We start from the raw sequence: 144,179 nt of genomic DNA, 5'->3' as shown, positions 1-144,179 counted from the left end.
GAGAGAGAGAGAGAGTAAAAGAGAGAGAGAATCAGAGACATTTACAGGACAGGTCAACTCTGGTCCACAGGCTCTTTGAAAGAGTTGTCCGTTTAGTCCCATTCTCCTACCTTTACCCCCCACAGTAGCTTTTCAGAGAGTTCTAGAGAGATGGAGGAAATGTTTATATTGGAATGGAGTCTATGCACCATAGAGGCTGTGCTGTGTCAGGAAAGGGTCCCAGTGATCAGGGCAGTAGGACCTCAGCATCACAGACTCTGATATTCCAAACCTTCATTCTTCCATGGTCTCAGCAGGAGCTACCGAACATTATGTGTTGAGAAGTGCAGTATGTAATGTGAGAATCAGAGAATCAGAGAATCTTACACCACAGAAGGAGGTCATTCCTTCTGTTGTGATTCCTTCAGTCATTGTGCCTGTGCTGTCTCTGTGAATCTTGTGAAGTGCATTTTTCTGACATGAAAGGCACTATACCAAATGCAAGGATTATTATTATTATTAATAATAAGAAAACAGAAATCCCAGCAGGAAAATAAAACGGAAACAAGGAATTTTTTTTCAAATTGTGTGGCAGTGTAGCGAGACAGGGAGGGGTGTGCTTAGTTGAGACAGGTACACGCCACCAATTGAAATGAACACTTTTTTATGGGATGGCGGGTTAGAGAAGAGACCAGCTCTGAAGGAAAGCTAATTTAGTGTAAGTGGCAGAAAATAGTGCAGCCGGTAAATTGCTGAGTAAAGCAGTTTGCCCTTAAGGATTTAACAAAGGAGCGTGGCATGAATCAGCATTCAGCTGTATGCAGTCCCGAGGTAATAATGGATTACTGATCACATTAACATTCGCAAGGGGATGGTGCATTAGGCTTCAGTGAAACAGCTGAGGACAAAAAATCCTTTTCAAACAAATCGATATTCTATTTATAACGGGCCCTGTCTGGTGCCCCCTTCAGCGACCAGCAAGCATCTATCTCTTCTCAGGTCAAGAAGAATTTAGAGGTGTGAGCCTGACTCAGTTAGTCTCGCTCCCACCTCAGAGTCACAAGGTCATGGGTTCAAGCCCCACATGGGGACTCTCAGCTCGTCGCCTAGGCTGATGCTTCAATGCAGTGCTGGGATTGTGTTCCATAATCAGAGGTGCCATCCTTCGATGGGATGTTATTTATGGCATAAATTGAGGAACATCCAATCAAGAAAATTAGAATCCACTGAGGGCTTACAGTCTCACACAAAGGTCTGTCTGTCTGTTCCTCTTTGGAATTGATAACCTTCTGCCTTCTGTCAGCTTGGCTCAGTTGATAGCACACTCGCCTCTGGGTCAGAAGGTTACGAGTTCAAGACTGGTGTTGAGACTTTATGTTCATGGCTCAAGCCGATTTTCCAGTTCAAAGCCAGGGGAGAACTGCCTTCATGGAGGTGACGTTGTTCCGTGAACCATAACACCGAGGTCCTGTCTTCTTGTTCAGGTGGATGTTAAAAATTCCATGGCAGGATTCAAAAAGTGAAGGGAGCTTCACCTAGTATCCTGACCAATAATAATCCTTGCATTTAAGGAGACAATCTTCGAGGGCAAGGGCAACTCCAGGCTCCTCTTTTCCATCACCAACCAGCTCCTCCGCCCACCCTCTCACGCCTCGCCCATCCTCACCTCCAATGCCAACTGCGAGGCGATGCTGGACTTCCTGGAATCCAAAGTCGAGGGGATTCGCTCAGCTGCCTCTATCCCCTCCCCATCTCTCCTTCACACCCCTGTCCCTACCCATCCCTCCCTCCACACCTTCAAACCTGTCTCTCACTCTTCTCTCATCACCACTATAAACCGCATGAAACCAACCCACTTGCACCCTCGACCCCATCCCTACCCCTCTCCTTACTTCCCAGCTCCACCTCCTTGCCCCTCTACTCACAGATATCATAAACCTCTCCCTGTCCACTGGTACTGTTTCCATCCCTTTAAAAATGGGCGTTATCACTCCTATCCTTAAAAACCCTCCCTGGACCCGTTCCTGCTCTCAAACCACCACCCCATCTCCAACATTTCTTTCCTCTCCAAGGTCCTGGAACGAGTTGTAGCTTCCCAGCTTTGCTCTTCCTCTCCTGCCACTCCCTTCACGAATCCCTCCAATCGGGTTTCTGTGCTTCTGACAGCACAGAAATAACCCTGGTCAAAGTGACAAATGACATTCTGTCCATCTGCGACCAGGGCTACCTCTGCCTCCTCTTCCTCCTTGATCTTTCTGCTGCTTTCAACACTTTTGACCATTTTATCCTCATCCATCGTCTCGCCTCTCATCTCAACCTTTATTGTTCTGTCCTGGAATAGTTCAGATCGTACTTCTCACACCACCTTCATCTCCACGAATTGTTTCTCCTCTAGTCCCCATACCATCTTGTGTGGCATTCCTCAGGGCACTGTACTTGGTCCTCTCCTCTTCAATATCTACATGCACCCTTTTCTTGACATCATCCACAGACATGGGGTCAACTTCCACATGTATACAGATGACACCCAACTCTGCCTCCACCCTTGACTCCAGACCACTGCTGCCCTGACAGAATGTCTGTCAGACATCAAGCCCTGGATGAGACCTAACTTTCTTCAGTTGAATGTTAACAAGACTGAGGCCCTCTTGATGGACTCCCGTCAGCGTTTCCATACCTCAGGCGCTGACAGCATCAACATTCATGGAGGCACACTCCACCTTACTAAGCCAATCCGGAACCTTGGAGTCTTGTTGGACCCTCAACTGTCCTTTCTATCCCACATCTGTGCCATGACCCACTCTGGCTTCCCCACCTCTGCAACATCACTTGGTTCCACCGCTGTCTCACACCACAGGCTGCCAAAATCCTCATACACTCTTTCATTACATCCAGGCTTGACTATGCAAATTCCTTGCTTGTTGGCTTCCCCAACTCTTCCCTCCATAGACTGTAGATCATCCAGAACCCTGCAGCCCATGTACTCTCCCACACTAGACTCCATGACCCTATCACCCCCATCCTCGCCCGACTCCACTGGCTTCCCATCATACAGAGGATTCAGTTCAAAATCCTGCTCCTCACTTTCAAAGCTCTCCATGGCCTCACTTCCCCCCTACGTCTCGACCTCCTAACCCCCTACCATCCTGCCTGCTCCCTCCGCTCAGTGGGCTCCGGCTTGCTTCACTTCCCCCGCCTCGCCCGCCCCATCACTGGCGAGCGGGCCTTCTGCCACTCTGCCCCACACTCTGGAACTCCATCCCGCAGTCCCTCCGCCTCGCCCCATCCTTTGCTTCCTTCAAGACGCATTGCAAGACTCTCCTCTTCGACCGTGCTTTCGATCACCTCCTTCTCCCACTGCCTTCCACCTTCCCCAATCCCAACACCCAGCTCGGGTCCGAAACACTGACTGTCCAGCATCTTGGGACGTCCTCCAGACATGAAAGGCGCTATACAAATGTAATTTTGTTGTTGTTGTTGATATAGTCAGAGATAAACTCACCATAATTTTGAAAACTCCCCATATCAGCGGTGGCTAACCTGTGCACAACAGGTGGGAAGTGGCCTGTAGGGCTACCAAGAAGCACTCCTTGCAAACATTCACACGAGTCTAGCTAAGTCCGTGTTCGATCGGTAATGTGTTTTCATTTTTTTCTTGATTGGATATTTCTTGATTTTGCCATCAATCAAGAAATATTTAATCAAAATCATTTGTTTTGTTGGCCGACTGTACAGGTTGGCCATCACTGGCCCCACATGATGGTGGAAAAAGCCACAACTCCCTCTCTAAAAATGTCTTGGTGGTGACTTCTATCGAAGGTGGCTTGTTATTTGAGGAGACACAAACAACAATAACTTGCACTTGTACAGTGCCCTCCAGGCAGGGTAGGGTCTCAGAGTGCTTAACAGTGCAAGCATGGTCGAAGAGGAAGGTTTTCAGGCAAGGCTTGAAAAAGGGGAGAGAGGGATTGAGGGAGAGTGTTCCAGAGTTTCGGAGCGTAGTGGCTGAAAGCGCAATTTCCGACACTGATAATTGGGTCAACTAGCCTCCTGCTGGGACGTAGATTTCTGGTGTGGAGGGTGGGGGGGTTGGGGTGCGAGTAGGGTATTCTCTTTACGAAGGGATCCTGCAGGTAAGACCGTACTTTGAAAGGAGTCCGGATTGTGATTTTAAAAGGAGCCTAGAACTGTCTGCTTCATGGCTCAGCAAGTTTACCCGTACAGATTAGAAGGTTGCAGGTTTGATTCCTGGTATGTGCTGAGCATCTGGTATCAGCAGTCAGGGTGCTACAATTCGTCTCAATGTCCTTAGTTAGGGACAGTCAGACCTTCAGCCAGGATCCATGCACCTGGGATCTTTGCAGTGATCCTTGCTAGAGGAGGTGTAGGTGGAGGTTGGGCTGTCACTGTTGGGTGCAACTCAAATTCTTGGTAATCTAATCTCTCGAACACTAATAATCCTTCACAAAAAGACTGCCTTGTCTTGTGTTTTGGATGATTGGATCAGCTCCATCAATACTGGGTTTAGTAACAAAATAATAATCCTTAACCCTTACAATTGTTATAGTCCCTTTCACTTCAGATGTCTCAGAGTGCTTCACGGAATTTACCGTGATGTGCAGTGACTGTGTCTTTTGTAGGTAAACACAGCAGCTAACTTGTGCACAACAATGTCCCACAAACAGTGACGGAGTGAGTTGATCAGGGCATAGGGAGAAACTCCCTTCTCTTTTCAAATAGTGCCACACGATTTTTAATTTCTACCTGAACAGGCAGACGGGACCACAGTTTAATATCTCAACTGAAGGACTACGCTTTCCCCTGCACTGCATGGAGCATCAGTCTGGACTGTGTGAGTTCAAAATCCTGACGCAGTGCTTGAATGCACAACCCCACTCAGAGGTTAGTGGGAAGATTGTGCAATTGAGTCAAGCTGACGTTGTATGCCTTTTGTACTCATTTCCATGTGGTGCGGTAAGAATGCAAAGTTTGAAAGAAAGACAAAGGTCCCGGTTTGTACAGAGTTCAGTGGAAAGCTCTGGGTTTTACCCCACAAAATAATTGAGAGCTCTTAAATGGTTCGGTGTATTGAGCTGCACAGGCAGGGTGTTACTGTAAGTACTCAGTTGGTTTGGTGAGTCACAATCGATTTAATTGATCAACAGCATTCACATGAAGAATGTTAGATCGAGGGTAAAGTGTAGTGACTGCGTTCATCACACTGCTCCACAGACCATAACAAAGCACAGCAGGGCGATTAAACACCACTTACGATATACCACAAGGCAGACACATGTAGTAGGATTGAAACTATGTAAAAGTCCGTTATTACAGATATAACCAGGTATTTTATAGGCATCTATCTAACAATGTATTGTTTTAGATATAACAGTGTGTTATTGGAAATGAAAAGGAAATTAACCACCAACTACAAAACATCAGCAGGCAGCAACATGAAACATTATTGCTGTTTTATTGTCTGTTATTACAGATGGAACCATCAGGTTTATAAATACAGTATTTATCTAACAAAGTATTATTTTAGATATAACTGTGTTAGTAGAGATATCATAGTTTATACGCATCTATCTAGCAATGTGTTGTTTCAGATACAACAGTGTGTTATTTATTATTATAATAATAATCCTTACATTTGATATTGCACCTTTTATGTCGGGAGCATGTCTCAAAGTACAACAGTGAGCTATTGGTGATATTATTGGTGTGTTATTTGAGTTAGAACAATGAGTTATTGGAGATATTACTGAGAAACAGCAGAATGCTATCAGGAATAAATAACATTGTATTGGCTAAGTCACCCACTTAGCATTGGAGACTTTTTTTCCCAGCAATGGGCTATTGAGATGCATCCGTTGTTCCTAATGGAAGTGTGTTAGCACTCTGTATCTGTGCGTGTATCTGCAGTGGCTGAGCAGAATTCTAATTGCTGTCTATCTCCTGGGGATCGGTGCTGCAGATCAGGCCAATGCTAATGATTGTTAACAGCACTAATGCTTCTTGTTCGGAGGAGGAGCAGCGGAGATGTTTTTGAATTTCATTCTGAAGATTGCTCCCCAGATATTCTCAAAGTGCCATCCTCCCCAGCCTGTGATTTGCAAGCCCCGTCATGGAAGAGCCAGATTTTTACATTCTCCAATCGATGAGGTTAAAGTTATCGTGTTTCAGGGCTGCACAAGCTAATGGCTGATAAAGATGCAGATGGATTTTATTGTCAATTCAACTGACATTAAAAATAATCTTAAAGGAGTGACATATCATAATGTAACTCAGTAAAACTTCTGCCAGACCATACAGCTACACCGACAAAATGCAAAGCAGAAGAGCTTAAAATGTCTCTTTTACTCCGAGATGTTTTTTTTAAAAATCAATGTTATTGATCTTTCTCGTTAACACTGTCAGCCAACCCGTTTGTGAAAGCAGGCTGGCCATCCCTACATGCAGAAGTCACTGATTTCATGCCTTTTGTTTCTATTTTAAATTCTCTTTTTTACGTTAACATTTTTTTGTTAAGGTTAACAATGTTGCAGGGAAACGAATGCCATTGATTCAAGATTGAAAGTCAAGCGTATGCAAGGGAGAAAGGAATAGACAACAACAACAACAACAACTTCCATTTATATAGCACCCTTCACACTGTCCTAAATAGAGGGGTTTAGTAGAGGGTGATAGGAGGGTTTAGGAGTGGGGAATATGAGGGTTGGGAGCTGGTGTGTAGTTGAACACTGACACAGACTATTTGGACCAAAAGGCCTGTTTGGCTGCATGGTCCATGTAATTCTATGTAAAACACATGAGCCTTCCTCCATCTTAATCCCCTCTCCTCAGTGCCCTCCCTCACCCCTCTCTCCCCTTCTCCTTCAAAATGCTCTCCCCCTCTCCCTCCCCCCACCCTCCCCCATTCTCCCCCTCTCACCCCCCCCCCCCCCCCCCCCCACCTCTCCCCACCCTCTCCCACCCCTGTAAAACCACCCAATAAATTATTTTTTGCAAAGGCTTCCATCTGACATTATTTATGGCATTCAACTGCACTAGCAAGAGTAACGGGAGAGAGAGAGACATTAAAAACACCTGCATTAAATAACTCACTCCCGTTACATGTGCTTCAGTAAACTCTGTGTTATTGTCACAATTATTTGTACCTTTGCAGTACAGTGTTCTGACTGACGGGTTCCTGTGCTGCTTGAGAATCCAACTGCACACTTGGGGGCACTGACTGACTGACCGGGCTATATAGCGTGACGAACAGCTAGTACAGAAGCGAGACACATGTCAACAGAATTTCATCGGGAGACTTTATAGGTGAGACAAATAGGATTTTAGTGCTCCTTCTCGAAAGGTATGATTGAGCAATAATAATGGGTTGTTGGGTATGCAATGGCACTGGGAAGCTGATGTAGGTCTCAGACGCCCAACCAACCTAATTGTCTTTAGCTGCACAATACATTGGGCATAAGCAACTGTTAGCAGTTAACATAGTCACATAAGTGGGCAAAGGTCTCTTTCTCTCTCAGACAATACACTGACAGAGCATCTCTCTTACACCGTACGTAGATAGACAGTAATAATAATAATAATCCTTGCATTTGATATAGGGCCTTATCACATTTTCTAGATGCCTCAAAGAGCTTCACAGAATATACTGTAAAGTGAATTGACGATATATTTTGTGGGCGAAATATGGCAGCCAATAACGCACGGCAATGTCCCACAAACAGTCGTGGATTGAGTGACCATTTTTGTTTAAGGTATTATTATCCCCGTAAAAGCGATCCACCAATCGATTAACAACTGGGTTCCTACTTACTATTAGGCAAACAGAGGCGTGTGGAGTAAGAAAACTTGCCCACGTTTCGCCCTCCCTGGGAATCAAAGCCAGGTCTTTTCACTTGCGAGGTGAATGCTCTAACCACTAAGCTACAGGATTCCACAATACACAGATGGAGTGTCTCTCTCAGCCAGTACATAGATGAGAGGATAGTCTGTCTATCTATTTCTCTCTTTCACTCTCAGGCTGGAGAATGTGTGAGTAATATTTGGTGCGAAATTAGAATTGGGAATTGGAAGTGAATTAAAAAATCACAGCATTGATGCCCGTGAGAGAAACAAAGGACATATTGAGGATGACAGCACATCACAGGTGCTCTGTCAAAAATGGAAACAGCTCCTGTATATTGCAGCCTGTACACATTGCTCGGCCTCCGTGGTGCAGCTCTGAACACAACCCCAGTAATCTCTGTGCCTTTCCTCTGAGGGATTTACTTTTAACATGTCTTCCAGGTTATATACTGTGCAGTTGAGGCCTTTAAAGTCTGGAAAACTGCAGTGGATTGTGGCGTTGCTGCGAGCGGTGTGAACACTAAACTATACAGCCTCCGAATAAATTACACTTAGAATGAAATATTCAAGAGCTACTCAAAGGCAAGCCTGCTTATGAATGCACAGTCCCAGAACCAACTCAGCAGTCGGGAGTAAATTGCTCAAACACAGTACTATAAATTACTCCAGGCTCAAGGTACTGTTACATTTTAATGATGCCGCAACCGCTAAGCCTGTGTTTTAATGTAATACATTATCGAGTGGGAAATTCGATTGATTTTTTGAGGGCCTTAATCTTAGATCTGATCACAGCGAGAAACGTAAAGAGCAGCGAACTGCAACTGGTGGGCACTGGCAAGTTTTTTTATCGGTGAAATTAAATCAATGTCACCGAAAGCAATCAGGCTGGGCGTTTTTAAGGGGTTGGTTTTTTTTGGAGGTCAGCCGAGTGTCAGCTGACACATGCGGAAACCCATCACCGTGCTTAAGAGTATCCAGACCAAACTGAGAATTCCGTGCATCCCACCCACACATGTTAGAGGTGGGATTATAACAAGGGCGCAAAGCGTCTCCCATCCATCAGTAGCACACTGACAGGCCAGGAGCGTTGTATGCTGATGTGAGCAGCTGATGAGACAGGCAAAGGCTCCTGAGAGCCTGACTGAGTGGCAGAAGAAGTTGGAGTGGAGCAGGCAGCTGGGTGTTGCTATGCAAGTGCACAGCCCAAGGGAGCCTCAGACCTTCCACTGAGCCCTTGCTTTCCGCTGACACTGCGAGTCTGGGGGCATGGGCTGTCGAGACACGCTCTGACAGCAATGTCTCCGCTGACAGATGATTTATTAACACTTTATATTCACAGCACAAGTGCAGTGTCGAGCTGCCATTCCGCAGAGTCTGAGACAATTCGTACTCAGAGAGAGAGAGAGAGAGAGAGAGAAAGAGGGAGAGAAAAAAGCACCGCAAATTTTGTTAGCCCACAAAAACCTCAGCAACTCTCTGCACCTCTTCTCCCGTGGCTAATTACACATTTCCCTGCGCTCGCTACAAACATTAATCATTTACTGCTTTTTGATTAATTTACTAAACGCTTTCAGCGCCTATTAATAAATGTTGCTTTTGAGAATATGTATATTAATGGGAACTTTTCACTATTAAGAAGGGGTCTTAAAGGGAGCGGTTCAGTCCACACAGAGTCCCTTTAAATAGGCTCAGCCCTCAGAACAGGGTGAGAGATTTAATTCCGACTGGTTCTAGACTTGACACATTCTTTGGATTTCACACCATGTAGATTGTTGGGGCAACCGAATAAAAAGTCTTCAGATTGAAACTGGTTTGTGGTAGTTCTTGAAAGAATTTACACCAACCAGAAGAAAGGCGATAAACAAATGTCATTTGTTGTTGTTGTTGTACTTAAGAATTGTCCAACACTGGCATGTTTTGAGAACGAGGTCTTAAGTCTAGACCCGGTGAAATTTCTTACCCTCCTCTCCTCGGGCCCCCACCCCTTGTCACCACCACCTTTTAAGGTCCCTTGCAGTGGATTTTTCTTAAGACAATGAACTCTAAAGAATTGGAATTAAATTTATTAACTTTGGCAATCTCTCTCAGCCATTCTCAGTATCCCAGTCTCTCTCCCTCTCTTTTTTATCTTCTTGAGTATTTTGGTGTTAAACGGTGAAGGCTGATGACTTCATCACAGGAGGAGTGTCCAAGCCCGGGTGGCGTGATATATTTCCACTAACCTCCGCAGATAAAAATGTCCTCTCTGCGCATGTTAACTCAGCTGCCTGGTGTCTCTGAGCTCTGTGACGCCTCTTTAGGCACTTTAGCCTGATCAGAGCTCTTTCTAGTAGCTTCAATTTTAAGACATATTCCCAGAGTGATCTCTGTATAAGTCATACTGGTTTCCACAGAACTGGAGTCTTCAACTCTGACAATTGGGACCCAGAGAATGGATCCCAGTTGACAGAGTCCAGTAAAGAAACAACTTTCCAGTACAGATGAAGCTCATTGTGTCTGTGTCACTTCTACCTGCTTTTCCAAGTTAGGTTTTATTATGAATATTAATAATAATAATAATAAGAGCATTTGATATAGAGCCTGTAACATCAAAACGCCTCAAAGCACTTCCCCGTAATTCCTTTTAAGTGCAATAAATGTGCATTTGTCAGTGAATGTAGTTATCAATTTGCACCCATCAGTGTCCAAGCAAACCCGGCAGCCAATTTGCCCTAATCCGTGTCCCACAAACAGCCATGGAGTGAATGACCAATTTTATTTGGGGGATTGTTGGGGGAGAGGACGCCACGAGAAACTCCCTTCTCTTTTTGCATAGTGATGTGGGGTCTTTAACATCCACGTGCATAATCTACAATAGAACCTCATCTTTAATGTCTCATTTGAAGGACCACACCTCCGACAATGCAGTGTGCTGCAGTGAGCACTGCACTGGAGGGTCAGCTTCGACTGAGAGCTCAAAATCCCTGACGAAAGGCTTGAACTCACAACCTTCTGACTCAGATGTGAGCATGCTATCAAGTTAACGTCCAAATGAACTGGCAGACGGGTCCCAGGTTCAACATCTCAGCTGAAGGACGGCGTCTCCAACAGTGCAACGCTCAACTATTCCCATTTTGCGACTCTTTGCTATTACTCCTTAACCGATTTTGCTGTTTTCACCAGTTTATCTATGGTGTGTGTGTGTGTGTGTTTGGGATGGGAGTCGCGGAAGTTGGGGTGGAGAGGTGGGGGAAGTGGTGGTGACCTGTAAAATTGATCTGAGAGGAAAGCTAGAGGGAAGATGAATGGGGAGGGGGTTTCTGGTAGGTGGACCAGATGATGGTCCTCAGTTTTCTGCAATCTCATTCTTTCCCAACCAGGGAGGGAGGTTGCCGATGGGTAGACATGTGGGAGGAGGGGGGAAAATGACAAGCAGGTGAATTAATTTTTTAGTTTTTGCCTGGCCAGTCGCTTTTATTTTAATGATTCAGTTCATGCGTTAATTAAATTGATTCTTGCAAATACAGCAGAAGGAACGCAGCTAACCTGCAAGAGAGAGAAATCACATCCCTAATGGGATTAGTGCTGCACACATTTGCATGTAGTAGTGCATCTATTTAAAAGTTAATGCCAGCGGCTATCGGTGTGTTATGGTGTGGGCACCACATGGTAAGCATGGCAATTGCCATTCCCTGTGTATTTGAGTGGGAGGTGTGGGGGGGGGGGGGGGGGGTAGGAAGGGGTTATTGGGATGTGCCATTGAGGGAAGGAGGAGAAGAACAGAGAGAGAGAGAGGCAGAAGCCTCACACAAACCCAACAGCTCTCTGGAGAGAGAGAGAAAAAAAAGGAAACAACAACAGTTTGCATTTAAATAGCGCCGCTCACGCAGGGTAGCATCCCAGAGTGCTTAAAGAAAGGAAGGATTAAGGGGTGGAAGGAAGGAAATAAACAAAGGGAGAAAGAGAGGGAGAAAGAAAGAAAGAGTAAAAGAAAGGGAGAGAAAAAAATAGAGAAAACGTGCTTTTTATTGTCCTTTATACATTGAAACACCTCAAAGTGCTTTACAGTAATTATTATCCACTGTGGTAATAATAATAATCTTTGCATTTGATATAGCGCTTTTCACGTCTTTTCGACGTCTCAAAGCGCTTCACAGAATATGCTGTAAAGTGAATTGACTATATTTGTGAGCAAAACGCTGCAGTGTCCCACAAACAGTCATGGATTGAAAATGACCAATTTATTATTGTTTTGTTTTGGAAGGATTATTATTAGGTGTGTGGAGTAAGGAAACTTGCCCAAGGTTTCGCCCTCTGCCTGGAATTGAACTCGGGTGTCTCGCTTGCAAGGCGAGTGCTCTAACCACTGAGCTACGGGACTCCACAGTAGTGGAGGTGACTGGGTTCTTTTCTTTTTATGGGCAAAAACCAGCACGTTTCAGCAGCACACATAACATAAAAGGTGGGCACACACAGAACATGCTACTTTCATTCCGAAAATAATGTAATAAAGAAAGTGTTTTGGAATTAGTGTCCCAGCCAGGATTACTCACCAACTCCGCCAGGGCCACATTCCCAGCTGTGGACTCTGTCTGTCTCTGTCTCTCTCTCTGCTCCAGCAACATCCCAGAGCTGGTGCTCAGAAACCTAGAGACATGTGGAGTATCAGGTCTGCTGAGGTCCTCCAGGAGGTGAAGATGAGCTCCCTATTGGGTACAGCATTAGATATATCAGTAGTCAACAAAAATAATAGATATTATATAAATGGTTAGTTGAAGGTCTGATACAGTGTGAATACCCAATGAATGAATGAATGAATGAACATTAAATATGTCTTTTTCTACCCTCACTGTATTTTGTTCATCCTTATTTGTATTCACTTGTTTTAGCTCTCTACTCCCCTGCAATGATTTTATATTATGTAGATTTCATGCCCTTTTTTCTGATGTCTCCCCCTTTGATGTTGAGCAAGCTCCCTGAACCTCTGAGCTTCACCTTTAAGAGGTGCCATTGTGGAAAAGAAAAGACAAAGAATTTTCATAACAACTTATCTTAATGGGCTTTGTAGTTAACAACTGTTGAGTGCAGTGACTGTTTTGACACTACGTGATGAATCCGGGTCTGGCCTCCTCCTTGTCCCGAGTCCTCCGCTCCACCCTCGGCGGCCTTGCCTTCAGCCACTGTGCCCCAAGGCTCTGGAACTCCCTTCCTCACTCCCTTCATCTCGTTCCCTCCCTTCCCATTTTCAAGTCTCTGCTGAAGACCTTTCTTTTCGACCGCACCTTCAGTCACCTTCCCATTCCCTCCCCCTGGCTCGGTCCGGGATCCTAAACTGTAAAGCCCTCTGAAACGCTGTCCAGCGTGGAGGGCACTATATAAATCCAAGTTGTTGTTGTTGTTGTTGTTGAATCTTGGGGATTATTGGCTCGGACATCCAGAGAAACTTCCTTCTCTTTTCGAATCACTCATCTTCACATCCACCTCAACACATAGACGGGACCTTTAATGTCTCATCTAAAGCACAATGCCTCTAAAACTGCATGCCCCCCCTCTCAGTGTTGCCCTGGAGTGTCAACCTTGACTATGAGCTGAAGGCCCAACATGGGGCTTGAACTCACAATCTCCTGACCTAGAGGAACGTAACCAATTTAGATTTAATTGGTGTCACGTTGCTGTATCTATACTAATAAACAACAATGTCTGTCTGTGTGTCAGCCAAGATCCCAATAACCAATTGATGTAGAGACATGATTTATACCTCATCGGAAAGGCCTTGCATTTGGGAGTGTCATGGGTATATTTATTTTGGGGGATCTCCTATCGTTGAAGAGTAATGACCTAAACAAGCTCATCACTCATGTATGGCAATTTTGCGTTTTGACATTTTACAGCCTCATATCCTCCTCTAAATTCAAATCAGAACGATATTTGTGTTTGGCATTGCTTCAATTAAGTCCACATCTACAAATCATCCAAACACCTCTGTTTATCACAGTGTTCTCTGTTCCCCTATCATCCTTTTGGTCTGTCCACCTTCCCTCAAAGGGTTAAAGGAACAATCCTGCCCATTTTGGGGTTCCGTTGTGTCTCCCTATCACCCACAGAACAAATTGTTGCTCGAAAGAGTAGTGTATTGATGGCGATGCAATCCAGTGTAACAAGGAGGGAGAAAGAGGAGTGAGAGAGGGAGGATGACAGGGATGGTGGGTGGGGGGGAGGGAGGAGAGAGAGACAAGCAGATGTCTTAAATTCCTCACAGAAAATTGGTGCATCCTTGATCATTATTTCAGCGCATTGCACCTTGTCTTCGTGTCTGCTTAAACCAGTATCAGTCATTTACTTCATTTTTCTAATCAATAGTAGTCATTAGGCTCCTCTTTGCTCAATAGAATCCTGATAGCTTGTAATGCATCTAATTTTTCTTTATGATTTATACCGGCTACCTTCACCTCAGCTTTCCGCTGGCGTTCTTCGGGATTTATAGAAGCCGAGAGGCTCAGTGGTGTCAGGTTAGTGAGGGTTGTGTGGAGCATTCACGCACAGGTCATGTTGCCCTCAGGGAATTTTTGAAAACGACATTTTTTTTGCTAATAATAAAAAAAGTAATAATAATATTCCTTGCATTTGATATGGTGCCTGGTCACGTGGCTGAGCCATCTCAAGGTACTTAACCAAATTTTACTGTAGTGTAGTGACTGCGAGTTTGTTCAAACTTGCATTTATCTGACACCTTGCAAATAAAATAAGCACTAATACTAATGCGCTTTATGACATGATTGAATAGAAATGAAGTGCATGTTCATATACAGTGATTAATGTAAGGCAGTAACATCCCATAGACAACAAAGAGACAAGCAGCCAATTTGCGCACAGCAATGTCCCACTAAGAACCATGATGCTTTTATCTGTGGGGGATTGTTGGCCAGTACAACGGGAGAAAGTCCCCCTCTTGTCGAATAGTGCCGTGAGTTCTTTAACGTCCACCTGAATAGACAGAGAGGACCTCGATTTAATTCCTCTGTGGAAGGTCGGCACCACTGACAATGACAGCTCTCCCCAAAAACTGCACTGGAGTCACTAACCTTTAGCTGTTTATCTTGTGTGCATGTTTTCTTTAAACCCCAAACTGTGCTATTTTACAATCTAATTGTCATTAGGGCAATGTTCTCTCTGCAGCGGAGAGTCTTTTTGAAGAGCTTTAGTTCCTAGTGGCTGCACATGATAGGCACCTGGCGAGTGAAATGAACCCCCGCCCCCCCACTGTGTGCATTGAGCATTCACCAATCGTGTAGACTGTCAAGGAGATGAACCGAACCATTCAGCCTTCCTAGGGACTCCAGCAACCACTGCGAAGACTCTGAGTGGATCAAGCTTTGGAAATTAGAAAGTGGACGATAAACAGTTACAAAGAAGAAGAAACAGGCTAAATGTTAAAACCGCTGCTTCACTGTCAAGCTTCCCTGCATTTGTTCCAAATTACATGGGCTCAAATGTCTGTGCAGTTGCTCAGACTCTATTATTGCAGTATGGCCACTGTTTGATCTGGGAATCACAGGAGAGGTAACATATTGAACAGAGGCCATTCGAATATTATGGAGTCAAAGGTTACTGTTCCTCTAACTCTCTCTCACACACTGAGCAGAAGGGCAGTGAGGGAGAAGAGCACAGGTCTCTTTGTGATGGTGGCGGAGCTCAGAGCTGTGGTTTACAGCCCACCCCAGCACCAGAGAGAGAGAGCCGTGTGGTGTCACTATTGATCTGTGTGATGGAGAAGCCGGCACAGAGCTGGAGTTCAAAGGCTGGTCCCTCCAGGAGGCTGTAATCCTGTCCCCAAAGCTGCTGCTGCTCTGGTATCAATAACTAGACAGGTTCAACAACAGTCCCCAATCCGGCATTTTCTACATCATGACTGAACTGTTTTGAACTTTCCTTCACCTGAGCACGTGCCATGTGAATAGGGTAGAAAGAGACAAATGGCCACAGCCAGAGCTTTACTCCGCTTTCTCCCTCAGTTAGCCAGCCTGCTTTCTGCTTCTCTGCATCAAACACTGCCGCCTAGAGATACATTTACTGAGAATTTCATATGGCATTTTTTCATGGGGTGGGGGGGAACATCTCAGTGAGCTTCACACAGTGAGTTACTTTTGAAACGTGGTTGGGGATGGAATTAATATTCTGGAGTCTAGTTTTGATGACCAACAGCAACAAAAGTGATAGGCACAGGCATAGAGAGGTAGTGAAAGAAACAGTGAGACATAGCGAGACAATGTGTGTGAGAGAGACACACAAGACAAGATAGAGAAAGATACAGTGAGATAATGAGAGATGTTGAGAGTCAATCAGAGAGATCAAAAAAAGAGATAACAAGAGAGAGACAGGACAGTGAGAGACAGAGAGTGAGAATAAGATAGAGAAAGACAGTGATTCAGAGTCAGAAAGAGAAATAGAAAGAGACACAGAGAGATGAAAAGCAAACCAGCAATAGGAGTCACTTAAGATCATATGTAGAGAAAGAATGGTGACAGCCATCAAACAGTCCAATGAGAGATGGGAACACAGTGAGAAAGGAGAGTGTAAAGGGTCAGGATAAGGACAGGAGCTGCCACACTGTCTGGTCCATGCAGCTCAGCTCATTTCCCTGAGCCCTGAGTGTTACATCTTCACACTGAGATAGGGCGAAGATCCAAAATAAGGTCATTTCCCCAAACCACCCCCCAACCCACTGCACCCACCATTCTCTCTGCTTCCGTATATAACTTCACTAGACACTGAAATTACTATTGTTCCTTCCTCAACAGCTCCCCAGTGTGCAACACAAGCAAAGCACGAGAGATCAAGACAGCTGTAACAAAATAGCAGCAAAAAACCCTGTCCCCATTAATATTTCTCTTACACAGACTGTAAATGGAATAAGCTCTATGGCTCCACTACCATGCTGACAGATCACGTGAGGATGTAGACCCAGATGGTCTCTGTGAATTATTTAGTAGCTTATTGCTGCAGAGCACTCTAGGTGTCCTGTTTATAGTACAGGAGCATTCAATAAAAACTAACAAGGAGGAGAGAGAAAGGCTCCTCATGTATCTTTCATTGGTGAGGGCAAGGACCACATCCTGTTCAACATGATTGCTGAAGGGCGTCAGAGTAAACCCTTCGGAGCTCAGAGACAGACTAACAACATACCCAAATCCTGACATCACCTGTAACATTACCCTCTCTGACATCACCTGTAACATTACACGCTCTGACATCACCTGTAACACTGCACTCTCTGACGTCACCTTAGCCAAAGGTAATGTGAATAACACTGAATGGAATCGTTCTGCACAGGGTGGAACATTTGACCTTAGAGATTTCCCATATTCATTTCTGGGTTCACCTTAGTTTAGGAAAAATAAATGCATTTGGCTTTTTAATGTTTTATTAGATTGCAAAATCGTGTTGGACCAAAGCGGACATCCACATTCAATGCTTCCAAACTGAGCTCCTTTTTGGCTCAAATGTTCAGCTTGATCCTGCCTCAATTAAAGTAGTTGATCCTGAGATAAAACCATTAAGGATTGAAGTCCCAGCAGGTTACCACTCGCCCGGATATCAAGGTCGCTGTGGGTACTCTAGATATTAAGTAATAATAATAACAATAATAATAATCCCTGCTTTTGATGGAGTATCTACAAGGATGAAACACCTCCAAGCGTTTCAAAGTTAATTGTTGTCAAGTGTAGTAACTGTGCATTTTGACATCACCTGTAACACTACAGTGTTACATGACCTGTAGCCAAAGGTGATGCGAGAAACATTAAACAAAATTCCTGACAATCCTCCACATAATGTCTACTGTGGGATCTCTTGTGATTAGATGTGTGTGAGCACAAAGCCATTCATTCATAACAGAATGTGACCATTTTTACTGTGCTTACATTCCGTGACCCATTTACTGCGTGCACTACCGGTTGATCTGTCACCCTGCACGCTCCTATCCAATCTGAGTCAATTCAACAGAGATTGTGAAGCTGGTGGCTGCTGTGTTGTTACAGGCTGCAGGAACTCACTGCCAGGGTCCCGGCAAATCATAAAATCCAGCCTTTTTATTTTTTACAATTTTGCAAACATTTACAAACATCAGCCAAAGGCTGGGCCCAGCAATTGTTATTCAGCGCTCAGACAACCATGGGTGAGCTTTAGCTTTCAATCAGGATCACTGTGGATGGTGGGTGAGAATATCAGTGGGGTATTTTCAGGGAGAGGGAGAAGAGAATAATGATATTCCTTGCATTTGATACAGTGCCTTATCATTGTCATCAAAACTATCTGCAGGAATTATATTAAAAGTGTGGCGAATGAGTGTTTTGAAGGTGAACACCACAGCCAATTTTCATGCAGCAACGACTTACAAACTGCCATAAAATGAACGACCCATTTTATCTGAGGGATTCTTGATCAGGAAATGTGCAACTTTGAGCTGAAATGATTGCCTGTTGAGGTGGACATTAAAGATCCCATGATACTACTCAAAAAGAGGGGGAAGTTTCTTCCCTTGTGCTGGCCAACAATCCCCCAAATAAAATAGGTCATTGACGTCATTGGCTGTTTCTGAGACTTTGCTGTGAAAAATTGACTGTTGTGTTTGCCTACAAGATACACAGTCATTACATTTGACAGCAATTAACTGTGAAATACTTGGAGGTGTTGTATTATTATAGATGCTCCATCAAAAGCAGAGATTATTAATATCATGATTATTAAAATCTAGCTGGCAAGCCAGAAATTCCTGATATAATAATAAGCAGGCACAATGAATTGAGGACTTGAGTAAGTATTGGAGAGAGCTATGGAACAGTTGTTCAGCATGAATGTTCAGAAAAACAAGGGAAAAAAGGATGGGGGTTTCCAAAACATGTCACTAAATATAGAAAATGTAAGCATTGTTTGATTGGAGCTTTCACTTTCCCTGGTTTCTCTTTCACCTCCTGTTTAAATATCACCAGGCAACACGCATTCATTCCTTTCCTGTCAATGACAGGTGACTGAGTGACTGGTCATCATCAGGAAGAAGCTGGGGATAGACGAGGACGTAGATGCAAGAATAGAAAACCCTATCCTTCTATTTTCAGGATCTGACAAAAGATCTTGGAAACGTTACCCTCAATCGTGTTATTAAATAGACAATCTCTCCTTATTCTCCTGTGAGGGCTAACCAGGCCAATAATTGACCTGCTTCACATCCCCATCACCTCCATCACTGATCGAGCTTTAACCAACTCTGCCTCCGCTCTCAGGAACTGCATCCCCAAGTCCCTCCGCCTTGACCCCTCCTTCTCCACTTAGCTCCTATCTCTTTGATAACTTTCAAGCCACCTTTAATCCTTGTTTGTGGGACATTGCCGAGTGCAATTGTCTCCCACAATCAATCTGCTTTACAGCACACAAAGCGTTGTAAAGCACTTTGAGATGTTTCAGTGACATGATAAGGCGCTATAACAAATATAAGCATTATTATTATTTATTCCCAGTTAGGGCTCCCAATGAGTTGTGTGAAGCACTTTGAGATATCCTCCTGACATCAGAGGAGTCCTGCAACATAGAGGTTAACTCGCTCGCCTCACAAGTGAAAGGACTGGGTTCGAATCCCGGGCAGGGCGAAACGTTAAGCAAGTTTTCTTACTTCACTTGCCTCTGTTTACCTAGCGGTTGTTAGTTGATTGGATTTTCCGGAGTAATAATCCCTCCATGACAGTCAATTCACTTTACAGAATATTATGTGAAACGCTTTGAGGTGTCTCGAAGACGTGATAAGGCGCTATATCAAATGCAGGGATTATTATTAGTTGTAGTATGCAACACAACAACAACATAGGCTGTTGTTGTTGTGTTGCATAATACAGAATTGAACCACGCATCCATCAGGGGAGGAGAGGGGGCAGGGATGTTGGGGTTAAAATGGAGCCATTACATTTCTTCCATTTCACCATTTTAAACCATTCTAATTCAATTTCTCTGATTTATGGCCCAGTGGACAGACGTGGCCCCAAGCCCAGAGCTCAGTGTCCCGTGGCAATTAGTGTCAGAGAGAAGCAGAGCACATTCATCAAGGCCCTGCAAAAGGCCTGACTCAGCCAAACACACAGGCCTAAAATAATTGCATTACAGAGATACGGGGAAGGCGATACAGAGAGACATATCAATACAGATAAAGAACCAGGGACACAGGACCGGAACCCGGGGAGAAAAAGAGATGCGAAAGGAGACATGGAGCGGTAGAAACAGTTGAAAAAGAGACAGAAAACGCGAGATTGAAAAAATGAGAAAGGTAGAAAAAATGAGAGAAAAAGGACAAAGTTATAGGGAAAGAACATTATAAATAAGGTTTTATACAGAACAAAAAATTTGGAGAGAATTCTGTGTTTCTTCTACAGAATAATAATAAGAATGACATAAGCAGCTTTGCCAGGTGGCTGACACGTGGGGCATCACACCACTGTGCTTACAAGCCTCCGAACTAAGTGACTGAGAGTTCCACATGCAGTCGAACCCGGTTATAATGTTATTTGTATAAAACAGGTTTGCTTATAGTGTGCGCTGAGTTGTGCACCCTGACTTCACTTAGCCCACCCCCCCTCCCCCGCACAAAAGAAATTGGGTGCTACCGCCAGCTCCCAAGAAGCCCAAATGGCTGACTTACAGATCATTGGTATTATCACTTCCTGTGCACTGTACAATGTTTGTGGTGACCCAGAAGTTGGCCATTTTAGCTTACTGGGCCCAGAGTTTGGAAGCCCTGATGGAGAATTGTGCTAAAAAAGTGATAAGTCCCAGTGGAGCTGGTTCGGAATTTATGGCCCGACCCGCCTCCCCCACCCACACCCAACTGTCGCATGACAACAGAGCTCTGGTTGCTGTTGGTCTGGTGTGGAGTTCACACTCTCTCCTGGGACGGAGAGATGCACCCAGTTTATCTAAATCCAGAGAGATTAGGCGACTAGAGGCTAGAGCTTGACTCTTGGGGGAGGGAAGGGTTAACATTCTCCAATGAGGTCAGTCATGTTTACAGTGAGAATTAATGCAGCACAGGTAACGTATGCGAGAGTGTGTGCGTCTCAGAGGTCAGAGTTTGCTGGATCACAGAATATGATCCATGAATAAACAACTCAGACAAACATCGAGTTGAATAGGATTGGTTTGAATTGACCGTCTGATCACGACCTGTTTCTGCATGAGCTCAGTGCCCCCAAGAGCGTGAGCATGCATTGTAATAACCACACAAATTACATTTGTATAGCACCTTTCACGTCAGGAGGACGTAATACAAAGCTGGGGTCCCACTCAGGCACTCTTTTTTGGGGGGAACGGGTCAGCCAGGTATCATCATCCTAACCAAACTGAAAATTCCATACATTCCAGCTACACGTGGAGTCCTTAATGGTTAATGGTTCAGAGAACCTGCCTCACAAGCGAGAGGGCCTGGGTTCGATTCCCGGCAAGGCAAAACATTGGGTAAGTTTTCTTACGCCATCCGCCTCTGGTTACCAATATGTTAGTCAATTGGCAGATCTCTTTTCCAGGGGTAATAATCCCTTGAAAAAAATTTTGGTCACTTAATCCATGACTGTTTGTGGGACACTGCTGTGTGCAATTGGCTGCCACATTTTGCCCACAAAACATACAGTCAATTCAATTCTGTGAAGCGTTTGAGATTTTTAGAAGACTCGGCAAGACACTATATCAAATGCAAAGATTATTATTATTATTAAATTCCAGAGATAGATTGTTGGAATGGAATGCGTGCTCTTTCCCTGGAGGGTCTCAGCCTGCTTACCTAATTTCAGAAAGCATTCAACCCAGCTTGGCAAGAGCCAAGGCTTGGAGATTCCAGAGTGTGTGTTAGGGTACTGCTGGAACCTAATCAGCTAAAACCACATAACTTGCCATTGATAGCACTGTTTGGCAAGCTTTCCCACTGCTTTGGCTTGCAGGGTTAACAGCAGCTGAGTAGGATCATTCCTTGCCCCCAAGAACTGGTTTGCCTTTCCAGGTCCTGCTGATGAGCCAGGCTGCCTGTGCTGTCATCAACAGTGCCCTGGAATACTGCAGACCCACCTGGCTCAGGAACTGGACTACCAAGACTGCCACAGAGGGTGGTGCTCTGCGGCAGAGAGGCTGAATATAACAAGCTTAGATTGGCCACTTTGTCTTACTGGCTCAGAGCGGGCACAATGATGGCCAAGATGATCAGAAAAACCAAGTACTAGGCAAGAGGGCTTGGCCCATGCATTTGGAGTAGCTGCTTTGTTACTGGGGGTGGCTGATGCTCAAATATTTGACTCACAGATACCCCTGACTCAAGTCACAGTACTGTACCAGTCAGTACATCAGGTTTGCCACTTCATTACCTGATGCAGAGCTCGAGTTGCGTTACCTGGGGATCAAGTACGGGAGGGAATGGGAAATGGAATGGGAATAGAAATAGGAAAGTGGAAGGAGGAAATAGGAAAGGAGGGAATAAGAAATGAAATAGGAAGGAATGGGAAATGGGATAGTTGTCCCTGGTTGTGTGAATCAAGCAAATATAGTGGTAACAGTTAAGACTTGTATGAGGGACAAGGACCAACTGGTTAGAGGGAGACTTGTTTTTAAGACATGGAGACAGAAGAAGTGGTGGCACATATAGAGGATCACCATGAGACACATAAAGCAACAACAGAGAAAAGAACAAAGAGCACAAGATGTAAAGATCAACCAAGACACAAGGAATAAAAACAGAGAGAAAGAGAAAGTTAGAGGAAAAGAACCAGGGAGGGAAGGAAAATAGACGGAGCTTGAGAGAAAGAGAGCAGAAATGATATGAGTTTGACATCTTCAGGATTAGAGGCAAACAGAGCAAGAGAGATTGGGTGAGAAGCACAGCCAGAGCGAGAAATATAAAGAGCAAAAGAGACAGACAGAACAAGAGATTCAATTAGAAGAAAATAAAGCAAGAAGAAACAGCAAGAGGGAAAATGTTGCACAGGAGAAGTAAATACAAAGATGGAAATGGAATGAGAGAGAGAGAGATGCAGACACAGAATAGAACCTGTGGACTTTACAAGGCCCTTTAATGAACCATTTCCTTCCCATGTTAAATGGGCCCCTAATGGATGCCACTTTAACAATAGAGTGAGAGACTGCCTCTGCTACTGCCTCTGTTACAAAGGCAACGTCAATTACCAGAAAGAGAAAATGAAAGTGTAAAATACTACATTGGCTGTGTAATTGGATCCATCCATCAGGTGACTTGTCAGCTCCTGGTGAGTAGTTTGCTCTTCTGTGTGTACATTACCAATGGAAGCCGTGAAGATCCAAGAGAACTGGAGGTGATGGGCTGACTCCACACACAAGGTTACCGACCTTTATTATCCCACCCAATTTACCAGCTAAACGTACCATTAAAATAAATCAAGTTTACAAATAAAGTGGGTGTCACTTCCCAGGAACTTAGATAATACACACACGCTCACACACACACACGTCCCTTATAAGTGATGTCCTGCAAGCCCTGCTCTGTGTAAAGGCATGCAGATTGTTTCTATTTACCACAGAAAGCCTTGCAAACTGGGACTATCAGTGCAGTGTACGCCAGTTCATGGCAAGCCTGTTGGACAGGTTGAGACTGGAGCCTTCCTGATCCTTACAGCTCAGTGCACAAGCTAAGTCAGCAGAAGGCTGGTGTAAGTGATTGATTCACTCCCCTGTTGCTCTTCACAACCTTGGTGATATCCTACACCCTACCATGGGTCTTGACCCTTCACCTAGGATTTCAATATAAAAAAGGGAACCCTTATAAAAGTCAGCAAGCAATTAACTCCCTGTACACTCTAACAACATGTGCTGCTCTGGAGGATCGGTATAGACTGACGTCGTTGTAGAAAAACATTGTGAAATGGGAGACTTACTCTAGTAGGAAGAGATCCCAAATTCCACCTAGTTCCACCTACTTAACCACGTGATTGTAAAACTTGGTCGCAAAATTGTTCAAAATTTATGAATTCTTAACTTAAAGTTGGTTCCCCCAATACTTCAAAAGAATGAAATAAAGATTAGTGTTTTTTCACCTCATCAAAGAACTACAATATCTGGGCTTACAATATCAGCTTGTTAATAGTCATAGTAGTAATCCTTGCATTTGATATAGCGCCTTATCACATTGTTGAGATACGCTTATACTATTAAGTGGATTGACTGTGAATTTTGTGGGTGAAATAACTCCAACAGTTACCCCAACACAAACTCTTGGGTTCCCTAAGCTTTGGCTTTTGCCCAACCTGCTGTGCCTAATATTCTCCAGAATGGAGTGAGCAGGGAATACATTCCATTCCAGACAAACACAAATTTCCATACTTGGATGGTACTCTTATTTAGTCTGGTTTAAATACACTTCAGGCACGGCAATGGGTTTCCAGGTACACCAGACCAACCATAATAACTAAATAACTTGGTTAGAGATACTGTGCATACATCATTATCTGATTTCCTGTTATTGGATCCTTGAACATTTCCTCAGCCGTTTTTTATGTCAGTCTGACAAGATTTATTCAGCTCCCATTATATACCCAAATCCATTCTTCTCCACACCACTTTATGGATCAGTCAGGATGCCTTTTGTCAACATAGTGCGACATCTAGTGGCTTAGACACATTAGAGTGGCTCTCCTGTAGCTGTTTCAGTGTGCTGGTAGCACAGAAGTCAAAATATGTAATCTGTGCACTTGTTATAATGCCTTATAGCATCAACACTACAGTTGTTCTGGTAAAGTGTAAATGCATGTATATTTGTAAATGAACACAGCACCTAATCTGCACAAAACGATCAATTTTATCTGGGGGAGTGTTGGCTAGAGCCACAAGAAAGTCCCTTCTCTTTTCAAGTAGCGCTTTGGGATCTTTAATATCCACTTGTATAATGTAGATAGAACCTCACCTTTAATGTCTCATTTGAAGGACCACACCTCTGACAATGCAGTTTGCTGCAGTGAGCACTGCACTGGAGTGTCAGCCTTGACTGAGAGCTCAAAATCCCTGACGAAAGGCTTGAACCGACAACTTTCTGATTCAAGAGGCAAGCGTGCTACCATCTGAGCCAGGATGGCCACATAAATAATGAACCGTGTAACAACCATGCATATTAATTCACCTGGAGTCCTGTAGCTTAGTGGTTAGAACACTCACCTAGCAAGTAAGATGACCTGGTTTAGATTCCTGGCCAGGGTGAAACGTTGGGCAAGTTTCCTTAAACCACACACCTCTGTTTACCTAGCAGTAAGTAGGAACCCGGTTGTTAGTCGATTGGCAGATCGCTTTTCCGGGGATACTAATCCATTNAAAAAAATGTGGTCACTCAATCCACGACTGTTTGTGGGCCACTGGTGTGTGCAATTGGCTGCCGCGTTTGGGCCATAAAATGTACAATTCACTTTACAGTATATTATGTGAAGCACTTTGAGACGTCTCAAAGACATGATAAAACGGTATATCAAATGCAAGGATTACTATTATTATATTCACCTCATGCTTGTTTGCGAACATGCTGATACACATGGCTTCAGTGTTTGCTTATAAAAAAAACTACATTTGGCAAGTGGTGTGAAGCACTTTGAGGTATTTGGACCTGATAAGATGCAACAGCCACCTAGATTGTGAGCTCAACTTCCAATGGAGAAAGGAGGGAGGCTTGAAGCAATAATCTTCTGACCCAGTGATGACAGTGGTATCAACTACAGCAGTGCCTTAACTAGCCTCGAATGGGAACAGGTGGCAACCAACTGAGCCATATTCTCACGTAAAGTAAGGAGTTTCCGTTAGATTTCTTTTCCTCTTATTCATGGTATGCATTGTCAGAGATGCCATCTTTTGGATGAAAATTTAAACTGAGATCCTGTTAGTTCACTTGGATGTTAAAGATCCCACAGCACCATTCAAAAAGAGGAGTATCTCCCCATGTCCTGGCCACCAATTCCCCAGATAAATTGGCCATTCACCTCCTGACTGTTTGTGGGACATTGCTGTGCAAATACATTATTGTGTCACCAAGAAACACACAGTCACTGCAGTTAACAGTGATTATTGTAATGCGATCGAGACATTTTAATGTTATAGATGCTATATCTAAAACACGGGTAGTGTTTGTTAGCATGGCTCAGTACCACAACTTACAGAGGGTCACCCTCCATGGCTCAATTGGGTAACTGGGATGTGCATTAACCAGACACATGCAGGGAGGTCCCAGGTTCAATCTCTGGTCTGCACTTAAGTAGCTGGTCTTACCCTCATCATTTGTAACAGTGGTCCCGAGCTGGAGGGTAGAGATTAGTTGTTCTAATCACTGTCTAGGAAAGAAATTATCAAACTGGGTCTTTTCCAGTCATATTATATATATATATATATATGCTGACGTGGACCAGCAGGACATATTGTGGTTTCTGGAGTTACAAGACTGATATATATACACACACACACACACAATAAGTGCTGTGGGTTTCAGCATTCATTCAGTTACAAGAAACAAGTGGATTGGGTGTTGCAATAATGCCACCCAGTGAAACAAAGCAGTAGTAACAACTGACACCTTGGCCCTTCACACATTCACAAATGTACCAGGGCCATCACTGCTCTACTGGGAGGCAAATGATTGCAATTTGTCTTCAGATTGTGCTACTTTTTTCAGCAAATTTAGCAGTTCAGCAATAATTTGGTAAACTAAAACTGCTAGCTGACACGGACCAGCAGGACATATTGTGGTTTCTGGAATTACAAGCCTGATCTTTTTGCTATAAAATGTTTTGTGGGTCTGAAGTTCAGTATTCACTCTTTCCAAGATCTTTCCATTTTTCCTCTGGCATGGGAGGTGCCAGCCGTCTGATTTACAGCTCCTCTGAGTAATGGACCTCTGAATGGTTACTGAGGAAAGGCAGGAGGCTCATGTCCCAGCGATCCACAACATCCATCCAGCACAGACACGATGTGCCGAATGGCTTTCTTCATGAGTCACGAAGGGCCAATAGAAAATATTTGCCAAAAATTGCAGGAAAATTTGCCAAATTTTGTGGACAATTGCAAGGGCTGGTTAGTGCAATTGAGGTACATTTTACTACCCACCTACATTTTTTCAAAACTGGGTGGCCCATTGGACTAGCAGCGCAGCCCCGAAGGGACTGAAAATCCACAAAAAAAACAGCATTGTTCATTGAGCTCGGCAGGGTCCTGACTGTGGTGCTACAGGAGCTCCCCACCTCCTGCCTTTCAGGGCCGACATGGCATACAGACACCGAGAACCGGAGAGACACACATTCTCAGAGACACTCAGATACACAATCATAGACACAGAGACACATGCACACTCATATAGACAGAGAAATCACTCAAACACACACACACAGATAGATAAACTCACACATAGAGACAGACACACTCTTAATCACACAGAGGAGACACGCACACACAGGAGAGAGAGACATGCAGACAATCGCAACAGCAGGGACCCGGAGTAGAGCGAAAGCCATTTCCTGCTTGCATCGCCTTGCGCATCCAGAGCTGCCCCGCACAGAGAAGCAGCAGCAACGATCAGAGGCCCGGGGCAGAGGAAACTTTGTTTTTAGTGGAGGGTGTTATTTATGGGGGATTGAACGGAAAAACTGCGGCTGCACTTTTCTATTGGCCCAGGCTGAGTTAACAAATAAAATACATATTTATGGTTTGAAAATATGCCTCCCCCTTACACTCTTTTTGCATAACCTATATATATGGGTTACCGGCTGTACCACAGCAGATTGATTACATTTCGCCACATTATATTTGGATCTCGGTCTAAAAACCTACCTGACTGCACCTTCAGTCATCTCCCTCCTACCCCCCACCCACCCCACACCAACCACAATCTAGCACCCGTGTCAGCTCCATCTCTGTGAAGCACTCTGTGATGTTTAATAATGTAAAGCCTAAATATGAGTTCGTTCTGTTGTTGATCTTGCTTAAAAGCAGCCTTGTGTCCTCGTGAAGAAGCTGTTCTACCCAATGGGTTACCATCTCATGCATCTTTGACCAAATCACTGGTTTGGTGCAGCCTGGCTCAGTTGGCAGTACTCTCGCCTTTGAATCAACGACAACAAAATCACATTTGTATAGCGCCTTTCACGTCGGGAGGACATCGTAACCAGAAGCTTATGGGTGTCGAGCTCCATGGTGGGACTCCAATGCAGTGCTGAGGGGTGCGCTGTATTGAAGAAAGTGCCATCCTTCTCATCAGATGTTAAACCAAAGACCTGAGGTTTACAGAAACTCTGGAACACTCTCTCTCAATCCCTCCACCTTGCCCCATCCTTCCCCATTTTCAGGTCGCGCCTCTCTCGCCCCCACCCCCCGGCTCGGCACCATACTCTGCTACTGTTAAGGGCTCTGGGAGCCTATCATGAGTATGTGGCGCTACATAAACGTTGTGGTCCTGAACACCTGAAGAGACAGCCCACCCAAACAGCCCTCCCTCCACCCCCGCATCCCCATCACCAACCCAACCCTCACCCTCCCAACCCCCACCACCCCGACCCCCACAGATTTCTTCTTTTTTTTTGGTCAGAAAGAAAAATAAAAACAACTCGCTTGTTTTTTAAATATATATAAAAAAATATAGTCCGTCACTTTTGTTTTTGGTTTCTTTTAAAACTGCTGCTGCCAAAAGAAGAGAAGGAAAAGGAAAAAAAAAATCATCAAAATCCCTGAAACAAAGTGCTAGGAACAGGGGGAGAGGAGGGAGGGAGGGAGGGAAAGAAGAGGGATGAGGGAGGGGAAGAAAAGGGAGGGAAAGAGGGAGAGAAGAGGGAGGGAGGGTAAGAAATAGGAAGCAGTCAGGAGATTGTCCCCTTTCCCACCAGGGAAGGAGGGGGGAAGGAAGGAATGGAAGGAGACAGGAGGAGAGGGGAGAGGGAGGGAGAGAGAAGAGGAAGGAGATGAGGGAGGGAGGGAAAGAGGAGTGAGAGAGAGGAAAGGAGGGAGAGAGGGGTGAGAGAGAGGAAAGGAGGGAGGGAGGGGTGAGAGAGAGGAAAGGAGGGAGGGAGGGGTGAGAGAGAGGAAAGGAGGGAGGGAGGGAGAGAGGGAGGGAGGGAGAGAGAGAGGGGTGAGAGAGAGGGAGGGAGAGAGGGGTGAGAGAGAGGGAGGGAGGGAGAGAGGGGTGAGAGAGAGGGAGGGAGGGAGAGAGGGGTGAGAGAGAGGGAGGGAGGAGGAGGGGGAGAGAAGGAGAGGGAGAGGGTGAGAGAGAGGGAGGGAGGGATGGAGGGGTGAGAGAGAGGAAAGGAGGGAGGGGTGAGAGAGAGGGAGGGAGGGAAGGGTGAGAGAGAGGAGGGAGGGAGAGAGGAGGGGGTGAGAGAGAGGGAGGGAGGGAGAGAGGGGTGAGAGAGGGAGGGAGGGATGGAGGGGTGAGAGAGAGGGAAGGAGGGAGGGAGGGAGGGGTGAGAGAGAGGGAGGGAGGGATGGAGGGGTGAGAGAGAGAGAGAGAGAGAGGGAGGGATGGAGGAGGAGGAGGAGCCCGGCGGCCCTGCACACGGTGCAGACCCCACAGGAAGCGGCGGCTCAGCCTCCAGTCCTGTCCCCCCCCCCCCCCCCAGGCCGCCCCCTCCCCCCAGGTCGCCCCCTCCCCGGGAGCCGCCGCCGCTCACTTCCTCTTCCGCGCGCTGTTGCGTTTTCCTCTCCGCCGCCGCTGATGCTGTTGTTGGGCGGCGTTCTCCTTCCTGCCCGAGGCCGCTCTCGCTGCCGGACCGCCGCCGCCGCCCTCACCCTCAGTCTCACTCGCTCTGTCAGCCGAGATGACGGCCGCCCGGAGCACCTTCCCCCGCGAGGACCTCTCCTCCTCCTCCTCCTCCTCGGCCGGGCTGGAGCCCGGGGTGGGCGAGGCCTGGTCCCCGCCTCCGCCACCGCACACCACCATCCCCGGCGGCGAGGAGGAGGCGCCCGAGGAGGAGCCGCCGCCGCCGCCGCGGGACGAGGCCCCCCGCGGGTTGTGCAGACCCCCGGCTCCCTGCCGCCGCCGGGCCCGGGGCGCCCGCGGGTTCTCCTTCTCGGTGGCCGCCCGGCTCCTGGGGCCGAGGACGGGGTCGGAGCCGGACGGGGCCCCGGACACCCGCTTCCTGATGGGCGACAAGACCAGGCTCCTGGGTTTGGCCTCCACCTCGGCCTCGCCTGACGGGCTCAGGCCCGCCGGGGCCTCGCCGCCGCTCCCCGTCTCTGCCGCCGCCGCCGCTTCACGGCGCACTCGCTCCTTCATCCTCACGATGTCGGGCCACACGGCCGCTACCGAGGAGGTGGAGGTGGGGACGGTGCTGCAGGTAGACTGTCCGCCGCCTCCGCCGCCGCCTCTCTCCCGAGACCCGGGCCGGGAGCCGCCCGGCGGCCTCTCCACGTTGATGTCGGGGCTGAGGCTGCGGAAGAGTTTGCGCACGTGGTGAGGCGAGCGGCAGATTTTGGCCAAGAGAAGGCCCCGCGGCGGCGACTTCACGATCCGGTTGGTCGTCGGGTCGTAGTACTTGACCGGCGACTTCTTGTACGTGTACCTGGTGTCCTCCAACGCTTTGGGGGTCTTCCGGCCGCTCCCGACCCCGGGCGGCGGGGGGTGGGGGTGGGGGTCGGCAGACAGCTCCCCCGCCCCCGGGGACAGGTCAGGGGAGGAGAGCACGTAGATGATGGTCCTGGGCTGCACAGGGCTCAGGATCTTGCTGTAGGAGTCTGGCAAACGCAAGGAGCACAGCCTGGTCTTCACCTCGGACATCTCCTCACCTTCTCGCGGAGCGGACTGTGCCACCGCCGTCCCCTCCTCCGCCGCCGCCGCCGCCTCGTCCCGTCTGGACTTCCTCTTGAGCGCCGGGTACCGGAGCTCGCTGGTCTGAGTACCGTGACTGACTTTGACCACCTGGCACCTGGAGGCCAGGCGGAAGGAGCGCAGCTCGGGACTCTGGCCTGGGGTGGCCGGTCGGTGCTGGGGACCGACGGCGGGCAGGCAGCACCCGTCGTCCGTGTCCTCGCTGGCATCGGGCAGGGGCGGCAGGCCAGCGAGCATAGGTACGTCCTGGCTGCTCGCGGCCGTGAGCTTGGAGGTCGTCTTGGAAGCGTCCTTGGTGTCGGATCGTCTCTTCTTCCTTTGCTTCTTCCCGTGGTTGGTCAAAGACTCGCTGTCAAAGTAGCACAGGTAGCGCCCCTCCCGGAACTCCTTTACCAGAGCATCCACCTTCAGGTCGTCTTCCGCCATGATCTCCGACCACGTCTTGCCGGCAAAGGACTTAGGGATGTAGGGCAGCTTGCCCGTTTCCTCGCTTGCCTCCCGTTTCGCCAAGGTCTCCGAATCAGCCACATTGGCCTCCTCTGTGTGCCCATTGACGGCCGGGGGGAAATGCAGCACCGAGCTGAGCCGTGTTTTGTAACTGTCGTCTTCTAAGGTGACGCGAGTGTCTGTCAGCGCTTCCAAATCCTTGGCTGCTATTTTGGAGCGCACTTTCTCCAACTTCAGTGGAGCGTCCCAATCCGAGCTGCTGCTGGACTTCAGCCGCCCCAACTGACTGCCGATGGAGCCAAAGCTCTCCACGTCTTGCCCGGTGTCCTCATGCGGCCCTGCAGGATTATTTTCCTGCAGGAAGCTTGGCGAGAGCTTCTTCTTTATGCTAGGTCTTTTGGAAACCTTTACGGGGCTCCCCTCGAATGTACGAAGTTTGTCACTCAGCTTATAAATGCAATCAACTTCAGGAAGCTTGTTGCTGTCTGGTGGGCTACTCTCCAAGCCTCTTGCCGCCGTTTGCCTTTGTCCCTCGAGTTGGGACGACGTGGCCCTTTCTTTCATCGCACCCACCGACCGATCGCCCTCGCCCACCTGCGGCTGGGGTTGGTCGCAGTAGTTGCGGATGACCCGCTCGATGGTCTCCAGGATCATGTCCTCCCCCCTTTCCAGTGTCCTTAACTTGTCCGATTCTACTGGGCAGCCAGTGCTCCTGCTGTGCAGCCCGCTTCCATTGGCCTGGCCCAGGCCCAAAGTGCAGAGCCGGCTGCTGGTCGCTAGGGACTCCCTGAGTTGAGAAAGAGATGCCACTATCCTTCCCTGAGTATTAACCTTGTGGTACTTGGAAACCCTAAAAGAATGATCTGAGGTGACCTGAGGAAAGCTGGCTTGAGCAGATGTGGAACTCCTTGGGGTGCAGTTTGGTTTACAGTGGGAGGGAAGGCTCAGGACAATGGGTATCTCACCCTCCTTTTGTCCTCTCAATGGTGGCCTTTTACACACTGTGAAAGTCGTAGGGTTTTCCTTCCTGGCCACTGATTTGCAAGGCCCAAAGTTACCACTTGCGTAGGTAGGGTTTAGAAAAGTGGTTTGTTCTGCCACAGTTTCTCTGATGTCTGGTGAAGTTATGGTGCACTCTTTGACCTGGGTACAACTTGCAGGGGTGTTCCTGACCTGGGTGGGTGTCAATGGGATTGACACATCTGTGCTGGGCAATTCCTCCCTGGTCCCCACAATCTCCTGGTCCTCTTGATACAAGTGCACATCTGCGAGGTCGTTTTTGGGAACGAGCGGGGCACAAACCAATGGCAGGTCTACATAGGTCGACCTGAGAGAGTAAAAGAACCATCAATGTGCATGTGGAAAGAAAGATCAACCAAGATAGTGATGATCACTGAAAGCCCTGTTCCTCTCTTTAGGTACAAAGTGTGAAGGTTTGCACTAGTCACACGGCAGGTAGGGGGGAAGTCTTACACTAGTCACACAGTGTGAAGCTGTGTGATGGGGAAGAGTTCCTTTTGGGGCTAACGCTGTGTCTTTACCTAGTGTCATTATATCTGGAGGGATGGTACTGTATGACATCCTGCAGGAAGCGCTCCAATAGGCTTTTAGCCATGACCGGACGTCTGGACTCGCTGGAAAACTGCTTGTGCCTGTTGGTCTGGAGGTGCTGCACCGAGATAAAATGCAAGAGTCAGGAAAAAGTGGCGAAACTCAAATCCCACTAACATTCAAACCCGTTTCGAAACTTCAGTAAATAAAACTAATAACAATCACTGCATTTGATAGAGGTCTTACATCTCTACCTGTAACATCAGAACATCTCAAAGCACCCCTGACCGGGCTGATTGTTCCCTTCGCTCAGCCGACACCAGCCTACAACACGTCTACTGGGAAATCCTCCCGACGTGAAAGGCACTATACAAATGTAACTTGTTGTAACATCCTGCTCTATCTGCCCGCATCATTGGCAGACGGGCTTTCAGCTACTTGGCTGATCTTTTCATTCTCAGGTTCCTCTGACTTCCTCCCTCCCGTTTTTCAAGGTACATCTCAAAATGTACCTCTTCGACTGTGCTTTCGATCCCCTTTCCCCTACTCAGGTCCCACCCTCAGCTCCGGTACTCAGGCTGAATTGTCAAGCATTTTGGGACATCCTCCTGATGTGAAAGGTGCTGTGTTAGTGTACAGTTTACATTGTAAAGCATTTCACAGGTAACTGCTGTCAAGTTGACAAAGCAAAGTCCCACAAACAGCCATGAAATAAATGACCAATTTAATGTTGGCACCCCTTCTCACAATAATAATCTTTGCATTTGATATAATGCCTTTCATGGAGCGAGGGTGTCTCAAAGCCCTTTACATAATATGCTGTAAAGTGAATTGACTTATATTTTGTGGGCAAAACACGACAACCAATTGCGCATGGTCGTGGATTGAGTGACCAAATTGTTTTTTAAGGGATTATTATCCCCAGAAACTGATCCTCTAATCGACGAACAACCAAGTTTCTACTTACTGATAGTAATTACCTGGAATTAGGTAAACAGTCACGGATTACACTGCCACGGGATCTTTAACTTCCACCTGAACAAGGGCAATGATTTTAACATTCATCCAACAATATCACGCTTCCCCGGGACTGCACTCGAGGGTCAGCCTGGAATGTGAGCTCAAAGGCCTGATGTGGGAATCGGACCCACAACCTTCTGGCTTTAAAAAAATGTACCTCGGCATAATGGTAATCCAGGATAATAACGGTAAACCACATGCGTTCACAGTTGGCATCTGCCCCATTTCCACCCCTGACTCCCCGACAAACTAAAAAGGACCAATTATAAACCTGTCCACTAAAAGCACCAATGAAATATGCCTGGGGCAACACACAGCAGCTCTTACCTGTTCCAGATTAGTATAGAGCACCTGGCAGCAGGCACAGTAACCCTGTCTGCTTTGCACCATGGTGTTCTCCGGGACGGGTGACCTCGTAGAATGTGCATCAACACTGCAAAACCAAATACGGAACTATTTTAACAAAACAAGCCACAAGATCTAATGCACAGTCCTACTTGTATATCTCTTTTTCCATGCCCCCAACCCCTCCCTTCCAACCCATACACTTCTTGGGTGCTGGACCTGCTGCTGAACTCACCCAACGTGTGTAGTGGTCATTGGGTATGATCAGGAGCGATAACGCTGTTCTATTTTTCAGGGGACACTCAGGCCAATTGCAGTACATCAGTGCAGGACCATCGAGGCCTCAGCATCAGCCAGGGTTTGAAGCTGTGACTTTCCCGGAGGATGTGGTTCAGGATGTTCATCCAACCCCACATCTGTACCATTATATTGCTGCCAGTTTCTTACTGTCAATAAGAATTCCTACAACTGATCCTTCTTGGGGGAGGTAAGCGGGGTCTCCTTAGAGCTGAATTGGTTCCAAGGTGACAAGTTTGGCAACAGAATGTCGGAATCAAGTCAACCCTCTGAAGTCCGATTCCTGAGCCAGGTGGGTCTGCAGTACTCCAGGGCACTGCTGATGACAGCACGGCCAGCCTCATCAGCAGGACTTGGAAGGGCGGATCACTGGAGGCATGTATGTTCAGTTATAGTTAGTCGTGCAAGCCAAAACCCTGTGGTCCTAGCTGGACCAGCAGCAGGAAAGCGCTACATACAGTGATTTCAATGGCGAACTATTGAGTTTTATCCGGTTAAATTCCAGCAGTTACCCCATTGCACACTCTCAGTCTCCTTGGTTCTGGCCAACTTGCACCTAATACTCTGGAATTAGGTAAGCAGGGTGTTTCCCTCAACGGAAATGCCCCCCCCCCCATGCCATTGACTTGTGCAACTTACCCATCATCCTCCATTATTACACAGGATTCAGTCAGTCTCCTTTCAGTCTGTGGCACAAATCAAACCAGAGTTATACACAAACACGCTCCCTTTCAAGGCATGTCTCAAAACGCAACTCTTCAACCATATTTTCAGTTATCTTTCCCCACCCCGGCTCCCATATCAGCTTGGAGCCGTGAATGCTCTTTGGGATGCCCTCCGGATGTGAAAGGTACTGTATAAATATTAGTTGGTATATTAAGAGCTCATCTCAGATCAGTTTCACGACTTCATGAATCCCCTCCCACACACAAAAGTATGGTGTTACAATTAAATTCCTTCCAAAACCTTTTTTTTCTAAAAAAAAGTTAATTACAGGATTGCACTTCAGTCAGGACTCCCTCCTCAGTATCTGGTTAGCAAGAGCCCATCCCACTCAGTTGGTCAAACCTCCCCCAGCCCTGTCATCTTAGACTAAAAACTCAGAAGTCCAGACATGGGGCTTGAACCCACATCCTGCTGACTCAGGAGAGAGTGCTACCAACTGAGCCAGGCTGAGAATGTATAAACTGCAAATATTGTACCCGCTGTTCTCTTTACAGCAAGTTTCCATTGCTGCATCTGCAGAGGTGATGAGGAACAATGGAGTGAAGTCAGGCACGTACTGATGGAGGGAGAGAGAGAGAAGGTTCAATATAGAGAATTTAAGGTTGTTTTTCTCCTGTGCACGCCTGGGATCACATTTCATGTTTCAGCCCCTGCTTGAATGATGTGGAGTCAAACTCACCTGGTGCTCAATGGTTATGTGCAGACTCGCCTGGAATCTGCAGGAAGGTTGATGGGTTGCGAGTGAACTTGGGCCGTGATAACGCAGGTCTGCAGAGTTGAGCTTGGAGTCAGGCTGATGCTCATTAACGTGCCGAGTAGAGTCATGGGCGTCCTGCGCTGGGAAGCTAAACGAATACTCCAGACTCCTGGAAAAAGAAACACATTTCACTGTTCTCCCACACAAGTTACACCTCTAGAATCAGATTGCCAGCACACATTGATTCGCACTCCCTTCACTACCTTTCTATGAAGATGCTAAAAAGCGATTAAGATCAGTGGTTAACACTGATATGCTGGGCTGGAATAGGTTTCTTGTCAAATGTCTTTTTTGTCTCAAGTGAGTTCATTTCAAAGCTCAGGCTATTTTTTGCTTTCTGTAAAAATAACCCTTTGTAAAATTATCAGCAGTTACGAAGGTGGCCTGATGTATTCAGTGATGCAAACAGCACCCTGGGACATAGAAGAGACATAGCAGTAAGGCTCATCTGCTGTCAGAAAACTTTCCAAAGCACCTCCCCAAAGGAGTTAATCCAAGATGCTCTTAGTAATTGGAAAATATCCATCCTCCCTACGCTGGGAAATTGCATTCAAAAACATGATGCAACCCCACAAGGGGGGGGGAGGGAGGCTCAGATCCTGTTGGGGCAGCTCAGTTCCCTCTTCCCTTAAGACACTCCTCATGGGGGTGGGTGCATGAGACGCCCGGCTGCATGAGGAGGCGAGGGATCTATTCAACTCATTCAATAATTCAATAGAGGATGGGGGTGGGGGAGGTCACCATTTCCCATATTACAGACCAACTTCACACCACCACCTATGGCGATTAACAAGGCGATCAAAACAACCACGTTCTGTCACTTGATACATAGGTGTAAGTCTATTATTTTATATTCTCTAGCTTCTCCGCCTTCTCCTTCCTCTCCTGAAGATAGAGGCTCGTGTTGAAGTATAGCCTCCACAAGCGCTTCAAGCCATTGGTTATCCCATAGAGTTGGCCTTTTTGATTATTCAAAAGTGTGATAACAGACCATTGAGCCATGTGCACATCATAGATGAGCCCAATCCTGTCCTCTCACCCGACTGACATAAATCCAGGAACCAGGTCTCTGTAATGTGAGCCTGGATTCTGCCAAAGGAAAACTAAATCCCAGCTGATCAGAACTGTTCAGCAGCCCAAATGCTAACCTGCTTAACTGATCGTTGTGCAAGGCAATCCAGTGATCATGGCTTGGAACCCAGCATCTTAACTTTTTCACAAGTAAATCGTCTGGTCAGCCTCACTTTTGGATGTACTCATAATGGGTTAGATAACCCAGCGGTTATTCAAACCCCACATGATGTCATTTTCATTGTATGGGCTTGATGCCCCCAGTGACTGGAACAGAATTTCTTTTGAGATTTTGTCTGCAGAGAACGTCAGCACTGCGACCATTCTTACCTCATCCTGGGTAATAATGGGCAGTGAGTATGTTCACACTGCAGCCATTCTAACCCCACCTGGGTAACAATGGGCAGAGACCATGTTAGTGTTACAAGCAACCATGTGTGCAAGAGCAAAATGTATTGAGGTGTATGTCGTGGGTTGTTTGTGGTGATTGTGTGGTGTGCACTGTCATCACTGTGATGCTGTGGTATGGAGTGCACCTGGTCGATGTGGCAACACCACGTGTACTACATCAGGGTTCCGAAACTTAACGCCATCCCACGTGGAACGAATGACATCCCAAATCCAGTGGTACGGGCAGGTGAAAGCCATCACTGACCCCCTTCACTTGGGGTTGGCCAATGCTGCTGGGAGCACCCATTCTGATTGGCATCCACTACACAACCAGCAGGAAAGAATGTTTACAATACAAACCACACCACAAAATAGACTAATTAGCATCTACTGCCTCCAGTTACACAGCAATCAAACCACACGGGAATATAGTGCACCATTAAATCCATCTTATGTATATCCATTTCCCTAAAATCAACTTTATCTACCCGCTCTTTAACAGATTCTCTTTGAGCCTGGTATAAACAAGATACACAGGTTATAATTAGACGATCATTATAATTAAAAACTCATTTTTCTCATATGATAGCCCTGCACTCATGGGGTCTTGGATGTATTCTCTAAAATCTTTCATGCAGTGTGTTACAGTAGTTAACAACAACTTGAATTTACATAGCATGCTTGACAATGAGCACTCAATTTGGGCTTCCTGCCCATCCCTCACCCTACTGGCGCCACTACCAGTGGCCAATTCTTCACCCCTCACCTCTGGAACTCCCTCCCAAAAACCCTCTCTTATCTTCAAGTCCAGCCTTAAAACCAACTTCTTCGACCGTGCTCATGGTAATCTCCACCTTCCCTCGAACACGTAATTGATATAGTTGCTGGATTTTGTTAGGGTGTTAAATATTACTCTTATTGTAACAGAATACTCAACATATGTGCATATTTAAATTCTACCTTCTAAACCAGGACACAGGTGGCTGGCAAGAACTACAGAAATTGCAGCACAGAAGGAGGCTGTTCTTCACGAGTCTTTCATGCTGGAACTAGCTCCTCCACTAGAGCTAATCTCAAATCTCAATTGCTTGCTCTTTTATCTTTTTATATTGCATCTCTTCAAATATTTAACACAAGCAACATTGATAATAATAATCCTTGCATTTGATATAGCGCCTTATTTCGATGAGACGTCTCAAAGCGTTTCACAGAATATATTCTTAAGTGAATTGACTTTATTTTGTGGGCAAAATGTGGCATCCAATTGCACAAAGCAGTGACCCACAAACAGTCATGGATTGTTAAAAAAAAATGGGAGGCATTATTACCCTCGGAAAGCTATCTGCCAATCGACTAACAACCAGGTTCCTACTTACTGCAAGTTAAACAGAGAAGTGTGGAGTAAGGAAACTTCCCTAAGGTCTCACTCCGCCTGGGAATCAAACCCAGGTCCTCTAGCTTGCGAGGGGAGCGCGCTAACCACTATGCTATCGGGCTCCACATTTATATACGAGTCCTTCATGTTGGGTAAGTTCTTGGGAGGAAGCGCTTTATAAAGTTGGGAGTCCGACTTCAAACCGGAGGAGGAGTGGGGGGTGGGTAAGAAGAGAAGAGCTGGAGGTGGCCATGGATATGGTTGGAGGTAGGTTTTAAGGTGGGACTTCAAGACAGATGGGAGTGAGATTGAAGTAGAGGGAGAGATTTCCAGAGTTTTGGGGGTACAGCAACTGAAAGTGCAGCCACCTCCCCCCCCTTCCCCCCTCGGCCTCTGATCTCACCCTTTGCAGTGTTCTGTGACCAAACCCTTCTTTGTGGAGTCCTGTAGCTCAGAGGTTAGAGCACTCGCTTTGCAAGCGAGAGACCCGAGTTCAATTCCCAGCAGGTCACGGCGAAACCTTGGGCAGGTTTCCTTACTCCACACAGAGCCTAATAATAATCCCTCCAAAACCAAAAACAATAATAAATTGGTCATTTTCAATCCACGACTGTTTGTGGGACATCGCTGTGCGCAATTGGCTGCCGCGTTCGCCCACCAATATACAGTCAATTCACTTCACAGTGTGTTCTGCGAAGCGCTTTGGGACGTCCTCCCCGACGTGAAAAGCGCTGCATCAAATGCGAGGATTATTATTATTTAAGAATTACCCAATGGAATGGAAAGTTCCGGGTTCAAGCGCTGTGTGGGGCTGAGCTTCGAATAGCCACTTCTCTTGCAACGAAAAGTTACGCCAACGGGAGTTACCGGGACAGTGCCGCTCTGCTGCTGAGCCGCTGCTCCACGCGGTCTCTGTCACAGTGGGAACTGCAGAAACAGACCACAAGGAGCAGTTGCACAGTGTTGCAGACGGGGGGACAACTTGCAACTCTTTGCAAGTGTATGGCTTACACTACGGGAAACAGCACCAGGTGGGTTGGAGGGCAACTGTGCATATGTATATATATCATATATATATATATATATAAACCTCTACAACCTGAAGAGCTTCTACACTCTATTTTTTAAGGCTCACCATCTGCGGAACCTGTAGCAAAGCGTTTGGCTCACCGCTGCCTGAGGGGCGTGAGAGTGAAAATGGGAGTGAAGAAGCTTTAAAACCATTACTTCAAAGTGGGGATGAGTTTATTTTTTTAAAATTTATATATATATAATAAAAAAACAATGCCGACCAGACCCGCCTCCACTCAACCCGTCTCCGTACCCACAGCAGAAAACTGACACCGACTCTGCGATGTATTACGGTTGTGCTGAAGTGAGGAAAGGCTCTGAGTTACTTGTCTGGGATTGATTTCCGCACTAAATGATAGGGTTGGTTTTTTTAAAAAAAAAGTTGCGGGTTGTGAACGGCAGAGAAGCCGATCGCTCCCAGAGAGGCTCTGGGCTGGTCAGCTGCTCACACTCACTCACTCACACAGTCACTCACACACAGTCACTCACTCACACACACACAGTCACTCACTCACACACACACAGTCACTCACTCACACACACACAGTCACTCACTCACACACACACAGTCACTCACTCACACACACACAGTCACTCACTCACACACACACAGTCACTCACTCACACACACACAGTCACTCACTCACACACACACAGTCACTCACTCACACACACAGAGTCACTCACTCTCACACACATGTATTCACTCATACACACACAAACTCACTCACTCACACGCACACAGTCACTCACTCACTCACACAGTTACTCACTCACACACACACACATTCACTCACTCACTCACACACACACTCACTCACTCACACACACACAGTCACTCACTCACTCACACACACAGTCACTCACTCACTCACACACACAGTCACTCACTCACACACACACACAGTCACTCACACACACAGTCACTCACTCACACACACACAGTCACTCACACACACAGTCACTCACTCACACACACACACAGTCACTCACTCACACACACACACAGTCACTCACTCACACACACACACAGTCACTCACTCACACACACACACAGTCACTCACTCACACACACACACAGTCACTACACTCACACACACAGTCACTCCACTCACACACACAGTCACTCACTCACACACACAGTCACTCCACTCACACACACACAGTCACTCACTCACACACACACAGTCACTCACTCACACACACACAGTCACTCACTCACACACACACAGTCACTCACTCACACACACACACAGTCACTCACTCACACACACACACAGTCACTCACTCACACACACACACAGTCACTCACTCACACACACACACAGTCACTCACTCACACACACACACAGTCACTCACTCACACACACAGTCACTCACTCACACACACAGTCACTCACTCACACACACAGTCACTCACTCACACACACAGTCACTCACTCACACACACAGTCACTCACTCACACACAGTCACTCACTCACACACAGTCACTCACTCACACACAGTCACTCACACACTCACACACACAGTCACTCACTCACACACAGTCACTCACTCACACACAGTCACTCACTCACACACTCGGGCAGATATGTGGGTGTGAGTGTGTAAAACCGGCGCACAGTCCCCAGTGGCGCTCCCGCCGACCCGATCGCAGCGTTTGAAACCGAAAGAAAATCCACTCCCAAACCAACTCCCGGCGGCGGCGGCGGCGGCGGCGGTGCGGGGGCGCGCGGTGCGGTGGCGGCGGCGGCGGTGCGGGGGCGCGCGGTGCGGGGGCGCGCGGTGGGTCCGCCGACAGCAGACGGGACAGGAGGAAAAAAGATCGGCCAAATAATAAAAAAAAGAGAGCAGCAGCAGCTCAGCTCCGGGACCCGATCAACAACCAGCAATGGGTACAAAGCGGAACAAAAGTGTGATCGCCTGTCACACACTGACCGAGTGCCCCCCCCCCGCCCCCCGGCAGCTCGTGGTGATCACCGATCCCCCGGTGGCGGTGGCGGTGGCGGTGGCGCTCTGTGTGTCAGTGCCGCGCGGCTCTGACTTGGGGCAACATTTGTCAGAGGCTATTTAAAGGCGCGGGCGCGGCCCCACTCCCCCCTCACCCCCTCCTCACTTGTTTCAAAATAAAACCCGTCCTCACCGTCTTTCCCGGGAGCCGCGGATCTGCTTCCACCCTCACGGTCAGAGTTCAACTCCGTCCCATCATTACTTCCTGGCCATGTTTTTAAAGGGGCACACAGCTAATTTACTGACCGCCGACGTAAAAGTGCTGCCTTAAAGGAGCCGCGCGGCGGGCGGGAGGGGCGAAGGCGACAGCCGCGCCTCCAATTAAAGGGAAGGGTGCGGCGCGCACCAATGGTGAACACACCCCCAAACGCACAGGCGCTCACTTTCAAACATAGCGTTGCGGTATTTTTTCCCACTGAAAACCGCAGCGACAGCAAAGAAGGCTCAACTGGCACCAGCGAGAATTTGGGAGCACGTAGTGGGACTCAAAAAGGGGGATCTTTTCCCAATTCATTACTTAAGTTATTTCACGACTCGATACCGAAATACATTAATTGATTCGGCTCTTCGGTGGCGAGGATTGAAATTGTGCATCTATTAATTGAACCGTTGCATAAGGGTCTCCGGCATGAAATAGCGGGCAATCCATGTTTTTTTTTAAGTCAGCTGGGCGTTGAACACGAAGAAACCTATCACTCCGTTTAAGCGTGTTCGAACCAGACTCGAGTACTACATGCCACCAACACGAGGGATAGATAGAATTCACACATTCCCCCCAAACAATGCGTTAAAGACCAGCAATGAGGCATATTCAACACTACAACTATTTTAGTCTCCACACTGGACAATTGAATCATTTAGCATTGTTAGCATTTTGAAAGCTAAATGGTTTTCTGTAATGTAAACCCTGAGCACTGCAATTAACGATGACATTTACACTGAATGTTCCATCTTAACCCCAACGTGCTCCAAGTTAATTCATCACCACGCCTTGTGCTTTTGAGCCACGCTTAGTGGGTAAACCCAGGTGGAAGCAGAGGATGCAAGAATGCACTGGTGTGGCTTTGTGGTCAGGTTTCGCAATGTATTCTCCCCATAGCCCCGGGGAGTTTCTAAACGAGTGATTATGTTATAACAGTTCACAGGGATCCTCCTCCAAATATTAATTCAGAAAGTGTTGTTTCTAGGCAATTCAGCAATCCAAACGTTACTGTTAATGTTTGCTCAAGTTGATGCTTTTTCGAAGTTATACATCTTAACTCAAGTGATGACAAGTATTTTGGCACGGGTTAGCTTTGCTTGTTGCAGAAGGCAGCATACACATCACTGCATACCTGGTAGAGGGAAGTAAAACGATACACAGAACAAGGTGCAAAAATATAGCTCTTAGAACTCATTTCAATAAGCACGCCTGTCCGACCAAGGGAATGATTCTGGGAACACAAACTGGTTTAATACTGACATTCGTAATGCAACAAGTTGCATTACATGCTACATTCAATGCTACAAAGTGATGGGCACATTCACCCATGAGGATTTTGATCCTGATAATCAATATTGTTACCAGTACAGGCAAGTTTGTTTTTAAATAAAAAAGCTAATGCAACACGTTACAAGAAACACAAAACTTTCCCAGTGTTTTGATCGAAATTCAATTTGACTGCAAACTCACACTAAATTGTCTGGTTCCACACCAGGCTTCTCTAGTCATTTTAATTTAGTTGCCTTTTTGCACCAAGTCTTTGCTTCTTCAGAATACATTGCAAGCACGCTCATTCCCAGCAGCTTGCCCTCCTTGACCCCCATCCCAGCTGCAATGCAATTACTGCCTTGACAAGGGTAACCATATTGGGCAACATTATCCAATTGAGCAGTTCCAAGTTACCAGTTGCTGTCTACCCTTTAATAGGCTAAAATAAAAAAAATCCAGGAGAGATGTTCGATTAATATAATTTTATCACAATTGGAACGATCCAAGCAAACTGGCAGGCAATGCCATCTATAAACCCAGTTCTATACAGATGAAATAGAAGCTGATTCGTTCATACTTGAACAAAGTAATTTGGGTAACAGAATGCTGTGAAAGCAATCTGGAGCAGAAACGCTTCTCAGACTCGATGCATCATAGGAAAGCTGAACTAGTTCCAAATTCTGAGTGCCCACATTGACATTACGTAGAGCCTTTGCTTTTAAGGAAATCCTGCCATTATTTGCTAGTTTGAAGCCAGCCATTTGTTGAAAAAAACTTGGTTCCTTACAATAGTTCACTAATATTCATTTTGTAGCATTCAAGGCATTCCAGATCTGGCCTTTAAATCTTAAGACCAGAGATAGCTTGGCTCATGTTGCCGTGCTTCACCAATGGACAATCACAGATTACAAAAACAAATTTAAAAATCCCAAATCAGTTTAATTTGTATTAAGTAAAGGACAGTCAACCTTATGAAAGACGACTTTGACTGTATGTTTCCACAGCAAAAAATTTAAGATAACCGAAAACAGAAAAGATGCTGGATTTGCATGATCATAAAACACTGTCAACTCAGTACACATTCATTGCCAGTGCACAGAACAGCTCAATACAACATGATGCCAAGTTATAACTAACCCCTTCTTTAGCAAAACAGGCACATTTAACCACAATTGGGTCTACTCACATTATCCTTAAGACACAATTAACCAGAAATCATAAGATCTTGAATAGGAGCTGAGAGACTCATCATCCCCACCATCTCAATACAGTATATCCAAGTCAAATTCAGGGAAAAAAACCTACTAGACCTTCCTCAAGAGGGCAGCTTTCCTCAAGAGGGCAGCTTTCAGTGAAGATTGCAATATACAATTTCCTTCTTTCCTAACCAACCTTCGTGCTTATCCAGAGTTTGATGCACAAAACGCATGTCAATAAGACAAAGACCAGGTCAATTTCTGCACATGCCAGTGTTTATTAACTGTTAGTTGTTACGTTAAACCTTGTTGAAGGCTGCAACGTCAACAGATTGCACCAAATCTTCAAATGCAGTGATAGCTTCTTCTAAATGATCTGTTCCCACCTGAAAAAAATGCAATAAAAAATATAATCACTGCATTTGATACAGCATCTGTCACATTGGGACGATATCCCGAATTCTTCACAGGATTTTACTGTGAACAGTAGTGACTATAAGTAGGTGAACCCAGCAGCCGATCTGCATCCAATCTGCACACAGCAATGTCTGACAAACAGCCACAAGTGGGCGACAATTTTACCTGGGGAATTGTTGGCTAGGAAATGGGAGAAACTCCCTTCTCTGAGTAGTGTCAATAGTGTTTTAGTAAACAGGCCTACAGGACCACGGCCTAACATCTCATTTGAAGGACAGCACTCCAACAATGCAGTACACCCCCTCAGCACTGCCATGGAGTGTCAGCCCAGAGCATAATAATAATCCTTGCATTTGATATAGCGCTTTTCATGTCTTCTAGACGTCTCAAAGCTCGTCACAGAATATGCTGTGAAGTGAATTGACTGTATATTTGTGGGTGAAATACGGCAGCCAATTGCGCACAGCAGTGTCCCACAAACAGTCGTGGATTGAAAATGACCAATTTATTATCGTTTTGTTTTTTGGAGGGATTATTATTAGGAGTGTGGAGTAAGGAAACTTACCCAAAGTTTCGCCCTGACTGGAATTGAACCCAGTATGCAAATTCAATACATCAATATAAACAAAACAAAAGATAAACACTATCAAAGATTGACTAGAACCTTCCACAAAGTTAATAGTGTTCCTGGGATTTCAGTAAAGGATCATTCCCAAAGCATTGGGACGCCCTCCCAATGTGAAAGGCGCTATACAAATGTGATTTGTTGTTGTTTATTGTGAGTGAGTAATAATCATATCAAGCCTGTGGAATACAAATGTCACTGTTACAAACCTGTATCCAGACTTGAATTATGATACAAGATAAGACTTCCAGTCTCTCCCAAGTGGGGAGCAATTTAAAGACCGAGTACACACAACAATTTGAACGTACATAGCACCCTCCACTCAGGGTAGCGTCTCAGAGCCCTTAACAGTGGCGGAGCCTGACTCCGAACCAGGTTGTGGTGGGGGTGGTGACTGTAAGCACAGTCGAAAAGGAAGGTTTTCAGGCGGGGCTTGAAAAAGGGGAGAGAAGGGGCAAAGCGGAGAGATTGAGGGAGAGGTTCCAGAGTTTTGGAGCGTAGTGGCTGAATGCGTGACCTCCAATGGTGGAACGGAGGATGCAAGGGACAAGCAGGAAGCCAGTGCCAGTCGAGCCTAGGCGCCAGGTGGTGGGTTGGGCAATGAGAAGATCGCAAAGGTAGGGAGGTGCCAGGGAGTGATGGGATTTGATGGGATTCGTGGAGTCCTGTAGCTCAGTGGTTAGAGCGCTCGCTTTGCAAGCGAGAGACCTGAGTTCAATTCCAGGCAGAGGGCGAAACCTTGGGCAAGTTTCCTTACTCCACACAGAGCCTAATAATAATCCCTCCAAAAAAAACAAAACAATAATAAATTGGTCATTTTCAATCTACGACTGTTTGTGGGACATTGCTGTGCGCAATTGGCTGCCGCGTTCGCCCACAAATATACAGTCAATTCACTTTACAGTGTATTCTGTGAAGTGCTTTGGGACGTCCTCCCGACGTGAAAAGCGCTATATCAAATGCAAGGATTATTATTATTATTATTTGAACATGAGTGTGAGCATCTTGAAGTCAATCTGTTCGGTGATGTGGAGCCAGTGGGGAGAGCGGCGAGAAGTGTGTTTGAGCAATCCAGACTGGAGGTGACAAACGCATCCACAAAGGTTTCGGCTGCATTTGGGATAAGGTAAGGTCGGAGGCGGGCAATGTGGCGGAGGTGGAAGAAGATGGTCCTAGTCAGGGACCAGACGTAGAGAAGGAAAGACACCTGGGGGTTGAACCGGACGACTAGTTTGAGGGAGAGCCCAGGGAGGTTGAGTTCAGATCCACAGGAGTGAAGCTGTTGACGGGAGCCAAGGAATATGCCACATTGATACAGCCAAGCCACATTCAGCTGCAGGAAGTTTGCACTCATCCAGGCCCTGATGTCTGCCAGACAAGCTGACAGAACATCAGCGAACCTGGAGTCGATACTGGAGGAGGCAAAGTAGATTTATGTGTCATCTGCATACATGTTGAAGTTTACCCGGTGTCTGTGGATGATATCACCAAGAGCTCATATATAAATGAGGAAAAGAGGGCCAAGGAAGGAGCCCTGGGGTACCCTTGCAGGTGACCGGACAGGGGCAGGAGGAGAAACCATTTGCCGAGATGAAGTAGAAGCGGTTGGTTAAGTAGAACTCGAACAATGTAAGTGTGGTCCTACTAAGATAGAGGAGGAAGAAGAGTCGGTGGAGGAGGATGGCGTGGTCGACTGTGTCGAATGCAGCAGAAAGATCCAGGAGGACAAGGAGGCAGAGGGAGCCCTGGTAAGAAGGAGAGAACGTCGTTTGTGACTTTGACAAGCGTTGTCTCTGTGTTGCGGGCAGGGTGAAAACCAGACTACAGGGGCTTGAGGAGGGAAAGGGGTGACTGAAGTTGACCTGCAATATACCAGTTACATTATAGAAAATACAGCTTCTGAGTTGTGCTTTAGAAAGGCTTCTAAACTTGTTCCAAGTATTAAGTGACCATAAACACCTTCCTTACCTTGTCATCTTCAACTACACACTGAATCTGTAGCTTCTTGATACCATAGCCCACTGCGACCAGTTTCGCTGCAATTTGGAAAAGAACAGTAATAAGGAAAAGCACCAAAAAGAACACCCTATCTCGAATGTAGTTCAGTTACAAAAGATCAACCAACCCTGTGAAACAATACTTAATAATTTACAGGTGGTCAGAGGCACAAGAACTGCACTAATATGTAATACAGAAAGGTATCCATCCTTGTGAATTATGTATCATACTTATTGTCTCAAATGTTGAAAAGTGTGGTTACTAATCAGGTTCAAGGCTATAGACGTTTGCACATCGCCTTCTTGGTAGCTATTCTTTAGGAGCAATTTCATAAGTTGTTGATTATTCTTAGCCAAACGCCAGAAGCTGCTTTGTAGATTTTACCTGGATTGTCTAAATACATTTCAGCCCATGAAGAACCATATTGCTATGTTTTTAGTGCAGCAATTCAAAACCCAATTTGCAATAGAAGCAATTCTATTTTTTTCTATCGCATTTACATCAGTATGAAAGACAACAACTCATATCAAAGCATGATTCCCAAAGTATGGCCTATTACAATTTATCTGCAAAAGTTTATAATCAAAGCATGTAGATGTAACCCAATGTTCAAAATTTAGTTCTTGCACAATATTAAGTCCAGGTACACACTTCTATCGCATTAACAAAATGCAACAGCATGTCATGAACAACATTCATGTCTGGAACAAGAGGCAGACATGGCCTTGGCTATTGCATTTTGTTTATGATTGACAAGCTGTACCCACTGCAGCTACGCTTGCAACCAAAGGATCCAATATGGAATGTAGATTTCAGTGATATCACTCACAAACCATTTAACATGCCATAGACACGGTGTACACCTTTGCATGCCTTTCTACTTTGAAGTCCAGCCGTGCTGCGGTTTGAGAGGGTAATTCATTTTTCCGTGTTTACATGCAAGTCCTGCTGGGCTGTTCTTTGAGAAGATAATTCATTTTGCCATGTTTTTGGAATTGTTTCAGCATTCAAATCCAGCCGTGCTGTTCTTTCTTCTTCAGTTTTATTTGATCAGCCTTCTCTCTTTTGTCTGGCATTTTTAATTTGTCCTTGAAAGTCTTAATTTTCGCTTAGAAAATGTGCTATTGGGAAGACTCAGTGGGAGGACTCCTATAAGTAGGACTCCTGGTTGGGAGGACTCTAGCTCCCAGGACAACCCGAAAAACCTGCCATACATTTGTTGCAGAAATATTAGTATAGATGGATCTCTTTAGAAGGGTGTGTGATTTCCTCTGTCGCAGAATACCATGCACACCTCATATTTTAGGGCTTAATTAAAGCATTTTTTAAAATATAGCTCAACGATAGGAGATCCCTGAAAAAAAATGCCCGCAAGACCTTTCTGATGAGGTACAAATCATGTCTCTTCGTCAATCAGTTATTACGTTATTGGTGGAAACACAGTCACTTCGTCTTTATAGTATAGATGAATGCGAGATGAATGCCCACATGCAGAAGTAACTAGTGCACATATTTCAGCCCGAACAGTACCCGTTGCCTTTGATCCTCTGGGTCTGGCCTCCCCCTCATCCCGTTGAGTCCTCTGCTCCACCCTCGGCAGCTGTACCATCAGCCACTATGCCCCAAGGCTCTGGAATTCCCTTTCTCACTCCCTTGGCCTCGCACCCTCTCTTCCTACTTTCAGGTCCCTTCTGAAGACCTTTCTTTTCGACCGCGCCTTTGGTCACCTTCCTCCCCGTGGCTCAGCCCCGGGATTCGTTACTGTGAAGCGCTCTGAGACGCCTTCCGGCGTGGAGGGCGCTATGTAAATCCAAGTTGTTGAACACAGAGGGGGCCACTCTATTGTGCAAGGTGTATAGGGAAACAGCACAAAATGACAAAACTTGCAAACAGAAAGGATTGACTGGTTTCTTTCAGATTTAAATCAAGTCGCATCATAATTTCAGCCGAAAGATGGTGAATTGAATCATCATTAAAACCAGCTTCCTTCTCACAACATAAATCCACATTGGTTGGTCGCAGTTAGCTGGATGCACCCAACTCAATTAAACAACAATAAAAGTTGTAGTCTAGGTCCACAATTCTATAGTATAAACAAAACACAACAGGCAAGGCCATATCTGGCAATTAATGCAGGTTGGCTGATGACAAACCATCAGTAATCAGGCAACCGTGCTTGTGATACAGTAATATGTATCATTTCAACACAGAAAAAGCAAATACTCACAAGATCCCCAAACTAAACCATCCATCACCACAGTGCGCACACACTCTTCCAGTTTTGACATGTCCGTTTCATCATCCCATGGTTTCACGTCCAACAGAATGCATGATTTCGCAATAAGGGCAGGCTCTGAAAAGCAAATTCATATGACATTATAGGACATCTACTACTGAACAGTTTCCAATGTCATTACATTTAGATCGATCCACCCATCTCAGACAATTTAAAATCTAGGAATGTCCAATAGAAAACCGCAAGCCTACAAAAAAGTCAGTAAATTGACTGATGAATAATGAGATGCCCATCATGTAGAAGTTACTAATGCACATATTTCAGTCTGAACGCTGGGGGAGGGGCGGTGTCACTCTATTGTGCAAGGAGTACAGGAAAACAGTACAAAATGACGAGACCTACAACAGAAAGGTCAACTGGTTTCTGTCAGATTTAAATCAAGTTGCATCATAATTTCAGCCGAAAGATGGTGAATTGAATCATCATTAAAACCAGTTTCCTTCTCACAACATAAATCCACCAGACGTTACTCGGTCTCAGCTTTCTGTATATACCCAAATGTACAACCAACATAGCAATATTGAAGCAATGCGCTGAACCCTAACGGTTTCAAGAATGTTGCCTTCGTTTTAATACCCATCACTTACAAAATCAGTCTAACACCGACTGATAGGCTGGTAAAGTTGACTATTCCATCACTGATGACGAATAAAAAGGAAAGTTGACAGTTGCCCAGACATTCCCATCAGGAATCCCACCACAAGCACTCAGTTTTGCCTATTGAAAGGGGTTTGTCTTTACAGCATATTCTGTGAAGCACTCTGAGAAGTCTAGAAGACGTGAAAAGCGCTGTATCAAATGCAAGGATTATTATTATTTATTTTTTAGTACAGACTGACCCTTTTACAAAAATTGGTAGTATACATACTTTTGGATTTTTTAGCTTCATATTGAGCCAGACGTGCTTCCTTCATCTTTTTGCTCTCTTCACTTTCCTGAAAAGATACAAACAGCTTAATTTGGTACTTACAATTTCAAGATATGCCAAAAAAGAAAGATCCTGACTGGTTTTATCAGATTATATGACATATCAATCATAAATTCAGCCGAAAGATGGTGAATCGGAAATCATCAGTAAAACCAGCCTCAAACCTCTGAAAGAAGTGTAGAAACTAATGTAGAAACAATGGCAATTACTAATGAGTTTCTTTGGCAATAAAGCAAATAGGATTTTTACAAGCATCTGTCAACTTTCATCTGGAAGTGACACTCCAAAAGCAGCAGAGTGGCCCTTAGATGATGTTCGTCACCCCGGCAATAGTAGTAGCACTCTCGCCTCTGAGTCAGAATGTTGTGGGATCAATCCTCCCGTTGGGGCTTGGATTCACATAGTCTAAGATGACACTCTAATGCAGTTGTGGGGGTGTTGCATTGTCGGACGTGTTAAACTGCGGTCCCATCTGCGTTCAGATGGATGTTAAAGATCCCATAGCACTATTCGAAAAGAGACAGCAGCTTCTCCCGGTGTCCTGGCCAACAATCCCCCAAATAAAAAAGGTCACTCATTCCACAGCTGTTTGTGGGACATTTCTACACGCAACTGGCTGCCACATTTCACCCACAAAATAAACAGTGAATCCACTTTACAGTATACTCTGTGAAGCACTTTGAGACTTCTCAATGACACGATATGGCGCTATTTCAAAGGCAAGGATTATTATGATCTGCCTTCTTGCAAGAATTTATTTACCTCTGGTGGATACCAGAAGCACAAGCTTATTTTCCAGGTTAAAACCACTCAGTTAATGCTTAAGTGGTCTTTCAGAACCCACCTCTTCCTCATCAGATCCAAAGAGATCAATGTCATCGTCATCATCATCTTGCGCTGCTGGCGTAGAATCTTCTACATTTGCTGGACCATAGTTACTAAGGGCTTTTTTAATACCCGGAAGACTGTAAACAGATAGAACAATGAGGTAGGCAAGTAGTACAGAAACTTTTCGTCAAACTGGTCTAGAACAACAACAAAATTACATTTGTGTAGCGCTTTTCAGGTTGGGAGTACATCCCAAGCTGCTGGACAGTCAGTGTTTCGGACCTTAGCTGGGGGTCAGCATCAGGGAGGGTGGAGGGCAGGCAGGGAGGAGGGTGATCAAAGGCACGGACAAAAAGAAGGGTGTTGAAGGAGTCAAGGCAGAGGCACTCCAGGGTGGAGTTCCAGAGTGTGTGGGGGCAAAGTGGCTGAAGGCCATTCTTCTTAGAAGAAGAAGAATGGGGGCACCAATGGGACAAGATTCCTAGCATCTTAGGGACAACATTGAAAACCCCATCAGCATTTTCCTTAATTGACAATGGGAGAAACCAGAGGTTAATTTACCACCTGACAACGATTAAAACACCCACTTCATCAAGAGAGCGAATAAACTTACGTCCTTTAAAATAAAACTCTAGTATTGAGGCTTTTTTTAAAACTTCAAGAGGCCTGTAACTTCAGAAACCCAAGCTTGAATTTTAAGCTCACTTCCTTATCAAAAAGTATTTGTTATACCATTATACCACTGAATGGAGCACTGTAGGGAAGGACAAGTTAGAAGAATACCGAAAATTGATGGGAGGACTGCAGTTGGAGAATTTCAACTCAATGCTCTTTGTAGAAACATTCTGGCTGTTCAGCATTAACCAAGAGTTGTACTATTTGAAAATTATGACAGAAGGAGCAACTACTAAATAAGATCTGAAATTCACACACGGTGCTGTAGTTTAAAAACAATTAGCAAGATTGGTGCCAGGTACACATCAATTAGTGTTAAAAAGAAAAAATAGATCCTCAACATTTTAAATACGAATTCCTCTAGAATACATTTCATGGGTTCTACCTCTACCAGGCCAAATGAAGCTAGATCAAAAGTGAACCCTTATAAGGCCCCTTGCAAGTCACTAAATGAGATCAGACAAACCAGTTGGTGGGGGCATTCAGCTGCAATCTGTTCAATTGATCCATATTTAGAATTCTATGTTACTGAGCAATGTTAGCAATTAACATACATTGTAAATAACCAGAATATTAACAATAAATCCTGAAAATTGTACAATTTATTTCAATTACTGAAATTGTGTCCATTGTGTGGAAGTTAATAAGGGTTATATGTACACCAGCCCCCATTACAATATAGTCAATTCCGAAAATTGTTCTATGTACACTCATCATGAAACGTACCTCGTCTTTGTGCTTTCATAGGACCGAATGTGGTTGAACCACCGAAGTGCATGGTATAAGTCAGCTGAGGGAGGAGAACCGAGAGCTTCAAACACAGCTATGTCTGCTTGTGAAGGAACATACCTTCAAAAAAAATTTAAAACTCAAATTACTGGATAGTCAACTGCAACCAAACTACTTGTTGAGTACACAATACAAACGTATGGCATTTGATATCATACAAGATAAACAGCACCTTTTTATATACATGTACAGTAAACCTCACACAAGTCTGATCTGTATATAAATCACATAATTGCCTTAGTGGTACATTTACCCAAGTTCCTGTTCAAGAGTTTTTATTGTATACCAGTTTGATAAAACTCATACTTTGCATAAGTTACATTAAAAGTATGGTCCCAACTGATACAACTTATGTGAGGTTGACTGTACACACACAATATCTGCAAAGGCCCAGAAAAACCCAAGAGGGAAAGCACAAATTAGATTTAATCACTTCACCTGGAAGTAAGTGTAATGGACTACACAAATATCAAGCAGATTGCGTCAGCAAATCCACGAGGAAACCGAGATTGTCTGTGTGGCAAACAGTCCGAATGAGGGACACGAGAAACGTAGCGGAATTTTTTTTTTAAAAAAAAATCACGACCAGCAAAGTGGACTGCAATGGGATTTTTTGAGTCGTGTGGACCCCGATGCTCACACATGGGGTGGGTTCGGGTTGAGCTGTTAACGCTCCGTCACTCTAGAAATAGCAGCAACTGTGGAGGTGACAGGTTTGAGACACCTCACGCTCTCTCTCATTCGGGGAAGGGGTAAAAGGGAGAGAAAGGGGAGGGAAGACTTCTGTGCTCTGCAGAGCGAGGGGCCGCCCGCCGTAGGTCAGTCAGTCAGTCAGACACAGACAGACAGACAGACAGACAGAGAGGGCGAACTCGCGCTTCAGGGCTGAACCGGAGACTTTGATGAAAAAAAAAGGCAAAAAAAAAACCCCCATCATATCGAAATCAACCCTTCGGTGGTATTGACCTGAGCCAAATCTGTACTCCAGACAAACCCTGATTTTCCCATCGGTTTGGCGGGATGGTGGGGGGTGAGTACCAACTTCCCTCTGGTCACACTCGCTCCCCCCCCACCCCACCACCGTGTTCTCCCTCCGTGTCAGGCCTCGGCCCGTCCTCACGCGGGTCGCCCTCCACCCCCGCAGCCGCCGCCTCTCCCCCCCCTCCTCCTCCTTCCTTCACTCACCCTTCGATGTAGCTCCTGTCCGCCAGGTACTCGTTGAGCACCTTCAGGCCCGAGACGCTTTTCAAATCCCCGAATCCCATGGCCTTCACCGCTTACAATAGAATTTAAAGGCGAGATTTAACACAACCCGCACCGACAACTCGCTCTGCCGGCGGCCGAAAGAGACCCGAGCGCCGGCCCAGAGCCTTTATATACTCGCCGGGAGGGGGCGGGGCAACGGCCACGTCACCGGCAGAATGAGCCAAAACTCATCAATATATATATATATACACACGTTTTCAAAAATCACATATTACTGTTTCGCATTTAAATCGCGTATAAACCCCAATTAAATTAACTCGATTGGTGATAAACAGATTTCATAAAATGGCTTCGTCGAATCGACTCCCGAGGTCTCCGACCCCGAGCCGAGAAGAGCCGACATCTCCGACCCCGAGCCGAGAGGAGCCGAGAAGAGCCGACATCTCCGACCCCGAGCCGAGAGGAGCCGAGAAGAGCCGACATCTCCGACCCGAGAGGAGCCGAGAAGAGCCGAGAGGAGCCGAGGTCTCCGACCCCGAGCCGAGAGGAGCCGAGAAGAGCCGAGGTCTCTGACCTCGAGCCGAGAGGAGCCGAAAGAAGCCGAGCCCCGAGCCGCCATAGCGTTGCGTTGGTTCCCGGAGCCGAGCGGTAGCGAGGAAGGTGAGGAGAGATATTGTGATCGTTTCGTTATTTAAAACCGGTTTCGACCGCCGCTGCTTGAGTTTCGGACCGTGTGAAGTCGGTGCTGCGCTCGCGGGCCGACCGCCGGCCCGGTACACAGAGGCCGCGGGTCGAGCATTTGAGGGATTTGCCCTTGACTGAGGCCGTCTCCTGGGTGATGTCCTGGGGCCTGAAACCCAACTCTGGTACAGTGTGTGTCTGCCTAACGGGGGCTCACAGGCGGCTGTGGCTGTGAATCCACCCCCTCTCACACTGTGCGGGCGGCGGCTTTGTGATGAAATGTGACCTGATCACCTCAGTCTGTGCAGCGACACTGACGTTTGCTGAAATGGACCTCTCTCTAATTGGAACAAAAACAGAATCCGCCGAGAAAGGAAAGTGAGTCAACGTTTCAGGTCCAGGACCCTTCGGCAGGACTGGGGCACAGGTGGGGAGGGAGAGGCTTTTTTTTGAAGGGCTAACAGAGAGGGGGAGAGGCAGAGCAAAGGAAGACAAAGGAGAAAATGGGGTAGAGGACAGGGGATGGTGGGTCAATGAGGAGTTAATGATGCAAAATAAAGTGGGGGAGGGGGTTGCAACAGGGGAATTGAGGAGTTAATGATGCAAAGTAAAGTGGGGGGGGGATTGCAACAGGGGAATTGAGGAGTTAATGATGCAAAATAAAGTGGGGGGGGGATTGCAACAGGGGAATTGAGGAGTTAATGATGCAAAATAAAGTAGGGGGGGATTGCAACAAAATAGGCAGACCAGAGAGAGATAAAGGTGCGTCTGGGACCCAGATGAAGTGGTCATGGTCACAGAAGTGGGGGAGGGGGAAGGTGAGCTGTTATGGTCTGAAATTGTTGAAATCAATATCGAGGCCAGAGGGCTGTAAGGTCCCGAGCAGATAGATAGATGAGGTGCTGTTCCTCAAGCTTACACTTGGCTCATGGGAACAGAGTAAAAGACCATGGATGGAGAGGTCAGAGTGCGAGGGGCAGGGAGAGTTGAAGTGGCAAGAAACTAGAAGTTCGGGGTTGTGTTTGCGGACACAACGGAGGTGTTCGGCAAATGGGTCACCCAATCTGAGTTTGGTCTCCCCAATGAAGAGGAGAGAGACCACATTGTGAGCAGCGATTGCAGTAAACTACATTGGTGGTAGTACACGTAAATCACTGTCTTATTTAAAAACTGTGTTTGGGGCTCTGGACAGTGGTATGGGAGGAGCTGAAAGGGCAGGCGTTGCATCTCCTGCGCTGGTGTGGGAAGGTGCTGGGGGGAGGAGAGCAATTGTTGGTGGTGATGGAGGAATGAATCCTCTGTGACTCCGTCTGGGAAAAGTCATTATTCTTCTATGCTTTGAAGTGCTTGATATGTTTTTATGTGATATAAAATGCATGTATTATTATTGATGTAAAATCTTACTCCTAACATTTCCCAAACCTTGATATTATTTGTTATCTTGTCCAGAACCCAAAGGATTATGGATCTGGATTGCAAGAAGGTTCATTTTCTGCTCAATCCGAACAAAACTACCTCCACTTTGTTGCATTTTACGTTTATTTGTTCAAGTTGGTTTATGATTTGCTGGAAGAAAATTATAACGTGGATAATGGTTTAAAGCCCATTGAAATTATGTTTATTGTGAACAAACGTAGAGTGTACAAGATCTTTATAAACATTAGTACTATACATCCTGGCCTTTTGTGCAATGCTTAAAAGTGACTGATAACATAAATTAACAGTGCCTCAGGTGGACGATGGGATAAATCTGTCTCATAAATGTTTTATAACTTTTTCCTAAATGTAGAATAATTGGTTCAATCACTGATAACATGTGTGAGTAGTTCAATAATCAGTTTGTACAGCTTGCTTAACTAGAGTAGCTGTCCTTTTAGTGATCCAAACGCTGAATGATTGCCCTATGATTCTGGTTGCAGGGAGTCACCAAACTTGGCTGCGTTGTTTGGGGGCATCAAAGTGCAGAGGGGAAGAGACTCCGAGCACTAGTTGTCCAGGCCAACGCATCATGTTATATTTCCAGAAATCTTCCAGGGAATGGTATGGACCAAGAGATCTGGAAATGGATCATCTGTTCCCCAGTGGCACAAGACCCCAGGGTCCCTCGTGCAATTGGTGAGGGGCCCCCTTCCTGATTCTGAAATCTAAAATTTTGCTTACCTTTACCATCTCTGTCTCCTCATGTACTCTCTCCCTGTGAAGGGCACACATGGCTATATCGAAATGGGGAGGAGAGAACACGAGTTGTTCTGCCGCCAATTAGTGGAGCCCCCGTAAAACCACATAGGCCCTGGTTGGACTGCACCACTTGCACCATAATAATAATCTCTCAAGAAAAAAACAATAATAATAATAATAATCCTTGCATTTGATATAGCGCTTTTCACGTCGGGAGGACGTCCCAAAGCGCTTCACAGAACACACTGTAAAGTGAATTGACTGTATATTTGTGGGCGAACGCGGCAGCCAATTGCGCACAGCAATGTCCCACAAACAGTCGTAGATTGAAAATGACCAATTTTATTATTGTTTTTTGTTTTATTGGAGGGATTATTATTAAGCTCTGTGTGGAGTAAGGAAACTTGCCCAAGGTTTCGCCCTCTGCCTGGAATTGAACTCAGGTCTCTCGCTTGCAAAGCGAGTGCTCTAACCACTGAGCTACAGGACTCCATAAATTGGTCACTTCAATCCATGACTGTTTGTGGGACACTGCTGTGCACAATTGGTGTTTTGCCCACAAATATACAGTCAATTCACTTTACAGTACATTCTGTGAAGCATTTGGAGACGTCTCGAAGACGTGAAAAGCACTACATCAAATGCAAGGATTATTATTGTAGTTACCCACTGCTGCTCCCTCAGCTGAGGAATGGTAGTTACAGAGGAAGGAAGTACTAGCTTTGTAGGACAGAAGGAAAAGTTTCAATGAATGCCTTCATGTAGCTCAATTCTAACTTAATACTGCTTTTTTTTGTTGCAGGTTATCGACATGCTGCGATTGCCTGTCTTTCACAGGACACTAGCAGGCATCTCCCAATCTGCCAAAGGTTGCCTGGGAGCGAATAACAATGGTAATATAATCTGAGTACTAGGGAAGCATTGTTGGCTCATTCGCTGTAATATATTGAGAGGCTTGTGCATTTTGTACGGTGCCTTGCATGGAATATACATAAAATGTATCATTTCGCCCACAAATATACGGTCCATTCACTTTACAGTCTATTCTCTGAAGCGTTTTTGAGATGTCGAAGACGTGAAAAGCGCTATATCAAATGCAAAGATTATTATTGTATTATATTATATTTCAGGAGTGAGTTGATCCTTGTTAGATCAGAGTTTGTTAAACGGAGGGAAAGTCGGAGCATGTCCTTGTGGGCTGCTCTCACACAATCTCCAGTATTCTGCATCGTGGATCAGAATTCTCTCCTCTCTGCACACAGAGTCAGCACAGGTCTGGCTACAATTTACCTCTAAATTCGCGACTCACTTTGATGACATGAGGACTGACAGTGTTCACTGTTGACACTGGATGAAAAAAGTGAGACAATGTTCAGCCAATATTGACAGCTTCCAGCTTCCTGGGAGCAACATTTACCAACAATTTAAAAGCCAGAAATTTGTATTACAATTGTGTTCCGCAATTATGTGTTCCATATCTGAATCCTTATCATAACCAAATTCAAAAAATGTTTTTAATTTTAAAAAGTGGATTTCGCAGATTTAGGTGGAGCTGAAGCTCGGAAAAACATGTGTAAATTGCCAGGCTGTTGTGTCTGTTCTATGCCTCTAGATAGAGCTGCAATGTTTGTATCCTTCATATGGAAGATCTGAAAATGGAAACCAAATAGTGCGTTGCTGCTGTACATTGTCACCAAGTATTTTAATGTGGTTATGTTTTTGAACAATCTACTCTCAACCAACTTTTTCCAGGTCGCTGTTACACTGAGAGTCATGTACATCTGCAAAACTTTATTTGAAGATTGATAAAATTGTATTTAAGCTCCAATATGCCATCTGCATGTTCTTAGTTTGGTCATTGAGGAAGTAGCTCTTTTGGTCTGTTAGCAGTTCAATATTTTCCTAATCTGGATTATACCTAAAATCACTTTGTTTTGCCAGTTATCACAAGCGGTGAAGGAAAAGAGTAAGTGGGGAGAGAATATTTAGAACATAAAACACTTATTATCTTCTTCTCTTCCACCCCCCCCCCCACCCCGACACCAATAAAAGTGGCCTAAAAAAAAATCACAGAAAATGTAGCTATATACCTTCTTCCCACCCCAACCTTTTTTTCTCCAGCTTGCTCCCTTCCGAATGGGATTGAAATTCTGCTCCTCCATGCAGACCTGAGGAAGTAATACAGAATTGGATGAGTGGCGGGAAACGGCACCAGTAGATGTTGCATTCAACCCCCACCCCTGGAGTATTCTGCTTTGAGTTTGCCTTTTCTATTCAAACCCCTATAATTTTCCTCTTTGTCTCTACAGCAGAATGCCATTTTACTTTGGGTGTGCTGATGACCAGTTAATGGAGAGAATTTCACTGAGGCTAGATGCTCTTTTTTTTTTTTAGAAATACACTCAACTGTAAGTCATAGGGTGACCTTTTATAATCCCGACCATGCTTCCTCAGCTCCCTCCTCATCAACCGCTACCCCCCACCCATCCCCCAGCCTCCAAGCTCAGGTTCCCTGTGTGAAACACTTTGAGACATCCTCCTGCCATGAAAGGTACTATATAAATGTATACTCATATTGCTGTTGTGCTGGATTTATTGTCTTGAGAGAAAACCATGAGTAACTCATTATATCTCATTTCCCTCTTTCCTCAATGTTATAGTTCGCACAACCGCTACAGCAGCTAGCAACTTGGTTGAAGTGTTTGTGGATGGGAAGTCATTTATGGTAGAGCCTGGAACCACTGTACTGCAGGTAAGCTAAGAGCCTTAGTAAATGTAATTCAAGAATGCAGGTCCAAACCTGGCAATAACAAATGAGAAATGTGTTTGACTGACAAGGTGAGAACTCCTAGAAGTAGCCTGTTTCATGGCAATGGACAACCTACGTGTGAAGCTAGACACATTGCCTCAAGTTAGATTTTAAGTGGCTACAGAAACATTTTTTAAAAATTTACTGCTAGAGAATGAAAGCCCCGAGGCTCTGGAACTCTATCCCCCAGTGCCTTCGCTTTGCTTCCTCCCTTTCCTCCTTCAAGGCCGGTCTCAAGACCTTTCTCTTTGACTGTGCCTTCAGCTCCCCTCTCGACTCTCTACCCCCTCCTCGCTCCCTCCCCTCCTCTCACCCTGACCATTTCCCCCCTCCTCGCTCCCTCCCTTCTCTCCCCTCACCATTTCCCCCCCAAGGCTCAGGTCCTGACCCAACTGTCCAGCACCTTGGGACGTCCTCCCGACGTGAAAGGCGCTCTATAAATGGAATCTTGTTGTTGTTGTTGAAAGCAGCAAATTGTGAAAATGGATTTTCACAAGCTCGGAGTTGATGAAAATTGGTTGCCAGTCTTTCCTTTGTTGAAATTGGATTTGTTTTCCCTGCGGATTATTGATGTTGAGTTCCATATATCAGAATCTGATTTAAAGCTAAAATTGCTATTCAGTTTCAGGCAGACTTTAAAGATTGCATGACACTATTCAAAAAGAAAAGGGAGTTTCTCCCAGTATCCAGCCCGCTAATCCCACAAATAAAATTGGCCATTCACTGCATGGCAGTTGGTGAGACACTGCTCTGTGTAAATTGACTTGGCCTACAAAATACACATTCACATTCAAAATAGAAAATACACACAACGCTTCAACAACAATAACTTGCGCTTATACAGTGCCCTCCATGCAGCGACACTGTTGACCATTCTATCCTCATCCACTGCCTCTCCTCTCACCTCCACCTACACCGTTCTGTCCTTGAATGGTTTAGATCGTACCTCTCACTTCCTGCACTTCATCCCCACAAGTGGTTTCTTTAGACCCTGTACCGTCTCGTACGGCGTTCCTCAGGGCTCTGTCCTTGGTCCCTTCCTCTTCAATATCTATATACTCCCTCTTAGTGACATCATCCTTCCACATGTATGCAGATGACACCCAACTGTACCTCTCTGCCTCCACCATTGACTCCAGGGCCACTGCTGTCCTGACAGAATGTCTGTCAGACATCAAGTCCTGGATGAGAGCTAACTTTCTTAAGTTGAATTTCAACAAGACTGAGGCCCTCCTGATTGGCTTCCATCAGCGCCTCCACACCTCAGGCACTGACAGCATCACCATTCACAGATGCACACTCCATCTTACTAAGCCAGTCCGGAACATTGGCATCTTGTTTGACCCTCAACAATCCTTTCTACCCCACATCCGTGCCATGTACTGCTCTGCCTTCCCCCACCTCCACAACATCGTCCGACTCAGCTACTGTCTCATACCGCAGGCCACCAAAACCCTCATATGCGCATTCATAACATCCAGGTTTGATTATGCTAACTCCTTGCTTTCGGCCTCCCCAACTCCTCTCCATAGGCTGCAGATCATCCAGAACTCTGCAGCCCATGTCTTCTCCCGCTCCAGGCTCCGTGATCCTATCACCCCCATCCTCGCCCGACTCCACTGGCTTAACATCAAACAGAGGATACAGTTCAAGATCCTGGTCCTCGCCTTCAAGGCCCTCCATGGCCTTGCTCTCCCCTACCTCTTGCGACCTCCTAACCCCCTACCATTCTGCCCGCTCTCTCCGCTCAGCGTGCTCCAGCCTGCCCCACCATTGCTAAGTGGGCCTTCTGCCACTGCCCCTACTCTCTGGAACTCCATCCTGTAATCCCTCCGCCTAGCCCCCTCCCTTGCCTCCTTCAAGACCATCTCAAGACTGTCCTAATTGACCATGCTTTCAATCACATTGCTTCCCCCCCTGCCCTCCACCCTCCTCAATCCCGACCACCCCCCAGCTCGGGTTTGAAACACTGATTGTCCAGCGCCTTGGGACGTCCTCCCGACATAAAAGTCGCTTTACTAATGTCATTTTGTTGTATTTTTGTTGTTGTAAGGATTATTATTGGAGTATTCTGAACTAAAAGTAGATGTACTCGCCTTGTAATACATTTCCCATCTAACATACTGTATTTAATCTGTTTGAGTGCCATTTTGCTATTGCTTGCTTGCTATAATTCCTTCAAAAAAATAATAAATTGGTCACTTCAATCCACAACTGTTTGTGCGACACTGCTGTGCACAATTGGCTGCCGGTTTTGCCCACAAAATATACAGTCAATTCACTTTACAGTATATTATGTAAAGTGCTTTGAGACATCTCGAAGATGTGATAAGGTGCTTTATCAAAATGCAAGGATTATTATTAGTAATAGTCGTAGTATTAACTGAAATAATCTCTTGATTGCAGGCCTGTGAGAAAGCTGGTTTCCAAATCCCTCGTTTTTGTTATCATGATAGGCTCTCCATCGCTGGGAATTGCAGAATGTGCCTGGTGGAAATTGAGAGAGCTCCCAAGGTAATAGACAAAACCTGTATTTATAATGGGACAGATGTAGAATGGAATTGCTGAACTAGAAGTGTAACAGTAGCTGGAAATGAGTAATGTCACTGATGAAATAGGGCAGTTTCAAGGTAGATGTATCTGCCCATCAGGGTAAAGTGCTTTGGTAGCCTAGGCACAATATAAACCAAGAGACATCTAATTGGATCCATTGCCACTAGAGAATAGAATTTGAGTTCTTGAACAGGCATTTAAGGCAAAGGGAGCAATAATTTAACTAGTGATAAAAATGATAAATTGAGACTTTAGGGAATACGAGTGTAAGAAAGCAGACTAGTTTGCATCGGGGGAGCAGAATCTTCTGAGTGAGTCTTTATACCGGGACAACTGTTTAGACACTGGAGGAATGTTGAATGTGATACAGTCATAACTGTGGAGTTGTCTCTCTGTTAACTCTGTTGAAGATTCTTCTTTTCATTTTGTTGATTTTTCTGGGTAAGTATTGTTTTTTTCCTTTTTAAACGGTGAACATTTTATTTCACTTGCAAACAGTTATTATTGAGTCTGACAAAGAGATTACGCTCACCGTGGAAATGGCATAGTTGCTGATGTTTTTGCAAGAAGGACTCTTATAGATGTTACTTTCTGGCTGTGCTGTGCTAGATTTTACACACTATTTTCTCGGACACTGTTGTCGCCTGGAATTTGTTTTCTATTGGAACACATGCAGTTGGGGGCCCCATTAGCACAAATTCTGGCATCGCTACAGTTATGTCCTGCTGACTCACAATTCCTTATTGCTCCATTAGTAACTTCAAATGCCAGCCACTAACTGTGTTGCCCTTGTGTTTTTTCTTTAGCCTGTGGCTGCCTGTGCCATGCCAGTGATGAAGGGGTGGAATATCCTAACAAATTCAGAGAAAAGCAGGAAAGCCAGGTACAGTGTTTATCCAAACCCTTTTCAGATTACTGGGTGAACATACAGCAAAACCAGTCTGAAAGTTAACCCATATAGGTTGTTGAACCAATATTTAGAGAGAACCCTGTGGTGCAGTGTACCACTACTTCAGTGCACTTATATAGCACTCTTTACGTAGGATGAACGTGTCCAAAGCTCTTCACAAAAACAGTTGGGAACACCAAACAGGAAGGAAAGTGGAGGAATTATGAGTGTTGATCAATTTTTAAGTGATTTTTGAGTTGTGCACAGTACAGCAGGGGGAAGAGTTCTGTAAACGGGGAAGATGTTGCTATCTGCTGTTTTCTATTTGAATGTTTACAATCTTGTATGAGTGTAATAAATCACGTTAGCAGTGCAACAACTTTTTTTTGGTCTCAACATTGTGCTTTATTTTTAACGTCAATCGAAAAATATCTTTCCGACAGGGAGGGTGTGATGGAGTTTCTGCTGGCCAATCACCCATTGGACTGTCCAATCTGTGACCAAGGAGGAGAGTGTGATCTCCAGGTACATGCAAAATCATTGATATTACTAACAACAACAGCTTGCATTTAAGTAGTACCCTTCAAGGTGGATAGTATCTCGGAGTGCTTAACAGGGAGAACAGAGAGGTGACAGTAGGGCATGGTCAAAGAGAAAAGTCTCTAAAATGATTTTAAATGTCCCCAGTTGATGGTGTGAATGAGATGAATTGTAAATGCTGAATCTATAAAGCTGACAATTTATTAGAGATAAAAGAGACCAGCTCTAAGCTCAAAGAACACCAAATGAGATGGTGTAATTTAAGCTTATTTCCATCATCTGGACTGTTATCGCTGACTCTGAGGTAAAAATGGGCTTGAATGGACAGTTTCATTGCTCCAGAAATACAAAAACTACCAAATTCCAGTTGGTCAGCAATAAGTGATAATGTAATAAGTAAGTTCATGTGACAAAGTTCAGGTGGATTATGGATGCTATCTGAACTTCCTCTGTCAGGAAAGTTATTTATTTCAATAGTGTACACTATGATTTCAGTTAAATGTTACTGGCCATCTTGTTATTCCAAAGTATGGGTCACTGTTCTGCTGCCATCCAGGTCCTCCTATATTTATTGTACAATATTGCATTGTGTGCAGGATCAGTCGATGATGTTCGGCACCGACAGAAGCAGGTTTAACGAGAGCAAGAGAGCCGTGGAGGACAAGAACATTGGGCCACTCGTGAAAACAATAATGACCAGGTGTATCCACTGTACCCGCTGCATCAGGTAACACATTGCCTGTCTGTTGGGTGATTTCATTTTATTTGGTGCCTGTCTGATTGTCTTAGTGTGGAGTCCTGTAGCTCAGTGGTTAGAGCACTCGCCTTGCAAGCGAGACACCTGGGTTCAGTTCCAGGCAGGGTGAAACCTTGGGCAAGTTTCCTTACTCCACGTGCCTAATAATAATACCTCCAAAACAAAACAATAATAAATTGGTCATTTTCAATCCAATACTGTTTGTGGGACATTGCTGTGCGCAATTGGCTGCCACGTTTTGCCCACAAATATACAGTCAATTCACTTCACAGTGTGTTCTGTGAAGCGCTTTGGGACGTCCTCCCGACGTGAAAAGCGCTATATCAAATGCAAGGATTATTTATTTATTATTAATTGAGAAATCCAGTACATTAACAAGGTTAAAAAGAATAAGGATGAAGATGAACTAAATGCAAAATAAATCCGTGGGATCAGTCGTGGAACTAGTGGGGGGGGCTCAGGGTGGGGCGGCCTCACGACAAATTGGGCAGACTGGCCTGTTTCCTTGCTGTATAATCCTTGTAATTCTGTGTAGGACTGATTAAAATAAGGACAAGACAGTCAGACCTGTTAATTGATTCTTAACATGCACATATTGAGCAGTACTAAAGGTGGTGTCACCAAGGTTTACAGTGAAAAGTTAATGCACAATCTTTAATGTAATGCTTTTAATTTGAGTGTTTGTGTTGTACTCCCATGAGTTACAGACCACTTGGGACACATTTTGTTGTATTCACTATATGATCTAAACCCCTCTGGTGAATATCCATGATTCTACTTACATGACTAACACTGATTGTTCTCTGTGCAGAATCCATAAAATCTGACAGTAACTTGATGTATTCCCCTGCAGATTTGCCAGTGAGGTGGCAGGTGTGGACGACTTGGGTACAACTGGAAGAGGGAATGAGATGCAAGTTGGCACGTATATCGAGAAGATGTTCATGTCCGAAATGTCAGCGAATATCATCGATCTTTGCCCTGTTGGGGCTTTGACATCCAAGCCTTATGCTTTCACCTCCAGGCCCTGGGAGACAAGGTGTAGTGTCTTAGTGACTAATTGTAATTTTTGTACCCTTTTGCTCTACTTTGAAACTGTCTGGAGCATGTGATTTAGCCAGGTTGACATAATCTAATAAATTGGCTATTCTAATCTCGCTTTATCTGTTAGTTCAGTTATTTTACCAAGTGGAGATAGAAGCAAAAGATTCTCAGTCACAGTGAGAATCATTTGATAGTATAAACTAACAACCCCAGGCTTCCTGCGATTTCAGTTCTCACTGTGAATTGTTCTCTATGCAATGGTCCAAATAGCTGTGAGAGTCCACATGCATTACCTTTCCCTTCCTCCTGTACAAGATCAAGAGTCCAGTCTGTGCCTCTCCTGAAGGCATGGCTGAGAACCCATGAGAAAATGTGAGCCCAGACTTGCATTTATCACATTAATAATCATTAATCTGAAAGGAAGGTACTTTTTTACTGCTGGGGATATGTCCTACAGGATTCTGATTGTGTTGTTTTCTGCGATCTTGGTTCCGATGTAAAGCTAACATGATGTTGATCTTAGTTCTAGAATCTTATGATAATCCTCAAATGAGGCACCTCCCAATCTGTACTAACCAATTTCAATTATTATTCTGTAACAGGAAAACCGAGTCCATTGATGTGATGGATGCTATTGGAAGTAACGTTGTTGTGAGTACACGGACCGGGGAGGTGATGAGAATCCTGCCTCGTCTGAATGAGGATGTGAATGAAGAATGGATCTCTGATAAAACCAGGTACCAGGTATTGGGCGCATGGGGTTTTCTGTGTAAACTGATAGAACATGCATGATGTTAGATCTAGTTCTTTTCACTCCATGGAGTTATATGATGGAAGATCTTACTTCTAAAAGTTCCTAATGGCAGCAAGGTATGAGAATGTCGTTTAAGGAAATGTTGGAAGGGATCTGGACAATTGAATGGGTGAACGAAATAACACCACCAACTTGCATTTATATAGTGTCCTTCATGCGTTCCAGAGCGCTTAACCTAGAAATGGTTGCTAGGTTGTTTAATATAGACAGATGTAAGCTAATACATACAAGATTCATGTACACAATAAAGGGGTGCCATTAGCAGTTACTCCACAAATGTGTGAATAAGTTTCTAAATTTTGTAAATTGAGTGGCTTGATCTCAGTTCAGTTATTTTGCTTTGTGGAGATGGGAGAAAAAGATTTTCATAGGCACTATGAGAAACATTAGATAGTGTAAACGAACAACCCCAGGCTTCCTGCATTTTCAGATTTCACTGTGAATTGTTTCCTTTGAGAAAGATGATCTGAAACTGTCTAAATGGCTGTGGGAATTCATAATTGACACTTCCCAGGGACCTTTCCCTTGTCCTAGTAAAATATCTAGATTCCAGTCTGTGTCATCCTGGCATGGCTGAGAACCTATGAGAAATGTGAGCACAGACTTTCACAATCCCACTTTGTGACAGTGGATTGCTGCCCTGTTATTATGGTTTCTTCACTTGAATTCTTTTGAAGTGATGGCCCTCTGAGCTCAGCCTGATGGCTTTTTCTGTCTGGCTCTGCAGGTTTTCGTACGATGGCCTGAAACGTCAACGCTTGACTGTGCCCATGGTCAGGAATTCTGAGGGGCAACTGGTCCCTACGTCCTGGGAGGAGGCATTCATCCAAATTGCTGGAGTGGTAATTGCCCTGCATCATGTTAAATAGAAGCCAATACGTTTGTTTTTTGGGGTGGTGTTGAAAATTATGAAAGTGGCATAAATAGATAGAACATTGAGTCTGCCAGCTGATAACGCATGGTGAGAGAAAATCATTGCTACCTTTTCCTCTCCTTGTATACTGCTCACTACAGTAGGAGTCTGGTCAATCAACCTTTATTAATATTAATTGCTCTCAATTCTATTTCCCAACAGTGCACTGGGATTAATATCATGCTGATAAATTGCCTCTGCCTTGTGGGAGCGCAGTGTAACCTCCGATATTCTCTGTGTTGTTTGTCCATTTGATCTACTTTGAATTTATTAATTTTTGCTCTGCACGCAAAAGCACACAGTTCACTGCCCTTGACCTGTTGAGAATATGAAGCACGCAGTGAAAGTGGTGCTTAAGTACATAGGGGCACAGAAGAAGTTTGTTTGGCTGATACCTGCATTTTACATACCCACAAATTTAAGAGTCTTTCCAAATGTCTTTTGAAGAGGAGGGGACAGTTTGTTAAATGGGAAAGCACTTTAAAATTTGACCCATTCAACAAATGAAACATTTAACATCTCACTGTTACTTCTGTTCGGTATCATTTTGTAAATAACACTCATCTCACTAAGTGGAGTTTCAAAGATCTTGCCGTTTATATATCAAGTGTTGGGATGTCTTAAGAGAATCAGGCACGACCTTTCTGATGGGAATCTTGAGTTGTTGCAGGTTAGAGAAGATCGAAGAACATTCTCTTTTTTAAAAAAAATCCAGATTGAGTTTTATTCGCACACAGTCTCTTTCCAAGGTATGAGTAGCTAATCTGTTCCAAGCCATTAGAATCCACATGGGTAATGTTTTTGTTGAGTGGAAGGGTTCAATATATTGCACATCAACACGTGGGATGAGACCATTTGTAGGGATATTTCTTTAAAGATAAATCTAAACTTTTTGATTTCCAATTTTTTTTTCCTCTTCTGGCTTCAGCTTCAGGGAGTGCAGAGCAAAGATGTGGCTGCTATTGCTGGAGGAATGGCTGATGCTGAAGCTCTTGTGGCCCTGAAGGATTTGATGAACAGATTAAACAGCGATTCCCTCTGTACCGAGGAGATCTTCCCCATGGCTGGAGCCGGGTAAGGCTGCAATACTGTCTAGCTGGCAAGTCTTTGCAGTGCATGAATGTAGTGCTGGTAGATATGAACATACCAATGCTGGTGCATTATAGGCATAGTTTCCATGATCTGTAACTGCTCAGAAACACCACTGGAAGGTGTACCAGAACACTGGTGTGATCTTCATTCCAATTTAAACTTCCCCTTTTTGTGAAGCACCACATCCCTCTTCGCTATCTTTCCTAGAGTCCCACCCAAAACCAAAAATTGAAAGCTGTGCGCACTGACCTGCATCTTACAACTGCAAAACAGGTTCTTTTTGTGAGCAAAGGGTGAGGATTAGAATTCTTTTTTCATGTTTAGTAAGGTGCATAACAGTTATTTACCTTTGAAATAGCACGGATTTACGCTCTAACTACCTGCTGAACACCAAGATCGCTGGCGTGGAGGAGGCCGATGTTCTGTTGCTGGTTGGCACCAACCCACGTTTTGAAGCCCCGCTTTTCAACGTTCGAATCCGAAAGAGGTTAGTTGTGGTCATGATCAAGGAGCTAGAAAATGGCTTTGTACCTATACAAACCCTGCAATGTTCTTGGTGAGCAGGTGCAAGTTGATCCTGCTGAATACTTACTCCAGCAAATCTTTTCCAAGTCCCTTATCAAGGGTGTTTCAAGCTTTGCGAAAGAGGAGGGCGAAGGTGTTTTGGGACATGAATTCACAGTTTGTTGGGAAAGACTTAGAAGATGAAAGTAAATTCAATAATTGGAGATCAAGACTGTAAATGAATACATTTTAGTCTGGGTGTTGAATTAATCTGGAAATGCACAAGTAACATTAAGAATGTTGTCAAAAATCTCTTTTCTCATGCTGCTTGTTCACAGCTGGTTGCACAATGACCTCCGAGTGGCTTTAGTTGGGGCAAATGTGGATTTGACTTACACATATGATCATCTTGGAGATTCCCCACAGGTGCTGCAGGAGATTGCCTCAGGAAATCATCCGTTCAGTCAGGTACCTCAATTGAGTTTTATCCTCACTCGGCTAAAAAGAGGAGCTCACGTTCTTCAGCTATACATGAGTTATATATTCAGCTATATATAATTCTGATTCATTTAATTTACATTGATAGATTATGGAGCACTTTGTGTTGACTTGTGAAACACTGTTTAGAATTCAATTCCAGGCAGGGCGAAACCTTGGGCAAGTTTCCTTACTCCACATGCCTAATAATAATCCCTCCAAAATAAAATAATAATAAATTGGTCATTTTCAATCCACGACTGTTTGTGGGGCACTGCAGTGCGCAATTGGCTGCTGCGTTTCGCCCACAAATATACAGTCAATTCACTTTACAGTATATTTCTGTGAAGCGCTTTGAGATGTCGAGAAGACGTGAAAAGCGCTATATCAAATGCAAGGATTATTATTAGAAAGGCTGATGCAACACACTGATTCAGTGCAGGTATTCTAGAGCAACAGTTGAAGCACTCAAGAAGCAGTATGTCATCAGTGCTTGGAGAATATATGTTTGAGGCACAAGAGAAATCAGAAAGGGCCAGCATGGGCCCTTAAATAAAAAACAGATGAACCTAGACAAAGAAAGGTCTCCCATTTCTGCGGTCTTACAGGAATGAGTTTGTCAGGAATGGGCCTCCATGGAAGATCATAGTACATGCAGTTATTTAGTTTGTTTAGACCCTGGACTACACTGGTGTCATCCTGATATTGATATGCATTTCAGTTTGTTAGCAGTTTGAATATGTATGTGTGTGTATGAGGTTCACTTAGCAGGGGGAGTCATCCTGGAATGTGTGCTGTTAGGAAATTGCAAACCTCTCTTAAAAATAATAATCTATACATTTGATGTAGTTTCACTTATTATTATTATTTCACGTCATGAGAACATCTAAAAGCATTTCACAGGATATACTGTAAAGTAGCGTGGCTATATATTTTGTAGGTGAATGAAGGAGGAAACTAAATATTTTTATGATTCTGTTCTTTCTGTTCCCTTTTCTTCTCCTCTTGCAAACAAAACCCAGGTCCTGAGCGAAGCTAAGAAACCAATGGTGGTAGTGGGCAGTTCAATTCTTCAGCGGAAGGACGGTGCAACTATACACGCTGCAGCCAGCACAATCGCACAGAATGTTCGAGTGAGCAGTCAAGTTGGGAATGACTGGAAGGTCTTGAATGTTCTCCAAAGGTTGGCAATGTGTTATGATGTTACTGAGTCTTATCCTATAGCAATCTGCTGGGATGCTTTCTGAGATCTTCCATTTCTGCCTGTTGCATGAATCCTCCCAGTAAACTGGTGGTGAATTTAATCTGTTCAAAGCAGAAAACATCATATGGATTCTTTCATAGATCTGTGTATGAGTCGAAAGGGATATGCTAGGAATTGAACCGCCATCTTTTTGATATGATCCTTGATACATTTTTTATATAAATCCTATAACAGTCTCGTATCCAACTGTTCCACTATTTACATTGCAGAAATGGCAGGTGAAACATAGGGGGATAAAATCCCATCATAGGTTAAAAAATTGTATGTCTCAAAGTGAGTGAAGGTAACTTGCTTTAGGCAGTGTGGAGTGAGCTGTACCTGCGTGTGATGCATACTATGGCAGACCTGTGCTTGTTTGATGCTGAACCAAGTTGCCACAAGATTGGTCAGGTTTAAAGTGTGCATCTTGACAGGATGGCCAGTCAAGTCGCTGCTCTGGATTTGGGATACAAAGCTGGCGTTGATGCTATACGAAAAAACCCACCAAAGGTACTGTTCCTGCTTGGAGCAGATAACCACTGTGTCACACGACAGGATCTTCCAAAGGGTTGCTTCATCATTTACCAGGGTAAGTGCAAGCACGCTCCCTGCTTACACAACAAGACTTCAACCCTGATTTCATCTCTCAATTCTAGCAGTGATCTAGAGGGATGGAAGTCTCATTTCAAATACTGTAAAACTTTTAACCAAAATCTCAACAGCTGTAATGTTAGGCCAGTACAGAGGGAGCTTTACGCTTCTATAGTAGATGTACTATACCTGCCTAGGAATGCTCAAAATCAACATCAGATACTGCAAAGAATTGTCTCCCAGCCGCTGATTAGCATAAGTCACGAGAAAAATATAATTTAATGAAAGAGTTTCCACAGACAGGCTTATAAATTATCATATTTTGCTTCTATTCTCAAATAATGTAGGCCATCACGGAGATGTTGGAGCTCCCATGGCAGACGTTATTCTTCCAGGAGCAGCTTACACAGAGAAGACTGCCACATATGTTAACACAGAGGGCCGGGCTCAGCAGACCCAGCTGGCTGTGACTCCACCGGGCATAGCTAGAGAGGACTGGCAAATCATCAGGGCAGTTTCAGAGGTACTTACATGTGTAATAGAGTATTAACTTTCCTTCTACATTTCTCAACCCCCCCCCCCGCACCACACACACACTCAAAGACACTCCATGGTAATCCAAGCCATTTTTGATGGTTAACCAGCCTGCCTGTCTCATCAGTAAGATTCTTCAACCTTGCAAGCCAAAGTATGAAAGATTAGGGCAGTTTTAGTCAGACAGTATTATGAAACTTACAGATGATTTATTTACTGATAAAATGTAGGTTCACATAAGAGAAATTAAGCATTATTAATAAATACACTGGAGCTAATAACAAGTGCGTTTCAACATCAGTATCTGTTCTTAACAATCATGGATGCAACAAATTATGATTAACTTCAATACAGTATATTTAAATTGGAAGTCTTGAGTATTGTTTGGACAGGGTCTGAAGTGAACAGTGTGTGGAAGCACACACGTACTTCCCAGCAGCCATTTGACATTCCCTTTTTTCTTCCTGACCTTCCACACCCCCCACACAAACTCAACAGAGATCAAAAAACAGGTCTGTTCTGAATGCTTAGTACCAAATCACATAGTGCATTTATTCACTGATGCATGAGAGGAAATCTTTTAAACTTAACTCAAGATCCTATGAAGCCTATCATTTATTTTCCCTAAACTAACTTGTAAGTTTGAGTCACTGCCAAATCATAAAATTATTTAAACTTAGGAAAAGATCACAATTGTCTTCCTATGTTCCTCCAGGTAGCTGGCGTTACACTCCCATATGATACCCTGGATGAAGTTCGTAAAAGGCTGGCAGAAGTATCTCCTAACCTGATCAGCTACGATAACATTGAGGAGGCCAACTTCTTCAAACAGGCAAATGAACTTGCAAAGGTCAGTGTCCTTTCAAACTAGTAACCTTATCTCTGAGAGTGCACACAATGTTTAATGTATGATCTACTACCTGCATTTATAGCTTATGTAAATGCCGGGGTAAAGTCGATGCATAAGACAAATGGCAAGTGCTCCATCAAACATCTGTTGCGACAATGAACAAGTACTTTCATGTTATTTTAAAAAAAATAATCTGAAAATGTGAGACTCATACTGGAGGTTACAAAAATTCTGTTTCAACAAGCTAATGTTGGAAGAAGGCAGATGTTGGTTATAAGCTCATCTCAATAACTTAAAAAATGTAGTGACTTGATGCAAAAACTTGCAGAGCCAAGGAGCTAAATTAAGGAAATGGGTCCTTTTAAAATGATATAGAAATTCTTCATGCTGAAGCTGGTGATGTTTCCAAGTGTATCATGTGCATTGCTTCTGTTTGAAGTTGCATTCCAGTTCTCCAACTGACACATAACTGGCTCTGCTCATTTTTTTTAACAGCTGGTGAATCAACAGCTCCTTAGTGAACCACTTGTTCCACCTCAGCTTACAATTAAAGACTTCTACATGACTGGTATGCATTAACAGAATATTGATGCGAAAGGTTTGCAGCTGAGTCCTGTATAAGTCAAATGAAGAAAGCATTTTCCCTAGTCTCCCTGAGACACTAAAAAATACATGTATTAGTATATTTGTAAATGTTGATGTTTTGTAAAAGTTGTCATCTTCTGGGGTTTTAATTTGGGGAAGAGGTAAAAAATGCTAATTTTAGGTTTTGGAAGCAGTTTGTAAATGTGCTTCGTTTATCCTTCCCTCTTGCAATGGAAGTGAATGTGGAAAGAGAGAGAGATATGGAGAAGGGCATTCGTGGGAGTTATTAGATCAGTCAAGTGTTTAAGAGGCTAAAATCAACCAAACAAAATTTTGAGTGGTTTGTAACCATTACCACAAAGCTCTTCAAAGGTGCAGCAGGTTAACATTCTGCTCTTTTAATTTCTGGATGAACAAGCAAAGGGTGAAAATCTTCTCTTCAAGGTAGCTGCAAAGATTATTAATGAGTCTGAATAAATCTCAACAGAGGTCTTGATATGTAAATCCACAGCAAAAAATCATCAATAATTGGCAGTAAATTGACAATCTCACTCAAGAAGCCATCAGATTTATCAGGTTAAAAACAGTTCCATTTACCAGTTATTCACAAAATGTGCTGTCACGTGCATTTATCTTTCCTGACAGGTAGTATATAATGCCATATTATATTTATATATAATATATAATAAATATATATATGTTATATATATATACACTATACACTGGCAGGAGAGTGAGTGTGTGTGTGTATATGTATGTGTGTGCAGATATATATATAGTTCTCTCCTGCCAGTGTATAGTGCATATTTTGAAGGCATTATGTGTTTCACGTACAGGACAGTCAGGCAGCAGATTTTTGAGACCATGGAAGTAATTGAATGAGTAAATTTCGATTTCTCACGGTTGTGAGACAATTTTTTATGTTTATTTGATTGAATCTGGCTTTACAAATTATTTGCAATAGTAAATGGGTTTCTCAGATCTACAGAAGCCAGTCCATCAGAAATCTACTGGCTTGCTTGTATAAGACCCTCGCCATGAAATTCAGAATACTTATCTCTTCTTGCAGATCCAATCAGCAGAGCTTCCCAGACAATGGCAAAGTGTGTTAAAGCAGTCACAGAAGGAGCCAAGGCGATTGAAGAGCCTTCCATCTGTTAATACAGAATAAAGTAATCACAAAGTTATCTGTACCACACAGCTGCAACTGTGTTCTGTGTAACCCATACAATGCTGGCCTCCTATGAACAATGAATGTAATCCTGGCCAGGGATTGAAAACATTATAGCAAACTTTTGTGTGGCTCTCTTTGGAGAAATTATTCTTTTGTGCCTGTCTGGTTCCATCACGTCACTGTAAAGTTAACATCTATTAATGTAAAGTAATATAAACTACTGCAATAAAATAGTTTTAATACAATGCTTGGGCTGGGTAATAAGCTTGTGAATTTGAATACACTGACTCTTTTTGGTCATAGTGATTGTGTAAATGTTTATAAAACCTTCCACTGATAGCAGTTCTTTCATTGTCTTATTCTCAGCTATATGTTATATAAATGTGTACTACCAAAGTGAGGGAAGGCCATTGAGATAACTTCTTCATGCAAGTGTATATAAAATATCCTGCATCAATTGTAAGTTTGCCTCAATCTCTAAGCATACTCAACCGCCAAAGTAGATCTGAAAGCTCACAAAAAAATATAATTCAGCATTAGTTTCAAAAATATTCCCCAGTCTGATTAATCAGTTGGCAAATATAGCATAACAAATACAAACAGGAATACTTTGTGCCAGATTAGCTGGTCTCTGCTTAGGCAACAATAGGATCAAACCCATACCACTACCAAAATTTCATCAGCCAATGTTTCTACTTTGTCCCATTAAACCTCTAACCAGTGGAGGTTTGAGAAAAAGCTAAGAAAATTAAGGTTAAAAAAGCCACTTCATTTGAAACTGAATTCCTTTTTATGCATTCTGAGATGGCATCCTGTATGAATGGGGCTATATAACTTGCATTTATTATAGCACCCTCCACAGCGTCACATCTCAAGAGTACTCAACAGTGGCGGAGCCTGACTCTGAGCCGGGTGGGGGAAGGTGGCTGTAAGTACGATTGAAGAGGAAGGTTTTCAGGCGGGACTTAAAAAGGGAGAGTGAGGCAATGCGGAGGGTTTGAGTGAGTGTTCCAGAATTTCAGGTTGTAGTGGTTTGGTTGAAAGCGCGACCTCCAAGTGTGGGGTGGAGGGTGCATATAAGTGCAAGTTATTGTACTGCAGGTTACCTGGAGCCAGACCCCACCCTCTGTCAAGAATGTCAGCAGATTCCTTTATTCTCTCTACCCTTTTGTGGAAAACATCTGTCCAGTTACTATTTGAGATCTAGCTAAATTGAATTTCTTTGGAATTAAAGCAGCCAGTGCATTGTGCATCCAAATGTTTGCCAGTTTCCCCTAAATTAATATATACTGGGTTACAAGTGAGTTTTTTTTAAAGGAATTTATTCATTTTGCTGCCATTGAAAATAATTGATCTGAAATATTGCATACATGAAGAAACTGGTCAATGTGATTTCAACCATTGTGAAAAGATACAGGCAAAGATTGCAACCATAATCAACTCTGGACTCAATCTAGTCTGAACTGTCAGTTAGCCAAAGTTATATTGTATATTTGATTGTACAAAGGGTTTTACCAGTTTTTCGAAAGACAGAAAATGTTTTCTATCAAGCAGAATTGATTTTGAAGTCTGTTCTCTGGTAGTTTATAAAATATACTGAAAACAGGCTTCAAGATTAAGGATATTTAAGAATTTTCCATATTCTGTATGCTCCAAAATGCTAAGAAAATGAATAAATTTAGATCAAAGTGTAATTTGACCTTCATTCTTAGTAGGCATAAGTACATAGGACAAGGCCCATTCATGCCAGTTGCTCTTGCTCAGAGGTCATTATAGAATCAGCCCAAAACATGGGGTGGCACAAGTGTACTTTTCCTTGTACTCTTGATGCAGGATATAATGGGAATGGTTCCTGTCAGGATACATGTGATACAAGCCTGCTAATAATGCCCCATTCAATCTAATAGGAGCTGCAGGCTAGTCAGTACACTTAAAATCTGTCATCGTGTCCTTTTAGATGAACTGAAACCAGCTCCAGCTATTTAGTTCAGCTTTAGCTTTGTGGATCACAAACTGCTTCTGCTGATGTAGCACAGCTACAAAATGCTAATCAGCATTTAAAGACTACATACATATATATGTACACACACATGGAATGAATAGTATGCAGGTGGAATCACATGTTAAAACAGCAAATACTTGTACTGTATTGACCAGATTTACAACTTGTAAGTTACATTTACAGACATAAAGGAGTAACACTTGGTCCAATTGTTGTTTGTTTATTTGTGTTTAAAACCTGATCACCATCAGTGAGAATGTGCATTGTGCTTACTTTATCCCTCAAAGAGCATTTGCCCAGTGAGCCAGCCAAGAAGTACAAAGATGGAACAAAAAATACATGACAACAGAAATCCATGTAGCACACTACATAGATTAGAGTTTAATTACAAATGCACCAGCCTTTATGAAGAACTATGAGCTAACTCTAAAGTATCAGTGCTTTAGTTCAAACTTTGGCAGTTAATAGAATTTGGAGCACATATTACACTATAATGTCAACAATGGATATCAATACAATGCAAACTAGTCGGTTTAATTAGATGCAACTGCTAGATAATTACGTTACAATAAGGTTACTTAGTTGAAAGTAGGTGCCCTATAAGTACAGTGTATCATGTATGATCTACGAGTGCTGGTTATCCACGTTAGATGGGAAGAAGAACAATTTCCTGTGTTCGGAACAAACAGCTTTGTTGCTTTTCCTCTATTTGTCCCCTTGCTTAGCAAGGTGCAGTTAATCCAGATGTTGATGAATATTCAGTGTTCAGTAACAGTGCATGACTGATTTTATTCTTGCACAGATCTGCTGTTGAAAAGGTGTTTGGTGAGTATTATTCTGCATCTCTAAATTCACCACTTTCTAAACCTGAATGTTTTCTTTCTCAGATTAAAAACCACAGCAACAATGCTGCAGCTTTTAGTGGGTTCACCCGATGAACAGGAAGAATGAGCAGATTGAAGTGCAATTCTTGCATGGTGGATATTTGTTCCACACACAAAATAGAGTCAATCTACTTTACAGTATACCCTGTGAAGCGTTTTGAGGCAACTTGACAACATGATAAGGCACTAAGTCAAATGCAAGGATTACTATACAAATTTCCATCTTGGAGAAAGTTGTACTCACTGCAAAAGTCATGAAATATCATCTAGGTTCATAAATGTAATTTTGTAAGGGCAAAATGCACTTGTATTATTTGTTGATGTCCTCTACAAATCGACAGCATTTCTCAATTCCACTTGCCAGGCATGCAAGTTGCCAATTTTACAATTCATCCTAGTAATACATGGAACCACAATACTGTTATTACAAATCCAACATTCCTCCAGGTTCTGGCTTACATTTTCAACATTTTGTCAGGTCCTGGATCATGCAACTTAGGTCAAATGTTATGCAGCAGCTTCCAGAATCCACAGAAATGTGATACTGAAACAGCAAGAATAGGAAAACTTGTTACTTGACATAAATTGCACACATTAACAATGACTCAATTCCAGCATTTCACACACTAACAACTGATCTTGGGACTTTCTAAGTGTATGACGTACTCAGACATATCCTACATGAATTATATAAATGCAAGTTATTGTTGTAGTCTGTACCCTCAGGAGATTGAAAAAAAGCCCATGTGTTCCATAGTAGCAAAATCCGTGGAATTAGCCTCCAAACCAGGGCACGGAAGACTATTTAGAATGGCATATTTAAGGGTACTGGATTAGAAAACATTTAATAGATTAGTATTTATCCCACACAAAGCACCAAATAAATGCCTCCCTCTTCAAAGAAAGCACCCATAATGTTAAAGGGAGGATAATCTGATCAAACTATTGTATCAAAAAAAGGAAATAAAAATGAATCAAATATAAATTAAGTTTTGGTACCATTAAACAATGGATTTCCATCTCCCTTAGGAAAGGATCCAAGTTAACAGCTGATAACATCGAAACAGAGAGTACCGTGAAGAATCCATCTGACTCCCATCACTTACTACTCCTCACTCCAAGGAACTCTTCCCCCATGATATCATCAGTATACATGTGGAGTCCTGTGTCTTAGTGGTTAAAGCACTCAACTCACAAGAGAGAGGACATGGGTTCAATTCCCAGGCAGGGCGAAACATTGGGCAGGTTTCCTTACTCCACTTGCCTCTGATTATCTAGCAGTAAGTAGGAACCCTGTTGGTAGTCAATTGGCGGATTGCTTTTCCAGGGGTAATTATCCCTTCAAAAATAAATTAAAATGTGGGCACTCAATCCATGGCTATTTGTGCGACACTGCTGTGCGCAAATGGCTGCTGCGTTTCACCCACAAAATATACAGTCAAATCACTTTACAGTATATTCTGTGAAGCGCTTTGAGACATCTCGAAGATGTGATAATGCTCTATGTCAAATGCAAGGAATATTATTATTTAAAAATTAAAATAAAAGTGCAATCTTTCTGACAAGATATTATAGAAAGGTCCAGAAAGCCTGGTCAGGTGGATGTTGAAGTTCCAATGGCGAAAGGAGAAGGGACAATTATTGTGTGTAAATCTGCTGCTGTATTTTGAGCACTTTAAGACAGTTTCAATGTCATAGACACTATATCAAATGCAAGGATTTTATTAATCATGCTTATCATTAAAATAACAGAAATCTGTGTAAATATTAGTACAACCGAACCTTGCACCAACATTAGAATAATATCTAAGAGCACATGTTTTCGCTGATGTGAGTCAGACTTGCACTGACTTGGAGGACAATTGTTTTCACAACATGCAACAACATAAACACCATCAGCACAGGCCACAAGCTTAACCTCCTTTGATAAACAGAATCTGAGAACAAACCGAGAAATCTTCAATAAGGGTAAGATAAACTTTTTTTTAAAAAAAGAACTAGAGTCACGACTGCAAAAAAAAATAATTTTAGAGTTCAGTAAAAACCTGTTGGGATGCATAATAATAAATAAGCACATCCCCAAATTTAGTCGGTTATCATTACATGAAATCTGAAAGTCTACTGCATGTAGTGCAGCAATTCTTTTTCTTACAAACGCCTCGACTCCTGTGAACTTTACATGGAGGAAGAACAGTTCTCCTGTGCACAACATGCCGAGTTTGATCCGTCTCCCTCCAGTTTCAGGCGGCGCAACCCTTGAGGAGTCCTGTACAGGAGGAGTTGAGGACTCGCTTTGCAAGCGAGAGACCCGAGTTCAATTCCCGGCAGAGGGCGAAACCTTGGGCAAGTTTCCTTACTCCACATAGAGCCTAATAATGATCCCTCCAAAACCAAAAACAATAATAAATTGGTCATTTTCAATCTACGACTGTTTGTGGGACATTGCTGTGCGCAATTGGCTGCCGCGTTCGCCCACAAATATACAGTCAATTCACTCGACAGTGTGTTCTGTGAAGTGCTTTGGGACGTCCTCCCGACGTGAAAAGCGCTGTATCAAATGCGAGGATTATTATTATTATTATTGATGATGATGATGATAGCGGTGTATCGCGTCAGGGAGAGACGTCTCTCAAAGCTCCTCACAGGAGTTACAAGCGCAAAGTGGTGCCAATATTTTTTTTTGCGGGCAAATGCGGCAGCCAATGTAGCACCGTATCAAATGCAAGGATTATTATTATTATGGTTATTGTTATTCGGGGGGGAAATAAAAGCGTACGCAATTGAGGCAAAAGCTCCCGGTGGCGGAGATGAAAAGTGAATCCAATAACGGGTGTCTGTCTCTCCCGTCTGTCCTTTACCGCTGAGCTGCCGCTGTTTTGAGGGTTGTGCAGCCACCGCCTGCAGCCGCCATCGCCTCCTCACAGGCCGGGGCTCCTCTCCCTCCCTCCCTCCCTCCCTCCCTCACAGGCCGGGGCTCCTCTCCCCTCCCTCCCTCACAGGCCGGGGCTCCTCTCCCTCCCTCCCTCCCTCACAGCCGGGGCTCCTCTCCTCCCCTCCCTCACAGGCCGGGGCTCCTCTCCTCCCTCCCTCACAGGCCGGGGCTCCTCTCCTCTCCTCTCCCTCCCTCCCTCACAGGCCGGGGCTCCTCTCCTCCCTCCCTCCCTCCCTCACAGGCCGGGGCTCCTCTCCTCTCCCTCCCTCACAGGCCGGGGCTCCTCTCCTCCCTCCCTCCCTCCCTCACAGGCCGGGGCTCCTCTCCTCTCCCTCCCTCCCTCACAGGCCGGGGCTCCTCTCCTCTCCCTCCCTCCCTCCCTCCCTCACAGGCCGGGGTTCCTCTCCTCTCCCTCCCTCCCTCCCTCCCTCACAGGCCGGGGCTCCTCTCCTCTCCCTCCCTCCCTCCCTCCCTCCCTCCCTCCCTCCCTCACAGGCCGGGGCTCCTCTCCTCTCCCTCCCTCCCTCCCTCACAGGCCGGGGCTCCTCTCCTCTCCCTCCCTCCCTCGCCGGGGCTCCTCTCCTCTCCCTCCCTCCCTCGCCGGGCTCCTCTCCTCTCTCTCCCTCCTCCCTCCCAGGCCGGGGCTCCTCTCCTCTCCCTCCCTCCCTCACAGGCCGGGGCTCCTCTCCTCTCTCTCCCTCCCTCCCTCGCCGGGGCTCCCCTCCTCTCTCTCCCTCCCTCACAGGCCGGGGCTCCTCTCCTCTCTCCCTCCCTCACAGGCCGGGGCTCCTCTCCCTCCCTCCCTCCCTCACAGGCCGGGGCTCCTCTCCTCTCTCTCCCTCCCTCCCTCACAGGCCGGGGCTCCTCTCCTCTCCCTCCCTCACAGGCCGGGGATCCTCTCCTCTCTCTCCCTCCCTCCCTCCCTCACAGGCCGGGGCTCCTCTCCTCTCCCTCCCTCCCTCCCTCACAGGCCGGGGCTCCTCTCCTCTCCCTCCCTCCCTCCCTCACAGGCCGGGGCTCCTCTCCTCTCCCTCCCTCCCTCCCTCACAGGCCGGGGCTCCTCTTCCCTCCCTCCCTCCCTCACAGGCCGGGGCTCCTCTCCTCTCTCTCCCTCCCTCCCTCACAGGCCGGGGCTCCTCTTCCCTCCCTCCCTCCCTCACAGGCCGGGGATCCTCTCCTCTCTCTCCCTCCCTCACAGGCCGGGGATCCTCTCCCTCCCTCCCTCCCTCACAGGCCGGGGCTCCTCTCCTCTCTCTCCCTCCCTCCCTCCCTCCCTCCCTCACAGGCCGGGGCTCCTCTCCTCTCTCTCCCTCCCTCCGCTTCTCGGGACACACAAGCGAAACCAGACACTCACCACCTCCCTCACCCGGGTCGGGAGGGGGGAGGGGATGAGAAACCTTAGCCGCTTCGTGGAGGGGGGGGGGCGCGACAGCCTTTACACGACCCTCCCGGCAACTTCTCCTCGCACCCACTTACCAGACCCCACAGGCGGCCACTGACCTCGGGAGGGGGTGGAAGCAGTGGAGGAGGGGGGGGGGGAGTTGAGTGGCTCATCTCTCTCTCTCTTTATTTCGTTCACCTCCTTGTTGTGGTTTGGAGGGGGAGGAAAAAGAGAGGGGGAAAAAAAAAGCCAACGGACACCCTGACCGACCGACCGACCACAACCGCCGCTCGCGGCACAGGCTCGCGCTAACCCGCCTGCGCACTCGCGGCCAGACATTAATAGCCGTTTGTAGCCCAAGGTCCGCCCAACGCGAGCCTCCCCCCCCACCCCGCCCCGCAAAAATAGCCCAAAAATACGCATTGCCCGCCTATTGGGGCAGCACAAGAAGCGGCCGCTTTTCAAACGGTGTAAGAAAAAAGGTCTTCAAAGGGAGCCGAGAGAGAGAGAGAGAGAGAGATAGAAAAAAAAAATCGTTTTGCAGGTTGATATTGAGTTCTTTTTTTAAAAAAAATATAAATTAGGCACCAAACCCAACGGCCGTCCGTTCGTTTCACGCGCGGCGGCGCGCGACAACAAACGCGCCCCGTTGGGCGTGAAACCCGCCCAACCTGGCGACACTGCCCCCCGGCGCGTGCGCACGGCGCCTCGCACGCTCTCTGGCTTCCCTTCCCCCCCCCCCACCCCCACCGCCCCCCTCCCCCCCTCCTCCTCCTCCTCCCCCAGCAGCCCGGAGCCCAGCCCAAGCCCAGCCCAGGCACAGCGAGCCAGCCCAGGAGCCAACGGTAAGCGAACGCAAGCGCCTTGAACGGCGCAAGGCCTCGCCGCCGCCTCGGCCTCGCTTTGGAGAGCGCGGCCGGCGCAGGACGCCCCGAGGCGGGCAGTGCTCTGCAAATTTAGACCGGGGATCGAGACGTGGGCTTTGAAAAATGCTCTCTTCCTCCCCCACCCCCCTCCCCACTCCCGCGGTGGGTTTTTGTGAGCCCGGGCCGGGGCGCGGTTAGGCCTCGCGGGATTATTTTTTTCCTCTCTCTCTCTCTCTGTCTCTCTCTCCGAGGAGGTTTTTCTAATTATTATTCGGGGAGGTTTTTTGTTTTCGGTAACTGGCGGGTAAGAGGAGGAAAGGGGCGGCCTCTGCCTCCGGAGCCGCGGGGCCGGGCGGCCGCTCCTGTCCTGGCCCGCCTTTGTGTGCGAGCGGCCGCTTCACGGTTTTACCCTGACCCCTGGGGAGGGAGAGGCCGCGGGTCTCCTTCCCTCACTCCCTCCCTCCCTCCCTCCCTCACTCCGCTGGGCCTGGGCCCGGGCCCAGCTTCTGGGAGTGGTGGGTGGGGGTGTGGGGGGGGGAAGCAGAGGAGAGAAGGGGAAGGCGAGGGACCTGGAGGAGGTGGGGAGGAGGGGGAAGAATCCACGCCCAGGGCTCCCGCGACCCCTCTCCGCTCACTCGCCTCCGGGACCGGTCGCTCTGCTGTCAACCGGTCACTCTTTGTTCCAGGCCGCACCGAGACCCGGGGGTTGGGTTAATGCATTGGGTCAGAGAGTGGCAGAGGCCGATCTCCGCTGCAGATGTCTGCTTCGTGCAAGGTTGGCTCGAAGAGCCTCATAGACAGGTTAAACAGAGACTGGAAGATGCCTCTATAGGTAGAGATTTTTCCTTACAGTTGTGTACCAAGATAGCTGTCACAGTTGGAAGAGGGTGAGCTTCCTTATGCTGTAGTTAGAGAGGGATACTCTTGTTCTCTCTGGTGGTGTCGGTCTGGCTCAGTTTATGGCACTCAAATTCAGACAGATGTGGGTTCAAGCCCTGTGTCGGTCAAGACTTTGAGTTCACGGTCTAAGATGATGCTCCCGTGCAATTCTGGGGGAGTGCGGCATTGTCGAAGGCACTTTGGGGGGCGGTAAACATTCCATGGCGCTATCCAACACAGGAGGTTATTCCAGGGTCCTGGCCGACAATCCCCTGAATAAAATTGGTGTTTCACTTTATTGCTGTATGTGGGGCATTGATATGTGCAAATTGGCTTCTGCGTTTACCAACAAAATAAAGTCACTATACTTAACAGTTAACCTTATAATAATAATAATAATAATAATCCTTGCATTTGATATAGCGCTTTTCACGTCGGGAGGACGTCCCAAAGCGCTTCACAGCACACACTGTAAAGTGAATTGACTGTATATTTGACTGTATATAACCTTGTGAAGTGCTTTGAGATATTGATGTGAAAAGTCTCCATATAAATGCAAAGATTGTTGTACTTGCGTTGCTAGAAATAAATCCTAGTTTTTCAGATATCTTAGTGGAGGGCACTACATAAATGCAAGTTATATAAAAGAGTGTTCACCTGAAGATATCTTGAGCATCTTAAAGCACATGAATAGTAATATCTCCTTATAGTTACAATAGGTTTATAATAAGCGAGAGATTTTACTTTCAGTTGTGCAGGATTTGTGTTTATAGTTATATCTACACACCATAGTTTTATATGGTGTACAGTCAATTCACTTTACAGTATATTCTGTGAAGCGCTTTGACATGTCTCAAAGATGTGATAAGGGGCTATATCAAATGCAAGTACTATATCATAAGCAAACTCTTCCTTATACACTACTTGCATTCAGATCTGTCTTATATATTGAGAGAGTGAGGATTTTTGCTTATACTGTAGTTAAACATAGGTAAGTAGTATAGGCAGAAATTTCTGCATAGGTATTCAGAGAAAGCAACCCCTCTGAGAATTGTACAGAATGCTCTTTTATACATGGTTCGTTGATTAAATATCTCTAAAATTATATTTGTTTTTATACAATTTCTAAATGAATAGGTGCAAAATATTTCTAAGTACATTCAAATAAATCCTGTATGTGATGCAATGACAGCTATATAGATTGTTTACTTATTTAGAGATAAATATTAAGTGCTAAATATAGCACCATTTTTACTTTTGGTGCATTTTATTCACATGATGGCTGCATTTTATTTCTTTATTTCATTGTTGATTTATTCTACAGTTGTGCAGAATAATTGACAGGAAAACGTAATGCAATATTAGTGAGACCGTCTGACTTGTCACGGTGTGAGGAAGCAATTGGGTTCATTCGGTTGTTCAGCTCTTGTATTGCACAGCCACTGCTTACATTGTTGTGGCAAAACAGTGAACCGTGTAACTTAGAATCATAGAATTATAAGCACAGAAGGAGGCCATTCGGCCCATCGTGTCTGTGCCAGGTCTTTGAAAAGAGCTGTCCAATTCAGTCTCTTAAAAGCTGTTATCGAATCGGCTTCCACCACCCTTTTGGGGAATGCATTCCAGATCAGAACAACTCGCTGTGTGAAAATTTTTTCCTCACCTCCCCTCTGTTTCTTTTAACAACTATTTTAAATCGGTCTCAAGACCCTCCTCTTCGATCATGCCTTCGGTCGCCCTCCCACCTCTCTGCCTTCCCTCACCCCTACCGCACCCCTCCCCCATTCTCGGATCCTGACTCCTGACTGTCCAGCGCCTTGGGACGTCCTTCCGACATGAAAGGCGCTCTATAAATGTAATTTTGTTGTTGTTGTGTCCTTGGGTTACCGACCCACCCACCAGTGGAAATAGTTTCTCCTTGTTCATCATATTGAATCCCTTCATAATTTTGAAAACTTCTATTAAGTCTCTTCTTAATCTTCTCTGCTCCAAGGAGAATAATCCTAGCTTCTCTACTCTCCCCTGATAACTGAAGTCCTCATTCCTGGTACCATCCTGATAAATCTCCTTTGCACCCTCCCCAATGCCTTGACATCCTTCCTAAAGTGTGGGGCCCAGAACTGAACACAGTACTCTAGCTGAGACCTAACCAGTGTTCTATAAAGGTTCATCATAACTTTCTGACTTTTGTATTCTATGCCCCTATTTATAAAGCCTAGTAACCCGTATGCTTTTTTAACAGCTTTATCTATCTGTCCTGCCACCTTCAAAGATTTACTTATATGAGTCCCCAGGTGGTTGGGAAATGGCTAAGGTGCAGCAGTGTAAATTAGCTGTGATACCTTCAGCATGTTACCAGGCAAAATACTCTTTGGCTCCTTCACCAGGAAGTTATACCACTTGCACAGAATTACATAGAATCTTACAGCATGGAAATGGGCTATTTGACCCAACTATTCTTGGCTGCTGTTTACACTTCACATGAGCCTCCACTACTCCAACGCTTCTAAACTTGTAAGAAAAGTTCACACTGCCCGGATGTTTGTTGAAAGCCTTGTATTTGATATAGCAACTTATCACCGCAATGTTTCAAAGCACTTCACCACAGGAGGCTTCTGTGAATTGTAGGTGAATGTTGCAGCTAATTTACATATACAAATGCCCCACAAACAGTCATGAAATGAATAATTTATTTAACTGGAGGATTATTGACCAGGATACCAGGAGATTTGGGGGGGGAATAGTGCCATGGGATGTTAAATGTCCACCAGAACAGACAGACAAAACCTTGTTTTTTATGTCTCATCCATAGGATGGCACCTTTAATATTGCAACGCACCACAGGACTGTGTTAGAATGTCAGTCTAGACTATAAACTCAAATGATAATTATCCTTTGGTCATCTCAAAGCACTTCATAGGATTTACTCTAAAAGTGTAAACAGTGACTGATTATTTGTAGGCAAAAGTCCCACGACCTTCTGACTCAAAGCAGAGTGCTATCAATTGAACCAGGCTCACATAAACACTAGTCACAGTGAAACATTTTCATATGGATACTTTTATTGCATTTTTTAACATAGTGAGTCCAGTGTTATTTTTGCATTGCTTTCACCCGTTAGATCCAATTAGATTTAAAATAGTTTGTGAAAATAGTAGAAGTGATTAACTGTGGCAGAAGTAGCTGCTACTAGACCAACATATTTCTAACCTAATTCCTCCCCATAGTCGGTGAGGAAAATTGGGCATAGTATATTCCAATAACTGAAACTGTAAGCCATATAATTCCACTGATGTCACAACAGAAGGAGACTTTACTTTATGCAAGGAGGTGGCACACAGAGAAAAATCAGAGTAGCCTAAAAGTTTGCTGGTTTCTTGAGTTGTGGTTGTGCGGCAGTCTCTGTTTTTCGCTAACATGAAGTTTGCAGTGTGACGTGAAGTTAAATATTAGACTTGTGGGGCTGCAGGGTTTGTACTTGTAGGTTCCACAAACATTGATTTCTTAATTTTGACCCAATTGTTACATCAGAAAGTCTAGCATTATAGGTAGCTTAGAGATATGAAATTGAATACATTATTCTCCAAATACATCACCGAGTTGGTGGGAAATTGTAGCTACTGGTTAAAGGGTTAGCATGAGAGCTATGTGTCTAAATGTAGAATAAAATGTACTTGTAGTCAGATAGTCAACAACAAGCACATCATTGTTCAGGTGGCTGTATACATAGTGGTGTTTGGTGTCTGAAATCTGCTGTTGCTTGGAGTGGACGAATTATTTTTTGTTGCATGAAAATCTAGATTTCTCAACTTGGCACAAGACATTCAATGCTGAAGTTTGACATCACTGTCTTAGAGTTGCATGTGAAGAATGTCTACTTGAGAAAGGTCCTGGCTGACTGCCTGTTTTGGGACTATGCTCCAGCATGAGGACGTCAGGGTGCAAAATTAGGAGACTAAACATTTTAGTGTCTTGTCATTGCAAACCATCTCAAGCACATTGAAACTGTACATTTGTTCTGAAGACTTATTAGTGCTGTGTACACAGAATACTCTATGTAGAGTACTGATATGAATCTTGGGTTTATTTTTTGCTGTATTGGGAGATATAAAAATTTATCACTGTTCTGTTTTTCCTCCCATCTATATTTTTTCCTGTTTAATTGTGTGCTAACAAGCATTAGCAAAAATGTATTCACATTTCTAATGGAGACTGTGTAACTTGGGTTTTTTTTAACAAAGAAGTGCATGGCAGGGATGTAAGCTCAACACGACAGTTTCAGGTTACAAACATTTTGGTTAACCTTCTGGGATTCCCTCTGGCGATCCTTTGGGACCGAGCCATGGTCTTAATTTATTAATTACCTTCTCCATGCTGCATGTCATTTCATCTTAGTTGTGTGTTGTTGACATTGTTTTTGCACAGCTGCTGTGCAAAATAGTCCAATGTGAGCTGTGTGCAGTCTGTGTTTTAAACTGGTTCCATACCTTCAATTATGGGATTGCTTCCTGAATGCTGCTTATAGGGACTCACTTGATTTCTTAGGTTGTATGCAACTAAGGCTTCTTACACCTTCAGCATGTTAGTGCACCTTTAGGGCTGTTCCATCTTTTAGGTTCTTTACGATGGCAGCATAGTTGTACATAGTGCCGATATCAGTTCCAGTGATTTTCTGCTGAGTTTATCAATGTTTTCCCTAGGATTTCAGTAAGTTAATAATAGTGGCCATTGCAGGTAATTACGGTTATGGACTTTGTCCTTCCAAACTTGTTTTGCCTGGAGAAAGTGCAGCATTTTGAATGGTAAATACCAAGCAAGTATTATTCGGAGAGGTGACGGTAGTGGCAGAGCAATTTATATTGAATTACACTGGATCTGTAGCACTGAAACAGTCCGTTCTGCACAGCGAGTCTGTACTCCACCTGAGACTACTTATTCTAGTTCCCCTCCTTAGCCTCCTCAACACTTCTGTATTCCCTTCTCGTGTATACATTTGAATTTCCTCTTGAATACATCAATTCAGAAATCAATGCAACTAAAGGTAAAGTGAGAGGATGGCACAGAAAATCTAGTATTCTCTTGTGTTCAAATGTTGCTGTAACATTCTAAATGGTTAAACCTGGTGGGAATGCTGGTGTAGACCAGGGAGTTTAGTGGATATTAATTGCATACACATAGTACATGTAAAGCCAATATTTTAAATAGGAACAGTTGTAATTGACATCTGAGATTTGTGTGGTTTGGACACTTTGTCCAAGGTCAGATGTGTGGCAGCAGCTTTAGAAAGTCTATTCTCATACCCAACTCTTAACTGCTTGAGGAGGTCCAGTGAAAATGCTACTTCGTTTTTTTTACATACATTTCCCCTGGGAGTACATAGATTTTAGTTTGCAGTTGTCTGCAGATTGTTTGCATGCTTCTAGTGCTGTACTCTGGTGGAATGTTCTTTCACTATTAAATCCCTTGCTACTGTGTGCATTTAATAAAAACATATTGTGTCTGCCTTGACTTCTGTGCACACCAGGTCTGATTTCCCCACTGACTCGAAGCCACCAGATCAGAGTTAAAGGCAGTCACTGGGTCTTTAAAGCTTTGAGTAACGTTTCTATGTTGCTTGCTGATAATTGTTCTGTGGCTTGTGGTGACTTTGAACCTTTTTGGGTTAGTATGATGACATCCACTTTCAGGTATCGTATCTATTTTAAAGTGGAACTTGGTATATCTTTATCCCTAACCTCTGCTCTTCGTACTTTACACACAGTACTTAATAATAATAATAATAATAATCCTTGCATTTGATATAGCGCTTTTCATGTCTTCGAGACTTCTCAAAGTTCTTCACAGAATACACTGTAAAGTGAATTGTCTGTATATTTGTGGGCAAAACGTGGCAGCCAATTGCCACAGGAGTGTCCCACTAACAATCGTAGATTGAAGTGACCAATTATTGTTTTTTTTCTTGAGGGATATTATTATCAGGTAAGGAAACTTACCCAAGGTTTCGCCATGCTGGGAGTCGAACCCAGGCCTCTCGTTTGTGAGACGAGAGCTCTAACCAATGAACTACAGGACTACATAACATTGCTTCATGAATTTAAGTGATAGAGGATGGTATTTTAGCGATCACATTTGTTGCTCAGTGAATCCTAAAATGCTGATTCAGTATTTCAACGCTTGTACAAATGCAATTTGTTGTTGTTGTATCCTCACTCTTACCAAACTCTGTACCTCATCATACCATTCCTGTCACAGAACGGATCGATTTCAAGATCCTTACATTCGCCTACAAATCACTTCATGCTCTAGCACCTCTCTACCTCTCCAACCTCCATGTACCCCAATCTTTCTAACCACCCCCTTTGCTCAGTCGTCTCTGCACGTCCCTCGACCACCTGCTATCCACCATCAACGGCTGTGCTTTCAGCCACTAGGCCCCGAATCCCTGGAGTTCCCTGCACTTTAATCACTCCGCTTTGCCCCTTCTTGGTCTGATATTAGATTGCAGCTGAAGACTTTCCTCTTGGACCGTACCTATGGACATCTCCCTTTACTCCCCAGCTCGGCCTCAAACTGCATTGTTAAACACTCTGAGACGCTACCTTGTGTGAAGGGCACTATGTAAATGCAAGTTGTTGTTCAAATTCACTTGATTCTAATAAAGCTGTGAGAGGCCATAGAGTTGGGTATCAGCATTTTGTAAGCTTGCTTACTTTAAGGTAAAAGGAATAATAATAATCTTTCCATTAGGTATAATATCTTTAATGTCAGGAGGATGTGCAAAAGTGCTTCACTATACAAGACACCTTAATGCACACCATTTCAAGTAATTTGATGCTGAAACCTCCTGGTTAACGCCATATAAATTTAGCACTGTTGCACCTCTGGGCATAGTAACTCCTCTCATACTGTCTCCCTGATCTAGGGATATCTTGTAAAGACATTGATTATGGATCTACAGATCTGCTGGAGAAACATTCTCCATAACTAACTGCAGTTACTTGCACCTGCTATTTGCACAAGTTTTTAAAGCCCACACACAATAACTGAATCCTTTGGAATCTTATTTTTTTCACGTGCGTTTTCTCAGCATGCTACCAACATGCTTCTCTATGTTTGGGTGCCTGGCTCTTCTCTCTAATAGAGAGCTGCCAGCTGCAGCCAAATCGTTGTGAGGGGCATGGGAGTTTTTAGTTTGGACTCATGTTGTATTGTGGGCCAGTGCATTGAACCCTGATCTGCTGTGCCACCAGGGGACTACCTGTGAAGTCTTGTAAGTCTGAATATTTCTATCTGTCACTGAAGGAATAAATGATACAATTGGGTGATAAATGCTGGATGATATTTAGGTCTTTGTGGAACATTCATCTCCATACAATGTCGAATCGCTCAGTCGCTGACTGATGCAGGGAACTCCTTCCAACTTTGTTCAAATGATACAGACCTATCTTTTGCACCACATTTTCAGTGACCGAAACGACTTTAAAAAATCCTCCTGATGTGCAAAGTAATGCACATGTGCAATGTAAATTGTTGTTGTTATCATCTGTACAAATGTAATCTTGTTGTTGTCGTCTCAATGGCTGGATTCCAGTAAGCTGTTTTTGGCACAGTCATTTGAGCAAAGTTGGGCAGGGGTGTATTCGGTGACGGCAAGGCACTAACATACTGCCTTTTCACTGTTATGTTCTTGCATATTTCCTGATATTGAACAGGAGATGTGAAACCGGTAGCACTTGTAAATTACATATTAATGCATGACTAGGTACTTCATTTCATCTTATTTGATATTTTCACCCGACCCAACTGTCCAGCGCCTTGGGACGGCCTCCCGATGTGAAAGGCGCTCTATAAATGCAATCCTGTTGTTTTTTGATCTCCATGTATAACCCATCTGGCAGTTAAGACACACTTTGCCCAAAGGTCTCCATTTATGCTCTGTAACCAGCTTTTTGGAGAGGAAGGTTAATGTGCCTTTTGATGTCTTGTCACGCTCTCCCTACCAGTGGGGGACAAAGTCTGCCCTTCGATGAGGCCCTGTGCTTCATGGGCTAGGATCAGGTGTCCACAAAGTGTGGAATCAGTGCACAGATGTTGCATCTAACTTCTAGCACGGTGTGTGTTTTATCTCCCGTGTTACAATTTGTATTTTGCCAGTGCAGTTAGGAATAGAGGCATCTGGGTGAGGTGGTTCTGGATGAGGCGCTGCCAGCAACAAAGTGGGTGATGTGCAAGGTTGCAAGAGAATAGTGTGCTTTAAGCTTACAGAGATCTGCGAATATGGACATTTTCAGAACATGAATGAGGTTGAAATGCTGGATGAATATTTATCTGCAGTATAATATAGATTCCAGAATGAATAAAATACCAGTTTAATTGTTCGAACAGTGTCACAGATTGAGAACATAGCTCTGCTCACCCAAAGAGGTTGGCCACATGGAACGCTTAATGACCATCCTCCTTGAAGTGAGGTTAGTCGGGTCTCCTTGTAGCTGAACTGACTCCAAGATGACATGTTTGGCCATGGAATGTCAGAATCGATCCAATCCTTGGTGGCAGTCTCGGTAGTCTAGTTCCTGAGCCAGGCAGGACTTCAGTACTCCAGGGTAATGCTGATGACAGTACAGCCAGGCTGGTTCATCGATAGGTCTTGGAAGCGCAGACCAGTTATTGGGGGCAGGGACTCTTCCCACTCAGCTCCTGTTAACCCTGTAAGTCAAAGCCCCAATAGTGGTCCTACCTGGACAGGCAGCAGGAATTGCCCACAAAATACAGTTACTCCACTCTACAGTATGTCCTGTGAAGTGCTTTGAGATGTCTTGACGATGTGATAAGATGCTGTCAAATGCAAGGATTATTATTATTCACTGTTGTGATCCAGATGCAGATTTAATTTGGACATTTATAAGGGAAATAAATACATGCATGGGAAGCGTATTATAGGATATGGATCAATAGCTAGGATCTAATAAAATGACCAAATGGCCTACTTCTAGGATCCTATTACGATTTGGTGTTTCATAATTTAATATATTAATGATTAAAATGTTAAATCTTGTGCAGTGTTGGAGAGAAAAGGGAGGGCTACATTTACAGAAAGTTGAAGTGAATACTGTGATATCGGTGATGTAATAATTTTACAAAAACATGCCTGTATATACACATTTTAATATGCATTTGTGGTGGATGGATATTGGTGTGCATGTAATGTGGAGTCCTGTTGCTCATTGGTTAGAGCACTCGCCTCTCAAACGAGCAGACCTGGATTGATTCTGGGCAGAGCAAAATGTTGGGCAAGTTTCTTTACTCCACATGCCTCTGTTTACCAAGCAGCAAGTAGGAACCCAGGTGTTAGTCAATTTGCAGATCGCTTCTCTGGGGAGGAACAAACTCTCCCCCCCAAAAAATTGGTCACTTCAATCCACGACACTTTGTGGAACACCGCTGTGCGCAATTAGCTGCCGTGTTTTGCCCACAAAATGTACAGTCACATTACACTTTACATTATATCCTGTGAAGCTCTTTGAGACATCTTGAAGCTATATCAAATGCAAGGATTATTATTATATGTGAACTGTATGACTGAGCATACATATGTAGCGGATAGTATGTATCATGTACTATATTGTATGTGCATATTTGTAGCATACTGTATATTGTGTGTGTAGGAATATAGGTATATTGTGGGTCCATCTGGCCGTTGCCAATGAAATGTGTACATATTTGTGCATCACTGCCAGTTCATCATTTCAGCCAGCATCTTGGTGATGCCCAGAGGAGACTGGTACTTTCCCACAGGGAGGATTGACACTTTCAAAGCATTAGCAGAATTCTGAAACGTCTGAGGGATTTGTGGAGAGAGATGTAAATAGAAAAACGCACCTTTAGAAAGGGGAGAAAATTTGCATAAAAGATTTGGGGGAGATGAGATGGAAGTTTAAATGAAAACTGTCCCCTATTTGAGCTTACCTTAACAATTGAAACGCACAAGAATATCAGCCAAAAAGCATAGTTCAGAATTAGAAAGTGACTGGAGGTCATGATCCTTTATCTGACCGGGGCTGCTGTTTTTAATAAGCATTGTCGGAGCCTCTTTCACTAGAATTTGATGGAATATCAAATGGTGAAAACAATGCTCATTATTTGGCACAAATAGGCACTAAGTTGATGTGTTTTGTTTGAAGATGCTGTAAGCACGGTTGGTGTGTGAATTGGAAAGTGAACACTGAAACAGTTTGTGTGATAGGGAGTGAGCTATCTGATCTTGGACTAGCTGAACCAGATGCTGGAAGTCTAAAGTAGAATTCCATTCTCAGCACCGACTCAACTTCAGAGCACATTGCAATTGTATTTCATTTTTTATAAGGTATACTGATCTTGAGTCCCTTCTCAACATATCTTGTTGCGTATTGGTCAGAGCGCTCGCCTCACAAGATAGAAAACTTGGTTCGATTCCCAGGTGGGGCGAAAGCTTAGGCAAGTGTTCTTGCTCCACATGCCTCTGCTTACCTAGCAGTAAGTATGAATTCGGATGTTAGTCGATTGGAGAATCGCTTTCGGGGTCAATCCTCAAAAAATTAAATAAACAAATAATAGTTTGGTCGTTCAATCCACAACTTATTGTGTGACACTGCTGGGCGCAATTGGCTGCTGCATTTTTCCCACAAAATGTACAGTCAATTCACTTTACAGTATATTCTGTGAAGTACTTTGAGATGTCTCAGCGACTTGATAAGGCGCTCTATCAAATGCAAAGATTATTATGTCAATTTTTTTGGTTACCTGCATTATTTTGCATGTTGCACTGTACCAAACATTCAATCTTGGTGTTGTGTTGCAACTTTTATCTGACGCTGTATATTTTTTGTTTAATCTTGTAGCTGATGTTCACAAGGAAAAGAATCACGTGATGTTTGAAGGCAAACACATACACTTCTCAGAGGTCGATAACAAGCCACTGTGCTCCTACAGCCCCAAGCTCTGCAAGCAGCGCCGGCTCAACGGTTACGCATTCTGCATCCGACACGTTCTGGAGGATAAAACCGCTCCTTTCAAACAATGTGAATTTGTGGCCAAGTACAACAGTCAGCGGTGCACAAACCCTATTCCACAATCTGAGGATCGAAGGCAAGTTATTTTTTTAGTTAACAGGCCACGTGAAAGGGATGCAGTAACCAGTTTTCTTAACAAAACACACAGCTAAATTTAATAAAAACAAGTCACTAGGAACACTCAGCAGGTCAGGCAGCATCTATGAAAGTGAGTTAACATTTTGGGTCTGAGACACTTCGTCAGAACTGGGGCATGTTGGAGGGAGAGGCTTTTTAGGACTAACAGAGAGGGGGTAGGGAGGGCAAGGAAGACAAAGGAGAAAATGGGATAGAGGACAGGGGATGATAGGTTAAAGAGGTGTTAATAATGCAAAACAAAGGGAGATTGCAATATCACAGGGAAAAAGAGATGTTAATAATACAAAACAAAGGGGTGGGAATTGCAACAAAACAGGCAGACCAGAGAGAGAAAAGGTGTGTCTGGGACTCAGATGATGTGATAATAGTCATAGAAGAGGGGGAGGGGGAAGGTGACCTGTTACGGATTGAAATTATTTAATCTTAGTTTTAACTAGTGTGCCTTTGGTAGAACTAACAAAGGACTATATTATTAATATAGACTACTGCTGTTTGCTACAAGAAAAATCCCATTGGCTTTCCCACTGGTCCATTCTGTGTCTGATCTCTCATAGAAGCAAGATGTACATAAGTTTAAAAACTGTATTGTTGCAGCATGTGATTTTGTGAGGTGAAGAATTGGCCCTTACAAAGAACGTTTATTTTTCTCCTACTTCCCAGCCTCCTTCCCCTCTTTTGCTCTCATGTCACAAAAGTGGTGTGTGGGCATTACTGGACAGCTATAGAGAGAAGAACTGGCTGATTCTCCTCTATCCAAACACTGAGGAACAGTGAGTTCACCAGGAGATATCACTGTCCTGGTTGGGATCAACCATGGAACCAGGGTTCTGACTCCAGCTGCAAGTGATGCAACTATCCACTAAATCCTCAAAGGAAGCCAAGGATTTTAAAATCAAGTGAATGGTTTGCTTTTTTGAAGATGAAAGTCAGAGCTTCAAATGGTACTTGAATTAATAAGCAGATTTCCCACAGGGGTTCATATGTATAATTTCAGCTGCTCAGCAAACCCAAGTTTTGCAGCTGCCTCCTCACTCACTGAGAGAATCCATTGCTTTCTCAGGACAACAGTTAACTATTTTGTTATCCGATCACAAATTCACACTGATGGTGAAAATTTCAAGGATAGTTGAGAGTTTTGCATACTCAAATGTACCCTTTGCCTATTGCATTTCAATTTCCATCACATATTCAAATGAATTTTCAGCAGGTTCATGTTTTTCCTTTTCACAAAATACAGATGCCACTTTGAGATTAAATACTACTTTTTATTCTTCACCCTAATTAATTCAGCTGCTTATTATCCATTCTAGTTTCTCCACTTATTTATCCTCTTTGATGAAGCTCTCTCTCACTGATTTATATTTCTGTGTGGTGGCAGTGCTCCAAGTACCGAGGCCAAGCAGACATTTATTGTGTGTGAGCCTCGGCAATGTGTGACTTGTAGGGCAACACAGCTGAGCCCAACCCTTTCTACACCCAATTGCCACCCATGGGCCTGCTCCAGCAAGCCTTATTGGGATAGTGTTGGGAGCAGAATCCCTGGTTGACATTTTCTTTTCTTTCTCCTTCACACACCACCCTCCTAGCTCTGAAGCATTGGAGCTAATTGCAGATACTCATTGCTGTCCCAAGACTAGCAAGCTCATGGTAGCTAGGATCTATAGTTAGCCAGGAACTTCCTGGTCAGTTTGATTCAGATCGACATCATGATAATAATAATAATAATCCTTGCATTTGATATAGCACTTTTCACCTCTTCTAGACGTCTCAAACTGCTTGAAAGAAGATACTGTAAAGTGAATTGACTGTATATTTGTGGGCAAAACATGGCAGCCAATTGCGCACAGCAGTGTCCTACAAACAGTAGTGGATTGAGTGACTTGTATTTAAAAAAAATTTGAAGGATTTGTTCCCCTCCAGAAAAGCAATCCGCCAATCACTAACAACCGGGTTCCTACTTACTACTAGGTAAACAGGTATGTGGAGTAAGGAAACTTGCTCAACATTTCGCTCTGCCGGGAATCGAATCCAGGTCTCTTGCTTGCGAGTCGAGTGCTCAAACCACTCCACAATGCCTAAAATTCTAGTGAGGACATGTATTGCCTGAGACCAGAAGACAATGGCTGAATAAAAAATGAATTTTTGCCAATAGATAATGGAGGAATATTACATATAGGGTGAATCAGAAGTCCTTACTCAGAGTTTTTAATTATTAATGATGTTCTTTTTAAGACTGTTTGTAGAGTGTGCAGCTATTACAGGAAATGTCTTTCATCGCATTTGTAAAAATGTTTTGCCACCGAATTGATATATGTAAACATTTACATGACATGCAGTTTGAACATCTCATATAGACCTATGAGTAAAGATTTTTGATTCACCCTGTATATTAAATCAGAATTGTTTTATGTTTTCCATTGAACTCCTCCTTTTCCCTCATCATAGGCAGTCACCATTCATTCGAAGGATTTTATTTTTCAGATCTCCTCTGGGAAGAAAGAACAACAGCTTACATTTATATAGCGCCCTTTGTGGGGGTTAGTGTCCCATAGTGCTTGACGGTGGTATACAGATACTGTATAATGGGGGCGCCATCCACAATTCTCCATTGATTTTTTTTTCAAAAGTATTTCCCTCTAACTCATCCTGCTCCTTGTATTAAACAGCAGAATTCGTTTTGGGAATCACTCATTTGATAAAACAAGCACAGTTGCATAATAATAATCCTTGCATTTGGTATTTCATGTCTGGAATGTACCACAAAGCGCTTCACAGGATATATTGTAAAGTGCAGTGTTTTGTGATGCTGTTGTAAACTTGCTTTCTGATGACTATATTCAGTATATATTTGTCTTCTGCCTGTTGTAAACTATTCAAATTCATATGAGCTTGGGCTGCTCATTTCCTGATGTTCCTCAGCTGAGGAACTCTTTCCTCTTTACTAATCAAATTTTACTTTCACCCACACCCACATCTACCTTGTCTCTTGCAAAAATGTCATGCTATCACATCTGGGAAATAGTGCAAAATTATCTCTTTTAAAAAAAATCTAGATGCTATCACCCAGCCGTTTGATCTTTCTTATTCTTTGCCAGTTAGTTTCTCAAACACAGTAATATTGCTGTTGAATTCTAACATTTGTTAGATGGTAATTTTATTGGACTATTCCCAAAGAACTCACTGCTGGTGCCCTATCCATCCAGTTGTTACAATCTGTAATTGATGTTAATACAATCATACCACACAATCATATTATACTGCAAGAAAAAAATTATCAGATATGACAAACCTTCAATCTTGGGAACCAGAAATATGGGGACAGAGTGGGGAGAGGAGAGAAATCCCTAGGGGGTTATGGTAGTACGGCTAACTGAGGGTTTGTTTAGTGCTCATGGTTGGGAGAAGTCCTTGGAAGCATGGATGGGTCTCGACAACCTTTCCAATTCCGATTTCCTCTATACACAATTATAAGTCTAATCTAATGTTGAGCAGGCTTTCTTGTGACTGTGAAACATGATTTTGATACTCAGATGATTCTCATTAATGTCAGTTACTGCTGTGAAGTCTGCACTGTTGTGAAGTTGATCACATAGTGAAAGCTTTGCTCCTTCATAGGGTGTCACAGCAACAACCTTATGATGCCATAGTAGATCTATTGTCATCTAGTATCCTTTTTTTAAAAAAAAGTGAGGTACCAATCCCCTTTTCCCACTGCTGATGTAGAACAAAACAAGAGACTTTGTGCAGAAAGCTTTATGCAGGAAGAAAACTGTGCAGATGCAGATAGTAGATTTGAAGAGCAATTACTGACCAACCATTGTTCTGTGGTATTCAAGGTCTTTCTTTTTACCAACTATATAGTGATGATGTGCCTCGAGGGCTGTCTGAGGACCAAATGACTAAATTCTAAGTCAAACAGGGAAGCAACTTTTAAGGAGCAATTTAGAATTGGGTCTGAGGTCACCTGATTGATGAGCCTTATTAAGTAGAGTTGCTCAGTGCCTTTGGTGCAAGATACTCGGTATTGTGTGGGGAGTTGCTAATCTGCTCCCATTACACATGTGGCATGGCAGTACCAAGCAGAGTTTTCCATGGTTTAATACCAGAATATCTAGGTCAACATTGCCTTGGCTGCAGTAGTTTCAGGGAGCCTTGACTACAATGGCTTCATTGGTTGTTGGCCGAAGCTTGTTGCAGCTCTTAGTTCTGTGAAACACTTTGAGACGTCCTCCCGTCAAGTAAAGCACCATATCAATGTAAAATGTTGTTATAGAACTTAGTCTGTGTTGTCATCGTATTCACTTTATTCAAATTTCATGCTCAGCCACTGTTAAGCGCTCCAAGACACTTCCCTGCGTGAAGGGTGTTATATAAGCGCATGTTGTTGTTTTCAAAACCTTACTTACAAAACTGTCTCTTCGACAGTATCTTTGGTCAACACCCTCCTTACCCACAGCCCTCCCACCTCACTCAGCTGTTCATACAATCCCTGCAAAGCACTTCAAGGTGGCATCCTGTATGACAGATGCAACCTGAAGTGCAAGTTTTTTTTTGTGTATTGATCCTCTCCTGAGTGTGTTCTCATTTTTCCAACAGATATTGCAACAGCCACCTGCAGGTCCTCGGTTTGGTCCCTAAAAAGGAGCGAAAGAAAAAGAATGAGCAGCTAGACGAGGTGCGCCACAGACCGCATCTCGATGCCGCCATGGCAGTCAGCCTGGCAGTGCCCTCGCTGGCTTTGAAGACAGCAAATGGCTTAGATGTGCCAACACTGTCACCGCAGAGGCCACGGCTGCCTCTCCAGTACTTGGAGCAAGAACTTGACGACCCGTTCGCTTTCCCCGACGATGACGAGTGTGCACTGAAAAAAGGGACGGTGAAACGCAAGCTTCAGACCAAACTGGCTCAGAACCGGCAGCAAAGGCTGAGAGAGCCTGAGATTTTCAAACTGCGACCAGAGCACTTTAACCCCCATCCTGTAGCACCGCAGCTAGTCTATTCTCGCACTCCCCCTCTTTCCAGCCCCCCCAAACCCACAGGACTGCCGCAGGGCTTATTATGCAAAGCGTCTCAGCCTCCCACCCCAAGCCAGTCGCAAGGGACGGCTCACTGTACAATACCTACAGCGCCCGCTGTTCACTCACCAAACAGGAAGCCCCACCAGTCCACTTCCCCGCCTCACCTCCCACCGCCAGCACCCCCACCGGCCCCAGCTCCACCTGCTGCTGCATCAACTTCTCCCCGGGCTGACGTCGTCATTCTCAAAGCATCAAACTCCACACCGGTGTGCAGGCCGCATGTGGCCTGTGTGAGCAGACTCCAGAGACTAGCCAAACTGTGCGCCGAGAAACAGCTGCTGCACCGAGATCTCTTTCCACATTTAGGTACGTGGAGAAGCCCAATTTCGCTATGTTTCTTCTTAAATATTTAAATTTGTGTTTTCTTCCAATTTACAACACATCGGAAAGGACAGGCAAGTGACTCGGGGTGTCCGTTTGGCACATTTAATATTACTCTGGTCTCTGACTCAGAAGATTGTGGTTCAAGCCCCACCATAAGTCCGTCACTGAGTGCTGGGGGAGCATTGCACTCTCATTGATATGTTGGAATCAAGGTCCAGCCTGCTTGTTCTTCGGGTGATGTTAAAGATCAAATGCTATTTGTCCCAATGATTCTTTTGGGAACTTGCTGTGTGCGACTTGGCAGCCAGTTTTGCCTACAAATACAGTCACTATTCTTGCCACTGTAGAAAAATGCAAAGATGATTATTGTGAAAATTAGGCAGCATGTGTGTTAATTATAGTGTGGTGTAATTAATCCTGGATGGTCTTTATGCACCACTTAGGCATGATTTTAGCACCATAGTTCAGGGAGATGGGGGTGTACAGAATAGTGCAGTTATGATCTGCTTCTAAATTTCTTGTGTAATTCTATGAATTTTATATATATGTGAACCATTTCACAGTCTGGATTTATTGCCCTCCTTTCATTTACTGGTGGTTTGCTTGGGCCATACAGTGGATTTTGTTGATGTACAGTCGGGCAGTCCTTTACAGTTGACAGCAGTCTTAGCATAATGTTAGCTATATGCATTTCGTCGGTTTTATGCTGTTATTCAGAACAGAATTTTGCATTCAACCTTCTTGTCTTAGTGATGCTTCCTCTAATAAAACCTCATAGTTCAACTTGGTCCTAGATGGTAACCCTATTTCACTGTTTGTTGATTCAATGTGTATTTTCTTACATATGCATAGGGGTTTCTAAATAACTCTGAAGTACGGATAATAATACAACTAACACAATTGTGTGTCTCTTTTATATAAAACAAAATATTTTCTCCTCGCCTCCCAAAGGTTTGTCTCGTTTTCTCTACTGGTTCAGTTCCAATTTGTATTTTACTTGGGATCATAATGCAATGTGATCTTTGACAGCGAGTGTTAACAGACTATTTGGATGGTGAGGGGGAGGGGGGAAGAGAGGAGCCAAGTCTAGCATCCACACATGCACCTTCCAGCAGAAGCCCTGGCAGGTTTTCTCTTCCTTAACTTGGGGGTGTTGTGGCCAATTATAGCACACTGAATGCTGCCCGAGCTAACACCCCAGAACAGAGTTTGAGCCTGCGACCTTCTGTTTATAATATGACTGGTGTTACATTGGGTGGTGCCTTTGGTCACTTGGCCACCGAGGACAGTTAGTAAAATGCTAAGAATAGAGAAAGGGAATAAGCCGTGGGAAAATGCACTTAAATGCTAGAGGCCTGCACAACAGAAACAGCAGAAGGAATTGGAAGTGATTGCTGGTTGCTTATTGAAACTATCAATGTAGTGACAAGGAAACAATCAGGTTTAGGATATGTGACTTGAATGAGGTTGTGTTCCAGGATGTAGTGATGACTACATAAAGCACTGGTCTGGTTCCACACGGAGCATTGTGTACAGTTGTCTAGACATTGATCCTCAATTGGCTGTCTTTCTTTCCATTGTTATAGTCCTTCCTACTACTCCGCTTGCCCCCATCCTCCCCCTTTCATTTTCTGCAAGGTAATGGAAAATGTATGTGACAAGCAGTCCCTAAACATAGTATAGATTCAGATTAATACTATACCAGATTAATAGCACTGTCCATCAGAATTGTGTTTCCCTTTAAGATCAGTGTTTTCTTTGGCATCAGGTCCTGATGTGTTGTTATTTTGCTCCCCTGTCTTTGGCTCAGTGAGACGAAATTCTGCTTGTCTGCAGGGCTGGACTGGTCTGAGGACAGTGAAGAGGAGGAGGAGGAAGATGACGAGCGGGTACCGTCATGCCAGGACTCGTGCACGCTCGGTGACAAGTGGACTCTGTGTAGCCCTGAGTGAGTACTGTTTGCGTCAATACTCCTGAAAATTTGGTGATCTGGCTTAGAGGCTCCCTTTAATATGTTTCTATAAACTCAATTTTCAATAGAATTTCTCTCTGACAAATACAGGCCAAGACTAACTTTTGCACTTGTGTATGGTAGTGATGCATTGTTGCATTCACAATCTATAGAGAAGAATTCCAGCACCGGACGACGTTTACGGCACTGTTTGTTACACATATTAAAAAAACATGAAAAATAATTGGGTAAAATCATGTTTAAACATGAATTTCAGCTCTCTGAAACCTCTCCATATCACATCCCCCAAACTTAAAGCACCGCAAGCCTTTTTCCAGTATTTACAGCTGTTCATATAAAAGATTGCACCTGACTTCACCTCTCAGCTGGCACACCTCAACTTATTAAGAATCTTGTGCGTTTCCTTTAAAGACTGTGAAAACTCAGTGTTGATGGTATCCAGAACCAGAATTGTGCTTTGTGCACGATTAGGCAGGCAGACAGTGGTAAGGAAATACTGTGTTGTGACAACGTAGAGAAATGAATTCCAATTTGTACTTACCGGACATTGAATTTCCCATCTGACTTATTTCTCAATTCACTTGCACCAATGCCAGCACAGTAGTTAGTCTTTTTATGGTCCATTTCTAAAATGTCAAAGAAAACGTCTGCGTGCTAAATGATAGAGAGCAGAGAATCATTTCAAGGCTGTTTATTTATTCATTGAGATCAGGTAATGGCTTCAAGCCAACATAGTTTCACTTTCTGACCTTCTCAATTAGATTACCGCTTTAAAGTCAGTCTCAGCTATCCATTCTTCATATAACTCACTCCCGAGTGACCTTTACTCTCTATTTGATTGCCTCTCCTCAGTATATTCATTATTATTTTGGGACTAGATCACCTGCGTGGTTTGTTGGATGAGGAGAGCGCTCTGTACTGGCAGTCCGCCTGCACTGGTACAGGTTTTTCAAGCAATAAAGGGAAGAACGGATTAATTTGTGTTAATGAAGGAATTCCAATGATGTTGGCATATTCACTTTAAGGTTTGGGGGAAGTGCATCAAATATTTCTAATACAAGAGGAAGCAATTCATTGGGCTGGATTTTAATGGCTGCTCCTGATATTTTTGTGAATAGAAGACCAACCATATAACAACAACAAGATTCCATTTATAGAGCGCCTTTCACGTCGGGAGGACGTCCCAAGGCGCTGTACAGTTGGGTCAGGATCCGAGCAAGGGGGAAATGGTCAGGGTGAGGGGAGGGAAGGGAGGGAGCGAGGAGGGGGTAGAGAGTCGAGAGGGGAGCTGAAGGCACGGTCAAAGAGAAAGTTCTTGAGACCGGCCTTGAAGGAGGAAAGGGAGGAAGTGGCGAAGGCACTTGGGGATAGAGTTCCAGAGCCTAGGGGCTGAGAGGCTGAAGGCCCGGCCACCGATGGTAGGGTGGTTGGGGCGGGGGATGTGGAGCAGACCGGAGCCAGAGGAACGGAGGGTACGGGCAGGTAGGTAAGGGGAAAGTAGGTCGGAGAGGTAGGAGGGAGCAAGGCCGTGAATGGCCTTGTAGGTGAGGATGAGGACCTTGAATTCGATCCTCTGGGGGATGGGGAGCCAGTGGAGGCGAGCGAGGGTGGGAGTGATGTGGTCGTGAAGCCTGGTGCGGGACAGTACACGAGCTGCAGAGTTCTGAATGACCTGCAGCTTGTGGAGGGAGGTGCCGGGAAGGCCGGCGAGGAGAGAGTTCCCATAGTCCAGCCTTGAGGTGATAAAAGCGTGGATCAGAGTTTCAGCATTAACAATAAAAGTTAGTGGCCACATTCCTTGAGGCTCCCATTTCTGTTCTCAGCCAGTTCACATAGTTCTGCTGCTCTCCGCAAATGGCTTCTTATTGTGCCGCTCAGGGAAATTTATTTTGATAAATAAAAATCATGTAGTAGCTAGCGCTGATTCAAGGCACTTGCCACGACTGTTTTGCTTCCTCTTTCAATTTATGCCTTTTCACTTCTGTTATTGTTACGCAACTTCTAGCTAATATACAGTTGGTGATTGGATAATATGCTTTTGCAATATGGCAGTATTTTTTGCTTTACAGGAGCATTTCCAAGTGTTTCATATTCCTGTCCTAGGGTTCTCTCTGCTCCTTGGGTAGCTGCCTTTTACCCTGTTGACTTCTCTATTCTTCACCACCACCTCTCCTCCCTGTTCCACCTTCATGGTTCTGTCCTATCCTGATTTCACTCGTACCTAACCCAGTGTCTACTTTATCTCATCAAACACCTTCTCCTCCTGCCCCAAACGGTCACATGCAGGTTCCTCAGGGCTCTATCCTTGGTCCTCTATTCTTCACTATACTCCCATTTGGTGACATCATCCACAGTCTTGATGTTCACTTTCACATGTGTAGAGATGGCACTCAACTCTCTTTCTCTCCCTCTCGCTGTCTGCTTCTAACCTTGATTCCAGGTTCACTACTGTTCTAACCGAGTCCTGGATGAGCTCTAACTTCCTTCAGTTAAATGTAGACAAGACTGAGGCTCTCCTGCTTGGCTCTTGCCAGTGCCTTCTCATCTTGAGTGCTTATTTGTATTGTGTTTATTCAATGCTATTAGAGACTCTTTAGCTGGTGTCTTGTTTTTTTGTACTTGGAGACAAGCTTCCTTTGCCTTGTTGTCTATTTCTCACTTTCCTGTTCCTTGTTTCATTTTCTTCACTTGTTTTCTTACCTGCGTCTCTTGAGCTGGGAACATTGCAAATGGATTGGTGGGTAGGCTGGCATATGTCAAGGTCTGCAAAAGAGGGATTTTGTGAGCAAAATGATTTTCATTTAAAATTGTAATTTTTGTTATATAGATTTTTCTCTTTGACCGTGCCTTCAGCTTCCCTCTCAACTCTCTACCCCCTCCTCGCTCCCTCCCTTCCCTCCCCTCACCCTGACCATTTCCCCCCTGCTCGGGTCCCGACCCAACTGTCCAGCGCCTTGGGACGTCCTCCCGACGTGAAAGGCGCTCTATAAATTAAATCTTCTTGTTGTTTTGGTCTTGAGATTTAGAAGGAAAGTAATGATATTCAGTTGCAGTGAATTGATATATTTTGATAAAATTGCAAAGTAGATCAGGATTTTGAACACTCCAGCATTGCCTTTGCGACTATGTGGAGGTGAAAGGTCTGTGGCATGTAATTTCAAGACTGTCTGCATCATGTCTGGTGGCTATGTTTAATAGTGTATTGGGTTTCAGAATGAAACATATCGGAATAAACAGTTTAGCTTATGATTGTATTTCATAGATAGTAAAATCCAGTAAAAGTGTAACATTCAGCGTGTTCTGGGATTAGCAAGTGGATCAGATTCTTAGGTTCCGTGTTTCAGATCTGGGCTACTTGCCACTTCACTCCTGTCCCCCCACCCACGAAAAGTGCAGGCACACATACACAATTAACCTTTAGATTAGACTAATTTCTGCTAGTAGCTCTGCAATCTTGTTGTGTTCCAGCTAAGGAAATGACAGAAAATACCAATCTATCAGCCTCATCTACAAGCATGTGGTCTAGCCAGCTGATCCCCAGATAGGCAGCTTTCAAGGTTACCCTCTGATCTATGAACCAACTGGCATAATGTAAAATCCTCTGTTCAGCTACATGCCCAGTTAGTTATTGAATTTAGAGACTGTAAACCAAAGACTAATAATGGAAAGGCTGAGAACTTACAGTACAAAAATAATTAAAATCAATAGAGCTTTATTGCTGTGGGCATTGTGGTAGAGCTGCACACAAAATGCATTTCAAGCATAAAATTCAGTCTCCATTATAATGGCAGCTATTTAGTTTGTAGCAGTCGCGTTGGTTTGTTAGTAGCAGCCATATTAACAGTAGTTAAGTTAGTATGGGCAATATTACTACCAGTGAAGTTAGTACCAGAAATGTTATTAATTAATGTGTTAGTGACAATGAATTTAAAACAATGTTGATAATGGCAATGTTAGGTTCAAAGTGCCACAGACATACCGCAGTACAGCAAAAGGATTCTTCTGATGCTTCACATGAAGCATGCTGAGTGCAATCAGGAAGGGGAAAAGCAATGTCAATCTCTGTCCTGCTATTCCTGATCTCAACTGCTTCTGTGCGTGTAGGTAAGTTAGCACATGGGCAGAGCCTAGTACTTCCCTATAGCAGGAGAGAATATGGGAGAGAGCACTATGTCTGGGGTGCCCTCTCCGTAACTCCAGCAGTTGATTTGAAACCTGTGTGCACAAGATGAAGTCCCAGCGCCTTGGGACGTCCTCCTGACGTGAAAGGCGCTTTATAAATGGAATCTTGTTGTTGTTGTTGTTGAATAGCCGATCATCTGGGGCAGTGGTCTGTGACACAAGGAAATCCAAATACACAAAGTATTATTCTGAGCGCTGGTGTGATTTTGACTGCATTTATTTATCTAGGTTTCTCTCGGGACGGAGACGTTACACTTTGATTTGTTCTTTTTTCGCAGCCCTGAAGATGAGGCGACGAGTACAAGAAGCTTGAGAATGACACGACTCTGCACTTACCTGCAGCACAGATACATGCAGCTGTGTCGTGTGGAGAGAGCGGCGGTACGCAAGCAGAGGTGTCGGCATGCGTTTCGCATGGCGCTACTGCAGGCAGCCAACAAAGAGCCTGACTACACTGGGCAGCTGCTTCGAGAACTCCGAACAGGGTCACCCACACAGACCAGGTCAGTCACTGTTCCCTGGCAATGTCGACTTCCTTCAGAATAAAAAAAAGCTGATTGCGCCTAGAGAGCATTATGATCAGTGCAGTCTAGCTCTCGGGCATCTTACGTTGACTATAATAGCCAGGTATAATAATGCGATTGTTATCAATCTTATGTTATCACATCTGCCACTATTGATAGATTTGACATTCATTCCCCGATGGTGTGCTTGAGTAGCGTTCACCTGTTTTCGGGAGTCTGTCAGCACTCCTTTTTTCAATTTGTGGTGATCCTGTCTTATGTACACATGTGGACTTGTATACAAGTCTGGCTAGATTGTTGTCTGCCCAGCTTTCGAATGCAATGTTGGGAATGGAAATCTCTCGTCATCCAGGCTAAATTTGCAGCGATCATAACCTGTATCTTAGTGAGTGGGGTGGAAGGAGACTGAAATATTTAGATTCTTGGGTAAAAAGGATTTTTTTGACAGGTGACCCTTGAGCTTCTGTTCCATCTGACATGTTGCTATTTGGTGCCTGATTATTTTGTGTTTCTCTTTGTGTCTCTGTCCTGTACTTTTTCAGTTGGTTCATACAAGTTCCTAAGAGACGCACTTCTACAGAAATTGTTTCCAAACAATTTGTATTTAACCTTTAGTGTACGGAAAGTGAATGTATTTAATGTAACTGTCCCTGATAGCTGATTGTCCGAACTGAAGGCACTAAAGGCAGAATGTAGGCAAGAAAATATATGTCAAACTTGAAAGTGATTGCACTGGCTGAGTGAACTCTCTAACTGGTGTTCAGTAAGCCAAACGTAGTGTACCCCAAGTTTTACGGATCATCCATTTCAGGAAACAGATCATCGCGGTAGCTAGGGGAATATTTTATTGCATGGTTGCTGGAAAAACTGTCCAACTCAGTTTGATTGAACCAGGCTGATATCATCGCTGATAAAGAGAGCATGATCATTCCCGTTAAGACACATTTTCAAAACTAGCCCACCGCACTTCATTATTATGTTAACATTTTTTGGTTTTCTGCTGCCTTGTAGTTTTGTCATTGTTCTGTCGTTCTGGTGCAATATTCATCAAGTGAATGCTGCTGAACCCATTAAGGAACATTTGTCTTGGCGACATTGCTGAATTCATTAGTGTAAGAGGGAGTTGAATTAAAATGCCTGCACTCAAAGCTAATGCATTTCCAAGTTAATGGAAACATCTCTCCTGATCACAGGTCACTGGTGAGCTAAGTAATTCCTCCAATCCAGTTTCCCCCATTAAGTACCATCAGCAATATTCAGTGAAAGTCTTAAAATAAAAGGTGTTAAACTTAATATTTTCTCTTTCCAAAAAAAGATGATCATGGATAGTGATGCACCAGAAATCTGTGCCCTCAGGGACAAATATTTAGTATAGTGGAGACTGATGCTCTCGCAGCTGTTTCAGACATTTCTAGCTATCTAGAATTTCTGTCCTGTAGAACCACACTGCAAGTTTGTCATACAAGTTATATAACCACATCAGAGATCTGATCATTTTATATTTATTTTGTGGCCGGGACATCAGTGGCTAACTAGAAACAAGGAAGTAGCTACCACAAACCTTTCCTGTAGCAGAATCCACAAATTATTGGAAGGATGACTTAGATAAATGTTTGAAAAGAAGAATGTTAAAGCGTTTGGTGGGGGATACGAGTATGAGAATGGGATTAGAAAAACACCTTCACAAACTTGATGGGCTCCATAGCCTCCTTCTACGCTGTAAAATTCCTATGAAGTGTATTGTTTCAAAGTGCTTTGGGGCCCTTGTATTGCTGAATAAGACTACTGAACAATGCATTTATTATAGGAAGTGTGCTGAGCATTTTAAATCAGGTAAATGAGGTACATTTTATGTTTAGGGACTTTTTTTTTGGAACTTAGAAGTTGAGATTGGAAGAGAAATTCTCTACAATGGGAATGATGGGGAGTACTTTGATCTTTTCTGTTCTATTCTGATTCGGGTAGTTTCCACCTGGAGTTGGCTGCAGTTGGGCGGATTCCTCACCTGATCATCGGCCAGTGAATATTGCTTGCTCTGGAGCAAGCCTAGAGAGGTGAAGGTGATATGACTAAGTTTAAAGCAAAAGTAACTGTAACCAATCTGTACAATGGTATGCATTCCAGGAGGAATCTCTGTCCTACGTTCTCTTTGTGTCACTGTTATGCATTAAGAATAGTTGTTGGAAGTTAAACTCAATGGATACTTCGGGCCTGAGGTGTTTTTTCCTCTTTGCATGTAAGTATCTGGCCCCTATTCAAATCAGCTCCCTCATATTCATCACTCTGAGACAAAGGAACCACTAACATGAGCCTGGGTCCTATCTCTCACTCTTGGCATCGAAGATCTTATTAACTCCCATCAAGGGCACCGCCTGTATATAGCTCAAAGGATGAGCTAACCTTACTACTTTTCTTTTTTTCAGCACAAAGCAGACAGACCTCAGCGTAGTGGATCCAGCACTGTGCACAGGAATCATCAAGGGCCAGCACTGCACCAACATGGCTCTTCCATATACCAGGCACTGTTTCAACGTATCCTTAACATTTTTTCAAATTGTAACAAACAGGCATTATTGTTGACCTGGGACAGAAGTACGGTTAAAGAGAGACTTGCCACTTGTACTCAAGCCAATTGAAAATAACTCTCAATAAATTACCAGGTTTCAAGGATTTCCTGGTGTTCAGGGGAGACTAGAGCAAACAGCTAAACAACACATTCTGGGATATACCCATATCTGCAGATATTTCAGCTCTCCTACCCTGTTGGATTCAGTAATTGCTTTAAAATAACATCTAAACCTCTCCCATCAACTGATAGAATTCTGAGTGTTGTAGTTAATTATAATCGTTTTGACTGGCTCTTAGAAGGGATCCTGATAGTGTGACTCTTTAACTACAAGAAAGTGCACTATGAAAAGCACTTATTGTAGATCACCTTCATGTTCTGTGGGTTTTTAATACTTAAAAAGTAAGTTGAGTAACAGCCTGGGGGAGTTTATATTTCCAGTATAAAGTACTGTACTTCTCCCTACACATCTAACTTGAATCAGAAGGTGCACTTAGGATTTTGGGAGACAGGTGCGGGCAGTTCCATAATTATTTCCACTGGCTTAAACCCAGCATTAGCGGTAATGCAGTTTAAGATGCATTCTAAAACAGTACCATTCATTTAGAAGCTAATCCAGAAATGCCTGAATTTAAAGAAATTTGCAATGTCTGAATAACCAGTGGCTTTGGGAGTGGGGAGAGATGTCAATGGTAGAAATCCATGGAGGGAGGGGGGGAATAAATTGACTCTTTTGCACATACATCTTTTTGAAATGACTAATATGTATATGTGTGTTTTTTGGGGGGTGGGGGGGCTGATATTGGAATGTAGGTAGTATTTTCTTGACCTGTGCGATGCAGATATCCTGCTGAGTCGCTCGCAGCAGCTGTTCTCCAGCTGCACGGCCAAGTTTGCAGACGGGCAGCAGTGTTCCATTCCAGTGTTTGACATCACGCACCAAACCCCACTGTGTGAAGAGCACGCAAAGAAAATGGTAAACTTCCCCAAAAACACACAGGTTTATTTTTATGTTGGATTAAAGTCTGTGCTGGAGTTCAGAAATCTTTGCACCCAGTGTCACTACGAGATGCAGAGTAAAACTATCTCTGGTGGTGGCACACATACAACCGAGTCTGTCCTCTACTTTGTCTCTGGTTCTCACCACATCTACTGTATCTCTGTCTGTATTTGTGCCTCTTCATGATCTGCATGAACGTCATGTTGGGATGTCTTCCCAACATGAAAGGCGCTATACCAATATAATTTTGTCGTCGTTGCATGGACTTCGGCTGTTCCCAGAAATGGATTTATTGCTGGTGCTTCTCTTTCTCTGCTGTCCAGTGAGAGAAAGTAGGCAACTGCTATTAACAGGCTGGCTTATCGTAGCTTCCATAGAGCAACTGAAAATGTTGTACTAAAATAGCAGTTTTAATCGATATGTTGTTCCTTTATTTACCACCTGTACTTATGAGGATTTTATAGTCTTATGTTGGCGAATGCCTATGGTGAAATCAGGAGCTCAACTTTTACTGAACCATGGGTACACACTGTGGTATTGGCATTTGGAGCATTCCTGGACAAATGGTAAGGATTGTGACCATTGTTTGAAGTGAGTCTTGCACTGTTCCCACCGCTGCATTGAGCAGTGTCAGTTCAGGTGTAACCCACAGCACATCCACAGTAAAACCTCCGCACTACTCCAAGAGTGATACTCAAGCCTACAGTCAGAAGAATGGCTTTCCTTCATCAATGTAGCATCCTTCCGCATCACATGTGCTTTATGGCCTCTGGGTGAAACCATATATTAATGCCATATTGTTGCCAGTTTTGTGGCTTAGATCCATGCTCATAGATTAAACTCAAATTGCCCAAATTCATTTTAATTGCTTAAGCATGCTAGTAGATACTATCTACTTGAACTGCCGATCAATGCAAAATCACTACCGTCAGTGACACCATTGTAAGGAACTGTGCGGTAATGCAGAACAGCTGCTTATTAATGCTTATAAACTTATTTTAATCTTGAAAAGTGACATTTAAAGGGCCATAGGATCTTCTGTTGCTGATTTCCTGTCATGCTATAATCAATCTAACCACCATTTTAATGAAAGCCAAGTGAAAAATGCAAAACCCATGTTTGGAAAAAGTTTACACTGTTGGGAATATATCGCTTTTCCGGGGGTAATAATCCTTTCAAAAAAATAAATGAATAATAATTCGGTCACTCAATCCACGACTGTTTGTGGGACACAGCTGTGCACAATTGGCTGCTGCGTTTCGCCCACAAAATGTACAGTCAATTCACTTTACAGTATATTCTGTGAAGCGCTTTGAGATGTCTTCAGTATGTGCTAAGGCACTATATCAAATACAAAGATTATTATTATTGACCGTGCCTTCAGCTCCCCTCTCAACTCTCTACCCCCTCCTCGCTCCCTCCCTTCCCTCCCCCTGACCATTTCACCCCAATGCTCGGGTCCTGACCCAACTGTACAGCGCCTTGGGACGTCCTCCTGACGTGAAAGGCCCTCTATAAATGGAATCTTGTTGTTGTTGTATTATATCATCTGCCAGAATCCAGGTTCTGCACCGTGACCGAACCTGTCAGCACTGGCAGCATTTTCACAGGGGGCTTCAAAAACTTCCAAAAGGACAGGGCTGCACTTCAAAGAGAGGCATGTGCAGTAATGATCTGTTGTTTGCACAGGTGCAGCGTTTTACCTATCCATTTGTTTCAGGATAATTTCTTACGAGGGGACAGCAACCGCAAGGTACAGCAACAGAGGAAGCCCAGGAAGAAAACGAAGCCTCCAGCACTTACCAAAAAACACAAGAAGAAGAGGCGGAGAGGACCACGGAGGCCTCAGAAGCCGATTCCTCCAGCTGTACCCCAGGGCAACCTCTCCATGCCTGGCACTCTTGGTGTGTCAGTTTTGGCCTCACATGTTCGGTAAGCAGAGCAGAACAGCACTTGTGTATACAGCTCAGCATTGCCCCACTGTTTCTGGGACACTGCTGTGCGCAATTGGCTGCCGTGTTTCATCCACAAAATGCACAGTTAATTCACTCTAAAATATATTCTGTGAAGCGCTTTGAGACGTCTCAGTGACATATATCAAATGCAAGGATTATTATGTATTATTGTATTAAAATTATATTATTATCTACTTCTGCCGTCACACCTTTTCCCCCAGGAATTCTTCCACTCCAGAGCTCAGTGCCGATGAAATCACTGATGACATCACCAACGAGATCACAGACATGCCAAATGACCTGGAACTGAATCAAGAAGAGTTGGCAGAGGTGCTTCAACGGCTACCTGACGACCTGCAGGACTTTGATCTTTTTGAAGGTGCCCTCATTCTCTTCAAGCTCTGAGTTGCCAAATTATTTAAGGGAAAATTTCTAAGGAGGAAAAAATGTTCTGCTGCAATCGTACTTTCCTTTTAAAATTGTATTATTATAAATTATATTTCTCTGCGATTAAAAAGCAGTGAACAGTTAGGCCATTGGATAGGTCAATTAGCTAAATGTCTGCATCTGTTCAGTAGGACTCTCCACCCCTGTAGTTTCTGTCACTCTCTCTCTTCCACCTTATTCCATTCCCCCCCCCCTCTCTGGGACTGACCCCACCCCTTTGGATTGGCATTTTAGAACAACAATTTGTATTTATTATAGCCCTTCGTGTTGGGAGGACATCTCAATGTGCTTCCCTGATCCCTAAAGAATCGCAGTCCTGTTGAACGGTTCCAGATGTTTGGCAATTGGCCACTCATCTCTTTGTAGAATGTTGCTGGGCACAGACACGTTGTAGCATTTGTCTGCATTAACATTTCCTTCAATTTTAATTAATCTCATTCAGTACAGCGCTTAGACAGTTCTTGCTTTTGTAAGGTGCTTGATAATTATCGTCGGCTGAGTTCCTTTACCCAAAATAAAATATGAAACCCATCTGAGAGCACAATGCACTCAGATAGGTGAATGTGCAACTGGATAAACAGTATCATGGTAGCTTTCCAGGAAAGGGATAATCTCCCACTCATCTCATGATTGCAAGGTGTTCCAGGTATAGGACATCTAAAGGTTGATCTTATTTGCAGTCTTGTTTAGTGCATGTAAAGGTTTCTTCAGCTGGGTGTTATACTATGAAAACATTTGTTTTGGTGGGCCCATCATTCTGATTAAGAGCTCAAGTCCAAGGAGCTCCACTTATCACCCCCCCTCCCCCACCCCCCTCCTATGGTAATTGTATTTGTTCCCATTCCCCATACCCCAGGTAAAAACGGTGAGCTGTTGCCAACGACTGAGGAGGCGGAGGAGCTGGAGCGAGCGCTGGAGGCAGTGACATCCTATGCGGCCTCGCTGGAGCGGCTGAGTTCGATCGGTGATCTGTCGCACACAGAGGGAGAGGCGGGCTCCGAGCTGACGGGCAGGGGGATGGGGGTGTTTGCTGCCGCTGCTGCCGCAGCAGGAATGCCAGCCCTGAGCAGGGCTGTGAACAACCAACTGGGAGATCTCCTGAACGGGCGCATGGCCCCCGAGAACTTCACCAACCTAGAGCTGGACGAGAACCTCCTTCACCCGGCCGCACTGTCGAACCCAGAGAGTTCAGTGGCCAATCACGTTCAGTATCCTGCCCCGTCCAGCGTGGGCCTCGCCTCGTCAGCCCTGAGCGGCCACAGCGCTCTCGGGGATCGGACTTATTCGTCTCACTTTCAAAGCAACCACGCCTCTCCCCGGGCACAGGGCAACCCGATGCTGGGGAAAAGCGAGGACTTGATGCCGCCCCAGCAATACAGCAGCGACCACTCGCACTCTTCCCCACACAGCAGCCACTACAGCAGCGAACATGTCCCCTCTCCCTATAGCGACCACATCACTTCGCCCCTGCCCCACACGACGCCCTACTCTGGGGACTCCCTGACCACCACATTCCCCACCGCTGAAGTGACTCTACTAACACCCCACATTTTGCCAGCTCAGCTGGAGGTGTCACTGGGTGGAGCAGTTAACCCCAGACCACAATGGAGCACCATCAACCTCAGCGACCCAGCTACATTCAGCAACCTGATCTCAGTCGGAGCAGAGGGACATCTACTCTCCACCTCGCTCTCCACCCCACTCTCCACCCCTCACTCAGCGTCCATACAAACGGCCTTCTCCACGGCGACGCCCAGCAGCACTGTCCTCTTTCCAGGGCTCACCCAGGCTGGTTTCAGCAATGTCACCACAGTGGGACCTTCCTCGCCTCCTGACCTGCTGATTTCCAACCCTTCCAAACAACAGCTGCCCCAGTTCAGCGCGGCTTTTGGCCCCCAGCTTGCCTCCTCACACAGTGGCATTCCCAAGGATGTCCAGCCCACACACAGTTCTATAGCGCCTCCCACGGGCTTTGCCGTGACGGCTCCAGCTGCTGCCACCAGTACGAACAATGTCGCAGTTCCTTTCAGCACTCAGAAGTGAAAGTGGGCAGATCTGTCGTGTGACTGGCCACCCGTTTCTTGGTTTGCAAGCAAAAGTAGAGTGTCTGACGTTCCGCTGGTCTTTTACGGTGTTTGGGGATTGAGGGTGTCGTTCTTAGTTTTCGGGGCCGGGCATTGCCAGGCCTTCCTTACACCAGGGCAGAGAACAAGATTTGGAGTTTTGAGAGCATTAACGAGAAAATATCCAGTGATCAAACGGAAATGCCAATGATTTCCCCATTCCATCTACGTGAAATTTGCTATTTTCTCGTTAAGTTCCTTTCTCCCCTCTTCCACCAACAACCCTTATCATTATTTAAACTAACATGTCGTCACCAAGTCATTTTGTCGACTGTTTTGGTGCATTTCTTGAATCTAAATGTTCTCATCCCTCTCTTCCCTGGTATCCCAGCGTTGGCATCTTTGAATCAGGTTGTCCGCATTGACTGCTTGTTGAGATTACAAAAGAGTTAACAACCCAGTCACCTTTAAATAGTTGCATATGGCCAAGATGTCAGTTTAGACCTGAATTCCCATCAATCAAACTGTCCAACTTCCTTGGCCACAGTGGACACCTTTTGATCGCTAGATATTTTGCCCAAGCAGCCACTGTGAATTAGGGTGATTTGATCCACCGAGCTTTCAAAAGGGTAGATGACCTTCCGGAGGTCAATCTGCCCCTCCTATTCAGGGCTAAAGAGCGTAATACATTCAGTTTTGAGTATATTTTTATGTAAATACATTAGTACATTTTATGATGCCATTACGTATCTATTTGTAAAATCTTTTGTGGCATATTGTTTGGTTTCATTCTCGTAAGTAGGTGTTCAGCTCACTGAACCTTTTGCAAATGAATGATAGACTGTGGATCAGGTGCTCACAGTCTATTCAGCCAGTGCACATGCAGGTCGCTAGCTGCCACTGCTTTCTCGAGCAAGATGGCAGAACTACTGTTTAAGTTTTTAAAAGTACAATCCTAAAACCTGGTGAAGTCTTCTGTGCATGAACTACTACAAGCAAACCATTTTCAGGCTGTAAGGACACTTCAGAGCACTTTTTAAAAAAAATGTAATATTCACGTGGGTTCAAATTGTTAGGTTCAAAGCCATGACTATAAGTCGTCTTGCCCAAACTCCTTGTTTCTTTTTGCCAGCCCCCCCACCCACAACCAACCCATCCCCCTTTGGTCTCCAGCCACTCCACACCCATCAGGAAGGGCAGCAGAAGCAGTAAGTGGAGAAACACGTTTGCCCTGTGGTCCTGAGCTCCCAGTTCTATTTGCATTCATCATCCTACTTTTAGTCCTCTGTTTGCCATTCAGCAAAATAGGTAAAGATGTAAAATCTCTTAAGCATTATAGTTCAGCTGCAGATCATTAAGGTTTTTCTATTTAATTTGTGTGCGTGTGTGGGGTGGGTGGGGGGGAAAGAGGAGGTGAATATCGTCCCTTGGTTTTGAGGCTACTTACCATGTGCTGAGCAGGTGGGATTCTGAGTCGCTCACGTTCTATTGCACTTTTCACACCCAAAGCTTCTAACCCAACTATTATCTGTCCGTACCAGGACTATTGAATCCCTGCTTTTATCACAAATTGTTTACCACCACTGCATCCACTGTGATGCATCCAGTGTCTTATAATGCCAAATATGTTTTTAAAATAAAAAACACACAGAAAGAAAAACCTCCTTATTTATAACACACCTGGTCTGAATATGTATAAAAGTATATTGAATGGGCTGTACTCTTGTGCCTCCTATAAATGTTTTTAAATGATGTGCTTCGATGAGGTTACCAAGTTTTAACATTTTAAATTGCTCAAGCACACACGTATATATGCAAAAAATATATATTTTATGTGTATATATAACAGATATACAAAAATGATTAACCTGTCTGAAAATCGATTTGCGGATTTCTGCAGTACCACCAGATTCCCGGTGGCAGTGCTGCTGAGCTGAACTCTCCTATGCTCAAAAGGCACCTCCATGCCCTTGTAAATTATTTTATTCCCATTATTTGTTCACAGTAATTTAAGAAACATGAATATTTGAGGCATGTAAAACGTGTGAGGTGGGGGGGTCGGAGGGAGAGAGAGAGTGAGAGAATAATGGTACTTTTGATATCGTGCATGTGTCAGTTGTAAAGTTACCGTCCTTTGAACAGTGTGTTGCTAGGTTTATTTCACAAATGCAGCTTCAATTACTGAACTCTGAGCTGTCCCTCTTGAAACAAACCGAGTAATGCATCATTACCAGGGAGGCATCATATATACTTTGTAAAGTAAAGTCTTTTTGCAGTAATAACATGAGGGNTTTTTTTTTAAGCATCTTCTCCACAATATCTCCTAGTGTGTGTGGTGAGCGGGTTCTCTCACGTTTTGTGAGCATGTGTGTGGGGTTATGAGAGACACAATTGCTGTGCTCACCCCCAACTCCACCATGGATGTGAAATGCTAACGTGAGCACGGGAAGAAAATCGCAAGCAAGAGAGTGTAAATATTTAAAATCCATAGAATATATTTAATTATTTGTGGTTGGATGTTTGAAATGGTAAAGTTCACACTAGCTGTAATGTGAGTGTGGTAGCAGCCGATTGCATCTCTACTTCAAATTTACTGTTAAAATAAAAAGATCTGATTTTCCATACTAAAGAAAGAGCTGCTCCATCGGGACCCTTTTTAAGGGACCCTAGAGATACATTCGCTTTCATGTTCTTCTTGTATATTTCTCTCTAGTTTGCAAAAAGAAAGGTTTAGTCATTGGTTGTTTATTAATAATAATAGCAGGTAAACTGGCTGGGAAGGTACAGCAAATGGACCACTGACTTTGTTAGCACTTACTGTCTCTATATAAAAATTCAAAAGAAATTCAGAAAGTCCTGTGGAGTCCTGTAGCTCAGTGGTTAGAGCTCTCGCTTTGCAAGCGAGAGATCTGAGTTCAATTCCAGGCAGAGCGAAACCTTGGGCAAGTTTCCTTACTCCACACGCCTAATAATAATCCCTCCAAAACNAAAAACAATAATAAATTGGTCATTTTCAATCTACGACTGTTTGTGGGACATTGCTGTGCGCAATTGGCTGCCGCGTTCGCCCACAAATATACAGTCAATTCACTTTACAGTCTATTCTGTGAAGCGCTTTGGGACGTCCTCCCGACGTGAAAAGCGCTATATCAAATGCAAGGATTATTATTATTATTATTATTAAAGGTTAAACTTATTAATTTCTTTAAGTTGCACATTTTAACCAGCAGCCTAACCTTGACAATTGCCCTATCAAATTTACTCCACACATCACTTCTCTGAGACTGCAGACTTTTAAGTTGAGTGGGTTTTCCGTCACTTTGAGAAACCTAGGTTGAAAGGAGAGTGGACAAGGTTAGCCTTGGCCCATTTCAGCAAAGATATTTGTATGTAGTGATTGTTTAGAAATGTGTTCTTTGTGGAATGTGGGGAGATGAATAGAAATGAAGGGAGCTGAACTGTAATAAAATCGCTGACACACAATTTATAACATGAAGGGTCTGAGCAACTTTCATTGCTGACCTACCCCACCCCTCCCTGCACACAGATTCTTAATTGCTATCACAGTTATTTCACTGCCCAGTCTTGTGCAGCTAAAATAAGCTAATGTGACAGTCTCACAAGACCTGTATCACAATGCTTCAGAAATTAGCCACTGCTTTTACTTTAGTGTGACAGTAAGGCAGAAGAAGAAATATTGATGGGTTTTACATTTCATGGATTTTGATTTGCAACCAATGGATTGGTGAAAATGTTTCCCTATTCCCCTCCCAGCTTATAAATAATGCTTTATGCATATTTTCCCAATGGCTACTCAGTGCTTCATCTTAACATGTGACCAGGCCTTATTAGAAAGAAAATCCCTTACATAATTTGAGGTGTATAATGTATGCATAGGATCCAAGCACTAAAGATAGATCTGATGCTTTTAAACAGGTATTCAAAGACTGTAGGTTATCTCAGAGCATCAAGTGTGTGTAAAAAAACACACACACACACACACACCAGTTACCAGACCTTTCATGGCGCAGTTGTAAACTCCACCATCTCATCCTTGCTCACACAAAAATCATGCATTTGCAAAGATCCCTTTTTAAAGCTCCAAATCGTACTCAACCTGATTTGTGCATCATGGAATATTATAGGAGATTATTGTACTGAATGCTGTGCAACTCCCATTTGGTGGCTTTACAAGTCCAGTAATATTGGTTGTGTGCTTCCTATTCTGATAATGCATTAGGTGAGATTTGCACTGCAGGGAAGAGAGGATCTATGCCTTAACTCTGTTGTTTGCTTTGTGATTAGTCTTTGATTTGCTAGTCTGAAGTCTGAGAAACCTACTTTCATGTACTCAGTTGAGAGATTGTTTAGACACTGCCATTCTAGGTGAGTGAGATTGATGGTCTCAGATTTATTGAAGTAAAAAGAAAAATTGTGTTTGAGGCCAAGATCAAGGTTTGTATTAGAGTAATATATTAAACCATGAGGGTGTTGTGACTTTCTGGACACTAATTGAAAATAGACAAGTAGAACACTCTTTGGATTTCGTCTTTCGTAGTTCACCTTGGAGATTAAATTGGTGCTGAGGAAGGAATTGCCTTTGTTTTGGATATTTAGTCAGAGGAGCCACTGGTTTGAAGAAAATGCCTAACCATAACATAGGGTCCTGGACATTCATTGGATTTAATGACTTTTGAAAGGGCAGAGATTCAATTCCAATTCAATCATTTTAGGCTCTCAGGATATGAAATAAAGCTCATTGACGATTTTTGAAGACAGTTTTACTAAAGTAATGTATTGAGCATTAAATCTTTTGTTTGTCTAATCGCTAGCTAATTTGGGAAGGTAATGCAACTCAAGTTCCATGTATTGTACTTCAGACATAGTTGGGGGCCAGCAAACTCGTAGCCAGTGACTAACTTGAAGCAATTGATGCAAGTTGGGTTCTTAGAAATAAACTCCCTTATAGATTTTCCCCAGATCACCATTATCTTTACAAAATCATCTCCAACTACAATGAGTCGAACCATGAAGCAACTCTCTGGTTTGTAAGTAACATGTCCTTTCACTGCCAATGCTTCTATGCACGAGTCCCTCCATGTTGAGACATTGACCTCTTGCTCTTGTCCACCCCACTGATCTACCCACTCTTTTTATAAACTATATATAGCTTTAATCTTTTAAGATTAAATGCTCAGAGTCCAAGAATAATTGACAATTCCACTCTTCATAAAATGAAATTCCTGCTTGTTTAGCAACAAATTTAACTTTACACTATTACACGTGGAGTCCTGTAGCTCAGTGGTTAGAGCACTCGCTTTGCAAGTGAGAGACCTGAGTTCAATTCCAGGCAGGGAGAAACCTTGGGCAAGTTTCCTTACTCCACACGCCTAATAATAATCCCTCCAAAAACAATAATAAATTGGTCATTTTCAATCTACGACTGTTTGTGGGACATTGCTATGCGCAATTGGCTGCCGCGTTCGCCCACAAATATACAGTCAATTCACTTTACAGTGTGTTCTGTGAAGCGCTTTGGGACATCCTCCCGACGTGAAAAGCGCTATATCAAATGCAAGGATTATTATTATTATTATTATTCCAACTCTGGTCGTGTTTCAGGTGGTTGCTGTACATTCTTGGTAAGAGGCTGAGCAGAGAAATGTATTGTCTATTTGTAATATATTGCAGTTGCAATTGTTTTATACAGGTGATGGAGGATTCAATCAATTCAGTGAGTGTTGGATTCAACTAAGAGATACATTTGTCAAATAACTATTTATTTGTGAAATAACCCTTGACTATCAGTGATGTGTGGGGTTAATAACTACTTGGGTACTGAATGAAGTAAATTATCTTTTTTTCTCTCCCTCTTGCTTTTTGACTGTACGTGGAGCGGAGGTGTAGGAGCTGGAAAGTAGGACAGTGAGCATTTGCCTGCTCAGTAAACAAAGCCTTTGATCTTGTGGTAATGTGTCCTGACAAATATCAGAAGGGAAGTGTAAAATAGAGAACTGATTGACTCTAGGAATTTTCACTTGTACTCATTTTGTGGTCAAGGTACTCAAATTACCTGCATATTAAGCTCCTCTGTCTTAATCCGATTTTCTAAGGAAACTTTTTCTTTTGACTGAGGGAGGAGGCCGGAAGGTTAGGAACTATGCCTTTGGTGTGTTTCTCACTCAAACACATTTGTTTCCCCCTCTGTCCCATTTAATATTTAACAAATCAAACAAATTGCAAACAAATATGTCCAAATAGACTTTGTTTTGTAGAATTCCTTATGATTTCAAGTGAAAATTTCAAGTTCATCGATTATAAATTAATTCAGGAATTCTATCAGAATTGCCCATTTGTTAACTTCACTTTTGTGTTTCTTTAATCTAACTGCACTGCCGGTTCAGATGCCATCCATTCTAGAGGGTGGATTTGGATGGGAAGTTGAACCACAATTTTGGATCAAAAATTGAGATCTAAAGACATGGATCTCCCAGTGTCTCAGTGTATTTTTTTCTGTGACCAGTTGAGATGTACAGATGGGAAAAGTCCCTAGCTTGATTCCCAGTTTGTGCTGAGTTAGCTGATATTAGTGCTCTGGATTAGGAAGGGGGTAGGGTTGCCCCTTATCACTGTTGCAATGTTACCTGTAATTGAATATCCTGGGACGGTCACTGTCAAGGTTCTTACTTAAATAAAGGCCAATTCTGTGTGGTACATGAAATCGGTAACTACACCCCAGTAAATGGGGCACAACTAAGTTGTACACCTCCAGGAGAGGTGGCGAGGGTTTAAAAATAGAACTAAAGCAACAGGTTAATGATACACAGTTAGGTGTGTTTACTACTGTTAAACCAAGCAGTACATTGCATAACACTTAAGTACTGCACTATTCGGATTTTACTTTTAATCAAAACGCTTCTCGAAAAGAAAAAATACTGTTATCTGGCATAACTGGAATGTAGCTCTCGCTCTTGTATGAGCACTTAGATGGTAACATAGGGAGGGATGTGTGTCACATCAACACTAGTGTACCAATAAACTAGTACCGAGATTTATGGTGTGGCATTCTGGCGTTTGTGTGTTTATGTGCCCATGTTTGTTTACCCATGGGGACTATTGCAAAATCAGAAATACTGTGTGTTTGCAGCTTTCCACAAGGGCGGTGGCTATCATACAGAGGAGCCCTCTACCTGTGGCTCTTTTTATTATCAGAAGCAAGGCATATACTCGCACTGTGCCATATGTGCACATATGGTGAGCACACTTGTCTTATTGTTAATATGAGAATCCGACGTGGGAGAGAGCTGCTCTCCTCAAGCCTGGGGTGAGGTCACCAGTGCATTGTCCAAATTGTAATTTTAGATGTAGTGATAGGCAGAACTATTTTTAAAAGCAGTAATCTTGCTCCCTTCAAATTTATGCCAAAGTGGTGGAATGGGTGGGGTCTACTCCCTTTTTATTTTTGTAACAAATGTATTATTGTATAAAGATGTTGTATTTAATACTAAATTTATTGTGTTTGTTATTTTTTTCCCCTCGAGCTTTTGGTCATCAGATTTTGAGGCTGTTGCAGCCAGCTAAACTGAATCCAGTTTTTAAGACTGACTGTTGTATTCTATTGGGTCCTTTTTATTAGTTAAAAACTGATCTTTTAATCCCTTTATACAGTGGCCAATGAGTCAGGGCTTGCTTACCACCGGGCCTTCAGAAAGTGACATTCTTTGTAAAGATGCTTTCACCATTTACTCAGGTAGTCAAAAATGAGACCGCGGTGACTGAGCTGCTTTGGTATGAATTCAGCAGTACGCATCCCCCCACGCCCGCCGCCTCTCCCTTTTCTTTTGAATGGCATGTCGTGTTCGCAAAGGGCAGGAGGTTGAAAGAGCAGATGATTTGGCCCATCAAGCCTGTGCTGACATTTTAAGAAAATTGCAGATCTTTTAATCCCAATATTTTTTCTCCATACACCATTTTGCATGGGTATCGCAAGGGAGACATGTATTAAGAAGGCTCATTGAGTCTCATCCTTCCATAATACTCATCTTCTTCCCATTAAATGAGTCCAACGTCCTGGCCTCTGCTATCCTTCCTGGTAACTTGTCAGTCACGCTCGATTGTAAATGCTTGAAGCAGAAATATTCTGTTTGTAGTCGATCACGTTCAAGTTATGACCTAACATTACTACACGTAATAATATAAAGACTTATGCTATGGAACAATGGGGTAAACAATTTATTCTGTGATTGGGTGAGATCTAACGGCATTTTGAGAGTGGGTTAGGGAATTGTGTGCCCAAGTGAAATGAACTGCAGTAACTGATTATCCTGTGGTTTAGGTGCTCCTTCTGTAGCACAGACCCTTACAATTTCCTTCAATGAAATTTCAATAAAACTAAAGAAAGCATTATCACAGTTATAAACACTTAATATATGATGAACTCAGGGACTGCTTGGACAGACAGAATTCTGAGACTGCTTAGTTTGGAGAGGTTGCTCATTCTGATTGAGTAAATAACATCAGTAAAACACAACTGCGCTTGGTTTTGTGTGTGTGTCTACGTGCGCATGTGTGCGGTACGTAGTCTTGAGGGTTGGTCGTGTATTCGATCTGTTTGCCAGGTATAGAAAGTGGTTTGATTAGATGTAAGGATTGTTCATTACAAACCATCTTAATTCTATATTAGAAATTTGCAACTGTCAGGGCAATGGACAACACTTGGAGGATCTGGGTGCATTGGTGGCCAAGTCAGAACCATTGAAATATTGGGTTGGGTTTTCTCAATACCACCCCTGCAAACTGGTGAATTGAGGGCACTCACCATCTCATTCCCGCTGGAGAATTTGCGATATTCTGGATAAACTGGATTTGTTGTATTAATTGTGAATGGCTTGCACCCTTAAGAAATGCGATTGTCTGGTAAAAGCTGGCTGTTGTCTTAGGGGTGGGCACGGCGAGAAAGACACCTCAGCAAAGGTAGACAGCAAGGTTTAGGAGATTAGGCCATTGTTTCTGATCCACGACTGATAGCTGTGGTCTTTCCTTTGCTCTACTGCTGTTTCTCTTCAACTGCAAAAAGCTGTAACTTCTTATCACTTGTAAATCACAACTTGGGCTTGTTTGTCAAAGCACTAGAATCATTTTATAATGCATGTATGTAAATATATAACTTTATACCTCACATTTTAAAGTACTGTACATTGCGCAATCCAAACAGACACCTTGGCTTGGAGAAACAATTGGAGATCTAGGGGTCTTACATACCGTATTTGCAAACTGGATGGATGTGTTGTGTTAAAATGTGATTTCTGGTTTGCAAATGTCAGATTGTGAAATATGCAACCTGGAAGTTGCGATTACCACAAAACAAATCCGGGTTACAAACATTCCAAATTCAAGTCGATAACCTGGTATAAAAAGAGAATTGGGTAGTGTAAGAAAGGTTAGAGCACCACTGGGACCTGGTTCAGATTTAGCTCAGGAAGAGAATAAATAAGCATCTGATAGGGAATTTGGCACAGTGAAAATAACTACTGACCTTTTGCTTTTGGAATAACAAATTGCGTTTATATAGTGACTTTCATGTCGGGAGGACCTCCCAAGGCATTGAATTCATTTTACTGAGAACCAACTAGCTGGGTTGGATTGCAACCCAAATAGATGGTTCTCTTTATGATTCTCAGTGAAATGAGTTTGTGTGGTCTCAGTCTAGCTCACCGCACTGCCCATAATTCAGCACTAACTCGCAGTTTCCTGAAGAGATTCCACAAGTATGGGTGATGTAGGAAATACAAGTCACAGTAGGGCAGTAATAAACCGATCCTTGAACTGGATCAATTGCTTGGTAAACAGTGAAGGGGGACTTGTCTAAATCGGGCTCGTTGCTGATATTCGGGTGGCGGTGGGGGGGGGGGAAAGTTTTATTCTGCAGCACTGACGTAATCGTAGCTTGAGATTGGAAACTGAAGAATGTGATGTGGATTTTTATACCATTCAGGGCAATGATCCCAAATGAAGCCATCCAGGTGTAATAGTCTTGGAGCGCCACCCTGTACAGATACAGTAAAAACATAAACTGCGGCCTTCACACACGAGTGCAAGGTGTGTGTGAGTGCGTGTGTATAAAAAAAGTGTTGATTCTAACCCATATATTTTATCAAATCCCATTTGATAAATGGAATATTAATAGGAAATAACTACTCGTTTTGGTTCATTCAGCTGACCTTGGGTGGATATTGGTGTATGGCTATCACTCTGGCTGTTTTGCAGTGATTGATTATCAAGTAACGTTACTGTTCCCTCCAACTATGCTTCTCACCCCTCCCATTTCTTTACTGCTGCAAATCCTGGTCAAGATAGTATAGTGTTTTCAATGAGCTTTATCACAGATTAGTGTGAAGAGGTTTAAGAGGTAGCAGAACACGTGATGCCCTGTGAGTACAGCTCTCGATTGGTACATTGTGATGAATACAGTCGGTGCTGTGCGACTTCCCTGTCAATCGAGATGGATCGATCAACTCTTGATAAACTTGCAGTACTTCACAGCCAGACTTTTACTCTCTCAATTGTGGATGCTGTTGTGCATCGGTAAAGCTGTGTTGCTGACTGCTGTGATGGTGCTGTGAATAGATATAAAGACCCCCAAGCTGAATACACACACCCCATGATCTTCAGTCTCTGTGTGTGGGTATAAAACAGAATGATTTCAAGGCTATAATCTCATGTGCACATCCACTCTTTCTACCTGTGCCTCCTGATAAGGTGTTGTCTTGTAATTGCTTCCACTGCCTCCAATAACATCTTTTGTAGAGGTATTTCCTACAGGAACAGTGAGGAAAAATTAAGACATGGTTATAATAATACTTATAATAACTTTNAAAAAACAAACCCCTATTTTCTAAGTTTGCAGTTTTCTATCCGTGTTCTTTGCAACAGAATTTACTCAATGTCCTTTTTTTACATTTTCTCTCAATTTTGCAGGAATTTAGTGAGGGAGGGAGGGGGTGATAATAAAGCAACAAGCCTACTGCAGTCTTCATTTAAATGCATTTGGGGTTACGGGAACGGCCCAGTAACATAACAAAATTGACGGGAGGAAAAATCTTAAGGAACATTTCAGGAAAGCCGACTTATTTGTTTTGAAAAGATAAATGTACCATTTTATTTTTGTGAGGTTCTGACTTAGGGTCTGGAAGGTGTGATGCCATTTTTTTGATGATTTTTAAAAGAAATTGTGTGATGAACTGAGCTGAAAATGGTATAGAGAACACAAAGTCCTTCCCATCTTACCATACTGACCATCTCTCTTTCTACTCCCTCCTTCCTGTCTTCTCATCCCCCCTTTCTCTCTCACCAGCTCTGCAATGTGGTACACTACTGCTTGCTCTGCACTGGCTACTGGGACCTTAGCATATGGTTGATGACAAACATTGATGGTATGTTAGGATCTGATAGCAGGTGAACAGTTATGCAAATAATATTTTATTTTCAAAAAAGTTTAAAAAGTGTGATGTACGAAAAGCTAGAATCCCCCCTCCCACCCCCTTTCCTGTGTTGCTAAAAAGTGTAGTGAGCTTCAAACATTATCCACTTGTGAGGTTTCATTCATTCATTCGGACTCAACCCACATCCCTTGCACCCAGATTAAAACCATTTAAAGTCCAGAGTTGCAAGTAGGGTACCCTACAATTTGGCTCTGCTTCTTCTGCCTGCCCATGTACGACACACATGTACTGTTCCCCCACACGCCCCCCCCCACTGTGTTCTTGGACAGAAATTAACGTCTTATGCCTTTGCTTAAGTTCCTTAAGGATTCTTCAGTCTGTGGCACTCGTATTCCTGGCTTTATACCATAGGCTTCCTAAGGGCTTGAGGAGCTGTCATTTGAACCCACGGAATTTGAGTCCAGTCTCTAAGGTTTGGTGAAAACACCAGTGTTTCAGCACACGTGCAGGGAGCACCTGGGGTGGGTGGGGGGTGTGTGTGTGGGGGGGTGCGTGGATGGTTTACGAATAGGAGCTAAATTTGACGCATGCTGGTCGTGTGTTTTTAGATGAGCCACATGCACGCAAAAGACACCTGAAAGATTTTTTGTAAAAAAAAGAGAAGAGAAACTAGTGGTAATCAAAAAATGTTTTTAATTTTTCTTAAAAAATACAGTGATTTGTAAGCAACTCATTACTCCCAGTAAGGGATTTGTAATTTTTTTTAAATTATAAAAAAGAACACACACACACACACACACACACAAAAGTTTGTAAACATGGGCCATATGGTTCTATGTTGCTTGAGTTGGGTAATATTCATAACTCTCCTTATATATAGCAAACGTCTCTTTCTCATCTCCCCTCTCACCTCTACCCTCACTCACCACTTATAAAAAGAGCCTCCTTTGCCAGAAAATTGGCAGGCAGCAACACAACTTTTTTGGTAACTTTTTTTTAAAATGATACATCAGCCCCTTTTGGGGAAAGCAAAAAAAACTCGCCTGCAAATGTTACAATTTCTTAGCTTGACCCTAAATTGGTGAATTTCGGGTCATTACCCTCTGCTATTCAATGGGCTATTCCAAGGGGTGATGTTGTAAAATGAATCTGCTCTGCCCTTGGCATCGTCTCGCCACAAAATTTTGCAGCCTCAACCTTTGGAATAGTCTCGTCCCATCGCCAAGATTTTAAAATGTGGGAGCACCACACAGGCTATAACACTCTGTGGCAATGCCCTTAGGCACCTGTCAGGTATAATCCCAAACCACTCTCCTCATCTTGTGAAAGTTTTTCCTGCACAGAGCCAGTGAATGTGCCTCCACACCCCACACACAACCCCCACCCACTCTGCTCTTCTTTCTATTATGTAGACGTTAATGCACTTGAAATTATTTTTTAAAAAGGAAAAAAAACACTTTTTTTAAAAAAAACTAGTTTCACTGAAAGTGGGATTTTAATTTTCCGCTCAGTCTCTCTCAAAGGAGCCACGTTTTAAATAATCGCATGGTAACGGGATCAGTGGTTTCAAGCTCTTTTTCATCAGTTTTCCTCCCGTATATTTTACTCTGTGTGTAAGAGGGCGATGAGCTTGAAGGCACTCCTAACTGCTTAACTATTGAGAAACGAAAAAAAACAACAAAAAAGGTGGCTTAACATTTCGTATACTCTCAATGAATGTACTGTATTACTGTTTCTAAACGACAGGATGAGCTAATAACTGAATTAGTCACCTTTTGTTATTGTCCTTGTTTGATTTGTTTAAGGTATTTTTTGTATACAAAGGTTTACATTTTTATGTATATTTTTCTTGTGTACAAACTATGTAATATGTGTATAAACACTGTATGTAATATCTGTATATAGTGTGACAAATGTTCTCTGTTTGGATGTACAAATAAAAACTTGCTGTGAAAAAACAAGGAACCGAACCACATTGGTATCTTAGTAATAAGTTGCCCGTCTCATGAGTTTATTCGTCAGCTCAGAGGACCACTTGTTTTTAATGGACAGACAGATGGACCAGGTGGGGGAGAAAGATAAAGGGAGAGAGAGATGTGGACCTCAAAAAAACCTTGGCAGCTCGGCAGTGCTTTCAGTTTTGATATATTCCTGTAGAAAAAAACTTACAATTACTGTACATTGAGCCTTTTAGTGTCAAAAGTGCTGAATAGGATTGTTGAACATCAAGTAAGATGGGAAGATGTTTAAAGGCAATCGAAAGCACAGTTTAAGGGATACATGTTGAGGACATTTGTGGAAATAGAGATGGATAGTGATGTGAAGGTGCACTGGCTTCCCAGAGTCCTGGGGCGGTGGTGCTGGCTGAATGCTCAGCCTCTGATGGTGGGAGTGGGGCACATGTGCTAAACTCCAGGTGTGGGCAGGATAGGATTGTACACGTAAGTCGGACCGAGGCCGTGGAAGAGTTTGAAAAGCAGCATAAGGTTTGAAAACAATCTGCAGATGGACACGGCCTGTTGAGTTTGCCAAGGATGTAAAGGGAGGAGTTGTGTGTTGGCTCTTATGGGGAAAGAGAACCAGAGAAGGGAAATCTCACCGGATAAAGGTTTTTGCTTTATGGGATCAAATGAGGTGGAAGCGGGCAGCTCCAGCAATTTACTATAATGTAAAGTTCAGACTTCAATTGAACAACTAGCACTCATACAGCTTCCTTCACCAGGGCAGTGTCTGGGTGCGCTTAACAGTGGCGGGGCTAGAGGCCGAGCAGGGGGTGGGGTGGGAGGAGAGGTGACCAAAGGCACAATCGATGAGGAAGTGTGACCTGAAGACAGACGGCAAGGTGGTGGGATTGGGGCAGGGAGTTCCAATGTTTCGGTGTGGAGTGACTGAAAGCAGGGCTGTTGATTGTGGAGGGGATGAGGAAGGACAACAGTTAACTGTTGCACTGCTGTGTGGTGGGGGGGGATTATTGGACATACACTCAGTTAGAAATAATTAGTTGAGAATTAGTGAGAAAGTTGAAAGTTTGTCTATGGGACTTGACATGCTTGTTCTGTTCAGTTGGGGGTTTGGGGAGGAGATTAGAGGGGCAAGATATTATATCATCTAGAGTTTCAACTTTAGAAACTTGATGCTTAACAATCCCTTCGTTTGAGTCCCTGAAACATTGACATTTCTTGAAGGGACCTTTCACTTTTCTAATAGTGTCAGGGGATCCACCTCAACAGGTTTGGTTTAACTTCTCATCTGAAGGACGGCACGTCCGACTACACGGTGCACTCCCAACTCAAAAAGTCCTGAGGTGGGGGCTTGAATAATCCACTACCCTCTGACCAAGACGCAAATGTTTTACCAGCTGAGACACATGGGTTAAATGGCAGGTGGCCTGTGGAAGTTGGCTGTTGGATTGAATACAGGGAATATATAATTGTAATCCTTGCTGTTGGCAAGTCTCCATAAAATCCTAGAAGCACTTGAGACATCCCCTCCCTCACCCCCCCCATCATGAAAGCACTGTATACGATGTAAGGATGATTATACTGTATCACCCAGAACATCTCAAAAGTGTTTCACCATTGTTTCCAGGGAGTGCAGTAACTTATATCTTGGCAAATGAGGTGGCCGATTTGCGCACTTCACAAACTGCCATGGCACAAGCGAAATAAATCAAATTAAATGTACGACTTAAATTCAATACCTTCTAATTTAACTGAGAATATTAAATAAATTCAATACTTTCACTTTACATCAGGGGTTTTGAGCTGTTATGATGTATTGCAGCTGGGGCTGTGCTCGGGGCAGTGCAGTTGTGCGCCAGCAGGGGGCGCTGTGTCTCTACCGGAGTCAGCGAGCTATTAGGGGCTGATATGAGGCTAAGGACCAAATCAGGTAAATCTGAGTGGTGTGATGTTCCAGATTAAAACATCCCTTTAAACTCCTTCAAACCCTTGAAACTCCTCCAACACCCACCTCAATTCCTCCCAAATCCATAAACCTCCCAGAGGAGCAATAAGTGACTTGCTACCTTATAATAATAATATAATAATAATAATAATAATATTACTTGCTACCTTATAACTTTATAACTTCTGAACACAATTGTTCCGCAATTTTTAAATGTTGTGAACAACACATTTTGTTGTTGTTGTTGACGTGCAGGGTTAGATTATTATTTTTTTTCACCAGCTTTTGAACTTGTTGCAAACCACATAGTGATTGCGAATGCCCTGGGCAGCAAAGCCAGTAAGGTGGGGGTGGGGGTGGCAGGGGATAAGTGTATTATATCAACCCTGGGAGGAGGACCCTGTGAGTACAGGGAGAGACCCTGTTGGGCAAGCTTCGTATTCGCAATTTACAAATTGCAAATACAGTCAACGACCAGTTATATTTATACAGTGCCTTCCGCATCGGGAGAATGTCCCAAGGCACTGGACAATGAGGGGTTTGCAGCCAAACTGTGGGTTGGGATCAGAGAAGGGTGGAGCGCAAGCGGGTGGAGGAAGGAAGACAGAAGGCGCAATCGAAAAGGAAAGTCTGGAGACAGACCTTGGAAGGGTCAAGGGAAAGGCTTTGGAATGGAGTTCCAGAGGGTGGGGGCAGAAAAGCTGAAGTCCGCCCACCAACAGTGGAGCAGGCAGGGCGGGGGTTATGGAGCAGGTCAGGGCCTGCAGAAAGGAGGGAGAAACCGTTAACGCCATAGAAGCAACAACAACTTGCACTTATATAGCGCCCTCCACGCACAGTAGTGTCTCAGAGCTTAAACTGCTTAAACTTCTGTAGACTACAGAAATTTACAGCACAGAAGACCATTCAGCCCATTGTGTCTGAAAGCACTCTCACTTTAATCCCATTCTCCAGCACATGCAGGGCAATCCCTCTGAGCCCCAGCACCTCCTTGTCTCTCTAATCTTCTCCTACCCCACTCCTCTGCTCTGCTGCCTACTCTGGGCCCCCAGCCCCGGTGTGTGGCTGAGCCTTCAGTCACTATACCCCCAATCTGTGGATGACCTTGCCTCTATCCCCCTGCCTTACCACAACTCCCCCTTTCCTCTCTGTCTTTAAATCCCATTTTAAGACCTATCTCTTCAAATCCTGCGAGTGCTTTAGAACAGCGCAATGTTATATAAAGAAAAAGAATTTGCTGCCTTTCCTATTGGGAAGAAGTCTCAAAGCAACTCATAGGATATACTGTAAAGGGTAGAGTATATTTTGTAGGTGAACAAGGTGGCCAATTTGCGCATAGCAATGTCCATAAATAAATGTGAAATGAATGGCCAATTTTATCTGAGGGATTGTTGGCCAGGACACTGGGAGCAACTCTCTGCTCAAGATACAGTACATACTGCAAAGCGCTTTGAAACGTCTCGAAGACGTGATAAGGTGCTATATCAAATGCAACGATCATCATTATTATATAATGATCCTTGCTTTTGATATAGTGTCTCATCACGTTCATAAACTACACTGTAAATTTATGTGGTTCTGTGTGTGTGTATTTTGCGGGAGAATGCAATATGCCACCCAAATACTCTAGGTGAGGTGCAAGAATCTTGGAAGCTTCAGTGTTCACCGCCACTTCCATGTCTCTTACTCCTATGTTTTAAAAAAACAAACTGTTTAACAGAAGGTGGAACGAGCATGGGTCAAATAACCCTCCATCTGCTCTTGGCCTACAAATAAACCCTGTATCCTCAGCAGGGTAACTTTTCTTTGTTTATTTACTTGCATGAGTTCTCTCCTGCTGAGTCCAACAGGCAAAACAAATGGAAGAGTTTCCAGGTCCATCCCCGCTCCTGTTTTATTGGTAACTCATCTTCCAGGCCCCAACACTTAAACCTAGTCTCTACGTGAAACTCAGGGAATTGAAGTTAGCCACAAGTTAGCCACAAGGTGTCGCCCTACACACGTGCTACAGAGGGACTGGTTAAATCCCATAACATCTTATGCCCACCTTACACTGCTCGAACCAGATCAATAGTATTTCCAGCAGTTCCACTTCCACTCCTAATCACACAAGCTGTTGGAGAGATCTGTATTCTCACAGCTGAATTTGTGTGATTCAGTTTATTAATGAACCTTACCATCAGTGAACAGACCTGAAATGCTTAAGACCATTTCTGAGCTGAGGATAATCGGTTCTCGCTGCTTCCAAGAAATCCAGGTCAAACTGAGTGTAAAGTGTTTGACACAAGCTGCTCACTAACTATTTATTCTGTTCTTTTAATGAGGAATCTGTGTGGGTCTGAATGGTGTATTACAGTTAGCGCGCGTGTGTATTAGACTGCATGGTCCAGTGTATTCTCTGCTGAGTACTATTCATGTTAAGGTTTGATTAGATGAGTGTCAGTCTGTTCTGTTACTCCTCTCTTGTGAGCGCAATGCTGTTACAGTGATGGTGTGTGTTCAGTGGAAGTGATGGACTACATTTCATCTGTTTCCTGTCTCATTGTCTTCTCAAGAGCCTGGCCTTGACCTCAACTCGCTTATAATTCTCTCTGACTCTTGTTTAATCTTCCTGTTGCTCTGTACTGGTAGACTTTGACTTTCGCACAAGTTGGATGTGCTTAATAGTCACTTCATAAAGCCTTTTCATCTCGAAACTTTGTAAACTGCTTCACACAATCGTTACTTTGAAGTGGAGTAAATGTTACATAGAGAAATATGAGGTAATGTGATAAGGTCACTGACCAACTTGTTTGCTGTTGCATGAATTGTTATATTGAAGAACATGGGGACATTCCCGGAAAGCACTTTTTAAACTTTGGTTGGACTTTGTGGGGCTTTTCTCGTCCTGAACAACAACTTACAGTTACATAGCGCCCTCCACGTAGGGTGGTGCCTCAGAGCGCTTAACAGTGGCGGAGCTTGACTCTTAGCCGGGGGCAGGGGAGAGGTGGCTGTAAGCACGGTCGAAGAGGAAAGTTTTCAGGTGGGACTTGAAAGAGGGGAGAGAGGGGGCAAGGCAGAGGGATTGAGGGAAAGTGTTCCAGAGTTTTGGGGCGTAGTGGCTGAAAGCACGAACTCCGATGATGGGGCGAAGGGTGCGAGGGTCGAGCAGGAGGCCGGTTCCAGTTGAGTAGAGGCGCCGGGTGGTGGATTGGGGAGTGAGGAGGTCGGAGAGGTAGGGAGGTGCCAGGGAATGAAGGGATTTGAACACGAGAGTGAGGACCTTGAAGTCGATCCACTCGGTGATGGGGAGCCAGTGGACCCTGGCCAAAACTGGTGAGATGTGGGTACAGAGTTTGGTCCGGGTCAGTATGCGAGCAGCAGAGTTTTCAATGAGCTGGATCTTTTGAATAGTGGAGCTGGGGAGACCGGCGAGGAGTGGGTTGGAGTAATCCAGACTGGAGGTGACAAACGCATGCACGAGGGTTTCGGCTGTATTTGGGGTAAGGTACAGTCGGAGGTGGGCAATGTGGTGGAAGTGGAAGAAGGCGGTCCTCGTCAGGGACCGGACGTGGGGGAGGAGGACAGCGGGGGGGTCGAACCGGATGCCTAGATTGCACAATGATTCGGTGAGTCTGAAGGAGACCCCAGGGATGTTGCGGAGTTTAGATTGGCAGGAGTGAAGACATTGACAGGAACCAAAGAGTATGGTTCTGTCTTTTCCATATTCAGCCGCAGGAAGTTTACACTCATCCCCTTGTATCTCTTTCCTCCTTTAAAAGTGACCGAACGATTTGCTTTTCTTGTGTGCTCTTTCTCACTCTGTGTCAGTGTGACAAAATAAATTGCTGAAACCGAAATTATTAATAATGATAATAATCCTTGCATTTGATATAGCGCCTTACCACATCATTGAGACGTCTCAAAGCGCTTCACAGAATATATTTAAGTTTGTGAGACATTACCCCTGCATAGTAATGTCTCGCAGACAATCATGGAGTGAGTGACCAAATTTTTTTGGGGTGGGGAATGACGACGACTTATTACCCCCAGAAAGCGATCCACCAATCGATTAACAACAAGGTTCCTACTTACTGCTAGGTAAACAGAGGCAATTGGAGTAAAGAAACTAACCTAAGGTTTTGCCTTGCCCGGGAATCGAACCTGGGTCCCCTCGCTTGCGAGGCGAGTCCTCTCACCACTACTCTACGGGACAGCACGTAGTGGAGAATGTGAAATTATAAATGCTCTTATCAACGTGTGGTGACAGGAGACCTCCCTGGAGCAGCATCAGATGTGAGCGAGCGAGTGAGTGAGTGAGCGAGAGAGCTCCCGAGGGCAGGCATTGTCTCGCTGCCTTTTGTGCCTTGCTTGGTATCTAACTTCTCCTCATAGCAATTTCTATAGCAAGGATAATCTTCACTGCTTGGGCTCTGAAATGTGATTCAAAGAGAAAGGAAATCACGGCTGGCAATAAGGCGTCTCGGAGGATTCAAGTTATTTGGAGTTTATTCTGTTTTTCTTCATGACACTATTGGTGGATAATTTCCTTTGCCATAGGGGGACAAGTGACGACATATACTGTGGGAGAGATTAAACCCCTTCTGGGGTATTAGATGATCTTTTGTGGTGTATTTACTTTTCGGCCCAGAAAACTATTTAATCTCCGTTGTCTCTGTTTTATGCCCTCTTCTATTTTTGGCTTTAAGCTCTCCCTGTTGTGAAAGCTATTTAATCTTCATGCCTGTGGCTTCATGAGAGAGAGTTGTAATCTCAACATTCAAAACTTCATTCCACACACACTCTCACTGCCACGCACATGCACTTCTCTATCTTTCTCTCTCTCTCTCTCTCTCTCTCTCACTCACTCACTCACTCTTTCTTCTCACACACACACTCTCACATATTTTGTCTCACACATGTACACTCACTCTCACATACACTTTCTCACTCTGGGGGTGGGGGGGAGATAGCACTGGACAATGACCAGGAGTAGGAGCCGTAGACATGCAACCCCACCCAAGATATGTGTCCCTTCTCCCCCAATATCCATAGGGTGGGGGAAAATCATACAGTTTAAGCTGACAATCCAGTGCTGTGCTGGGGGGGGGGGTCCTGCATTGACAGAGGTGCCATCCTTCGGATGAGATGTTAAACCGAGCTCCCGTCTGCCCGTTCAAGTGGATATTAAGGATTCCTTGCCATTATTCGAAAAGAGAAGGTAGTTTCCACCGGTGTTCTGGTCAACAAATCCACCAGATAAAATTGGTCACTCGGTCCACGGCTGTTTGTGGGACACTGCTGTGCAAATTGGCTGTCACGTTTTGCTATAAAATACACAGTCAATCCACTTCACAGTACATCCTCTGAAAGCACGTTGAGACGTCTCGATGACGTAATAAGGCGCTATATCAAATGCAAAGATTATTATTATTCCTACCCCCGATGGGTAGGGGACTGCCCATTCTCTTTTCACCTGTAACCTTTAGCACTATCCACAGGGGGCCATCGAGCCATTTATCCATCCATCCATCCATCCACCCACCAGGGCTGGGCTCAAATCACTTGCGGCTCTGACCGACTCTGTACAGGAATCAGCAGATTGCAGACACGTTGCTCTGAACCAAGCTCCTTGTACCCGCTTGATCTTCTATTATTTTTACAGCAATTTTTTTTAATGAACTGTGTTCCCATTCATAGATTTTTAACGGGAGTTTCCATCCGCAGGAGCTCAGTGGAGATTTCCACAACCTCTTAATAGTAACTCCATTGATCCAGCACACCGCATGCCAACACACCAGCCATTTAGCTTGTCCGGGGGGAGCAATGGGGAATTACAGGCTTCAGGCAGGAACTTGAGGCACCTTCACTGCAGTGACACTGGGGGGATTGTTGGCCAGGACATGGCCTTGGTTTAACATCTCAGGATCTCGAACAATGTGTCGCTTCCCCTAGTACTCAACTGGGGTGTCAGCTTAGACTATGAGCCCAAAGTTTTTTTCAGTCAGCGAGAGGGACCCAGTGGTGTATTTAATTGGCAGAAGTTTGGAAAGTTAGACTTTTTCTGTAAAGTTTCCCTCTCTCTCTCCCCACCCCCCCCCAGCACCCCCGCTCCAATGATGAATGCCTAGAAGGCCGGCACTATATAAATGCACACGTTCAGATCAGATTGTATTCTTGGTTCCCCCTTTGCTCCTCGGCTGCTTGCTTGTCTCACCCTCATGGTTATGGCAGAACATCGAACCATGTTCTCGGGCTCAGGGAGGTCACCGATAAAGTATGGGACCAGGCTCTCCCCCTCCCCTTCCCACTGCACCCCCTCTCCCACCCCACCCTGATTTCTTGTTCTTAAATCCATTCCAAGTCAAACCCAGAGGAAATATATCCTGGGTGTTATTGTAGGACAGAAGAGAAATTTAACCCAGTCCAGGACATGTTAACCTAGGAACTGATAGTTTGATAAATCGGCCTGGGATTAGGAAATACTGAAGCATTGATCACGGCAGATTATATTGATGTAGAGTCCGTCACGTCAGCTGGTCCTCAAAACCTGTGAAGATTCTTAATATCTGCCCCCTCCCTGATAGCAATGTCATCAGTTCAGGCAGAAACACCTGTGACTCTGTATGACTGTAGTGGTAGACAATGTGTGAGTGTTGTGACTGACAGTATGGGAGGGGGAGGTGTAGTGACTGACATTGAGTGCTTTGTATGTACTGCCATGATTGATATTTCTGCTGGTAAAGAAAAAGGAAGGATTTAAAGCAAACTGTCTGGAACACATTGAAGGGCAATGGTGCCATTGATCAACAACAACAACAAAATTACATTCGTAAAGCACCTTTCATGTCGGGAGAGACGTCCCAAGGTGCTGAACCAGTTGGGGATCAGGACCCGAGTGGGGGGGGGGGGGGGATGCAGGGGGTTGGGCTGAGGGAGGGCAGAGAGCTAGGATGGTGGCTGAGGCATGGTCGAAAAGGAGGGTCTTGAGTCGTGCCTTGAAGGAGGCAATGGAGGGAGCAAGGCAAAGGGATGTGGGATGGAGGGTGGGGGCAGAGCGGATGAAAGCCCGACCCATGATGGTATGGCCAGTCAGGCAGGAGACATGGAGCAGACCGGAGCCTGCTGAATGGAGGGAACGGACAGGTTGATAGGGGGTCAGCAGGTCAGAGAGATAGGAGGGGGCAAGGCCATGAAGGGCCTTGAAAGTGAAGACGAAGATTTTGAATTCTATCCTCTGAGGGATGGGGAGCCAGTGGAGCCGGGCGAGGGTGGGCGTGATGGGATCACGGATTCTGGGGCGGGAGAGGACACGAGCTGCAGAGTTCTGGACAATCTGCAGCTTGTGGAGGGAAGAGTTGGGGAGGCCGACAAAGAGGGAGTTTCTGTAGTCAGTGATGAATGCATGGATGAGACGAAAGGGGAGAATGAGGCGTGAAGGTAGGTGGGCGCTGCTTGTGTGAGGAATGTGAGGAGTGAAGGCAATGCTATCAATAGGTGTCTCTTTCCACAAACTCAAGACGTTAAAAGTCTGCTTTGCAGCGCTCGGCTTGGAACGTAAATATTTAAAGTGTAGGACAACTGCCCTGTCAGTCCAGACTGTTTTCACAGTCTCCTGTTTCCACGAGGGCCCATTGCAAGGTTGTGAATGTCTGCTCACAGGGGATAAATCACTCCACACTGCTGGCAGCACTCGCTGTCCTCAGTAGTCTATCCCCCAAACTAACCCCATCAGTGAACACTTTCTGTCTCACATTGTCCATGCGTTAAAAGAGAAGGGAGTTTCTCCTGATGTCCTATTTGTAAGTCATCACTGTGCGCAAATAAGCTGCGACGTTTGCTTGCAAAATACACAGTCACTACACTTTACAGAAATTCCACGTGAAGAACTTTGAGATGTCTCCGTGTCATAGACCCTGTGTCAACTACAAGGATTATAGTCACGCTAATGTGAAAGTGCTGAGCTGCAGAAAAGCTGTAGTTGTTAATGGGAATATTGGCGTGCGTATTGTGGGTAAGAAGGGCCTCATCGACACCCCCCACCCCTGTGCTGACCCTGTGGGGATTCAGTTCAAACTGTGAGTTCCAGCCAGTGATTGTGTTGAAGTTGCAGATATCCCACGTGAGTCCATTGAAAACTTACGTCCGTTTTGTACCCACCATTCTGTATTCATCTTGCAGAGTACTTAGACGGTTGCTTTTAAGTTGTCAGCAGCTTATAATAATAATAACACTGTAATAATAATAATGATGATAGATTGTATATGAAGTATTTTTGATGTGGCTATTACAATGTGAAAAATAAGGAACTAGAGAAAATCAGGACATCGAATGTGGATGTACGCGGCAATGTAAAATAAAGTTCCTTTGGTCATCAATGCAACTGAGACTCTCAATAAGGCTATCCAAAGGTGACTTGACAAGCTGAACTATATTAAGAAAAGTAACATCCATTCATATGTAAAATGGCACTCTTAATGGTCTGGTCTGGCTGACCCATCACAGAAAACCCTTTAGAATTGACCTCTACAGAGTGGTTTAAACATAATAATAATAATAATAAATGTTGCATTTGATATAGCGGCTCTCACATGGGAGGACATCTCAAAGTGATCACAGGATATACTGTAAAGTGTAGGTGTGTTTGCATACAGCAGTGTCCCTCAAACAGATATGAAGTGAATGGGATCTTTAACTTTCAACTGAACAGGCAGACGGGACCTCAGTTTAACGTCTCACCTGAAGGACGGCAATTCTGACAATGCAGCACTTCCCCCAGCACTGTACTGGAGCGTCAGCCTAGACCAGGACTCTCCAAGCGGATGATCACCGCTAGGTGGCACACTTGCCCATGATCAAAAAGACAAGAGGAACGAGCGATAGACCTGCGTTGTTATTGAGTCACGAAGCCAGAATCACAAAGTATTTCATGCATCTCAAAATAAAAATATAAACTATAATGTTTAAATTGCGGTAAATAATGCTTCTTCCTCTTGTTTGTATTGAGCTTGCGCGAGAGACACAAGCTAGCAGCGATCCACCGGCTGAAGAGCCCTGGCAACACAGTACACTATATGGGTTCCAAGTGCTGTCACTTGGAACCCACATAGTGCCTGAAAAGAAATACTAATTACAGTGTTTGGTCGAGTGATGGGGGAAAAATTGGAATACATTGCAGTGTGGACATTACCACCTCAGATGGGCGTCTGAGCTGCCAAAAGCTTCCTGGGGATCCAGGCTTACCTAGTGCTGTAGAGAACCAACAGCTTTGATGGCAGAACTTGGCATTGCATTGGCTGATGAGCAGAAAAATGTTGGTGGTTGGGAAAGATCAGTCAAACGGCAGAAATTGCTGACTCCCAGCAGGAAGATGTCCTGGCAACGGCTTGTCAGAAATGCCTGTACGAGATCCACTCCAAACTGTGGGATTCTCAGACAGCCTCCAAGATCTCCTGGAATGTTTTTAAATCTGTATCCACTCTTGTGCTCGGTTCTGCTCTCTGTCCCTTTCCCTGAGAAGGGCAGTCCCATTGCCAAACTTGGTTCAGCTCTTGTTTGACGTACTGCCCCTCTGCCCTGTTTTAAAAAATACATCACAATAATAATCCTTGCATTGGGTATTGCGGCGTATCATGTCGCTGAGATATTTCAAAGCACTTCACAGGATATATTGTAAAGTGCTGTGACTGCCTTTATTTTGTGGGCAAATGCAGCAGCCAATTTGCACACAACAATGTTCCACAAACAGCTGTGGGACAAGTGATCCATTTTATCTGGTGAATGGTTGGCCAGGACACTGGGACAAGCTCCCCTTCTCTTTTCAAATAGTTCCACGGGATTTTAATGTCCACCTGGACAGACAGATGGGGTCTCGATTTAACATCTGATTTGAAATGCAAACGACCTGAAAAGCAGAGCCCAGAACCAAATGCTCCCCACATGTGCTGATCAGATGTAATTTTCTTTGCTTAGGGGTATCCACATCAGCGTAAGAGCTGCACATATGTATATCAGGTGCAAAACATGCCTCAGATAGGAACAGGAGCTTGCTCTGCCATTTCTTTAGGTGTATGGGTGTGTGCATGCTTTCTCGTGAGAGCATGTGTGTGTATATGGAGGAGAGAATTAACAGGCAGGTGAGGACTATCATTTTTGTTTTGATTTTTTGGTCAGCCGGTGAAGGACTAGCATTGTTTCAAGCCTCGTTCCACCATGATCCCAAACTGTCTATTATAGAAGTAACCTCTTAGCCTGCGTGTGTTTACAGTGTAAAACAGATGACTGCGGAGGGAAACGTTATTGTCGTGGTGCCCAGGAACACATCCCTGCTCTCATGCTGGCTCAGTGTACAGAAGAAACCAGTCGGACTCTTAGTTTGTCTCGTATTATTTTATGATGTGAACGGAAAAGAATGTATTGAGTATGTGGAACCACAGAATAATAGCTTCATAAACAGTTTCACAAACAGCTTGCAAGCGCCAGAAAAATAATAAACTGGGAATGGAGTGCGGGTGGGGGGGGGGGGAGGGGGGGGTTGTAGTGTTTCCAGATGGAATCTGTTGCCCGTCAGGCATTTCTGGTGTGCTCTCATCCTTCGGGATTGTGTTTGGTGAAAAGAGAAGAGGAGATTCTGTGCGAGCAGCTCCATTAAGCTGCCTGCAACAAGCCCTGCATGACAGCAAGCAGCAGCCCACTTGGTGTTAAAGGGTTAGCAGAGCACAGGCATCTCCACAGCATACTAAGTACTCCTGCCATCCGCTGAGCAGACAAGGTGTGAGAGCAAAGCAATCCTGTTCTCTGCCGCTGCTGGGGGCCACACAGAATGCTAAACAGTGTCATAAATAGAACTGTGCGAGGAGGAGAGACCGCCTGCTCGGCTACTCCAGTTTGCTCTGATCTCCACGCCCTGGTCTCTCTCTGCCGGACAAACTGTGGACCCCGGTTCCAAAGCCTCCATGTGGAGTGACTGTGTGTTCTGTAGGTGAACGTCATGCTATTATAATAATCAGAATAATAATCCTTGCAACTGATGCAGCACCCTATCATGTCATTGAGATATCTCAAAGCGCTTCACAGGGACTACTATAAAGTGGATTCACTGTGCATTCTGTGGGCAAAACGCAGCAACCAGTTGAGCTTAGCAATGTCCCACAAAACAGCCATGGGGTTTTATTTGGGGGGTTGTTGGCCAGAAGCCCGAGAGAAAGAAACTCCCTTCTCTTTTCGAATAGTGTAGTTTGACCTTTAACGTCCACACAAACAAGCAGTTTAACATCTCATCTGAAGGAAGGTAACTCGGGATGTGTGTCCTATCATTCTGGTGTGTACTTGATGTGCAGCAGCAAACGCTGCTTACAGTGTCTGTCGGGAATCTGCCCTTTTCATCTATAATAAATGGCACTCACCGCGGACGAAAGAGCCCACCCAAAACTGTGTGTCGGCAGTTCAATACAGTGAAAGATGCATGATCGGCGATTTTTGTAAGTGGAAGGAAACGCTTCCCCACAGGACCTGAGGCTGAGCTGAGCAAATCTCTCTTGTGCTGCCAGCGTTCTCATTGGAAGCACATGGAGCTTTATCTATCACACGAGGACAGTACGGCTCTCACGTTCCAAACTGGCACCGAGCACCAATGTTGGAAATCCAGATTCAACGTGGTTAGAACATCAAATCTAGAGTTTGCTTTGACAACCGTACTGTAGGAATCTGAGCGATTCAGGAACAGTTAGATCTGGAGAGAATCCAAGCTAACAATGAAGAACACTGAAGTGAACTGCCTGTTGCTTTGGATGGAGGAAGGGAGAGAGAGTTAAGGTTACTGGGACCTGAGCCAGTCTGATGGGCTCAATGTTTCCTCTCTGTCTCTTTCTCTCTCTCTCTCTCTGACTCCTTGCCAGCTCTGTGGTGCTTGAGTGTGATTACATTTAAGCCAGTCTCAATCCCCATATTAGTGGGTGTGAGTCCACAGCATTGCAGCACGACTTAGAACTACATCGGCAGGAGGTTGCCCAGAGTGCACAGGAGCATAGAAATGACACACTCACACACTTGCCCTTTCTGAAAGGAAATCGTTTATTGCCTAATGATGTGTGATAACTGACCTGGCAATGCTCAATGGGGCAAAGGGATGGAACGTTTGGTCTAGAATCAGTGCCCTCCCACCTTTCCTCTCCCCACCCCAGGCCCCCCTCGGGCACTGAGTGCAAACTTTGTGCCATATTCCAGCCAAGAGTCAGCACCATCCAGAGAAGAGCGGTGTGTGTGCGTGTGTGTGTAATGGGGGGGAGGGAGACGCAAAAATTGGCCAAAGAAACAGGCTGAGCAGCAAGTGTCACTGAGAAAGATGGATTCAGAATGACAAGAGGGCATCAATGTAAGATAAGGAGCAAAGTGCAGGGGGTGATTAGGAACAATTTTTCAGAGTTGTTAGGAAGTGATGGGTGCGGCGGTTAACACAGAATCCATATTAATTTGCAAGAGGGAACTAGATAGATACCTAAAAAATTGTAATTTGCAAGGGGATGTGGTGGGCAGGTAAATGGGCCTAAATGGATCGCTTTTTCCAGCACAGACACAATGGGGCAAATGGCCCCCAGTGCTTCAAATATCTGTAATTCTGCAGGAAATCCAGGCTCGGGTTCAAACCCTTAACTGATCAACGTCCTTCTGATGTGAAAGGCGCTATATAAATATAATTTGTTGTTGTTGAGTCATCACATCAGGTTCCTGTGTATTAATAAAAATAATAATAATCCTTGCATTTGATATAGCGCTTTTCACGTCTCCTAGATGTCTCAAAGCTCTTCACAGAATATGCTGTAAAGTGAATTGACTATATTTGTGGGCGAAACGTGACAGCCAATTGCGCACAGCAGTGTCCCACAAACAATCGTGGATTGAAAATGACTAATTTATTATTGGTTTGTTTTGAAGGGATGATTATTAGGCGTGAGAAGTAAGGAAACTTGCCCAAGGTTTCGCCCTACCTGGAATTGAACCCAGTTGTCTCGCTTGCAAGGCAACTGCTCTAACCACTGAGCTACAGGACTCCACAAATAAAATTAGCAGTATCTCAATATTTCCCCCACCCAACACACACACACGGAGGCAGAAGTGCTGAATTAAAGTTCATAACTTCAGGCCCAGGCCTTACAACAACAACAACAAAATTACATTGGGAGGACGTCCCAAGGCACTGGACAATCAGTGTTTCGGATCTGAGCTCTGCAGAACTCTCTGCAGAATCATCCAGAACTCTGCAGCCTGTGTCCTCTTCCGCACCAGGCTCAGCGACCCTATCACCCCATTCAGTGGCCCAACTCCACTGGCTTCCCATCACACAGAGGATACAGTTCAAGATCCTGGTCCTCACCTTCAAAGCCCTCTACGGTCTTGCTCCCCCCTAAATCTCCGACCTCTTAACCCCCTACCACCCTGTTCGCTTACTCTGCTCAGCAACCTCCGGCCTGTTTCATGTCTCCCACCTTGCTCATCCCACTATTGGCGGACGGGCCTTCCACCCTCTGGAACTCCACCCCCCACTCCTTCCGTCCCATCCCCTCTCTCTGCACCTTCAAGACCCACCTCAAGACCCTCCACTTTGGCCGTGCTTTTAATCTCCCTGCACGGTGAGAGGAGCGGCAATGGAGAAGGATAGAGTGGTCAATGGTATCAAAGGCAGCAGAGAGGTCAAGAAGGATGAGGAGGCAGAGGGAGCCCTGGTCGCAGATGGATAAAATGTTATTTGTCACTTTGCCCAAGTCTGTTTCTGTGCTGAGTGCAGCATGGAAACCCGATTGGAGGGGTTTGTGAAGGGAGTGGCGGGAGAGGAAGGAGCCAAGCTGGGAAGCAATGACTCATTCCAGGACCTTGGAAAGGAATGTGAGGTTGGAGATGGGGCGGTAGTTTGAGAGCAGGGATTAGTCCAGGGAGGGTTTTTGTAAGGATAGTACTGATGATGGATGTTTTTATAGAGGGGTGAGATTGGTACCAGAGGGCAGGGAGACGTTTATGATGTGCCTTTTACCACGAGTGCCTCTTTACAAACCTTGCCGGGGTCGAATTCCGATAATGATGTTGTGACGCCAGCTAACAGTAGTGCCTTGGCTCCATACAATCCCCTGTGCTAAGCCTCACAGCCCAGCTCCCTCTGACCAGTTGTCTTTGATGCTCAGCCAATTGGTGCTTGTGCCTCTGAGACCACCTTGCCTTCACTCACCCAGGCCCGTGTTGATTTCCCCAG

The 144,179-nt window shown here is 44.4% G+C and overlaps 4 protein-coding genes and 1 long non-coding RNA gene across 6 annotated transcripts; 2 read left to right on the top strand and 3 right to left on the bottom strand.

Annotated features, from left to right (window-relative positions):
- Nucleotides 1-28,475: 28,475 nt before the first annotated feature.
- Nucleotides 28,476-36,000, bottom strand: zdbf2 (zinc finger, DBF-type containing 2). Its single transcript, XM_042336228.1, has 7 exons — nt 35,715-36,000; nt 35,512-35,591; nt 34,949-34,995; nt 33,995-34,100; nt 32,638-32,765; nt 29,493-32,423; nt 28,476-28,509 (listed from the first exon to the last, which is right to left on the bottom strand). The coding sequence occupies exons 3-7, from the start codon at nt 34,960-34,962 to the stop codon at nt 28,476-28,478; spliced, it is 3,213 nt and encodes a 1,070-aa protein (XP_042192162.1). The 5' UTR covers nt 34,963-34,995; nt 35,512-35,591; nt 35,715-36,000.
- Nucleotides 36,001-44,640: 8,640 nt separating this feature from the next.
- eef1b2 (eukaryotic translation elongation factor 1 beta 2) lies at nt 44,641-54,217 on the bottom strand. The gene is given in 7 exon segments (NM_001292208.1): nt 44,641-44,763; nt 47,388-47,455; nt 49,645-49,770; nt 50,582-50,648; nt 51,486-51,606; nt 52,871-52,993; nt 54,119-54,217. Coding segments are annotated over 7 exon segments (672 nt in total). The 5' UTR covers nt 54,199-54,217; the 3' UTR covers nt 44,641-44,676.
- A 499-nt stretch (nt 54,218-54,716) lies between these two features.
- ndufs1 (NADH:ubiquinone oxidoreductase core subunit S1) lies at nt 54,717-74,830 on the top strand. 2 transcript variants are annotated; one of them, XM_007900049.2, is made up of 19 exons: nt 54,717-54,799; nt 57,801-57,891; nt 59,659-59,750; nt 62,214-62,321; nt 63,167-63,243; nt 63,693-63,774; nt 64,386-64,516; nt 65,400-65,585; nt 66,193-66,327; nt 67,132-67,246; nt 68,246-68,391; nt 68,768-68,896; nt 69,252-69,381; nt 70,413-70,573; nt 71,068-71,222; nt 71,572-71,747; nt 72,474-72,608; nt 73,104-73,176; nt 74,263-74,830. In XM_007900049.2, the coding sequence occupies exons 2-19, from the start codon at nt 57,810-57,812 to the stop codon at nt 74,352-74,354; spliced, it is 2,205 nt and encodes a 734-aa protein (XP_007898240.1). In that variant the 5' UTR covers nt 54,717-54,799; nt 57,801-57,809; the 3' UTR covers nt 74,355-74,830. The 2 variants fall into 2 exon arrangements, with proteins under 2 accessions (XP_007898240.1, XP_007898241.1); XM_007900050.2 differs by lacking the exon at nt 54,717-54,799 and adding an exon at nt 55,188-55,198.
- Nucleotides 74,831-76,568: 1,738 nt separating this feature from the next.
- LOC103182877 lies at nt 76,569-81,722 on the bottom strand. Its single transcript, XR_006085199.1, has 2 exons — nt 81,662-81,722; nt 76,569-77,797 (listed from the first exon to the last, which is right to left on the bottom strand). It is a non-coding gene; the product is annotated as an uncharacterized LOC103182877 (long non-coding RNA).
- Nucleotides 81,723-83,118: 1,396 nt separating this feature from the next.
- On the top strand, nt 83,119-115,950 carry ino80db (INO80 complex subunit Db). The gene is made up of 11 exons (XM_042336227.1): nt 83,119-83,264; nt 94,189-94,435; nt 99,094-99,881; nt 101,736-101,847; nt 106,332-106,556; nt 109,001-109,109; nt 109,319-109,349; nt 109,986-110,119; nt 111,864-112,075; nt 112,320-112,477; nt 113,402-115,950. The coding sequence occupies exons 1-11, from the start codon at nt 83,147-83,149 to the stop codon at nt 114,586-114,588; spliced, it is 3,321 nt and encodes a 1,106-aa protein (XP_042192161.1). The 5' UTR covers nt 83,119-83,146; the 3' UTR covers nt 114,589-115,950.
- The last annotated feature ends 28,229 nt before the right edge of the window (nt 115,951-144,179 follow it).

The sequence above is a fragment of the Callorhinchus milii genome, unplaced genomic scaffold (genome assembly GCF_018977255.1).
Source record: "Callorhinchus milii isolate IMCB2004 unplaced genomic scaffold, IMCB_Cmil_1.0 Scaffold6, whole genome shotgun sequence".
NCBI lineage: Eukaryota > Metazoa > Chordata > Chondrichthyes > Chimaeriformes > Callorhinchidae > Callorhinchus > Callorhinchus milii.
Note: the sequence above shows the minus strand (reverse complement) of the source record. Positions and strands in the feature narration are given on the sequence as shown.

What these genes read in the sequence shown, in the direction of transcription:
- ino80db (XM_042336227.1), top strand. Translation starts at nt 83,147, where the DNA reads ATGCATTGGGTCAGAGAGTGGCAGAGGCCGATCTCCGCTGCAGATGTC. An exon ending in TGGACTCTGTGTAGCCCTGA is followed by an intron (nt 101,848 to 106,331) that starts GTGAGTACTGTT and finishes CTTTTTTCGCAG; the next exon opens with CCCTGAAGATGAGGCGACGA. An exon ending in GGACTTTGATCTTTTTGAAG is followed by an intron (nt 112,478 to 113,401) that starts GTGCCCTCATTC and finishes CCCATACCCCAG; the next exon opens with GTAAAAACGGTGAGCTGTTG.
- zdbf2 (XM_042336228.1), bottom strand. An exon ending in TCCAGATATAATGACACTAG is followed by an intron (nt 32,424 to 32,637) that starts GTAAAGACACAG and finishes TTACTCTCTCAG; the next exon opens with GTCGACCTATGTAGACCTGC. An exon ending in AACAGCGCGCGGAAGAGGAA is followed by an intron (nt 28,510 to 29,492) that starts GTGAGCGGCGGC and finishes TTCTTTTGGCAG; the next exon opens with CAGCAGTTTTAAAAGAAACC.
- ndufs1 (XM_007900049.2), top strand. Translation starts at nt 57,810, where the DNA reads ATGCTGCGATTGCCTGTCTTTCACAGGACACTAGCAGGCATCTCCCAA. An exon ending in AACGTTCGAATCCGAAAGAG is followed by an intron (nt 68,897 to 69,251) that starts GTTAGTTGTGGT and finishes GCTTGTTCACAG; the next exon opens with CTGGTTGCACAATGACCTCC. An exon ending in TCATCAGGGCAGTTTCAGAG is followed by an intron (nt 71,748 to 72,473) that starts GTACTTACATGT and finishes ATGTTCCTCCAG; the next exon opens with GTAGCTGGCGTTACACTCCC.